Below are 143,182 nucleotides of genomic sequence, written 5' to 3'. Positions count from 1 at the left end.
GAAACTAAACTAACAATTCAAAAGATCAACAAAAGTAGGAGCTGGTTCTTTGAAAAGATAAACAAAATTGACAAGCCTTTAACCAGGCTCATCAAGAAAAAAAGGGAGAGGACCCAAATAAATAAAATCAGAAACGAAAGAGGAGAAATCACAACCGATACCACAGAAATACAAAAGGATTGTAAGAAATTATTATGAACAACTGTATGGCAAGAAATTTGACAACCTAGAGGAAATGGACAAATTCCTAGAAACATATAATCTTCCAAAACCAAATCAAGAAGAATCATAAAGCCTGAACAGACCAATAACAACTAGTGAAATTGAAGCAGTAATCAAAAAACTCCCGGCCCTGGACCGGATGGCTTCACAGGTGAATTCTACAAAACATTTAGGAAAGAACTAATTTCTATCCTCCTCAGACTATTTCAGAAAATCCAAGAAGTGGAAAGACTCCCAAACTCATTCTATGAAACCAGTATTACCCTAATTCCAAAACCCCGTCAAGACACAACAAAGAAAGAAAACTACAGCCAATGTCGGTGATGAACATAGATGCTAAAATCCTCAACAAAATATTGACAAACCGGATCCAGCAATACATTAGAAAGATCATACATCACGATCAAGTGAGATTCATCCCAGGGATGCAAGGATGGTTTAATATTCGCAAATCAATAAGCGTAATACACCACATAAACAAAATGAAAGACAAAAACCACATGATCATATCGATAAATGCAGAAAAAGCATTTGATAAAGCACAACACCCATTTATGGTGAAAACTCTCAGCAAAATGGGAATAGAGGGAGCATATCTCAACATAATGAAGGCCATATACGAGATACCTGAAGCCAACATCATACTCAATGGGCAAAAAGTGAGAGCATTCCTCCTGAGGTCAGAAACAAGACAAGGATGTCCACTCTCTCCACTCCTATTCAACATAGTCTTGGAAGTTCTAGCCACAGCAATCAGACAAGAAAGAGAAATAAAAGGCATCCAAATTAGAAAAGAGGAAATAAAACTATCATTGTATGCAGATGGCATGATAGTGTACATAGAAAAGTCTATAGACTCCAAGAAAAGCTACTCGACCTAATAAGTGAATTCGGCAAAATAGCACGTTACAAAGTCAATATTCAGAAATTGAAGGAATTTCTGTACGCCATCAATAAAATATCAGATAGAAACTTTAAAAAAATCCCATTTATCATAGCAACAAGAAAAATAAAGTACCTAGGAATAAACTTAACCAAGGAGGTAAAAAACCTGTACTCAGAAAACTACATAACACTGAAGAATGAAATTAAGAAAGATACAAATAAATAGAAACATATACCATGTTCATGGATGGGAAGAATCAACATCATTAAAATGTCCATACTACCCAAAGCAATTTATAGATTCAATGCAATCCCTATTAAAATACCAATGACATTTTTCACAGACCTAGAAAAACTACTTCAAAAATTTATATGGAACCGAAAAAGAGCCCGAATAGCCACAGCAATTTTGAGGAAGAAGAACACAGTAGTAGGAATTACAACACCTGATATCAAACTATACCACAGGGCCACGGTAATCAAAACAAGCTGGTACTTGCATAGGAACAGACATATAGATCAATGGAACAGAATAGAGAGCCCAGAAATAAACCCGGGTCTATGCGGTCAACTAATATTTGACAAAAGGGGAAGGAACATCAAATGGAGTGAAAAGAGCCTCTTCAACAAATGGTGTTGGGAGAACTGGACAGGGACATGCAAAAAAATGAAACTAGACCACCAACTTACACCATACCCCAGAATAAACTCAAGATGGATCAAAGACATAACTGTAAGCCGTGGCACCATTAAAGTCCTAGAGAAAAAAATAGGCAGGAAAATTTCAGATATCCCACGTAGCAACATTTTCACTGATATATCTCCTAAGGCAAGGGAAATAAAGGAAAGAATAAACAATGGGACTACATCAAATGAGAGAGATTCTGCTCAGCAAAAGAAAACGTCAGCAAGATGAAAAGGGAACCAACCATATGGGAAAATATATTTGCCAGTGATAACTCAGACAAGGGATTGATCTCCAAAATATATAAAGAACTTATATGACTCAACACCAAGAAGACAGACAACCCAATTAAAAAATGGGCAAAAGACCTGAACAAACACTTCTCCAAAGAGGACATACAGAGGGCCCATAGACATATGAAAAGATCTTCAACATCATTAGCTCTCAGAGAGATGCAAATAAAAACCACAATGAGATACCACCTCACACCAGTCAGAATGGCCATCATCAACAAATCAATAAACAACTTGTGCTGGCGAAGATGCGGAGAAATGGGAACCCTGGTGCATTGCTAGTGGGAATGCAGACTGCTACAGCCACTATGGAAAACAGTTTGGAATTTCCCCAAAAAACTAAAAATATAACTGCCTTTTGAACCAACAATTCCATTGCTAGGATTATATCTGAAAAATCCTGAAACACAAATTCAAAAGAACCTATGCATCCCTATGTTCATAACAGCACTATTTACAATAGCCAAGTGCTGGAAACAACATAAGTGCCCATCTGTAGATGAGTGGATCAAAAAACTGTGGTACATTTACACAATGGAGTACTATGTAGCAGAAAGAAAGAAAAAACTTCTACCACTTTCAACAACATGGATGGAACTAGAGAGTATTATGCTTAGTGAAATAAGCCAGGCAACGAAAGAAAAATACCTTATGCTATCACCTATTACAGGAAACTAATGAACAACACGGACAAATGAGCAAAATTGAACCAGATGTATGTAAACAAAGAATAAACTAACAGTAACAAGGAGAGAGGCAAGGCAGAGAGAAGGGGCTAAGAAGGGGAAGGGTCTAGTCAAAAAACATGTATAAATGACCCACGAACATGAACAACTGGGTGGGGACTGAATGTGGGAGAAGGGTCGGCAGGGTGCGGGGAAGCAAGAGGGGGAAGAAAGCAGTACAACTGTAATGGAAAAACAAACAGAAAAATTTTTGTGGGGGAAAAAATGAAAATACAAAGAATGCAAATGCAAGTTCAGTGAATATTCGAAGGACAAGGATTTTCCTTCACACTGTATATTTTTCTCCCTATCTGATCCCTCCAGAGTTTGACATTCTAAAGAAGTAAGTAATGACATAAATTTCTTTGCATAAAACTAATAAGACCAGTTGTTAATAGAGGTTTTTTTTTGAACAAGACTTTGACTGGAATGTCATGCCTAAAGGAGACATGCTTGTGCTCTGGTTGTTACCAAAAAGCCCTGAGGAACTGGGATTGACTTTCAAAGGTAATAAAAGCCCATGAGATAAAAGGCCTGGTATCTTGGTTGGTTGTGCGGTTCACAGTAATCTTTCCAGGGAAGAAATGAAGGTTGTTTTCCTGAAAGATGGCTAGAAGGGACCTTAAGGCACAATGGAAAACCAGAAGGATTTGGAAAGGACAGGTGTTTATAGGAAAGGCTGAATGTCAGGTATGTGGCTCAGCTTCTGTGCCCTGAAGGGCAGACTGAAGGTCACTCTAAATGTTCCTTGCATAAGTTCCAGCAAAGCAGAACTAAAGATCATAAGTGATCATTTGCTGCTCTTGTTGTGTTTATGCAAATGAACAGGATAAATTAAAAATGAACTTAATGCAGTCCCTTTAATGACAAGGAGGGTAATCTTAGGGAGAAAAGTTGTGATTCAAGGAAAATCACAATGCTCAGTGGTAACTATAAAGTAGTGCAGCTAACTGTCTTTAAAGTTTCTTTTCATTTAAAATTTGTTTTCATCTGAAGGTTAAACTATGTGGTATCATCCAAGATGTTTAATTTACAGGCAAGAAGAATGTCAAATGCCTTGCAACTGGATGTCTTTCCAATAAGACAGTCTTACAGATTTAGAGATTTTTTTTTGAGTTATGTTACATAAATTAACATGTGTTTTCTGTTTTCAAAGGGCATAAGCCTATGATCTCATTACCTGAGTGATTGTTTGTACGTATAGGCCTCACTTAATCCTGTCTGCATCGCTGCCTCCTGAGACTCAATGGTTTGGCTGAACTAAGTGGCTGGGTTGGTGAAGAGTGGGGTGGTCTGTGGGCTTCACTTTAAAACTGGTTTCTCTTTTCTATCCTAGTGGGTTGGACAGAAAGGGCCCAGAGGTCTGAGAGAGGGGAAAGCTAAAATATTTCCCTCAGCCCAAACTAAGTATATTGGACAAAAGGGTTTGGACAGGTGAGATGTGCCTGGTACACCTTCCTACAAAGAAGCCCTTCTTTTCCCTAATGTGGGACATTGAAAAATTAATCCCTGCCTTCTGTTATCTAGTGGTTATGGATTGAATGATGTCCTTTAAACCTGTTGCCCCCAGAATACAACAAGGATGCCAGCCTGTTAAACCAAGCACGTCGTTGTCCGGAGACAGCCAACTGACCTGGAGTCTGCATGATCCTTCCCCATGTGGGAAGACCACCCTCCCCTCCACACCCCAACTCTTATTAGGGATTTCTGGACCCAGGAATAGGTAGGATGACAACCATGTCCAGCTTGAAGCAGCTAGAGGAGCTCGAGACCTTCACCCATTGTCCTTCATAAGATTATAAGTCTGAGAGGGAGGGGATTGTTATTTTTTATTGATAAAGTAATTAATTAATTAGTTTTTTTATAAAAAGAAGAAGACTATATAAAAGAGTGAACGGGAGAGCTTGTATGTACGACCCATGGGCATGGACTTCGGGGCGGGTATTGCTGGGTGGAGGGGAGCAAAGGGGAAAAAGTTGGAACTATCGTAACAATATAATCAATAAAATATACTTTAAAAATAAAAAAAATAAAACCTTTTAAACAAACAAAAAAAACCCCGCAGGACAACATGAAACATAATAATATTCTTATCATAGAAATACCAGAAGGAAAAGAAGAGGAGCAAGAGATAGAAAACCTGTTTGCAAAAGTAATGACAGAAAACTTCCCTAACTTGATGAGAGAAAAAGTCACACAAGTCCAGGAAGCTCAGAGGGTAACAATGAACATGAGCCCCAAAAGGCCCACTTCAAGACACATCATAATTAAAATGGCAACATTGAAAGACAAAAGGAGAATCTTAAAAGCAGCAAGAGAGAAACACCTCATAATATACAAGGGAGCTCTGATAAGGCTAACATCAGATTTCTCAACAGAAACACTATAGGCCAGAAGGGAATGGCAAAAAATATTCCAAGCAATGAAAAACAAAGGCCTACAAACAAGAATACTCTACCCAGCAAGGCTCTCTTTCAAAATGAAGGTGAAATAAGGAGTTTCCCAGAAAAAAAGAAGGCTAAAAGAATACATCTCCACCAAACCAGCATTGCAAGAGATGCTAAAGGGTCTGCTTTGAGAAGATGAAGAGACAGAGAGAGACAGAGAGGAACACAAGTACAAAGGGGGAAAATGACAATGAATAAGTATCTATCAATAAAAACCTGAAATATAAATGAATTAAATGCACCAATCAAAAGACATAGGGTAGCTGAATGGATTAGGAAGGATGACCCAAATATGTGCTGTCTACAAGAGACCCACCTCAGAACAAAAGATCTACACAGACTGAAAGTGCAGAAATGAAAAACAAAATATTTTAAGCAAATGGACATGAAAAAATGCTGGGGTAGCAATATTTATATCAGACAAAACATATTCCAGTACAAAGGCCATTAAAAGACACAAAGTAGGACATTTCATAACACTTAAGGGAAAAATTCATCAAGATGATATAAACCTTGTAAACACATATGCACCCTACATAGGAGCACCCAAATATGTAAGGAAAACCTTGAAAGACTTCAGGAAAAATATACACAGCAACACAGTCATAGTAGGGAAATTTAACACCCCATTGTCAACAATGGACAGATTTTCGAAACAAAGAAACACCAAAGATAATGAGCCATTGAACAGCACTGTAGATCAAATGGACTTAGGTGATATATATAGAACTTTTCACCCCCAAAAAGCAAAAATATACATTCTTTTCAAGTGCACATGGAACATTTTCGAAGACAGACAAAATGGTAGGACACAAAACAAGCCTCCACAAATTCAAGAAAATTGAAATTATATCAAGCATCTTCTTAGGTCACAATGGCTTGAAACTGGAAATCAACCTCAAGGAAAAAACTCAAAAATATTTAAACTCATGGAGAATGAATAACATGCATGATATTCCAACATAGTCAAGTAAACCAGAGGCCCTAATGTATATTTCATAAATCCTTTGAAGGGGAGATCTAGAATTGCCCTTGAAAATCATTTCACAAAAAAGTCCTCTCTCTTCCTCCAATATTATTGATAGAGCTAGAGTAACTCAAGAGTTATAGATTTTCGCTTCAGTCATAGTTAATAGGCTTAAGTGATTTTTTTTTTAAAACAGATTTTCTAGGGCAGAGGAGTAGGTATCATCCTGGGCCTGCCAAATCTGTGCCTCAGAGGGTAGAACCCAAGAATCTGTTTTTTTATTTTTAAGATTTTATTTATTTATTTTCAGAGAGAGGAGAAGGAAGGGAGAAAGAGAGGGAGAGAAACATCAATGTGTGGTTGCCTCTTGCGTGCCCCCAACTGGGGACCTGGCCTGCAACCCAGGCATGTGCCCTGACTGGGAATCAAACCAGTGACCCTTTGGTTCACAGGCCAGTGCTCAATCTACTGAGTCACACCAGCCAGGGCAGGCTTAAGTGATTAATGCATTTGGAAAGCTGTTATTCCAGGAACTGGAACGCATGATCTAATGTGACTCCAGGTGGACAAACAGTTCAATCTTTGTGCCCCAGGAGAACTGAAAGACATGATTGAGTATGGCAAACGCATAAGGGAAGAAGAGAAGGCTATGCTAAGTGAAACGAAGAAAAATCCACACAAAACCAGTGGTGAAGGGAGCGAAACCAGGGTTCAACTCAATGATTTGGAACATAAGGAAGAAATAGTCAACCAGTACAGGAGGAAGAAGCAAGAATTGAAAAAAGTGAGAGGCTTAGGAACCTCAGGGACAACTTTAAATGTGTCAACATGGGAATCATAGGGGTGCCATAAGGAGAAGAGGAAGAGCAATAAATTGAAAACTTACTTGAAATAATAATGAAAGAAAACTTCCCTAATTTGGTGAAGGAAATAGACATACAAATTAAGACGTTCAGAGTGTCCCAAACAAGCTAGACCCAAAGAGGACCAGACCAAGACACATCATAATTAAAATGCCAAAGGTGAAAGATAAAGAGAGAATCTTAAAAGCAGCAAGAGAAAAGCAGAGTTACCTACAAATGGGTGCTTATAAGACTATCAGCTGCTTTCTCAAAAGAAATTTTGCAGGCAAGAAGGGACTGGCAAGAAGTATTCAATGTGATTAAAAGCAAGGACCTACAACCAAAATTACTCTATTCAGCAAAGCTATCATTTGGAATGGAAGGGCAGATGAAGGGCTTCCCAAACAAGGTAAAGCTAAAGGAGTTCATCATCACCAAGCCATTATCATATGAAATGTTAAAGGGGCTAATTTAAGAAAGAGAAGATCAAAACTATGAACATTAAAATGACAACAGATTCACAACTATCAACAACTGAATCTAAAAAATAAAATAAAATAAGCAAACAACCAGAATAGGAACAGAATCATAAATATGGAGATCATTTGGAGGGTTATCAACTGGGAGGAGGAAGGGAGAGAAAGGGGGAAGTAGTGCAGGGATAAAGAAGCATAATTGGTAGGTACAAAATAGACAGGGGGAAGTTAAGAACAGCACAGGAAAGGGTGAAACCAAAGAACTTACATGCAAAACCCATGGACATGAACTAAATGGAGTGGGACTGCCAGAGGGAAGGGGAGTACAAGGTGGAGAGGGACAGTGGGGGAAACATTGGGACAACTGTAATCGCAGAATTAATAAATATACTTTAAAAAAAAGAATAAGAGTGTATCTGTATGTTTGTGTTAACGCAAGTGTGTGCACACATGTGGGGAGGGGGCCCCGACTGCATGACCACCTGACTGCTCTCCCTCCTGCCCAGAAGTTGGCAGTTCCTTTTCCCCTCAGAGCAGCCCAAGTGGAGCAGAACTGTTTCCTAGATCCTTCTGGGGTACTGAGTGGAGAGAAGCCCAAAGGGATGGAACAGAAACCATCGCTGAGCCCCTGCTTCTGACCCCCACCACCATGACTGCTCAGCTGCTGTAAGAGATTGAGGTGCATGAAGCGGTCATCCCAAGCCTGCTTCAACTTATCTCTGCTCTGGGCTGGGTGGAAGTGTGTCGCCTTGCAGCTGCCCCATCCCTCTCCCAGTACTGTCACCCCTCTCTTGGGGAACAAGTCTGCAGAGAAGTAGGCCAAGTAGCCATGCCTGAGGCCTGGTTGAGACCACCTCTTTACAGTTCACTCTCTGCAGCTATCTTGGCTGCTTCCACCCCTCTGAACAGTGTAGTGCTCTCCCTGAAATGCAAAACTCTAATTCTGCCCTTCAATCCATCACTTTACCTGCAGGAACCCCTAACTCTGGTAGCCCCAAGTCCCCCAATGGCCACCCACAAGTTCAAGTTTTAGGGTCAGGTTCACCAAAGTCCCTCTGTTCACTTGCAGAACCTGAAGCAGAACAACATGCCCACAGACTACCAAGGGAGCTCCCCTAGTCATCTCAGAAACTCCCACAGGGAAAGCTTCCACCATCCATCCATTTAGCAAACATATATTACCTGAGAGGGACCCATCATGGTTCTATTCCCCTTCTGAGGGTGAGGAAGAGTCTGAGGAGAAGGGTGGTTTCCAAAGACTGTTCTAAGACAGCACTGACCAACAGTAGTTTCTGTCATGATGCTAATATTCTATATCTTCACTGCCCAGTATGGTCGATAGCGACTAGCCACATGAGGACACTGAGCATTTTGAAATATGGCAAATGTGACTAGGGAACTGAACTTTTAACTTTACTTAGTTTAAATGTAAATAGTCACATGTGACTAATGGCTTTTATATTGGACAGCATAGTCCTAAAAGCTATGAGCAGAGAGGAAGGGGAAGTTTTGGGGAGGAGGCAACATTTGATGGGACCAGATGGGATTCCAGAATGTTCTTTCTACAAGTATTTACTGAAACCAGAAATGGCCAGACACCGATAATACAGCAATAGACACACAAGTGGGGGAGGCAAAACCACAACCAAGTAATGTTAACAAAGCAGAAGTTGCTGCCCTGGCATGGAAAAGTGAGGGCCCACCTCAAACACAATAAATCAGGGGGCACTTCCTAGAGAAAGTGGTTTCTAAGGTGAGATCTGAGGGGGAGACTATTCCAAAGAGAAACAATTTGTACATAGGCTCTGAGGCAACAGAAGGCATGGTAGGAACTGAGGAGAGTGGGAAGACCCTGCACACAGGCCACAGCTTGGATGCCCTACAGCACAGCCACACGCAGGTGGCCAGTGGGCCCACTCAGCCTCCTTCCTAGACATCCACTGGAATGGGCTCAGCCTCAGCCAGCCCGATGAGCATATTTTGGAAAAAAATTCCCAGCCCTTCCAAGGCTGCTCTGCATCCTCTAAAATCACTGCTAGGTAGAACCTGAGCCCTCATCTCCCCAGGAGCTCTTGACTCATCAGGGAAAAAGCTGAAAAGCCCAGTCTTTCCTAAGAATCAGTCCACTGTGGTGGGGGATGGGCAGGGAACAAGTCAGAGAACTGAGAAGATGTAGAAACAAAGACCTAGGCACAAAGTGAGATTTAGACTGATGAAAAAAGTGAAGGAGGTGCTGATCATAAAAACAGTCAGTCCAAGCTAGCAAGATAGACAGATATGCCAGTCCACAACAGCTAACATAAGCCAGAAACAAAAGGGTACTCTTAACATACAACTGGAAACAGACAGCCAGGCCACCAAAGACAAACAAGGACTAGAAAGTTGGCTGATCAAGAGACAGCCTGTAGGATCTCAACCAGTGGTGGGGTTTAGAAACACAGGTCTAAAATCTGGGGAACATCCACTGACTGCATTTGCAAAGCAGGCTGAGAGAGGATGGTGATGCTCAGCCATGGCCCACCATCTAGGAGAAGCCCAGCTCCCCCCAAATGGTAAAAGTCAGACTCCCTCAATCAGAGCAGGAGACATGACCCCAGCCTCACTGAAAGGTGTAAGAGACTTGGGAGCACCCACACCCTAATTGGGAGACTTTTCACCCTTCCTTCATCATCCCAACAGTAACTAAAACCTGTCCTTCCTTCACATTCCCACTCTCCAGCTTCTTCTCCCTCTCCCAACCCCTGCCTGGGAAGCCCAGAGCACTGAACAGCAATATCTGGGGATGCCCACCATTTTCCCTGACTTTGTCATAAAAGGCACTAGCAGATGCTTGGTCTGAGGGCTGCTCTTGGCTTCTGGGATGAGGGCTTGGTCACCTCCTTTACATCTTACCTTGTAGGTTCTTAAGTTCAAAGCCTGCCTCACATAAACACAGAGGTCTTGGATGAGTCTGTGCTTAGCAACAGCCTGCAGAGCTAAAAACACAGGTACAATCTTGGGCTGCATTCACAGAACTTAATGTCTGGTGTAGGACTACAGCCAGCAGTGATGAAGTCCAAGCCTCGTACATCTTTTGAAGGGCTACTAACAGGCCAACATTACCCAAGAGAAAGACCACTGTGAAAATATGTCATACATACAAGATCCATCTATGAGCTCCAATGCTGTGTCAAACACTTTATATACTTCATCTTACCTAATCCTTATAGCAACTCTCATCATTATACCTATTCTACAGATGAGACACTTCTCCTGTAATGACATCCTGTAATTGTGGGTATTTCTCAGAGCCCCATTTCAGGCCTCTTCTCTCCTTTTGTACACCTTTCCTGAGTGGCTACATCCACTATCAGGACCTAGCCTTTATTCTATTTAAATTAAGTGTTTCTCCTGGGTTCTAGACAGGTTTATCCACTCACCTTCTCCTGATCTTCCCTCAGATGCCTTCAGACACCTAAGGTTCTACATGTCCAATGCTAATTCCTGATCTCCGTGTGATGAATGACCAAGGACACACCCTGCACCCCTCAACCACTCCCAACCCAGTCAACCTCCAGTCAACTCTGCCCCACTCTTAAGTCTGAGCACCATTCTCCAGCATATCCCCCATCCTTGGGTCATGCCCCCAGAATGTCCTACCTCCCTGAACCATGCTGCTGTCATCCTTTGCCTTCACCCCATCACAAACTGCAAGCTGTGCCTCTCACATCCTCTGTCTGCCCAGTGTGCCCTGCTCAATGAATGACTCTTCACCATGGTGGTAGACAGCAGGCAGGGCAGTGAAGTGTTCTAGGTTGATGGATGAGATCAGAAGGGCTGGGTGCAAAGCAACCCAGGAAGGGAGGGCCCTGGAGGTCATATAGGGGTTTGTGTTTTTTCCTAACAGCAAAGGGAAGTCATAGGTGGGTTTTCAGCAGGGAGAGGTATGATCAAAGAAGTAGATTGGGGGAAGTCATGGTGTGGCAGGAGCTCCAGGGAAGGGTGTCCAGGAGAGAAGTGAGGGGATATGGATAAGGCAGGGACAGCAAGGAGAAGAGGAGTGGCTGGATCTGTGAGACCCTGAGGAGGAAGAAAGTATAGGCCTTGGTGATGGATGGAATGTGGGGAGAGAGAAAGGGGAGGTAATAGGGGTGACTCCTGGGCACGTGGTTGCTGAGATGAGGAAAGGGAGGCAGATGAACAGGTTGGGGAAGAAAACCAGGAATTGGGATTTGGACACACTGAGTATGATACCCCTGTGAGATATCTGAAGGAAAATGTCACACAGACAGGTGGCTTCATGGACTATGTGGAATGCTCAGGTCTTGACTGGGTTCATGCTTGACAGAGAACTGTAGTCCTGGGAAGACACTACTGGATGGTGTGTGGGCAAGACCAAGGGGTGGGGCCAAGTCTGGGGAAACCACAGGATTCACAGCTCAGCACACAAGACCAGACTGACAAAGGAGCCTAAGAAGGATCTCAGAGAGGTCTGTGTCCTGGACCCTGAGGAAAGAGGATATTTCAAGAGAAAGGGAGTGGTCAGTCATCACAAAACTCTAAGTGTTATAGGAAGAACTATTTGATTTGGTGACATGGAGGCCATTGTTCATCTTGGCAAGGGTGGTGTTGTGGAGCAATGGAGGGAGAATTAGCACAAGGTCAGAGTCGATCTCAAAGTGTACAGGGATAAAGAAATAGAATCAGTCAATGAAGATCATTTTTTCAAGAAGCTTGTCTGTGAAGTGAAAGTTGGGGAGAGAAAGATTTAGAGAATCTTTTTAAGATAGTGGGTGTTTACATGCTGTTGAGAAGAAGCCAAGAGAAGGGGACAACCTGAAGATACAGTTAACCTGAAGAAAAGTGGCCATCGGTAATTCAAGTTCCTGATGGCACAGGTGGAGCGGATGTGGGCAAAGAACAAAGGGACTCCACACGGAAACTTCCAGTAGGTTGTGACCCCACTGCACTGCACTCAGGGAGGAGGAAGAGTTGGAGATTTGAAACAGTCACCACAGTGACACACAGCAGGCCTTCTCAGTGGAGTTGCACACCCAGGTGATAGCCATAATGTGAAGGCGAATAAGAATGACGTCGGGTAGCCTTGCTCTGAGAAATTTCCCGGAGACCACTCTAGGTTTAAACACCAGGCTTACTGAGGGAAAAAAAAGGGGGTGGGGGGTGGAGGAAAGAGGAAACTCTCAGACCGACTTGAGGGCCCAGGAACCATTGGAGCAAGGGAAGCAGGGGAAAGGTAACTCCCAGTCCACCTCGAGGGGCCCATCGGAGCAAGGGGGAAGGAGAAGCAAAGACTCCTGGTCACTTACGTGGGCCAGTAGGAAACGCCCACTTGTGCATATGCAGGCACCGTCTCCACACTTTTCCAAACATTCATTTTGGTCAGGGTGAGTTTACCCATCAACACTTTTGGCAGGTTAATTTGCATATGGTTCATTTGCATACATCAAAAGTCTGGGCAGGCAGTCCAGCCGCCGCCATGTTCCGACATTTCCAGTCTTTAGTTTGTAATAAAAAGAATGATGCTGAGGTCCAGTGCCACGGATGAAGGGCTTAAGGCAAAAGGACATCGCAGTCTTTCTGGCTACTTCCTGCTGACATAGGAGCGTAGTTAGTGTGTACATTTCTTTCCATGTCTATATCTCTGACATTTCTTGTGCTGGCAGGGGTTGGTACCGAGGAGTAGACAGGAACATGAGGGTGTGAGCTGTCTGTACTGTAGCCAAATTGACGGTTCTTTTGATGAAGTTGACAAGAAGTTGCAGGAGGTAAGGTCCTAGAATGAGAGCTAAAAGTATGTTAGCAAAGGTGCAAGGAGGGGTAGAAGGATGGACTTCAGAGGGACAGTTAAGTCAAACCATGAATCTGATAAGCTTCTTATCTTACACCTTAATCAGGCAGCTCAAACCGTTAGCCTCTTAACTATGTCTTGTACTGTTCCCGATTTGGTTAATATAAAAACAGATAAAAACAGCAATCTTCCCTCAAAAAAGCACAGGTCCCCCTCTATGGGCAGTAAGGAGGTCTAAAGCCCTTCTATTCTGAAGGACAACTCCAGCTAGGGAATATACCTGATATTCAAGTTTGGAAATAGCCTGTGCTGTATCCTCTAGGCTTTGTTCCCAGCCCTGCCGCTCCTGTGGCAACTCCAGTAGTAATGACAAGGGCTGCCAGGATGGGGATTAATATTGGAGCTTGCTTTACTCTTACTGACATAGAAAGGGGAATAAGAATCTTCAAGTCAGGTGGCACCACCTAAAGGGAAGGGGCTATAAAGTTGATTGTGCATATCCCTGTCCAATTGGTAGGTAGACAGAGTTAGGCTTGTGATCCACACAGAAAGAAAATGCCAGAATGTCAAAGGCATACCTAAAGATGAAGGTGGTAGGCAAGTCTGAGAGTTGTCAGAGATGAGCCTGTATTGTGTGCCTCATAGATATTCCAGGTATCTCCTAAAGGTATTGTCTGGGTTTCTTTTTCCCAGACTGAGATAGTCTCTGCCCAGGTCATTCCCTGGATGGGGTCAGGTACTGAGGAATTTGCTATAAAAGGACCTTGTAGGTTAAGAGTAAGATTAGACCACTGGTGACAGTTGGCACTCATGGGGGAGCCAGGATTGGAGGTACCAAAGGAGAATAGCAGGGGAGAGGGGTTTCCAGAACAAGAGGTATGGTTGGAACTCCTAGTGAGTTTTAGTAGGGAAGGAGTTGTGAACCGGAGAAGGTATGTAAATTTTAATGCCAGGTACAGACAAGAGGCCAGGTGATTCTTGTGTTATATTGATCATGAGGTTGCAGAGGAAAGCTAGCAGGTGACCTACTGGGCTAGAAGATCCTGAATGTTGAATATGAGAAACACAAATGGGTACTTGCTGGCATTGGGAAATGGAGAACCCAGTGAAGACTGGTCCTACAATAGGTAGGGGCTTAGAAGCATATGTCAAGAGGTTTTTCAGATATGGGTTGGCTAAGTAAGTGGGGCACACGGGGGGCAGCGTGAATGCAGAAAAGACCCACAGGCAGCAGGTGGGGCCAGGGTTTCCAGACCTGTAAAGCAAGCCAAGTTAAGTGGCTTTTAAGAAGCCCATTCATGTGTTCTACCTTTCCAAAGGATTGAGGCTGGTAGAGAACATGCAGTTTCCAGGTAATGCCCAAAGTTGTGCTGGCCTATGAAGTAATATTAGAAATAAAATTCGGGCCATTATCAGATTGTAGGGATTGAGGCAGTCCAAACCTAAGAATAATTTCTGTTAGTAAAACATGAACAACCTCATTTGCTCCTTCCAATGTAGTGGGAAAAGCTTCCTCCCAACCAGAAAAGGTATCCACTAGTACTAGTAGATACTTGACCTTAATTGGTGGCATGTGAGTGAAGTCAATGTGCCAGTCTTGTCCTGGAATTTGTCCCCTGGCCTAGTGAGTAGGGAACAATGGAGGTCCAACTTGTCTTGAGCTGTCTCCTTTTGGCACACTGAGCATTGAAGAGTGATCTTGGTGAGGGCTCTAAGAAGTCAGGTGTTATGTAGAGTGGATGCCAACAGATTAGTGAGCTTTAGGTCCCAGGAGTTTTATTAGTTTCATGCAAGAAAAATCAGAAAGGAAAATTCTTGTCCTAATACTCACTAAAATTGCATCTCTGTGTCCTATATTTTCCGTTGCTAAAACTATCTAACAAAACTTCTATCACAAACCTTCATTTCCAGGCCTTACATTTTCCCTTGTTCATTTTCCTACGTAGTGTGAAGCTTTCAAAATTTCACACCTTTTTCCATTTATCTTTACAACTTTCCACAGACCTTCAACATTCACAAACTTTCTATATACCTTTTACTTTTTCAGGTTTAACCATATGCTTATTTTTTCTTCTTACTTCTTTTCCACTTCCCATGTCCTTCTTTCATCTGGGAACAATGGGAGTCATTGGGATAGTAACTTTATTGGCTGCCTGAAGATCCTGAACTAGGTGAAAGGACCCACTGGGTTTCTTAACAGCTAGGATGGGAGTGTTGGCAAGAGAGTCTGCTGGTCATAGGATTCTGGCTTTGAGCAGGTGGTGAATGACTGGATGAAAACCCTGCATAGCTTGTGCACTGAGAGGATACTGCGACCAACTGGGGAATGAAGCTCCAGACTTGAGGGTGACCCATACCAGCTGGTGGCATCCAGCTACTGCTGGGTTCTCAGTATCCCAAACAAGGAGGTTTACATTCATACTACAATGGCACAGCTGATGAGGGGTATCCCGCCGAGAAGCTTCTTGCATTAAAGCCGAAAGAAAATGGAGTTGGCCTTAGCCCTTTCATCTAGATTGAGGACAGTGATGCCTTTAGTTTGGCCAGGATGTCTCTTCCCAAGAGGGAAGCTGGGCATTCAGGCATAACCAGGAAAGAATATGTGAAGGTTAAGGACCTTAATGTACATATGAGAGGTTTGGTAGCCAGGGTTTTAGTATGGACCTTGTTAAATCTAATAACAGAGATGAGAGATGGGTATAAAACACCCACATATTCAATAAGGATGGAATAAATCACCCCGTGTCTACAAGAAAGGAGACCAACATACCTGCCACCACCATGATTACCCTGGGTTCAGCCATTGAGATGGTCAAAGATGAGGGCTCTGAGCCTGGGCACCATCAGTCGTCTGTGGCAAACCCCAACAGATTAGGGATGCTGACGTCTTCTTCCTTCTAAGATTGAGCCAAACTGGACTGGAGCAGTCTACTGGGCCCCCAGTTAGAGGCTAGAGGAAAATCGACCCTCCAATGTCCCTTCTGTCTGCAGAATGGACAGGGACCTGACAGGGGTCACAATTGGGGACATTGTCATGCCCAATGACCTATTTACTTACACTTAAAGCACAGTCCTGGTGAAGGCTTAGGTAAGCCTTGGTTCCTTTGACCTTTCATTGGCTGACCCTTAATGGTGGTAGCTAACATAAGGTATTTCTATTGGTCCCTTTTTAATTTTTGTTCTTTTTCCTCCTCTTGTTATTAAAAACTCAGAAGGCAACCTGAATTAGGCCCCTTTGGGGAGCCTTGTGTCCATCCTCCAGCTTCCATAACTTTCTTCTAATATCGGGGGCAGAATGTGTAATTAAATGGATATTAAGATAGACCTTGCCCTCTTCCGAGTTGGGATCCAAGATGATGTACTGATGCTGGAAATCAAGACTTCTGATTTGAGGTATGTTCCCATGCCTCTCGGTCCAAGTGTTTAATGATCCAGCAGTGAGCTGGACTCACTGATGCCAACAGTCTCTGACTGCTCAGGCCTCAGGGTCTTAAGACATCCTGTGACTTAAAAAGAATTTTGCTGAGTACTCCATCTTCCCTGATATTGATAAGGAAATCAAACAAAACTAAGCACAAATGGTGTTTAACCTTGGTTGCTTTCCATTAGTGTTTAAGGAACAGTGCATCCGTTCCATAGCCTTGAAATAATAGATGATTGACTTTATAGATGCTATATGGACTTGTTTATCAGGAAGTGTTCTCTTTAGTTAATCCTTTAAGCTTCCTCTGCTGTAAGTTTCAAGTACATTGTAATCATTCTTGGAATGGGCCTGTGAGCTCATTATTGACCCTCCCTGTTGATTAGCATATCTGTAAAATCCAATAAAAGGAAGGTGCTTGCCCTGCTCAGTGCTGACTTGCCTGAGCATGCAGCAGCCCTCCCTCCATCCCATTCTGTCTGCTGGAATTACTTCCGCGCCCTCGACCACAAAGTACTACAACAGTGTACTTGAGAACAACCTCTGTAAGGAGGTTCATGAATGAGGCTGGGTTCTCAGAGGCCTCCTGTGTAATTTCTAGGATTTTGTCATAAATGATGGCCTTATGGTCAGCTCTACGCATGTGTTCAACTAGGCATGTGAGAAAATAGACATCTTAAGCAAATCAGGGGACCCTGACTAATAGTTCCAGTGAGGATCTGCAGCTGGGACTGCAGTGGGTCTGGCTGGATTTCTATTAGGATCCTGGACATGTAGGGTGTCTGTGAATATGGAGGCAGCAGACAGAATATGATCTTTTTCCTCTGGGATGTTGAAGGAGGTTAGAATGACATAGATATCTTGATATGTTAATTAATAGGTCTCAGTTATATATTGAAACTCCTTATAAAAGTGGGTAGGATCTGCAGTATAAGATCCTAGACAATATGGGTTAAATCTGTAAAGGAAAAGGGGACATGCACCCGGACAATGCCCTCAGCTCCTGCTACCTCGTAAAGAGGGTACAGGCTCAAGGATGGCAGCGAGAATGATGACATGAGGAAGCCCGAAAACAGGTGCTGGGAGGTGAAATGAGAGGGGTGGAGCTGGGGTTGCAATGACTTGTCTTTGACCAGCAAATCAGGAGGGGAGGTGGGTAAGGGAGAAGGATTTACCACAAGGGGACCTGTTGACCGGGAGAGGGCATATGGGGAGGATAAGGGTGTCCAAGGTGTGAGGGGTCTGTTTCTGTAAAAGACAGGGATGGGGGGAGTTGAAGAATTCAGTGATGCAGAGGAAGTGTGGGTAAAGGTCAATTGAAGGAGAATAAGTTGGAGGGAGAAGCAAGAGGAGCAAAGGGATAGTCTGCTGCAAAGAGTCAAAAAGTCTTCTGCATATGGAACTTAGGACCATTTGCCATTACACCTGAGGTAGTTGCTGAGATCAGTAAGAATTTGAAGGTCAAATATTCCATGTTCTGGTCAACAGTATTTTCTATCAAGAGGACATTGAGGCCAGATAACAGGGGAGAAAGAAATTAGCTTTTTTAGCTTTACCTGGGACCCTATTTGAAGGATACAGAGGTTCCAGCAGAGACAACCCTTTGGAGGTAGGGATTGATGTGCTCCCATGGAACTGAGAGTAATGACCCAGATGGTGAGCCTGAGAAGAAATGAATCAGGAGGGTTAAGGGGTGTCCCCACTTAAGCCGCTGATTCCATGAGGTGCAAAGGCCCCGAGTGAACTGTCCAGGGGGAGGACATCTCCTGCCACCTCTGGAAGTTCAACCGAGCATGAAGGCTCTGAGGCACAAAGGTCTGAAACAAACTGTCCATGGGGTGGACATCCCCAACAGCCAGTGAAAGTCCAGCGAGGCACAAGGCCCCAGGGAAGACCGACCTAGGCCTAGGATTTTTGAGCAGAGCCACAGTAGGCTCAAAAACAAGACGGTAAACCTGACGAGAGACTCAACCAATGAGATAAAACTCGATTAGTTGGTGTCTGGTGTGGATGGAGGGCAGGCCATGGCAAAGAGGGTCTGGAGGTGGAGGTTGTAAGATGCACAGATCTCTTGAGCAGGGTGCGAGAGAAGGGGGCAAGAGGGTTCTGACAGACAGGATCAGGGGGTAAGTCTCAGACATGCTGCCGCAGCCCACTGCTCCTTTGCCTGCAAGCTGCTGTTGACCACTCTCAGAGCCTCTCTTGGGTTTCAGTACTGAATTGTCAGATAGCCTTGCTCTGAGAAATTTCCCAGAGACCACTCTAGCTTTAAACACCAGGCTTATTGAGGGGAAAAAAAGGGGGAAGGGGGTGGAGGAAAGAAGAAGCTCTCAGATTGACTCGAGGATCCAAGAACCCATAGGAGCAAAGGAAGCAGGTGAAAGGTAACTCCCGGTCCACCTCGCAGAGCTCACTGGAAGAAGAGGAAAGCAAAGACTCTGAATCATCCACGAGGGCCCATAGGAATCGCCTGCTTGCATGTATGCAGGCACCATCTCCATGCCTTTCCAAACATTCATATCGGTCAGGGTGAGTTTACCCATCAACACTTTCGGTAGGTTAATTTGCACATGATTCATTTGCGTATGTCAAAAGTCAGGACAGGCAGTTCAGCAGCCACCATATTCTGACAAATGGGTCAGCTTCTCAAAGGCACAACTTCCTCCCTCAGCTCACAGGACAGAAGGCAGCTAAGTCTCCAGGGCCATCCACCCCTGCCCTTTGTGCAGAGAGTTCTCCCACCAGTTCTGTTTAGTCCATCTGCCTTACAGGTTGGGGATCAAGGGTGACCAGCACCTCAGGGGCAGCTAAGCCCCTGGTCTCAGTGAGCCAGTACAGGCTGCTACCAGGGATTGTCAAGACGCCAGAGGGATGGACTCCATGCTGGAGTACTGCTGAGTACTGCTCCCTTCAGGGTACCATCCTGCTCTTGCTCCCCCTCCTGCCTATATTCCTATTCAGAATTCATTATCTCTCACTTTCCTTGGTCTCTGGGAAGTAGAAATCAGCCCTGCCAATGAGGAAGGGGAGGGATTTGGCAGCACACGTTGGAGAGAGGAGGCAGAAAATGCACACAGAGAATGCGTGTACAGGGGACAACCAGACTGTAGGAACAAATTCCCACCCCAAGAACTCCAAGGGTTGGTGGGGTTTGGCTCAACAGGAGCAGGAAAGGGCAAAGTGATCAGGGAGTTTAGAATGATAGAAATAATATAATCTAAGCAGACTAGAAAGGAGAATGAACATAGGAGAGGAATGAAAACAGAAGTCCCAATGACATTTTTTTTAGAGAGAGAAGGGAGAGAGAGAGAGAGAGAAACATAGAAGAAATAAATATCAGAAATATCAATCAGTTGCCTTCCGTATGCATTCCAACCAAGAATCAAACCTTCAACCCAGGTATGTGCCCTGAGCGGCAATCAAACCCGCAACCTTTTGGTGTATGGGATGATGCTCCAACAAACTGAGCCACCCAGCCAGGGCCCAAAGACATTTTTTTTTTTTTTTACTTTTGTCATGGAAGTTGTTGAGCAAGCTGGATGGAGTGACTGGACAATCACATATATCCTAGCACAAAAAGGGAGGGGAACGGAAGGAGCTGGGGTGAGTTGAGCAGGAATGGGATCCAGTCCCTCTACAGATTCTGGCTGCTCTGGATTTCCCCAAGCAGCTCAGACATAGAAGAGAAAGGGAAGGGCAGGAGCAGAGCAAAGGTGAACAGGAGGGGCCCAGGGAACAGTGACCACAGCTCCTCAGGTTCAGGGTTAGGAAGTGGGGCAGGCTGGACTGCATTCTGGGAGCAGGATTTTCTGAATCCAGATATGGTCCCAGGAGAGAAGCAGAGCCTAGCCCAGAGTTTTCCCAGGTGGAGCTGTTCACCTGACCCAGCAGATATCAGAGTCAGGAGGGAAAGGAACCAGAGGGGATCCTGGGCTCCACATAAGGCAACCTCTCAGGTGGGCCTTGTGGGTAAGGGCCTCTAGGACACTCAATGTAGAATCCTATGGGTGTGGCATGTGAATTTTCTGCAGGAAATGCTTTCCCAAGCAATTCAAGGCACTTGTGACCTCAGAAAGACTAGGAGCCACTGGCTGAATATTTAGACACCATGTCCAAACACAAGCAAGGTCAGCATCCTAGGGCCTGTGGGAAGGGTATGGGCCCATTTTCCCAGAACATCTGCCAAGACACAAGACACAAGGGAAGGTGCAGTCAAGAAAAGATTCAGCAAAGTTTCCCAGCTCAGTCCCTCTTTTGCGTCACTGTAAGAAACAAGGACATAGTGACTCCCAAACCAGTAGAAAGTCATTAGTAACAAAGGGCAAATGTAATTAAAGGGTCTTAAGGGCAAATGTAATTAGAGGATCTCTGAGAAGGGAGTTGACAGCACTGGCATATCTACAAATCACAATAGGGGCATTCAGATAACCATGTTAGATTGTAACTCCGGAGTAACCAGTAATGGAGAAACGGGGAAGAAGGAGAGGGGAGGGGGAGCTAATTGCGTTAGGGCAGGGGAGCTGATCCTCTCACTTTAGGGTGGGGAAGCTAATCACTTTATGGTGGCAATTTCAGGTTGGGGAAGATAATCACTTTCAGAGCAATTTCAGGGTGGGGAAGCTAAGATTATAAAACCAGCCATCTTTGTCTACTTGGCGTGCACATTCTCCTGACTGTGAGGGTGCTCCCGGCTCTGCAGACTCATGAATAAAGGCCTCGCTTTACTGCTCAAGTCCTGTGTCCCAGCTTTTTTTTATTGTGAGTGTTTCTCACATCACTGAACACCTCCCCTTAAAGTTCCCCAGCCCAGAAGTATTTGTGAGTCTTCCTATGTGCCTGATATCATGCTGAGTGCTGAGAATGCACAAATGAGTCAAAATAGCCCTTGTGCTTGATATGTTCATGATCCTAAAGGGTAAGAGTTTCCATCGTCTCAATTGATACCAAACAGGTGGGGCACAGAGTAGGTGCTCTGGCCTTTGCACATGCTGTTCCCTCTTGCCTAGAACACTCTTCTCCCCACACCCTGTCCTCCTACAATCTCTTCCACAAAACACCCGTTTAACTCTCCTCCTCCAGGAGTAACAGCAGCTTAAATGTCACTTCCTTGAATCCTCAAGGTTATGAGCAGTGTTGTACCCCTCTCCCCACCCCAGCTCAAGTTCTGAAGGTTTTCCATGGTTGAAGGTATGGCCTCCAGAGTCAGAGTCCAGAAATGGCCTTCAAATCCTGGGCCCTTTACTGACTAGCTAAGGGACCCTGAATAACTTTCTTGACTTCTCTGAGTCTCATTCTTCCCATCTATAAAATGAAAACTTTTTTATTGTTTTCATTTCTTTCCAGCTTTATTGAGATGTGGTTGGCACAGAACCTTGTTAACTTTAAGGTGTTGATTTGAAACATCTACATATTACAAAATGATTACTACCATAAAATTAGTTAACACACCTCTTTCCTGTTACATAATTACCATTTCTTTTTTGCTGTAAGAACATTTAAAATGGACTTTTTAAACAACATTCAAGTATATAACACAGTATTATTAACTATAATCACCATGTTGTACATTAGGTCCCAAAACTTAATTTTTTACATTATTGAGATATATAAGGGTGGACCCCCAAAAAAGGAATTTCTTTATAAAAATTGTATATTTATTCTTACATATTTAAACTTCAGTCACCTTCAAACTACTCTCCATTTGATGCAATACATCTATCAAGATGTTTTTTCCACTGCTTAAAACAGTGCTTCTGCCACTTTTGTTTCACCCCTTCCACATTTGCAAAATATTTTCCTTTGAGGGCTTTTTTCATCCAGGAAAGAAAGAAACAAACAAAAATGTTGCTCAGGGCAAGGTCTAGTGAATAAGAATGGTGGGGCATGGAGCCATGCTGTTTTGGGTGAAAAACTGCTGAACACTCAGCTCAGTGTGGGCAGGTGTGCTCGTAAATCACACATCATGAAAGGGCAAATGCATTGAAAGAGTCTTCAAAAAAATTTTGCTGAAGATGAACCTAGCAGGAGAAGCCTGTACCCTCCAGATGATAGTTCCAGTTTTGTTTTTAGTCCCCTCTTGTAATTGATATAGAACATTAAATTAGTTTTAGGTATACAACATAATTGTTCATTATTTGTATTTATTATGAAATGATCACCACAATAACTCTAGTTAACATGCACCATCATGTATTGTTCAAAAACATTTTTTCTTGTGATAAGAACTTTTTAGATCTACGCTCTTTCAAACAGACTATACAGTATTGTTACCTATAGTCACCATGCTGTACATTACATCCCTAGGAAAATGAAAGTTTTAATAGTATCTACTTTGTAAGATTATTTTGAAAATCAAATAAGAAATTCCACAAACAGTAACTTAGCACAGTGCCTGGAAAATTGTTCAATTTCTTATAAGTACTTAGCAGCTATTATGATATTTTTCTACTGTAGAAGCTGATTACATTAAGCAGCAACCCTTGAAGGATGGCCCTGTCTGTCTAGTTACATATCTTAGCAGAGACCCTGCCACATAGTAGGTGCTCAATAAAAGGCTGTTGAATGAAGGATTACATTAACACCTTAACTTATACCACTTAAAGCCCTTTACTTCTTCACCATTTCTGGCCCAGACTCCTAGTGCTGTGATTTGAGGGTCTGCCTGGTAGGAGAAGGTTGTGATGGGAACAGTGGGAGGGAAACCTGGCTGGAAGTTGGGGATAACCACTCAAAGTACCAGGAATAGCCTGTCAAAGGCCAGCACTGTCCTGTTAGAAACCCAGGACCTGAGAGAGGGACGTTGACCACCCAGAAGAAAGTGACTTCAAGGAAGCACATTCTCCCTTCTGGTATCACACCTCCCCCCATTTCTGGGTATACCTGGGTGCGTCCTGTGACTGACAGAGGGTTCTGGGTCTTCCTCCGCTGCCCAGCTGATTGTAAGACAGGGTGTTGAGGAGTTGCCCTTCCAGGAACAAGAGAAGGAACAGGACGTGGAGAGGCTTGAGGAACAGAACATAGTGCTGGAGGAAATGAGAGCCGGTATCCTAAGTAAGAATTTAGGCCCTGGGGACTTCAACATCCAGTGGAAGAAGCTGTGGAGTGCAGTGGTTCTGAGTTATATTGCAGCTCTGTCCCCAAATTGCTATGTGACCTTAGGCAAGTTACTTACCTTCTCAATCCTAGCTTCCACTTCTGTAAAATGGAAATAGTGATATTATACTAGTGATGGCTATCATTGCTTGCCCTGCTCACCACCCCCGCCTCCAAGTTAAAGGGCATTCCCATGTTCACTCCAAGTGGCTACATGTCCTGGGTGGGCTCTCCCTCTTCCCCAGAACCTAGCACTAACAGGTACAACATAAAGAGTTAAAGAGTCCAATATAGCAATATTTTTTCCTAGGGCAAGGGAAATAAAGGAAAGAATAAACAAATGGGACTACATCAAACTAAAGAGTTTCTGTTCAGCAAAAGAAAACATCAGCAAGATGAAAAGGCAACCAACTGTATAGGAGAACATATTTGCCAATGATACCTCAGATAAGAGTTTGATCTCCAAAATATGTAAAGAACTTATAAGACTCAACACCAAGAATACAGAAAATCCAATTAAAAATGGGCAAAGGACCTGAAAAAACATTTCTCCAAGGAGGACATACAGATGGCCCATAGGCATGTGGAAGAATGTTCAACATCACTAGCCATCAGAGAGATGCAAATTAAAACCACAATGAGATACCACCTCAAGTCAGTCAGAATGGCTGTCATTAACAAATCAACAAACAGCAAGTGCTGGTGAGGATGTGGAGAAAAGGGAACGCTAGTGCACTGTTAATGGGAATGCAGACTGGTGCAGCCACTATGGAAAACAGTATTAGAATTTCCCAAAAAACTAAAAATGGAACTGCCATTTGATCCAGCATTTCCATTGCTAGTATATACCCAAAGAATCCTGAAACACCAATTCAAAAGAACCTATGTGTCAGGGTTGCCCTGCTCTGAGACATCACCCAGAGACTGCTGTGGAAACAGATAACTGGTTTATTGAGGGAACAAAGAAAGGGGGAAGTGGGAAGAGGAAAGGCAATTCCCCGAACTGACTCAACAGCCCGTAGGAGCAAGGGAAACGGCGGTGGAGGGCGTGGGCGTAGCTCCTGGCCTTCCTCCTGGCCTCGTATGAGCAAGGGAATAAGGAAACGGTGGCTCCCAGTCCTCCTCGTGGGCCCATAGGAGCAAGGGAATAGGGGAGGGTGATTCCTGGTCCTCCTCTTGGGCCCGTAGGAATCACCACTGACACTTCGGAAGGCACCTTTTTTACACATCTTTCGGTAAGGGGGAGTTTGCTTATTGACATATTCAGTAGGTCATTTACATCTCATTGCTTTCCCCCTCCCACACCAGCTTAGTTAATATATTGGGCTAAGTCCATTAGCATTTCCTCTGGGAAAGTTTCAGTCCATCAACATATCTTTTGGGAATGGCTAAGTCCATTAGCATTTCCTCTGGGAAAGTTTCAGTCCATCAACATATCTTTTGGGAAATGCTAAGTCCAGAGCCAGGTTGATCACCAAAGTCCAAAGTCCAGGTGTCCATGACCTGACACTATGCACCCCTATGTTCATAGCAGCACTATTTACAATAGCCAAGTGTTGGAAACAGCCTAAGTGCCCATCAGTGAATGAGTGGATCAAAAAACTGGTACATTTACACAGTGGAATACTATGCAGCAGAAAGAAAGAAGGAGCTCCTATCTTTTGCAATAACACAGATGGAACTGAAGAGTATTATGCTTAGTGAAATAAGCCAGGTGGTAAAAGACAAATGATCTCACCTAATATAGGAAGCTAATGAACAAAACAAATAAGCAAAATAGAACCAGAGGCATGGAACCAAAGAACAGATGACAGCGACCAGAGGGGAGCGGGGAAGGGGATAATGGGGGAAAGAAGGGAAAAGGTCTAATCAAGTAACAATTATAAAGGATCCATGGACATGAACAACAGTGTGGGGATTGACTGTGGGAGTTGGGATGGTGGGTTCAGGGGAGAGCAATGGGGGGGAAATTGGGACAACTGCAACTGAACAATAAAATTTTTTTAATGAAAAAAATAATAAAATAAAATGTCTAGTATCCAGAATATATATTCTTACAATTCAAAAATAAAGACAACAACCCAATTTTAAAATAAACAAAAGACGTGAATAGGCAATTCTCCAAAGAAGATTTGCAAATGGCAAATAAGCACATAAAAAGATGCTTAACATCATTAGTCTTTAGTGAAATTCAAATTAAAATCACAATAATATACCACTCACACCCACTAGGATTGTGAGAAATGCTCACAATAAAAACTGGGACACAGGACTTGAGAAGTAAAGCGAGGCCTTTATTCACGAGTCTGCAGAGCCGGGTGCACCCTCACAGCCAGGAGAATGTGCGCACCAAGTAGACAAAGGAAACTGGTTTTATAGTCTCAGCTTCCCCACCCTGAAATTGTCACCCTAAAGTGATTATCTTCCTTGCCCTAAAGTGAGAGCGATTAGCTCCCCCTCCCCTTTTCTTCTTCCCCGTTTCTCCATTACTGGTTACTCTGGAGTTACAATCTAACACGGTTATCTAAATGCCCCTTCAGTGGTTTGTAGATATGCCAGTGCTGTCAGCTCCCTTCTCAGAGATCCTCTAATTACATTTGCCCTTAAGACCCTTTAGAGATCATTCTAAGAAGCACCAACAAACAATAGGAGTCACAAAAATGGGAAGACAGAGAAACAACCCCCCATCGAAAGGAAAGGTGGAGTCCCCAGAAAGAGTGCTAAATGAAGTAGAGGGGAGCCAACTATCAGATATGGAATTGAAAGCATGGATTATGGAGAAGCTCAATGAGCTCAGCGGAAACTACAAAGAACTCCAGAAAAACTATAGTGAATTCCAGAAGAACTATAAGGAACTTACTGAGAATTATACCAGCATCAAAAAGGACATGGAAGCTATCAATAAGAGCCAGGAGGAAATGAAGAATACGATCTCTGAATTGAAGAACACAGTAGAAGGAATTAAAAACAGGCTAGAGGAAGCAGAAAATCGGATCAGCGAGCTGGAGGACAATGTAGACAAAAACTCACAGACAGTGCAACAAAATGAAAAAAGGCTGAACAAGACTGAAGAGGCTCTAAGACAGCTGCGGGACAACATGAAACGTAATAATATCCGTATCATAGAAATTCCAGAAGGAGAAGAAGAAGAGCAAGGGATAGAAAACCTCTTTGAAAAACTAATGACAGAAAACTTCCCTAACATGAAGAGAGAAAGAATCATGCAAGTCCAGGAAGCACAGAGGGTCCCAATGAAGATGAAGCCCAACAGGCCCACTTCAAGACACATCATAATTAAAATGGCAACATTCAAAGACAAAGAGAGAATCCTTAAAGCAGCAAGAGAGAAACAACTAATAACATACAAGGGAGCTCCAATAAGGCTATCATCAGATTTCTCAGCAGAAACACTACAAGCCAGAAGGGAATGGCAAAATATATTCCAAGTAATGAAAAACAAAGGCCTACAACCAAGAATACTCTACCCAGCAAGGCTCTCATTCAAAATGGAAGGTGAAATAAGGAGTTTCCAAGACAAAAGAAGGTTAAAAGAATACATCACCAAACCAGTATTGCAAGAGAAGCTAAAGGGTCTGCTTTAAGAAGATGAAGAAACAGAGAGAGACAGAGAGGAACACGAGTACAAAGGGGGAAAATGACAATGAATAAGTACTGAAAGAAAGAAGGAACTTCTACCATTTGCAACAACATGATTGGAACTAGAGAGAATTATGCTTAGCAAAATAAGCCAGGCAACAAAAGAAAATTACCTTATGCTATCACCTGTTAAAGGAAACTAATGAACAACACAAACAAATGAGCAAAATTGAACCAGAGGTATGTAAACGAGGAATAAACTAACAGTAACAAAGGGGGAGATGGGAGGGAGAGAAGTGGTAAGAAGGGGAAGGGTCTAGTCAAAGAACATGTATAAATGATCCATGGACATGGACAGCTGGGTGGGGACTGAATGTGGGAGAAGGGAGGGACAGGGTGCAGAGAAGCAAGAGGGGGAAAAAAGTGAGACAACTGTAATGGAAAAACATACAGAAAATTTTTAGTGGGGGGGAAAAATAAAAATATAAAGAATAGAAATGCAAGTTCAGTGAATATTAGAAGGACAAGGATTTTCCTTCACACTGTATATATTTTCTCCCTATCTGATACCTCCAGAATTTGGCATTCTAAAGAAGTAAGTAATGACATAAGTTTTTTTGCATAAAACTAATAAGACCAGTTGTTAATAACGATTTTTTGACTAACACTTTGACTGGAATGTCATGCCTAAAGGAGACATGCTTGGGCTTTGGTTGTTACCAAAAAGCCCTGAGCAACTGGGACTGACTTTCAAAGGTAATAAAAGTCCACGAGATAAAAGGCCTGGTACCTTGGATGGATGAGCGGTCCATAGCAATCTTTCCAGGGAAGGAACGAAGGTTGTTTTCCTGAAAGATGGCTAGAAGGGACCTTAAGGCACAATGGAAAACCAGGAGGACCTGGAAAAGACAGGTGTTTACAGGCAAGGCTGAATGCCAGGTATGTGGCTCAGCTTCTGTGCCCTGAAGGGCAGACTGAAGGTCACCCTAAATGTTCCTTCCGTAAGTTCCAGCAAAGCAGAACTAAAGATCATAAGTGATCATTTGCTGCTCTTGTTCTGTTTATGCAAATGAACAGGATAAATTAAAAATGAACTTAATGCAGTCCCTTTAATGACAAGGAGGGTAATCTTAGGGAGAAAAATCAAGATTCAAGGAAGATCACAATGCCCAGTGGTAGACTATAAAGTAGTGCAGCTAACCGTCTTTAAAGTTTCTTTTCATTTAAAATTTGTTTTCATTTGAAAGTTAAACTATGTCTGTGGCATTATCAAAGATGTTTAATTTACAGGTAAGAAGAATGTCAAATGCCTTTCAACTGGATGTCTTTCCGATAAGACAGTCCTACAGATCTATAAACTTGTGTGTGGGTTATGTTACATAAATTAACATATGTTTTCTGTTTTCAAAGGGCATAAGCCTACGATCTCATTACCTGAGTGATTGTCTGTATGTATAGGCCTCACTTAATCCTGTCTGCATTGCTGCCTCCTGAGACTCAATGGTTTGGCTGAACTAAGTGGCTGGGTTGGTGAAGAACGGGATGGTCTGTGGGCTTCACTTTAAAACTGGTTTCTCTTTTCTATCCTAATGGCTTGGACAGAAAGAGCCCAGAGGCCTGAGAGGGGGGGAAACCTAAAATATTTCCCTCAGTCCAAACTAAGTATAATGGGCAAAAGGGTTTTGGACAGGTGAGATGTACCTGGCATACCTTCCTCTAAAGAAGCCCTTCTTTTCCTTAATGTGGGACATTGAAAAATTAATACCTGTCTTTTGTCATCTAGTGGTTACGGATTGAATGATGTCCTTTAACCCTGTTGCCCCCAGAATACAACAAGGATGCCAGCCTGTTAAACCAAGCATGCCGTTGTCCAGAGACAGCCAACCAACCTGGAGTCTGCACGATCCTTCCCCTTGTGGGAAGGCCACCCTCCCCTCCACACCCCCACTCTTACTAGGGATTTCTTGACCCAAGGGTAGGTAGGACGACGACCATGTCCAGCTTGAAGCAACTAGAGGAGCTCGAGACCTTCGTCCGTTGTCCTTTATAAGATTGTAAAGGGTCTTAAGTCTGAGAGGGAGGGATTGTTATTTTTTATTGTTAGAATATTTAACTAATTAATTAATTTTTTTTTTTTAAAAAGAAGAATATATGAAAGGGTGAGCCATGGGCATGGACTTGGGGAGGGGATTGTTGGGGAAGGGGGGTGCTGGGCGGAGGGGAGCAAAGGGGACAAAATTAGAACTACTGTAACAATATAATCAATAAAATATACTAAAAAAAAAAAAAGACCCTTTAATTACATTTGCCCTTTGTTACTAATGACTTTTTACTGGTTTGGGAGTCACTATGTCCTTATTTCTAACAATTCCCTCCTGTCCTTTTTTGGAAAATTGACTACTCAAACCATTCTACTTATCCCTTCAAATCTAAGGAGGATTTCTCGACTTTCTTCCTCATAGTTAGGATTCCCTTTGGTCTCTCGGAGGAGATTATGAAAAGTTGCTGGCATCTGTTTAGTTAGTGCAGTCTTAATTAGCCTTTGAACCAAACCTCTGACACATGGAATAATACAGCAGCCTAAAGCTGTTAGGACACCTGCTACCACTACGAGGGATACCAGAGCTGATGAGATCATTCCTTTCCAGTTGCCAAACCAGTTTTCTAACCATCCTGTTATGGGATTGTCAATACCCGAGTTTTCCACCAGCTCATTTGCTAAGGTAGTTAGTCCCTGCAGGGCCTTAGTGATAGATCCATCAGGGGCTGTATTATTACGGGTAAAGGTGCAACACTGCCCCCGAGCATTACACATACACCTCCCTTTTCTGCCAACATCATATCCAGTGTTCTCCCAAGCCACTCAACTGGTGGCATCTAATTGTTGAGCGATTCCTTCTATAGTATTCCTAGTATAATTGATAAACCTCTGTTGGTTATAATAAATATAGTTCATCTAATCAACAGAAGAGCACTGACTCAAACCCTGCTGCTATCTGATTTTTAGCTTTAAATTCATCTGGAACTCCTTTGGGACTCCAATGGCGTCACTATAGATATGAGGATTATAGGATTCACCAGGCGCCACAGACCTTTTTTTTTTTCCTAACAGGGGCAGTCTGGATCGGTTTTGGAAATGCTAGGGTAAATGGGATAGCCAATTGAACAGGGTACAGGTTCCACTCCACCTGTCAGGTAGGATTTCCCAGAGGCTCCTCTGCCCACAATACCACCGGACATCTGCTCTGGGGATTCGGAGGGGAATATAGTTGCCGGCCCCACTGTGAAGGTGGCTCGCATTTCTGGTATGAGTGCATGTTAGGAGTTCTTCCGCAGTGGTATCTGAATTCGCTTCCCACCTAGAGAGGCAAGAAGAGTAATTCATGGGCCCCACTGAGTATGAAGGGAGGGATTGAGTCCCATTACTCCTTATAGAGGGAAAGAGGAGAGACAAGCTTCTGCAAGTCTCGTTTCCCCATGCATTCTCATCCTGGTAGAGAGCAAGCATACAGGCCATTCCCGAGGGGTCAGAGTCCCAGCCTAGTGGAAATGGTACGACCTGTGCCTGGGGTCTCCCTGTGGTACAAGCATAAACAGTTGCTTTTATTCAGGGATTTAACGGTAAATTTGATCCATTCTACCCAAGCATTTGCGTCTCCGTACCCAGTCTCTATCTTTAAGGTTTGTCTGAGATCTGATACCTCAAAAACTTTTCCCTTGGCTGGATTATTCTGGGGTCTTTTCTGAGGAGTTTCTGAGGTCTAGCTGGGAGAAGTTAGATTTTCTAGGGAAGGAGGATTTGTCACTAAGTGAAGACCTAGCCACCCTACTGGATCTATGCCAGATACATCAGCTCCTAAGCCATAAACTCTGGTAGCCACATGGGGTTCCTGACTTAAGGCCTGTGGCTGGTTAAGTGTTAGAAGAGGGTTGCACTGGAGAGGCTGGCAGTTTGGGGGAGGAGCTTCTTTGCTTAAAGTTATTTTAGGCAAAAGAGACCAGTTTTAAAATGAAGGCCATTGACCAACCCATACTTCGCCAACCCAACCACTTAGTTCAGCCAAACTGTTGAGTCTCAGGAGGCAGCAATGCAGATGGGCTTCTTAAGTGAGGCTTGTATGTACAGACAACCACTCAGGAAATGAGATCATAGGCTTATGCCCTATGAAAACAGAAAGACACACACATGTTAATTCACACAACACAATTCACAAACCAGTCTTTAAATTTGCAAGACTGTCTTATTGGGAAGACATCCAGTTGCAAGGCATTTGATATTCTTCTTGCCTGTAAATTAAGCATTATTGATAATGTCACAGACGTGGTTTAACTTTCAAATGAAAACAAACTTTTAATTAAAATAAACTTTATAGACACAGTTAGCTGCACTAGTTTATAGTCTACCACTGAGCATTGTGATTTTCCTCAAATCATGATTTTTCTCCTTAAGATTACCCTCCTTGTTATTAAAGGGACTGCATTAAGTCCAGTTTTAATTTGGCCTGTTCATTTGCATAAATACAACAAGAGCAGCCATTGATAGCATAAATCTTTTAAGTCTGCTTTGCTGGAACTCACACAAGGAACCTTCAGGATTACCTTTAGTCTGCCCTCTGGGCACAGAAGCTGAGTCACACATCTGCCATCTGGCCTTGCCTGTAAAACCCATGCTTTTTACAAGTTCTTCAAGCTTTCCATTGTGCCTTAAGTTTCCTCCTAGCCATTTATCAGGGAAGCAACCTTTGTTTCTTCCCTAGAAAGATTGCCATGGACCGCACAACCAACCAAGATGCTAGGCCTTTCCCTTATGGGCTTTCATTAGCCTAGGCATGCCTCCTTCAGGCATGACATTCCAGTCAAAGCCTCGGCTGACATAACTACCATTAGCAACTGGTCTTATTAGTTTTATCCAAAGGAACCTTATGTCACTTCTTACTTCTTTAGGATGCCAAATACTGGAGGGTTCTGGTAGGGAGAAAAATATAAAGGCATGAAGGAAAATTCTTGTCCTTCAAAACTGCATTTCCATGCATTATACCTTCTATTACTAAAACCATACAATTTCTTCTCAAACCTTTATAAATTTCTAACCAACCTTTTTATTTGCATGCCTTACACCTTTCCTGGTTCCCTTTCTTTTATGTGAAGTTTTAAAATTTCCCTGGCAAACCTCAATTTTTCCTTTCAGAGCATAAACAGAACACAAGCAGCTGAGGTTTCCTTTTCCCAAGTTTAAAGCTTCCATAACTTTCCCTTTTATTATTACAACTTTTCTTAGACCTTCTGCAGCATTCACAAACTTTCTAAATACCTTTTACTGCTTTAGATTTAACCATAACATGCTTCCAATCCTTGTTCTTTTCCACACGGTGAAGGACTGTACTCAAACTCAGTATCTGGCAGCTAAAAGTTTCTAGATATGTTACAGAAACAAGGAAGTCCAAAAATCCCCAGAGCTTGCAGCTGGGGGATGGGGAGAAGGAAGCAGCTTTTGGAATGCCTCCACATGCCTGAGGCTGGTGGCTACTCTCTTTCTTATGCAAAATGGCTTTAATGCATCCAAAGCCTCAGGCAGATCGGAGGAGTCTTGAACCAGGGGACGATATGGAAAGCACACAGAGCCTACGTAAGGTTCTGTGAATGGTCAGAACTGTTTGCAACGCCCACTGCATCAGATGACGCAGTCAGGGGTATATAAGCAGCTGCAGACATTTTAGCTCAGACTCTCTCTCAAGCTCTGGTTCAGGCTCTGGCTCTCACTGGCACTCTGAGACTCTCTCTCAGACTCTCTCAAGCACTCACTCGCGCTCTGGCTCTGGCGCTCGGGCTCTCAGACGCTCGCTCTCAGACTCTCTCTGGCTCTCTCTCGTGCTCTCACTCTGGGACTCTCGCTCTCTGGCTTGCGCTCTCGCTCTGGCGCTCTGACTCGGGCTCTCACTCTAGCTCTCGGGCTCTCGCTCTCTCGCTCTCTCGTGTGCTCCCTCCACATGGCTTGGTGAAGGGGCCTCCCTCCATGTGGCTTGGAGAAGGGGTCTCCAGGCTGCGTTAAGAGGCTCTCGCCATGCGGTTTTGAGAAGGAAAGGAGATCTGCGCAGTTTGCAGGAAGAAGACAGTTTGCAAGGAGGCTGAGAATCCAGGCGGTCCTGCATTGAGAGCTGGAGGGCACCACAGCACAGAAAGGACCTCCCCAATCAGATTGAATGATTGGCAGCTGCCGGTAAAGCTGAACTGTGTTTGGAAAGTAGGGAAACAGTTTCTCTGACTTTCCTAAAACTAGCCTGGTTTGGAAGTCGGGGAGGCAAGGATATGTGTTTGTGGGTATTTTAAAGAGCATAAGACTTAGCAACAGAAATCCGCAAATAACTAAATCTATATAACTGTTAAATAAACAATTCTTTTTCTTTTCACCAAACTCTGGTATTGAGAGTTATAATTTTGGCGGCGGGCAATCGGGCCCCTAACTAAAGAGCCCGTGGGTTTGTTTTCAATTGGAGCAGCCCAGGGGTTCTGTAACAGATATGCAGAGATATTCTGCAGCTTTTTGAAGTTCCTGCTTCTCCTCCTCTCTTGTAACATACACTTTCTGAGCTTTCCTGAGGAGTTTTTCAGTTGCTTTAATTGGCCCATTTACTTTTTGCAATTTCTTACAAATATTTGGCCAGTTTCTGTTACAATGGTGACTTTTAAGAGTCCCTGTCCTACAGCATTCTCTGGATTTAGACCAGAATACTTCCTCATTTTGTCTCTGAGCTTCTGCAGGGATCTGATGGAGCTGTATTTCAAATGCCTTGGAGACATTCTGTGCATGGGGAACGGACTCCTTGAGTCCCCTGATGATGAGGCTCCTAAGGTCTCTCATCTGAGCCCTGTCCTGCGGCCTGTTTTTCCATTCAGAGTCTATACTGGGAAACTTTTGTTAGGCCGGGACAATTTCCTGATTGGGGGGCGGGGGTGTTCCCTTTCCCATATCCTCATAGCAGCTCGTCTGATCACTCCCTTCTCTTCCCCATCTATACTAGATGTCTAGTATAGACATTAATTCTGTCCACATGTATATGCTGGGTCCAGGGAACTGATCTAATTATTCTGCCAATTTAAAGGGGTACTCTACCAAGAGCTTCATATTGCGCTTGAAGTTTCTAACTTCAGTGCTTGTTGAAGGAGCATTTCACACATCCAATATGTCCTGGGCCCATGGAGACCTCCCTAAGGGGAAACCGGCTGCTCTGAGGGAATGGGGAAGTTCTTCAGCTCTTGCTTACATTGTTTCAATTCCTTTCTTAATTTAGATAAGTTGCCACCAGTGCCTTAGGTGTCATGGGGGCGGATACTGGTGGGGTATCTGCTAGGTGTTCCTGGCCTCTTCCGTCTGTACTGTCCATCCATGGTGCCTCTGCCCAGCTGGCCGCTGGCTGGCCAGGGCTATAAGGCAATGGGAGACAGGATAGAGGGTCCCAGGCCTTATATTTTTCTTTTTTACAGGGAAGAGACCTGCAGATCTGCTGGTAGCTGGTGATCAGCAGAGAGCATATTCCCTCTCTTCCTTAAAGGCTGATGCCTGGCCCTGGCTGTTGTGACCCAGAGGGACAAGCACCAGCCTGCAAACCAAGTGTCACTGGTTCAACTCCCAGTCAGGGCACACGACCAGGTCACATGCCAGGTCCCCAACTGGGGGCACAAGCAAGAGGCAACCACACAGCGATGCCCCTCTCTTCTCTCTCCAAAAACAAACAAACAATCCAAAAAAGCCAAACACACGTATAAGACCAGGACTTGACAAACGCAACATTCATCAGACCCAAATCGGGGCTAGAAGACAGATTTCCCCTAAATGGTTTCCTTTGGCCAAAGGAAACAACAGTATTTTACCATTGTCTGTTTTTCCTTACTTTTGGTCCGGGGATCCTCTCCCCAATGCTCTAACATTCTCCCTAATGGACTGTTTGGTGGAATGCTTGTGGGGCCTTCCTTGGCCCCACCCCTAGGCCTAGAATTTCTATTTCCCATCCTCAGCTGATTCCCGTGGCTGAATCCGGCTGTGTTCTCAATCTCCTTCACCAGAGATCCATTGAGAATGGAAACAGCGGAGGGGCACTCCACACTCGCTTACTTGCATGCAGACCGAGATGCTTCGTTCGTCTCCGGCCGCTTCCCTCACAGGACAACGGACCCAGCAGAGGGGGTACTCCGGGCATTTCCTCACAGGACAATGGACCCAGCGGAGGGGCACTCCGGCCGCTTCCTTCACAGGACAGCGGACCCAGCGGACGTGCACTCCGGCCGTTTCCCTCACGGTACAGCGGACCCAACGGAGAGGCACTCCACACTCATACCAGCCACACACACAACTCGTACCAGCCACACGCACAATCAGCTTCCCGAGGATGCCCAACCACCAAGGCAGTACTTAAGTCTAATTTTCCTACCTTGGCCCGTGCACGAGGTTGCCTGGTTGCCGCGGTGTTTGCTTTTGTTTCCCCCTGCGTCGATCCACTGCTGGCCCAACAAAAAGTCTCGGGTCATTTCCGGACACTGAGGCGGGTGGGCCCTGGGTCAAGCGGGCCATCCAAAGGCGGGTGGGACGCGTCTCCCCGCCTTGGCTCAGAGCCCTTCCCGCACACAGGCGGAGGATCCCGGAGGAGCCCCCAAATTGTGAGAAATGCTCACAATAAAAACTGGGACACAGGACTTGAGCAGTAAAGCGAGGCCTTTATTCATGAGTCTGCAGAGCCGGGCGCACCCTCACAGCCAGGAGAATGTGTGCGCCAAGTAGACAAAGGAAACTGGTTTTATAGTCTTAGCTTCCCCACCCTGAAATTGCCACCCTAAAGTGATTATCTTCCTTGCCCTAAAGTGAGAGCAATTAGCTTCCCTGCCCCTCTCCTTCTTCCCCGTTTCTCCATTACTGGTTACTCTGGAGTTACAATCTAACACAGTTATCTAAATGCCCCTTCTGTGGTTTGTAGATATGCCAGTGCTGTCAGCTCCCTTCTCAGAGATCCTCTAATTACATTTGCCCTTAAGACTCTTTAATTACATTTGCCCTTTGTTACTAATGACTTTTTACTGGTTTGGGAGTCACTATGTCCTTATTTCTAACAGGATGAATACAATTCTTTTTAATAGGGCAGAAGTGTTACCAAGGACATGGGGAAATTGAAACCCATGTACATTGTAAATAGGGATTTAAAAAGGCGCAGCCTCTGTGGAAAACAGGAAGTTTCTCAAAAAGTTTAACATAAAAACAATATAAACCAGGAATTCTACTTGTAGATATATACCTAAAATACCCAAAAGAACGGAAAATAAGCATTCAAACAGATACTTACACATGAATGTTTATAGCAGCACAATTTACAACAGTCAAAAAGTAGAGACAACTCAAATATCTATAAATAGATTAATAGATAAATAAAACATGGTATATGCACACAATGGAGTGTTATTCGCCCACAAAAAGAAATAAAGTGCTAATACTTGCTACAACATGGGTAAATCTTGAAAACATTATGCCAAGTGAAAAAAACCAGAAACAACAAGTCACATGCTATATTATTCCATTTATATGAAATATTCAGACGAGGTGAATCCCTAGAGATAGGAAGTGAATTGGTGGTTGTCAGGGGCTGGAGGAGGGGGAACAGAAATCAACTGTTTTGTGGAAAAAAATTTCCCTTTGGGGAGATGAAAATGTTTTGAAACTAGATAGAGGTGGGGGTTGCACAGCATTGTAAGTGTGCAAACACCACTGAAGTGTACACTTTAAAATGGTTAATGTTATGGTGTATAAATTTTTTTAAAAGAAAGGACTGCAAGAAAAAATAGGTCAGGCTAAGAATTAACTTCACCTTGATGTAAGTGTAGTGCCTGGAAGGGGCAAAAAGGTAGCTTCTGAAGGAGCTAGTCAATTTGGTTCCTTAGGCTGGGTTCTGAATGTACTTTTCATGTGAATTTGTGAAAATTCAACAAGCTATTGTCAACCAATCAGGTCCATTGGCATCAATTCAATGCCAACAGCAATCCCAATTTAAGGTGATGTGTAGAAGGAATTTTTATTCAGTGCAAAACAGCTCAGTTGTGATAAAGTACACCTGTGAAAACAGTACTGGCTATGAGGCAGCACTGGGGCCAGGCTCCTCTCTAGCTACACTGCTCTACTTCTCAGTGGTCTGCTCTGCTCTCTTCTGCTCCATGCTGGCCAGCTCTGCACTGCGCTGGTCTGCTCCACTGTGCTCTAGTCTGCTCCCCTCTGTGCCAGTGTGCTCTGGCCTGCATTGGTCTGCTTCTCTGCTCTGGCCTGACATCTTTAGTGTTTCAGCTCAAACAGGGAGGTGTAGTCTTTAGTCTTCAGTGAAAAGGGAAAGTTCACTCTCAGAGTCAGAGGGGAACTAGCTTATATGGACAGAAGTTTCCAACCCTGGTCTCTGATTGGTCTGCCCCCATGCAAATAAGGATTCCAAATTCTCAGTCTGATTGGTCCAAAAGGCACTGTCCTGGTTTATCAGAATAGAGCTACTCTGGTTGGTTAGAACTGCAATTCCAATCAGACAAGGAAGACCCTGTGTAGAAATAGCTGCTGGCCTCTTTTTTTTTTTTTTTTTTTTAATTTGAGCCCGGTTAGCCACCAGGAGCCCTTTTTACTAGGCAACTTCTTTCTTAAGGTTCACACTATATGCAGTAAGTATTCACTTAATGTCTTTGATAGTTCTCAGAAACTGTGACTTTAAGTGAAATGACATAAACCAATTTGACTATACACCAATTGATATGAACAAGAGCAAGTTCCAATGGCATATTTGTGGTCACAAAAACACTACCAAACTTCTAAATAAAGACCCAAAACACTTCTAATATTAAACATTGAAATCTGAGCTAAACATACATTTAAGAGAGATTAATAAAAACAAGTAAGATAATGATTTTTCCAACCTGCTATTCCAGTTTAGGTTCACGAGAGACCAGAGCGTATTTCAGCAGCTCAGGGCAGCTCAGGGGGCAAGGCGGGAACTCACCTTGGACAGGACACCCTTCCATCACAGGGCCACTCACACCCACACACCCACACTTACTCAGCGTGAGACAATATAGTCACACCAATTCACCTAATGTGCATGTCTTTGGGATGTGGGAGGAAAACAGAGACCCTGGAGAAAACCTATAGACATAGGGAGAACAGGCAAACTCCACATAGACAATGGCCCAAGTCATAAATCTGTTTTTTCCTCATCAACATTATAATAAAATGATGCCAATCAAAACGACTATGTATTGTGTCTGATATGTATTTTATTCTCCAATAAAAGGAAGTTTTGTTTTGTACTGTTTTTAAAAAGATGGTAACTTTTATCTGGTGATAGGACCAGGATGAGGGTGATGCAAGTGAGATGAATCATGCAAGTGCAGAGACTGACTCTGTCTTTGTTTCAAAGATTTATATTTTGTTCATCATGGATTTTTTGCATTCTTTTTTTTAATATTGCCATTAAAATGTGATTTATCTTGGTTACTGAGTTTTTCGGCATCTTCTTAAATGCACCTCTGATAAGTGCCTCACCTCGCCCTCATATGGGCCCCAAATTGCAACACAGCACCAGTGAGAAACCCAAGGAAATGCAGTCTAAATAGCAAGGGAGAGTCTGCCCTCAGCCTCCTCTCACTGGCTCCAACCTCAGAGCTCTCAGAAACACAATTACATGGGCACTTTATATGAGAGTAAGGACCTTCCTGAAGTGCCTTCCTCAGTCTCACTAAGGAGCTTTCTAAAATGCCTACCTCCAGCTCAGTTGGTACAAATAAGACCTCTGCTCCTCTCCCTAATACTCCACCAAGTCTCCTGACCCCTGTAGCATCCTGGCCCCTGAGTTAGGCTTCGTTGCTCAGTAGATGAGGGCCAGTGGCCCCACGCCACCTGATAAGGAGCTGGATAAAAAGTGGTAACCAGAGTTTGTAGTGGGGAAATCTTGGGAGGACCCTAATAAATAGGTAATCCTTAGTAATATTTATTATTTATTTCTGCAAGCATTGTTCTCCCTTTTGCTTTTTGAGTGGGCAAAGGTAAGTACAGGTGTCTTGAATGTGAATTTAAGAAACTAAGATGGAAGAGGTAGCATTACTCCTTTGGTCCTTTTTTGTACTTCCGGGAGGTTAGCTTATAAGATCAAATCATGCCATCATGAAGAAAAATTTTAAGACTGTGTCACTTTCCCTTGGATGAAATAAAAACTTTTTAAATAATAGATTTTTATAAAACAGTATTTTTCCAATGTTTTATTTATTTATTTGTGTATATTTTACTGATTATGCTGTTACAGTCATCCCAGTTTCTTTTTCTTTTGCTACCCTCTGCCCAGCACCCCCTCCCTCAAGCAATCCCACCCCGACTTAGTTCATGTCCACGAGTTGTGCATATAAGTTCTTAGACTTTATCCTTTCCTGTACTATTCTTGACATCCTCCTGTCTATTCTGTACCCTCCTACTATGCTTCTTAATCCTTGCACCATTTACCCTTTCTCCCCCTTCCCCCTCCCAGCTGAAACTCCTCAACATGCTTCCCATACCTAAGATTCTGTTCCTATTCTGGTTGTCTCCTTAGTTCGTTTTTATTTTTATTTTTTAGATTCTATTGTTCATAGTTGAGATTTTGTTGTCATTTTAATGTTCATAGTTTTGATCTTCTTTTTCTTAAATAAGTCATTTTAACATTTCATATAATAATAGCTTGGTAGTAATGAACTCCTTTAGCTTTACCTTGTCTGGGAAGCACTTTATCTGCCCTTCCATTCTAAAAGATAACTTTGCTGGATAGATAGTCTTGGTTGTAGGTCCTGCTTTTCATCATTTTGAATACTTCTTGCAAGTCCCTTCTTGCCTGCAAAGTTTCTTCTGAGAAATCAGCTGGTAGTCTTATAGGTACCCCTTTGTAGGTAACTCTTTGCTTTTCTCTTGCTGCTTTTAAGATTCTCTCTTTACCTTTCATCTTTGGCATTTTAATTATGATGTGTCTTGGTGTGGTCCCCTTTGGGTCTAGTTTGTTTGGGACTCTCTGTACTTCCTGGAATTGTCTATCTATTTCCTTCCCAAAATTAGAGAATTTTTCCTTCATTATTTTTTCACATTATTTTTCAGTTTCCTGCTCTTTCCTCTTCTCCTTCTGGCAGCCCTATGATTCAGATATTGGCATGTTTAAAGTTGTCCCAGAAATTCCTAAGCCTTTCCTCATTTTTTTCAATTCTTATTTCTTCTTTCTGTACTAGTTGACTGTTTATTTCTTTCTTATGTCCCAAAGAGTTTATTTGTACCCTGGTTTCCTTCCCTTCACCACTAGCTTCATGTGGGATTTTCCTTCATTTCATTTCTTCCCTGTCAAGTCTGTGAGCATGATTATCACCAGTGTTTTCAACTGTGCATCTGTTAGGTTGGCTAGCATCTTGTTGCTCAGTTCTCCCATTGGAACCATGATCTGGTCCCCTTTTTGGGATACTTCTCTGTCTCCTCATCTTGGCAGCTTTCTGTGTTTGCCTCTGTGTCTTAGGTAGTGCTGTCTCACTTGTTACATTGTAAGGGGTAGAGTCTTAGGTATTTGTCAGTGCTGGTGATCCATTTTACCACATTGTGGCACTGTATGTGGGGGAGGGCTCTGAGAGGGAAAAATGCTAGCTTGCCCTGCACTCGCCCCTTTTCCAGGCACTTCTCCCATTTTCCATACTAAGCTAGTTGACTCTGTTGAGAGACATTACTTCATGGTCAGAAGTAATGTGGCTCTATTTTCCTCAGTGCTGGAACAATGAACTCTGTGGTCTGGTCTGGGGCTGGGATCACTTCCCACATTTAAAATGTATGACTGCACTCTTTGCTGTGGCTACAGCCCCTGTGCCACTGCCACGACCGCAAGCCACATCACCAGCTGCCTGCCACCACCAAATGCCTCACCACTGTTCTCTCCATCCCAGCTCCACCCCTCCTTCCTGTCTGGCTAAGTATTTCTTCTTTATTTCTTTGTTGAACTTCCATGTAGTTCAATTTTCTGGATCTTCTTGAGTTTTTTTAGTTTTGAAGTGGTTGTAAATTCCTTTTTAGTTGTGAGAAAGATGCAGCGTGTCTACCTACACCTTCATGTTGGCCAGAAGTAGCAGCATATATTTCTTAAAGGAAGCAAAGTACAAATTTCTCCAAAGAATTTGTTAATTTTAATACATAATGTACATTCTACAAAGAAAAAATAAGTATTTTAAGTCTACAATATTATAATGGATAGAAAACCTAAAAAATATATATACCTACATCTATATAAGCATGTACATAATATACATAATTATTTTTAAAGATTTTATTTATTTATTTATTTTTAGGGAGAGGAGAAGGGAGGGAGGAAGAGGGAGAGAAACAGCAGTGTGAGAAAGAAACTTCAATCACTGTCCCAACTGGGGACCAAACCCACAACCCAGGCATGTGCCCTGACCAGGAATTGAACCACTGGCCTTTTGCTTTGTAGGAAAATGCTCAACCAACTGAGCCACACTAGTCATGGTTACATACATTGTTTTAATGTTGGAAGATTTCTAATCAAGGTAACAGAGTAGGTAGATGCTATGCTTGCTTCCTCCCATGATCACATCAAAATTACAACTAAAATATAGAACAATTATCATTGAGAACCACCTGAAGACTAGATGAACAGAACCCATATAAATAAGGACAGAAAGAAGAAGCCACATAGAGGCTAGTAGGAGATGCAAATAAAAGAATGAGAAAAAATTCCATAAAAAGAACTAAACAAGAGGAAGGCAAGAAATCTACCAGATTCAGGGTCCAAAACACTGGTTATAAAGATATTCAATAAACATAGGGGAAGAATAAACTCAATGAGAATTTAGAACCATAAATTAAAACCAGTGAGAAATTTAAAATAACAAAACTAAAACTACATGCAAAAAATGAAACTAGATCACCTTCTTACACCATACACAAGAATAAACTCAAAACAGATTAAAACTTAAATGTCAGATTCGAACATAAAAATCCTAGAAGAAAAATAGACAGTAAAACTCAGACATTTCTTGTAGCAATCTTTTTTCTGATATATTGCCATGGGCGAGGGAAACAAAAGGAAAAATAAACAAATGGGTCTGAAAAGATTTTGCACAGCAAAAGCAAATAAATAAAATAAAACTCACTGAATTGAAGAATATATTCACCAAAGATATATGTCATAAAGAGTTAATATCCAGATGGAAGTAAACAAACACAGGAGACTTCCAGCCAAGATGGAGGCCTAGACTGACACACTCCATCTCCCTCCACAACTAAGAAGGAATGCAACTACTGCAAAACCAGAAATAACCAGAAGTTCCAGAAAATAAATAGAAGTCCAACCTCTGAAGTTATAAAGAAGTGGTGCTCATCTGGACAGGTAGGAGGGCCGAAGCCAGGGAGGAGAGTTCAAGCTGTGCTGTCCACTGCAGCAGCAGCGATGGAGGCAGAGCAGCAGTAAGCACAGACACCTGTATTTAGGGGCAGGTGAAAAGTGCCTGGGTAGCACCCCCAGCTGCAGACCAGAGCCATCAGCTCGCGATTTCAATGCTGAGGAAGACAGACCTCCATTGCATTGGACTGTGAGGTCCGGAGGGGGTGGGGACAGAGGAGGAGGCTCCCGGTCTCTCAGCAGAGAATGAATGGCAGGAATCTATCTTGGACCCCCACCCCCGCAGAAAATGCCACAGCATGGTGAGACAGGTCGCCCAGTTGTGATGAGTGCATGGGGCTACGTCCCCTATAGCATAGAAGGTGTGACAGCCCTACCCAGGAAGCAAAGGTAAACACAAAACTGTCAGGATGACACAGATCATGATAAAGATCCCAGTGACAAAGCTGACCAGACAGCAAATATCTAATCTAACAAAGCAGCAGATAGGAAATCTTTCTGAGGCTCAGTTCAGAGCTTTGGTTATAAAAATACTTACAGACCTAACAGCAGATCTTAAACAAGGTGGGGAAGTAATAAAGGCTAGTCCTGCTGAAATGAACAAAAACACATACGAAACTACTGGTGAGGGAAAGAAAAACAAGGATCAAATCAACAAATAGGAGATAGGTAAGGAACAAACAGTCAACCAGTGCAGAAAGGGGAAATGAGAAGTGAGAAAAATGAAGAGAGGCTCAGAAACTTATCGGACAGCTATAAGCAGGCCAACATCCGAATCATAGGAATGCCAAAAGATGAAGAAGAAGAACTAGAAGTTGAAAAATTATGTGAAAAAATAATGAAGCAGAACTTCCATAATTTGGGGAAGGAAATAGACTTACAGGTCCAGGAAGCACAGAGAGTTCCAAAAAAACTGGATCCAGGCAGAACCACACCAAGACACATTAATCAAAATGTCAAAAATTAAGGATAAAGAGAGAATCTTAAAAGCAGCAAGAGAGAAGAAGAGAATTATGTACAAAGGGGTTCCAATGAGACTATCAACTGATTTTTCAAAAGAAACTCTGCAGGCAAGAAGGGACTGGCAAGAAATATTCAAAGTAAGAAAAAGCAAAAACCTATAACCACGATTACTCTATCCAGCGAAGCTGTCATTCAGAATGGAAGGGGAGAGGAAGTGCTTCCAGGACAAAGTAAAACTGAAGGACTTCATCAGATCCAAACCACTGTTATATGAGATGTTAAAGGGACTTGTTTAGGAGGAGGAGGATCAAGACTATGAACATTAAAATGAAAACTATCACAACAACTAACAACAGAAGCTAGGGAATTGAAACAAAAGCAGACTAAGTAGGCAACGAGAGTGGGAAAAGAATTGTAGGTGTGGGGACCATTTTGGGGGGAGGTCAGTGGGGAGGGGGAAGGGAGGAAATGGAGGGAGATGGTGCAGAAATTAAGAAGCATAGGAGGGAGTGGAGTAGATAGGAAGATGTTGTGAAGAACTATATGCACAACCAATGGGCATGGACTAAAAGGCGGGGGACAACTGGAGGAATGGGTGTCACTGGGTGGAGGGGAACAAAGGGAAAAGAAGTTGGGACAACTGTAATAGCATAAACAATAAATCATATTTTAAAATAAAAATAAAAAATATAAAAAATAAGACTACCATATGACCCCAAATTCTCATTTCTGGGTATTTACCCAAAGAAATCCAAATGTGTATCCCTGTGTTCATTATTTAAAATAGCTAAATACATACAACCAACTGAGGTGTCCACCAATAAACAACTCTATAAAGATCTGGTACACATATGACTGGTTTAGCTCAGTGAACTGAGCTCTAGCCTGCAAACCAAAAGGTCACCAGTTCTATTCCAGTCAGGGCACATACCTGGGTTCTGTGCCAGATCCCCCATTCGGGGTATGCAAGAGGCAACTGATTGATGTTTCTCTCACACATCAATGTCTCTCTCCTTCTCTCCCTCCCTCCCTCTCTCTGAAAACTAATAAATAAAACATTTTTTTTTTAAGATCTGGTACACATTTACAATGGGATACTACTCTACCATTTAAAAAATTATGAAATCTTGCTATTTGAGACAACATGGATGTTCCTATAGGATATTATAATTTTTTGAGGTAACTCCCTATTGCTTGCCACAGTGGCTGCACCAGTCTGCATACCCACAGACAGTGCACTAGTTTCCTTTTCTCCACATCCTTGTCAGCACTAGTTGTTCGTTGATTTATTGATGACAGCCATTGTGACAGGTGTGAGGTGATATCTCATTGTAGTTTTAATTTGTATACCTCTGATTTTTTAATGAGATTGAGCATTTTTTTCATATGTCTGTATTTGCTCTTTAGCAAAGTGCCTATTCAGGTCCTTTGCCCATTTTTTTATTGGATTTTTTGGAGATTTTTTGGTGTTGAGCTTTATGTGTTCTTCGTAAATTTTGGATCTTTTTAAAAGGTTTTATTTATTTTTTTAGAGAGAGGGGAAGGGAGAAAAAGGAGAGAAACATCAATGTGTGGTTGCCTCTCATGGGCCCCCAACTGGTGGGGACCTGGCCCACAACTGAGACATGACCCTTGAATGGGAATCAAGCTAGTGACCCTTTGGTTCACAGGCCAGCACTCAATTCACTGAGCCACACCAGCCAGGGCTAAATTTTGGATATTAATACATCACCAGATGTATCAGCAAATATATTCTCCCATCCAGTGGGTTGTCCTTTTTATTTTCTTGATGGTTTCCTTTGCTGTGCAAAAACTTTTTACTTTGATATAGTCCCACTTGTCTACTTTTTCTTTTGTTGCCCTTGCCTGAGGAGATATATCAGAAATATATACTGCTACAAGCAATGTCCAAAATTTTACTGTTTATATTTTCTTCCAGGATTTTCATGGTTTCAAGTCTAACATTTAGGTCTTTAACTCATTTTGAATTTATTCTGTGTGAGGCATAAGAAGGTGGTCTAGTTTCATTTTTCTGCATGTATCTGTTTGATTTTCCCAACACCATATATAGTATAAACTTTATGTGCTTGCTTCCTCTGTCACATATTAATTTACTTTAAAAGTATGTATTTAGTTCTAGGCTCTCTGTTCTGTTCCATTGATCTATGTATCTGTTTTATGCCAGTACCAGGTTGTTTTGATTACTATGGCCTTATAGTACAGTTTGATATTAGGTAGCATGATTCATCCAACTTTGTTCTTTCTCAAGATCACTGTTAATATTCAGGGTCTTTTGTAGTTCCATATATATTTTTGAAATATTTGTTCTAGTTCTGTGAAATACATTATTGGTATCTTGATAGGAATTGCATCAAATCTATATACTGCTTTGGGTAGTATGGACATTTTAATGATGTTAATTCTTTCTATCCATGAACACAGTATGTGCTTCCATTTATTTGTAACTTTTTCAATTTATTTGTTTAGTATCTTAAAAATTTCCTAGTACAGGTCTTTTATATCCTTGGTTAAGTTTATTTCTAGGTAGTCTGTAATTTTTGAAGCAATTGTGAATGGGATCATTTTCTTTATTTCCCTTTCTGATCATTCCTTTTTGGTATATAAAAGTGCAACTGATTTTTTGGATATTAATTTTGTATCCTGCTACTTTACTGAATTTATTTATCAATTCTAGTAGTTTCTTGGTGGAATCTTTAGGGTTCTCTATGTACAGTATCATGTCATCTGCAAATAATGACTGTTTTACTTCTTCCTTCCCAATCTGGATGCCTTTTATTTCTTCTTTTCTGATTGCTGTGGCTAGGACTTCCAGTGCTATGTTGAATAAGAGAGGTGAAAGAAGACATCTCTGTTTTGTTCACATCTTAAGAGGAATACTTATAGTTTTTGCCTGTTGAGTGTGAGGTTAACAGTGGGTGTGTCATATATTGCCTTTACTATGTTGAGGTTTGTTCCCTGTATTCCAGCTTTGCTGACATTTTTTATCATAAATGGTTGCTGAATTTTATCAGGTGCTTTTTCTGCATCTATTGATATGATAATGTAGTTTTTATACTTCATTTTGTTTATGTGGTGTATCACGTTTATTGATTTGCAAATGTACTAACCTTGCACCCCCAGAATAAATCCAACTTGATCATGCTATATGACCTTTTTGATGTGTTGCTGTATTCAGTTTGTTAATGTTTTGTTGAGGATTTTTGCATCTATGTTCATCAGGGATGTTGGCCTATAATTTTCTTTCTTTGTAGTGTCTTTATCTGGTGTTGGAATTAGGATAATGCTAGTTTCCTAAAATGAGTTTGGGAGTCTTCCCTCCTCTTGGATTTTTTGGAGTAGTTTGAGAAGTAGATTATTAGTTCTCAGAATGTTTGGTAAAATTCACCTGAGAAGCCATTTTGTCCAGAGCTTTTGTTTGCTGGGAGTTTTTTTGTGTGTGTGTGTGTTTTTTTACTGCTTCAACTTTACTAGGAGTAATCTGCCTATTCAGATTCTCTGATTCTTCCTGGTTTAGTTTTGGAAGATTGTATGTTTCTAGGGATTTATCCATTTCATTCAGGTTGTCCATTTTGTTGGCATATAGTTGTTCAGAATACTTTCTTACAATCCTTTGTATGTGTTTGGTATCAGAAGTTTTTTTCTCCTCTTTCATTTCTGATTTTATTTGGGTCCTCTCTCTTTTTTCCTTGATGAGGCTGGTTAAAGATTTGTTGATTTTGTCTATCTTTTCAAAGAAGAAGCTCTTTGATTCACTGATCGGTTTTTAGACTCTATTTCATTTATTTCTGCTCTGATCTTTATTATTTCCTTCTTTCCACTCACTTCAGGCTTTATTTGTTGTTCTTGTTCACGTTCCTTTAAGTGTAAAGTTAGGCTGTTTATTTGAGCTTTTTCTTGCTTATTTTTTTAAATTTATTTTTTATTGTTTTTCTGTCACAGTTGTTCCATTTTCCTCCTTTGCTCTTCACTGCTCCACCCACCTCCCCCCTCTCCCACAGTCCACCCAAATTTAGTTGTCCATCCATAGTCATTCATACTAGTTCCTTGATTTAACCCTTCCCCTTCTTTCCTCCTTGTTTCCCCTCCCTCCTCCCCTCTGGTCACTGTCAGTCTGTTTTCTGTTTACTTGTCTCTGATTCTATTTTGCTCATCTGTTTTGTTCATTAGTTTCCTGTATTAGGTGAGATCATATGATATTAATCTGTCACTGCCTGGCTTATTTCACTTAGTATAATACCATCAAGTTCCATCCATGCTGTAGCAAAAGGTAGGAGTTCTTTCATTCTTTCTTTCTGCTGTGCAATATTCCATTGTGTAAATGTACCAAAGTTTCTGATCTACTCATCCACTGATGGGCACTAAGACTGTTTCCAGAACTTGGCTATTGTAAATAGCGCTGCTATGAACATATGGGTGCATAGGTTCTTTTGAACTGGTGTTTCAGGATTCTTTAGGTATAACCCTAGCAATGGAATTACTAGATCAAAAGGCAGTTCCATTTTTAGTTTTTTGAGGAAATTCCATACTGTTTTCCATAGTGGCTGCATCAGTCTGCATTCCCACCAACAGTGCACTAGGGTTCCTGTTCTCCACATCCTTGCCAGCACTTGCCATTTGTTGATTTGTTGCTGATGGCCATTCTGACTGGTGTGAGGTGGTATCTCATTGTGGTTTGTATTTGCATCTCTCTGATGGCTAGTGATGTTGAGGATTCTTTCATATGCCTATGGACACTCTGTATATCGTCCTTGGAGAAGTGTTTGTTCAGGTCCTTTGCCCATTTTTAATTGGGCTGTCTGTCTTCTTAGTGTTGAGCTGTATAAGTTCTTTATATATTTTAGAGATCAATCATTTGTCTGAGGTATCATTGGCAAATATGTTTTCCCATATGGTTGGTTCCCTTTTCATCTTGCTGATGTTTTCTTTTGCTGAGCAGAAACTCTTTAGTTTGATGTAGTCCCATTTGTTTATTCTTTCCTTTATTTCCTTTGCCTAAGGAGATGTATCAGTGAAAATATTGCTACGTGGGATATCTGAAATTTTCCTGCCTATGTTTTCCTCTAGAACTTTTATGGTGTCATGGCTTTTATTTAAGTCTTTGATCCATCTTGAATTTATTCTGGTGTGTGGTGTTGGTGGTCTAGTTTCTTTTTCTTTTTTTTTTTTTTTTTTGCACATCCTTGTCCAGGTCTCCCAGCACCATTTGTTGAATATGCTTTTGTCACTCCACTTTATGTTCCTTCCCCTTTTGTCAAATACTAGTTGACCATATAGATTGGGGTTTATTTCTGGGCTCTCTATTCTATTCCATTGATCTATATGTCTGTTCATATGCCAGTACCAGGCTGTTTTGACTACAGTGGCTTTGTAATATAGTTAGATGCCAGGTATTGTGATTCCTCTTACTGCATTCTACTGTCTCAAGATTGCTGTGGCTATTCAGGGTCTTTCTTGGTTCCATATAAATTTCTCAAGTATTTGTTCTAGGCCTGTGAAATATGTCACTGGTATTTTAATAGAAATTGTGTTGAATCTATAAATTGCTTTGGGTGGTATGGACATTTTAATGATGTAGATTCTTCCCATTCATGAACATGGTATATGCTTTCATTTATTTGTATCTTCCTTAATTTCTTCTTCGGTGTTACGTAATTTTTTGAGTACAGGTCTTTTATCTCTTGGGTTGTTTATTTTTCTTGATGCTACAGTAAATGGGAATTTTTTTCTAGTTTCTATATCCAATATTTTATTGTTGGTGTACAGAAATGCCTTTGATTTCTGAATATTGACTTTGTACCCTGCTATTTTGCCAAATTTATTTATGATGTAAAGGTTTTTAGTGGAGTTTATAGGGTTTTCTATGTACACTATCATGTCTTCTGCAAATAATGGCCATTTTACTTCCTCTTTTCCAATTTGGATGCCTTTTATTTCTTTTTCTTATCTGATTGCTGTGGCTTGAACTTCCAACACTATGTTGAATAGGAGAGTGGACATCCTTGTCTTGTTCCTGATCTCAGGAGGAATGCTTTCAGTTTTTGCCTATTGAGTATGATGCCGGCTTCAGGTTTCTTGTATATGGTCTTTATTATGTTGAGGTATTCTTCCTCTATTCTCCTTTTGCTGAGTGCCTTCATCATAAATGCGTGTTGTACTTTATCAAATGCTTTTTCACCATCGATATGATCATGTGATTTTTGTCTTTCATCTTGTTTATGTGGTGTATTATGTTTATTGATTTGCAAATATTAAGCCATTCTTGCATCCCTGGGATGAATCCCACTTGATCATGGTGTATGATCTTTCTAATGTGTTGCTGGATCCGGTTTGCCAACATTTTGTTGAAGATTTTAGCATCTATGTTCATCAGTGATATTGGCCTGTAGTTTTCTTTCTTTGTTGTGTCTTTAACTGCTTTTGGAATTAGGATAATACTGGCTTCATAGAAAGAGTCTGGGAGTCTGCCCTTTTCTTGGATTTTTTGGAATAGTTTGAGAAGGGTAGGCTTTAGTTCTTCCCTAAATGTTTTGTAAAATTTTCCTGTGAAGTCATCCTGCCCAGGGCTTTTGTGTGCTGAGAGCTTTTTGATTACTACTTCAATTTCACTCTTTGTTATCAGTCTGTTCAGGCTTTCTGCTTCTTCTTGATTTTGTTTTGGAAGATTATATGTTTCTAGGAATTTGTCCATTTCATCTAGGTTGTCAAGTTTCTTGTCAAAGTGTTCGTAGTAATTTCTTACAATCTTTTGTATTTTTGTGGTATCAGTTGTATTTCTCCTCTTTCATTTCTGATTTTGTTTATTTGGGTACTCTCTCTTTTTTTTTTTTGATGAGGCTGGCTAAAGGCTTGTCGATTTTGTTTATCTTTTCAGAGAACTGGCTCCTGGTTTTATTGATCTTTTGAATTGATTGTTCAGTCCCTATGTCATTTAATTCTGCTCTGATCTTGATGACTTCTTTCCTTGTAATCACTCTGAGCTTTGTTTGTTGTTGTTTTTCTAGTTCTTGTAGCTGTAAAGTTAGATTTTTTATTTGAGATTCTTCTATCCCTTTTAGGCAGGCCTGTATTGCTATGAACTTCCCTCTCAGGACTGTTTTTGCTGTGTCCCTTAGGGTTTTGGCTGTTGTGCATTCATTTTCATTTTTTTCCAGGAATTTTTTGATTTCTTCCTTGATGTCATTGTTAACCCATTCATTATTTAATAGTATATTATTTATTCTCCTTGAATTTGAATGTCTTTGAGTTTTTTCCTTGAGATTGATTTCCAGTTTCAAGCCATTGTGATCTGAGAAGATGCTTGATAAAATTTCAATTTTCTTGAATTTATTGAGGCTTGTTTTGTGTCCTATCATGTGGTCTATCTTTGAAAATGTTCTATGTGCACTTGAGAAGAATGTATATTTGGCTTCTTTGCGGTGAAAAGTTATATATCTATATCACCTAAGTCCATTTGAACTAGATTGTTGTTTAATATCTCAATATTCTTGGTGTTTCTTTGCTTCGAAGATCTGTCCATTGTTGAAAATTGGGTGTTAAAGTCCCCTGTTATGAGTGTGTTGCTGTTGATATCATTCTTGTAGTCTTTCAAATATTTCCTTATATATTTGGGTGCTCCTATGTTGGGTGCATATATGTTTGCCATGGTTATATCTTCTTCATGGATTGTTCCCTTAGGTATTTTGAAATATCCTTCTTTTTCTCTTTTTATGGCATTTGCTCTGAAATCTGTTTTGTCTGGTATAAGTATTGCAACACCAGATTTTTTTTCATGCCCATTTGCTTGAAATATTTTTTCCATCCCTTCACTTTCAGTTTGTGTAAATCTTTTGTTTTGAGCTGTGTCTCTTGTAGACAGCATATATGTGGGTCATGCTTTCTAATCCATTCAGCTACCCTATGTCTTTTGATTGGAATATTTAATCCATTTACATTTAAGGTTATTATTGATGAATACTTATTCATTGTCATTTTCCCCCTTCATACTTGTGTTCCTCCATCTCTCTCTGTTTCTTCATCTTCTTAAAGCAGATCCTGTAGCATCTCTTGCAATGCAAGTTTGTTGGGGATGTATTCTTTTAGCCTTCTTTTCTCTGGAAAACTCCTTATTTCACCTTCCATTTTGAATGAGAGTCTTGCTGTGTAGAGTAGTCTTGGCTGTAGGCCTTTGTTTTTCATTGTTTGAAGTATTATTGCCATTCCCTTCTGGCTTGTAGTGTTTCTGTTGAGAAATCAGTTGATAGCCTTATCGAAGCTCCCTTGTATGTTATTTGCTGTTTTTTTCTTGCTGCCTTTAGGATTCTCTTTGTCTTTGAATGTTGGCATTTTAATTTTGATGTGCCTTGGAGTGGGCCTGTTTGGGTTCATCTTCATTGGGACCATCTATGCTTCCTGGACTGGCATGACTTTTTCTCTCATCAAGTTAGGAAATTTTTCTGTCATTACTTTTTCAACCAGGTTTTCTATCCCATGCTCCTGTTCTTCTTCTTGTATTGCTTTGATATGGATATTATTTCATTTCATGTTGTCTTGCAGTTCTCTTAAAGTCTCTTACTTCGTTTTCAGTCATTTTTCATTTTGTTGCATTGTCTGGAAATTTTTTTCTACATTGTCCTCTAACTCACTGATCCAATCCTCTGCTTTGTTTACCTGCTTTTCGTTGATTCTACTGTGTTCTTCAGTTAAGAAATTGTATTTTTCATTTCTTCCTGGTTCTTATTGATAGCTTCTATGTCCTTTTTTATGCTGGTGTAGTTCTCAGTAAGTTCCTTGTATCTTACCTGGAGTTCTTTGTTGTTCCCTGGAGACCATTGTAGTTTTCTTTGAGTTTGTTGAGTTCATTGAGCTTCCTCATTACTATTGTTTTGAATTCCATGTCTGATCATTTGCTTGCCTGTATTTCATCTATCCCTCCTTCTGGGAATTCCTCTTTTCCTTTTGGTGGGGTGTTGTTTCTGTGTGGTGGGGTGTTATTCCACCTCCCCATTTTGGGTGCTGGTCTTGTTTGTTTCTGCTTCTTAGACTGATCTGCTTTTATTTTCTACCTTTGTGGTGTGACCTTCTGTGGTCAGAATCTGTGTTATTCAGTGGTGCAGGCTCCTTGAGCTCCTTAACTTGATGCTCTTGGAATGCCTTTTATGCCTTTTATTTGGACTCTAGTGGTATATTGGGTTTTATGTTGTTTTGCTCTTTAGTGGGTCCTTCCTTTAAATTAGCTGACTGAGAGTCACTGTGCCCACTTCTGACAGTTGTTGAGCTGCCTCTGGCTGATGCCTCTTGGAGGGGAGTAGTCTGCTTATGAGATTTCTGCCAAAACACTGAGGTTGAGTCTACCCTGGGATCTGGTCTGCTGCTCCTCCAGTTTTTTCTCCAGAACCAGCATTCAAAGTTTTCCAAAGCTCCTCTAGTTAATTTCACCTTCTTTCAGCTGCTGCCCAGGTTGAGCGTGGGAAGTGCGTTTTTTTTCCTACCAGCTGGCAGGTGGGCCAGGGCAGCAGGCAGTACCCCATTTTTAGTTTTTTGAGGGAATTCCATACTGTTTTCCATAGTGGTGACACCAGTCTGCATTCCCACCAACAGTGCACTAGGGTTCCCTTTTTCCACATTTTCAACAACACTTGTTGTTGGTTGATTTGTTAATGATGGCCATTCTGACTGGTATGAGGTGGTATTGGCCTGTAATGCTATGAATTTCCCTGTTAGGACTGCTTTCCCTGTGTCCTACAGATTTAGGTTTGGTGTGTTCTCATTTTCATTTGTTTCAAGGTATCTTTCAATTTCTTCCTTGATGTCATTGATGACTAATTCATTGTTTAATAACATGTTATTTAGCTTCCATTTTTTGTGTATTTTTCATTGTTCTTCTTGTGATTAATTTCTAGTTTCATAGCATCATGGTATAGAAGATGCTTGATATGATTTCAATCTTCTTAAATTTATTGACAATTGTTTTGTGCCTTAACATAAAGTCTATCCTAGAAAACGTTTTATGTGCACTTGAAAAGAATGTATATTCTACTGCTTTGGGATGAAAGTTCTGAGGATAGCAGTTAAATCCATTTGATCTAGTGTGTCATTTAAGGCCACTGTGTTCTTGTTGGTTTTCTATTGGAAGACCTATCTATTGAAGTCAATGGGACAGTAAAATAATATATTATGACAGTATTTCTGTCAATCCCTCCCTTTATGTCCATCAAGATTTGCTTTACAAATTTAGATGCTCCTATGTTGGGTGCATAAATGTTATTAGGGTTATATCATTGTGTTGGATTGCTCCCTTTATCATTATGCAGTGTCTTTCATTGTCTCATACTATAGCTTTTGTTTTAAAATCTATATTGTTTGATATAACTATTGCTACCCCAGCTTTTTTTCCCTTCCATTTGCATGAAATATCTTTTTCCATCCCTTTACTTTTAGTCTCTGTATATCTTTTGTTCTGAGAGGGTCTCTCAGAGACAGTTTATATATGCATATTGTTTTCTTACCCATTCAGTTACCCTATGTCTTTTGATAGATATGTACTTATTGCCATTTTATTTTTTAACTATTTTGCTGTGGCTTTTATTTTTTCTCCTTCTTCTTCTTCTTAAAGCAAGGTCTTTAACATTTGTTGCAATGCTGGCTTGGTGATAACAAACTCCGTTAGCTTTTTCTTCTCTGGAGAACTCTTTATTTCTCCTTCAATTTTAAATTATACCCTTGCTGAGTAAAGTAGCCTTGGTTGTAGGTCCTTGCTTTTCATCATTTTGAATATTTCCTGCCAATCTCTTCTGACCCAAAATGTTTCTGTTGAGAAATCAGATGACAGTCTAATGAGATATTCCATCATATGTAACTAACTGCTATTCTCTTGCTGCTTTTAAGATTATCTCCTTGGTCCTGTCCAGCATGGTTCAGTTGGTTGAGCACTGTCCCACAATGCAAAGGGTCATTTGTTTGAATCCAGGTCAGGGCTCATGCCTGGGTTGTGAGCCCAGTACTCAGTTCAGGAACATTTGAGAAGCAACCGATCAATGTTTCTCTCAAACACTGTTTCTTTCTCTTTCTCCCTGCCTTCCCTTTTCTCTAAAATAAATAAACAAAATCTTTAAATAAAATCAAGATCTCTTATTAAAAAGATCCTCTCCTTGTCTATCACTATTCCATTTTAATTATTATATATCTTGGTGTGGACTCTTTGGGGTCCATTCTTGTTTGGGACCACCTGCACTTCCTGGACTAGTTAGTCTTTTTTCCTTCATCAGTTAGGGAAGTTTTCAGCCATTATTTCTTTAAATGGATTCTTGATCCCTTGCTCTCTCTCTCTCTCATCTTCTTCTGTTTCCCATGATGCCGATGTTGTTATGCTTCATGTTGTCCCAAATGTCCCTAAAACTCTCCTTATCTTTTTAATTCTTTCTTTTTGATGCTCTGCTTGGGTATTTTTTTCTACCTTGTCTTCCAAATCACTGATTCAATCCTTTGTTTCATTTAACTTATTGTTTATTCCTTCCAGTGTGTTGTTTATTTCAGATATTGCCTTCTTTATTTCTGACTGGTCCTTTTTAATGGTTTCTATATCTTTTTTTCATGCTTTTGAGCATGCTTATAATCATTACTTTAAACTCTGTATCTGATAAATTGATTCTCTCCATTTCACTCAGCTCTTCCTCTGAATAATTCTCTTGTTCTTTTCATTTTGGGGCCTGTTTCTTTGTCTTCATTCTTTGGCTGCCTCTTTGTATTTGTTTCTATGTATTAGGTAGATCTGCAAAGACCCTGGTTCAGACCTATGTCAGACACTGGGCAACCTGTTTGGAGCTATCAGTAATCCACAGCTTGTGGTTTTCTCTACTCAGCCAGTGTGTGCACAGAAATAACAAAGCTTCACACCAAGGCCATTGTTCATCAGCACCAGGCCTGGGGAAGGATCAGCTAACATCTCAAAGGTCTCAGAGATTTGCCTCTGCCTGCAGGCTTTCTGTTAGATTTAATCATTAGAAGTCAGCTATATTCCCCAATTGCCAGGTTTAAGAACCACAGGATAGGGCAAAAGGATTCCTGCAGGTGGGGCTATTGCTTCCCCCCAGGATGATGCCACCTGGAGGGCAATGCTCTGCCTGAGAAAGATGACTTCTGCAGTGCAGAGAATGACTCAGCACAAGGATCCTGATGGCTGTCCCTTCAGCTCTGTCCCCAGAACCATCAACCCTAGACTATCCTCACATGGCTCTAGCCTGCTCTGCCCTCTTTCTGCATGAGCCCTGGGTAAGTGGCTGCAAATGAAATTCTGTCCATTGGCCATTTAAGAGGCACTCTGCCTCTCTAATCATCTCTCCCTGTTGGACAGAAACCCCACTGCTTTTCACAGCCAGCTGTTATTTGAGTTTCTTTCCCAGTCCTGGTACTCTAGCCTGGGGATCCCAGGTTGGGGTTTAGACCTCACACTTCTCAGAGGAGACCCCTCCTGGCCACTGAAATATTCTTCCAGGAACTTCAGCTGCCACTCTTGGGAGCCCAGCCAGCCCTTTCATGCCTCTGTACTTTCTACCAGCTTTGTGGGGTGATGGGGTTTCTTCTGTAAGTCTTTGGTTATAGGCTTCTCTCCAGCTAATGTTCAGTTGGTTATTCAGGATATTTTTTTATAATTTAGTTGTAACTCCAGTTGGGTCCTGGGAGGAGGTTAGTGTAGATTCCACTTACTCTGCCACCATCTTGGATTGCCAGTTTAATTTTAACTTTATTTAAATTGCCACATGTGTTACTTTACTGTGCTGTGTTAAACAGCACAGTTCAATATAGCATTTTGCGAACATTCAATTCACTCAACATTGATTGGCAAGATTTTTCCAATTCAATAAATGTGCTTCTCCAACACCAGTACCTATGTATATGATAACACTGATAGGTTAATAAAATATAATATAAAACTAGATCCCATTTACAATAGTACCAATATATATAATATAATATATATTATTATATTATATACAATATATAGTAGTATATATATATATATATATATATATATATATATCAGGATAAATTTTTAAAGGCTGTAAAAGACCCAGATAAAGAAACCTAGAGTATTTCATTAGGTATTTTTTTAAAAGAAGAAATTTAGAAACAATAGCCTAAAGCATTAAATCCAGAAAGCTAGGAAAAGAAAGAAAGAAAGAAAGAAAGAAAGAAAGAAAGAAAGAAAGAAGCAAAAATACCAATTTTTAAAAATTGTGTAAATAACTCAGAGGGGGTTGGGACTAGCTCTCCTTTAAATAAGAGAGACATTTCTGGGGCCGCAATATTTTCAGCTAACATCTGCAGTATAAAAAAGAAAGAATCATGTGAAGATATAGAGCAGTAATTTTTAGACCAGTGTTTATCAATGATTTATATTTTGGGCTGTAGGGATTATCTTGTGCATTGTAGAATATTTAGCAGCATCCCTGGCCTGTACCCACTAGATGACAATAGCCCTTCTACCTGCACCTGTTGTGACAACCAAAAATGTTTCTAGACATGGACAAATGTCCCTAAGGAAAGAAAAAGGGAGAGGGAGGAAGAAGAATAGTCTCAGTAGAGAACCATTTGTCTAGACAAGCAAAGAATAAGTTCAAGGACCCTGAGGTGAGACAGGGATGAAATACCATTCGTCCAGAGGAAAGACCATGTAAACTTTGAGTGGCAGCAGTGAAATTATTTCTGTGGAAGGCTGCAGCTAGAGAGAGCTATGGAGTTAAAAGGTTTACTGAAAATACAAAAGGTTGGAGAGAGTGGGCAAAAAAAGGAGCTATATTGGGGGCATGGATGGGTGACATGAGTGGGCAGTGAGGGAGATGAAGCAATCATAGACAACTTCAGGGTTTTTTCTTAAGCAATTGTGTGAATAGGAGTCCCACTTATGTGATGGAGAAGAATGAAAGTTAATTAAGGACATATTAGATTTGAGATATCCATTTAGACATATTAAGTAATAGTTGATCAATGGACCAGAACTCATGGAAGAGTCTAGATGGAAAATATAAACCTGTTTTTCATCTTTTGTAAAAAGATAGGACTTCTGGCCAAGATGGAGGCTTAGACTGACACGCTCGGTCTCCCTCTACAACTAGAAAGGAATACAACTACAAAGGAATACAACTACCTCAAAACAAAAGATAACTAGAAATTCCAGAAAATATAACTACATGGAAGCCCAACATACAAAGTTATAAACCAGCGGTGCTTGTCGGACAGGTATTAAGAGCGAAATCGGTTGGTGCTGTTTGCGGTAGAACCAGAGACAGCGGCAGGGAGAGCAATCCCGGCTGCAGTCGAGTCCCGGCAGCTCTTGAACCCAATGCTGGGAAAGGCAGCCCCTGCATTGCCTCGGACGGTGAGGCCCAGAGGGCAGGAGAATGGATCCTGGTCTCCCAGCAGAGAATAATGGCAGGAATCCATCTTGGACCCCTTCCCCCACACAAAGCGCCACAGCGCCACGAAAAAGGTTGCAGATTGCCACAGGTCACAGGGTAGTGACGACAAAGCACCACAGCACGGCAAAAAAGATAGCGGATCGCCGCCAGTCGCTGGGTTGTGACGAGTACACAGGATCTGCCTCCTACAGCCTGCCCAAGAAGCAAAGCAAAACACAAATCTGTCAAAATTAGGCAGATAACTATAGAAATCCCGGTGACACAGCTCACCAGGCAGCAGATGAAGAATCTGACAGACGAACAAATAAGAAAGCTTTCAGAGGCTCAATTCAGAGATATAGTCATTAGGTGGCTTTCAGAAACAACAAAAGATTCGAAACAAGATGAGAAAAGATTGAAAGCCACTCATACTGAAAAGAACGAAAACACATATGAGACAAGTGGTGAGGAAATAAAATCCAGAGATCAAGTCAAGAAACTGGAAAATAGGGAAGGAACAAACAGTCAACCAGTGCAGAAAGAGGAAACAAAGCAAGGAAAGTTAGGAGGGGATCCGAAACCTCTGGGACAGCTATAAGCGATCGAACATATGGATAATAGGATTGCCAGAGGGTGAAGAAGAAGAAGAACTAGAAATTGAAAAATTATGTGAAAAAGTAATGAAGCAGAACTTCCAGAACTTGGGGAAGGAAATAGACTTATAGGTCCAAGAAACACAAAGAGTTTCAGAAAAACCGGACGCAGGGAGAAACACTCCAAGACACATTATAATCAAATTGTCAAAAATTAAAGACAAAGAGAGAATCTTAAAAGCAGCAAGAGAGAAGAAAAGAATCATGTACAAAAGGGCCCCAATTAGACTATCAGCTGACTTCTCAAGGGAGACCCTGCAGGCAAGAAGAGACTGGCAAGAAATATTCAAAGTAATGAAAATCAAAAAACTACAGCCACAAATACTCTAGCTAGAGCGAGTTGACGAAAGGAAACCCTCAAGATCAGAGCAGAATTAAATGACATAGAGACTAAACAAACAATTCAAAAGATCCCCAAAAGTAGGAGGTTGTTGTCTGAAAACACAAACAAAATCGACAAGCCTTTAACCAGGCTCATCAAGAAAAAAAGAGAGAGGACCCAAATAAACAAAATCAGAAACAAAAGAGGAGAAATCACAACCAATACCACAGAAATACAAAGGATTGTAAGAAATTACTACAATGATATGACAAGATATATGACAACCAAGATGAAATGGACAAATTTCTGAAAACATGTAATTTTCCAAAACTGAATCAAGAAGAAGCAGAAAGCCTGAATAGACTGATAAGAACTAGTCAAATTGAAGCAGTAATCAAAATATTCCTGGCACACAAAAGTCCTGAACCAGATGGCTTCCCTGGGAAATTTTACAAAACATTTAGAGAAGAACTCCCATTCTTCTCAAACGATGCCCAAAAAATCAAAGACAGAAGACTCCCAAACTCTCTCCATGAGGCCAATATTACCCTAATTCCAAAACTAGATCAATACACAACAAAGAAAGAAAACTACAGGCCAATATTGCTGACAAACATTGATGCTAAACTCCTCAAAAAAAATATTGAAAAACTGTTCCAGCAACACATTAAAAATATCATACACCACAATGAAGAGGAATTCACCCCAGGGATGCAAGGATGGATTAATATTCACAAATCAATAAACATAATATACTACATAAACAAATGAAAGACAAAAATCACAATAGATCCTGAAAAAGCATTTGATAGAGTACAACACCCATTTATAATGAAAAACACTCAACAAAATGGGCAAAAACCGAAAGCTTTCTCCCTAAGATCAGGAACAAGACAAGGATGTCCACTATCTCCACTCCTATTCAACATAGTCTTGGAAGTTCTAGCCATAGCAATCAGACAAGAAAGAGAAATGAAAGGCATCCAAATTGGAAAAGAGGAGGTAAAGCCGTCATTATTTGCAGATGACATGATAGTGTACATAAAAACCCGGACTTCCGGCCAAGATGGAGGCTTAGACGGACACGCTAGGTCTCCCTCTACAACTATACAGGAATACAACTACTTCAAAACAAAGGATAACTAGAAATTCCAGAAAATAAAACTACACGGAAGTCCAACATATGAAGTTATAAACCAACGGTGCCATTTGGGCAGGTAAGAGTTAAAGTGGGCAGTGCTGTTTGCGGTCGCACCCGGAGCGGTGGGCGGCGAGGAGTCCCGGTGGCCAAGCCCCTGGCGGTGCGCGACCCCAGCGAGGAGTCCCGGTGGCCAAGTCCCTGGCGGTGCGCGACTCCGGAGCTGGGGAGAGCGGCTACGCAAGCCCCTGGCGGTGCGCGACCCCGGCGAGGAGTCCCGGTGGCCAAGTCCCTGGCGGTGCGCGACCCCGGCGAGGAGTCCCGGAGGCCAAGTCCCTGGCGGTGTGCGACCCCGGCGAGGAGTCCCGGTGGCCAAGTCCCTGGCGGTGCGCGACTCCGGAGCTGGGGAGAGCGGCCGCCACATCGCCTTGAACAGTGAGGCCCAGGGGGGCGGGAGGACGGATCCCGGTCTCCTAGCTGAATAACTGTGTGAATCCATCTTGGACCCCCGCCCCCACAGAAAGCACCACAGGGCTGCGAAATAGGTCGCGGACAAGCAGGCGCCGGTCGCTAATTTGTGACGCGTACGCAGGCACTGCCCCCACAGCCAGCCCAAGAAAACAAAAAGCATCTGTCAAAATGAGGCAGGCAACTTTAGAAATACCGGTAACACAACTCACCAGGCAGCAGATAGAGAACCTGACAGATGAACAGATAAGAAACCTGTCAGAGGCTCAGTTCTGGGCCATTGTTATCAGGTGGCTTACAGAATTCACAAAAGAGCAGGAAAAAGATATGAAAGAAGCGAAAAACTTTCATAACGAAAGGAACAAAACCGCATACGAGATAGAAGGAAAGGAAATAAAATCCAGAGTTCATTTCAACAAACTGGAATTTGGAGAAGGAACAAGCAGTCAACCAATGCAGAGAGAGGAAATGGGAAGCAACAACGAAAGGATCAGAAACCTCTGGGACAGCTATAAAAGGCCCAACATAAGAATCATTGGTTTGCCAGAGAATGAGGAAGATGAACTAGAACTTGAAAAATTGAGTGAAAATATAATAAAGGAGAACTTCCCAGACTTGGGAAAGGGAATAGACCTGCAGGTCCAGGAAGCAAGGAGAGTTCCCAAGAGACTGGACCCAGGGAGAACCACTCCAAGACACATTATAATCAAAATGTCAAAAATTAAAGATAAAGAGAGAATCTTAAAAGCAGCAAGAGAGAAGAAAAGAATTATGTACAAAGGGGTCCCAATTAGACTATCAGCTGACTTCTCAAGGGAAACCCTACAGGCAAGAAGAAACTGGCAAGAAATATTCAAAGTAATGAAAATCCAAAACCTACAACCACGAATACTCTATCCAGCGAAATTGTCATTCAGAATAGAAGGACAGAGAAAGTGTTTCCAGGACAAAATAAAACTGAAAGAGTTCATTAGATCCAAACCACTGTTATATGAGATGTTAAAGGGACTGGTTTAAAAAAAAAAAACAGAAGCTAGGGAGATGAAACAAAGGCAAACTAAATAGGCAACGAGAGGGAAAGAGGAACTGTGGGTACGGGAAGCATATTGGGGGGAGGTCAACAGGGAGGGGGAATGGGGAAAGGGAGGGAGATGATATAGGAATTGGGGATCAAGGTAGGAGGGAATGGAATAGACGGAGAGAGGTTGGGAGGAACTGTATGCACAACTAATGGACATAATCTAAAAGGGGGGGACAACTGGAGGGAGGGGGGCCACCGGGTGGAGGGGAGCAGAGGGAAGGGAAATTGGCACAAATGTAATAATTTAATCAATAAAACACATTAAATCATTAAAAAAAAAAAAAAAAAAACCCTATAGACTCCACTAAAAAACTACTCGACCTAATGAGTGACTTTGGCAAAATAGCAGGGTACAAAGTCAATATTCAGAAATTGAAGGCATTTCTGTACACCAACAATAATATATCACACATATAAGCTGGAAAAAATCCCATTTACTATAGTAACAAGAAAAATAAAGTACTTAGGAGTAAATTTAACCAAGGAGACAAAAGACCTATACTCAGAAATCTACAGAACACTGAAGAAAGAAATTAAGAAACATACAAATAAATGCTAGCATACACCATGTTCATAGATGGGAAAAATCAACATCATTAAAATGTTCATACTACCCAAAACAATTTATAGATTCAACACAATCCCTATTAAAATACCAATGACATATTTCACAGACCTAGAACAAATACTTCAAAAATTTATATGGAACCAAAAAAGACCCCAAATAGTCACAGCAATCTTGAGGAAGAAGAACACAGTAGGAGGAATCACAATACCTGCTATCAAACTATACTACAAGGCCATGGTAAACAAAACAGTCTGGTACTGGCACAAGAACAGACATATAGATCAATGGAATAGAATAGACAGCCCAGAAATAAACCCAGGTCTATATGGTCAACTAATATTTGACTAAGGGGAAAAAAACATAAAATGGGGTGAAAAGAGCCTCTTCAACAAATGGTGCTGGGAGAACTGAACAGGGACATGCAAAAAAATGAAACTAGACCACCAATTTGCAGCATACACCAGAATGAACTCAAGATGGATCAAAGACTTAAATGTAAGCCATGACACCATAAAAATCCTAGAGGAAAGCATAGCAGATATCCCATGTAGCAGTATTTTTTTTTTTTTTTGATACTCTGCCTAAGGCAAGGGAAATAAATAAAAGAATAAACAAATGGTACTACATCAAACTAAAGAGTTTCTGCTCAGCAAAAGAAAACATCAGCAAGATGAAAAGGGAACCAACCATATAGCAAAACATACCTCAGACAAGGGATTAATCTCCAAAATATATAAAGAATTTACACATCTCAACACCAAGAAGACAGACAGCCCAATTAAAAAATGGGCAAAGGACCTGAACAAACACTTCTCCAAGGAAGATACACAGAGGGTACATCGACACATGAAAGAATGCTCAACATCACTAGCCATCAGAGAGACGCAAATTAAAACCACAATGAGATACCACTTTATACCAGTCAGAATGGCCATCATCAACAAATCAACAAACAACAAGTGCTGGCAAAGATGTGGAGAAATGAGAACCCTAGTGCACTGTTGGTGAGAATGCAGACTGATGCAGCCACTATGGAAAACAGTATGGAATTTCCTCAAAAAACTAAAAACGGCACTGCTTTTTGAACCAGCGATTCCACTGCTAGAATTATGCCCAAAGAATCCTGAAACCCCAATGTAGAAGAATTTATGCACCCCTATGTTCATAACAGCGTTCTTTACAATAGTCAAGTGCTGGAAACAGCCTAAGTGCGCATCTGTAGATGAGTGGATTAAAAAATGGTGATCGGACTTCCGGCCAAGATGGAGGCGTAGACAGATATGCTGTGTCTCCCTCCACAACTAAGAAGGAATACAACTACCACAAAACTAGAAACAACCAGAAGTCCCAGAAAATCAAACTGCATGGAAGTCCAGCAAACAAAGATATAAAGAAGAAATACTCATCCAAAGAGGTAGGAGGGGCAGACCCAGGGCGGGGAGGACACTGTGTGGTAGTGGCGGCGGCAGCGGTGGCAGTGGCGGCAGTGGCAGCAGCAGAGGCGGGCGGGCAGAAAGCACAGTCACACATTTTAAAAAGTCAGGAGGGACACCTGGGGAGCATTCCCAGCTCCTCATCGGACCTCAAAGCTCACTGTCCCAGCACCGGGGAAAATCAAGCCTCATTGTTTCTGACTGTGCAGATTAGTGTGGGTTGAGGTGGAGGCAGAAACTTCCAATCTCTCAGCAGAGTCCACTTCTTTAAAGGGCTCCTATGGTCCCAGAACATCCACAGGCTCACCCACTCTGGGAACAACGGCCAGGGCAGCAGCTAGAAGGGCACCAGTCCAGTGCAGAAGTGGGAGAGGTGTTGGAAAAGGGACGAGTGCTGGGCTGGCAGCATTGTTCCCTCTTGGTCCCCTCCCCCACATACGGCGTCACAATGTGCTGAAACAGGTTGCCCTGTACTGGTGAATCCCTAAGGCTCTGCTCCTTACAACATAACAGGATCGACAGCTCTACCTGGGACGTGGAGGCAAACACAGGAGCCTGTCAGAATGAGGACACAGAGAAGTATGGCCCAAAAGGGGAAATGGATCAAGGTTCAAGTGGGAGAACTAAGCGACGACGAAATAGACAACCTAACAGATGAGGAAATAGACAACCTAACAGATGCAGAATTCAAAACACTGGTGATAAAGATGCTCACAGGCTTGACAGATATGCTTGAGTATGGCAAACGCATAAGAGAAGTGAAGGCTATGCTAAGTGAAATGAAGGAAAATCCACACAAAACCAATGGTAAAGGGAAGGAAACCAGGGTTCAAATCAATGATTTGGAACATAAGGAAGAAAAAAACAGTCAACCAGTGCAGAATGAGGAAGCAGGAATTGAAAAAAATGAGGAAAACTTTGCAAATTTCGCAAAGGAGATGGACAAACAGGTCCAGGAAGCATGGAGGGTGCCGGGTCAGCTGGACCCAGAGGGGACCACACCAGGATGCATCATGACTGAGATGCCAAAGGTGAAAGATAGAGAGTCCTGGGGACAGCAAGAGAGAGGCAGAGAGTTGCCTACATGGGGGTGCCTACAGGACTATCAGCTGATTTCTCAGAGGACACTTTGCAGGCAGGAAGGGACTGGCAAGCAGTATTCAATGTGATGAAAGGCAACCTGCAACCGGGATTACTCTATCCAGCAAAGCTATCATTTGGAATGGAAGGGCAGATGAAGTGCTTCCCAGACAAGGTGAAGCTAAAGGAGCTCAACATCACCAAGCCATTATTATGTGAAATGTCAAAGGGACTTACTTAAGAAAAAGATAAAAACTATGAACACTAAAATGACAACAAACTCATAACTATCAACAACTGAACTTAAAAAATAAAAACAAAATCCAACTAAGCAAACAAGAATAGGAACAGAATCATAGGTATGGGGATCGTTTGGAAGGTTATCAGCTGGGAGAAGGGAGGGGGAGAAATGGGGAAATGGTGCAGGGACTAAGAAGCATATTTAGTTGGTACATAATAGACAGGGGGATGTTAAAAATAATATAGGAAAGGGTGAAGTCAAAGAACTTATATGCACGACCCATGAACATGAACTATGGGGCGTGGGATTGCTGGAGGGAAGGGGGATACTGGCCAGAAGGAAGCAAAGGGGGAAAAGGTGGGTCTACTGTAACAACATAATCAATAAAATATATTTAAAAAAGTAAAATTTTTAAAAATTGTGGTAAATTTACACCATGGAATACTATGCAGCAGAAAGAAAGAAGGAACTCCTGCCATTTGTGACAACATGGTTGGAACTAGAGAGAATTATGCTTCGAGAAATAAGCCAGGCAATGAAAGAAAAATACCATATGGTATCACCTGATACAGGAGACTAATGAACAACACAAACAAATGAACAAAATTGAACAAGGAACAGAATAACAGTTATCAGTGCAGAGGGGGGAGGGTGAGAAGGGGGGTAAGTAGGGAAAGGGTCTAGTCAAAGAACAGGTATAAATGACCCATGGACATGGACAACAGGGTGGGGAATGACTGTGGGAGAAGGGGTGGGCTGGGTGGAGGGGAGCAATAGGGGAAAAAATGGGACAACTATAATAGAAAAACAATAAAATAAATAAATATAGACATATAAAATGATACTCAACATCACTAATCATCAGTAAATGCAAATTAAAACCATAATGAAGTATCACTTCATACTTGTCAGAATGTGTATCATCAATAAATCACAACAAGTGGTGAGGATGTGGAGAAAAAGGAAAACTTGGGCACTGTAGGTGGGAATGCAGATTGGTCCAGCCACAATGGAAACAGTATAGAGGTTCCTAAAATAAATTAAAATGGAATTCTGCTTCTGGGTATATATCTGAAGAAACCCAAAACATTAATTCAAAAGAATATATGCAACTCCTATGTTCATTGAAGCTTTATTTACAATAGTCAAGATATAGAAGCGACCCAAATGTCCACCAAAAAACAAGTGGATAAAAATGTCTTTTATATATAACAATACATACTGCATATATGTGTGTTATTTTATATAATATTTATAAAATTTTTATATAATATTTCATTGTATGTATGTAGAATATTATATAAGACAACTTGTAAGTACTTGACCATAAAAAAGAATAAAATCTTACCATTTGTGACAGCATGGATTGACCTAGAGGGTATTATGCTAATTGAAATAAGCCAGACAGGGAAAGACAAATACCATATGATTAACTTGAATGTGAAACCTGTAGAACAAAACAAATGATCAAACAAAATAGAAACAGACAATAGATACAGAGAACAGACTGATGTTTGCTAGAGGAGAGTAATATTGACGGGCTGGGTAATAAAGGTGAGGGGTTTAAGAAGTACAAACTCGTGGTCACAAAAAAGTCACAGAAATGTAAAGTACAATAGGGAATATAGTCAATAATTATAACTATGTATGGTGCTAGATGATAGTTGAAATGCCATGGGGTCACTTTGTAAAGGATATGATTGTCTAACCACTATGCTGTACAACTGGAACTAATGCAAACTAATATTGAATATAAATTGTAATTGAAAAATACAATTTTTATTTTTTTAAAAAGATGCTAGTTCAGCTATGAGACATCCTTAATATAACTGGAAACCCTTTTATTTAACTGAGAAGGTTTACTAGGCACCCTCTTTAATTTCCCTGGGGTGTTAACAAAGATTCTACAATCATACCCTTGATTTAATCCTTCCTCTTAGACTGGTTCTTACCTTGAGAATTTGTTGCCTGCTGGAGAGACTGGAAATGAGAACTAGATTTCTTTTCCAACCCAGTAAATTGGACAGATCATTATTGAGCTCATCTCTCTCTCTTTGACAATTCCTTGTGCCAGCTAGAAGCAACCAGCTGGAACTTTCAATATTCCAGCTTTGTATCTCTTTAGCCAAATCTACAAATTCATTAGGCACAATTTCTTTCTCCAACGTTATCACAAGCAACATTTCACCAATTGTTCCACCACTGTGTAACAGAATCATTCATGACCCAACTTCCAAGTAGTTTCCTTACTACTTTTCCAGACTCTTCTAAAAGTTTGCTTACTGTTCCTCCAGCCTGCACAACAGTCTCCCCCTCACTGCTTTACATTATTCAAGCCTTCACCCACCACCCAATTCCAAAGCCAATGCTACATGTTTAGGTTTTTAAGACAGCACCATACTCCTAAGTACCAATTTATGGATCAGGTATCCACTGTTACATAACAAATTACCTAAAACAACAGTTTAAAACAACCACCACTTTATTAAGCTCAGGGATTCTATGGATTGCGAATTCAGACCTGTCTCTGTCCCACAATATCTGGGGCCAGCTTGAAAACTCAAGGAGCTAGAGGGGATAATTTAAAAAGCTTGAGACTAGGATTATCTGGAAGCTTCTTTATCTTCATGTCTGAAGCCTGGGCTGAAATGATTCTGAGGCTAGATTCACCTGAGACTGTCCACGAAAATGCCTACACAATGCCAAGCCATATACATATGACTGCCACATCATCCTTGTTTTTCTTATTTCACCATGAACCAGTGAAAAATCAGTCTAGCAAAAGTCTGAAGATCCACCCTGGGAGCAATGGAAAGCCCTGAGATCTAAAATCTAGCTATTCTTGGCTGTGCTCCAAATTATTTGTCTGGCCTCTGACAAATCATTAGCTTTCTTGGGCTAGTCCTGCTGAAATGAACAAAAACACATACAAAACTAGTGGTGAGGGGAAAAAAAAAACAGATCAAATCAACAAATTGGAACATAGGGAAGGAATAAACAGTCAACCAGTGCAGAAAGAGAAAACGAAAAGTGAGGAAAATGAGGACAGGCTCAGAAACCTATGGAACAGCTATAAGCAGGCCAACATCCAAATCATAGGGATGCCAGAAGGTGAAGAAGAACTAGAAGTTGAAAAATTATGTGAAAAAATAATGAAGCAGAACTTCCCTAACTTGGGGAAGGAAATAGACTTACAGGTCCAAGAAGCACAGAGAGTTAAAAAAAAACTGGACCCAGGCAGAATCACACCAAGACACATTAATCAAAATGTCAAAAATTAAGGATAAAGAGAGAATCTTAAAAGCAGCAAGAGAGAAGAAGAGAATTATGTAGGAAGGGGTTCCAATAAGACTATCAACTGATTTTTCAAAAGAAACTCTGCAGGCAAGAAGGGACTGGCAAGAAATATTCAAAGTAATGAAAAGCAAAAACCTACAACCACGATTACTCTATCCAGCGAAGCTGTCATTCAGAATGGAAGGGCAGAGGAAGTTCTTCCAGGACAAAGTAAAACTGAAGGACTTCATCAGATCCAAACCACTGTTATATGAGATGTTAAAGGGACTTGTTTAGGAGAAAGAGGATCAAAACTGTTAACATTAAAATGAAAGCTGTATCACAACAACCAACAACAGAAGCTAGGGAATTGAAACAAAGGCAGACTAAGTAGGCAACAAGAGTGTGAAAAGAATTATAGGTATGGGGAACATTATGGGGGGAGGTCAGCAGGGAGGGGGTAGGGGGGGAAGGGAAGGAGATGGTGCAGGAATTAGGAAGCATAGTAGGAGGGAGTGGAGTAGATAGGAAGATGTTGAGAGGAACTATATGCACAACCAATGGGCATGCACTAAGAGGGGAGCGGACAACTGGAGGGAGGGATGTCACTGGGTGGAGGGGAACAAAGGGAAAAGAAATTGGGACAACTGTAACAGCATAATCAATAAAGCATATCAAAAAAAAAATTAAAAAAAAAGTTCCCATCACCTGTGGGTGAGAGGGACAAGTCATCAGCACTGTCTGTACTCTGTAAAAAGGAAAAGGTCCAAGCGCTTCTAATGACCAATCACGCATAGTACCCAGAAACTTGGGGGGAGGGGGAAGTATACCAAACCAGCCCAGGATCTGAAATAGACTGAGTGCCCCAGGGCAGAGAGCTCCTGAGGGGCTGGGTGTTCTAGAATGAAGGTGGGGGTGGGGACGGGCTGGGGACCTGCAAAAACTGAGTGCAGTGTCGCCTTGCTTCCTAAGGCCTGCTCCAATGTGGGAAAACACCCCACCATCTTTCTTTGGAAAAAGCCTGGAAAATCCAAGCCCAAAACCTCTCCCCAGAGCCTCCCTAGGAGGGGAGCTGCAACCGAAAAGGAAACCAGATGAGTGCACTGCCCAAGGGGACAGGCTGCTGACGACTATCCTCCACTCTTCGTGCCTTGGTTTTCCCACAAGTTTCGGAAGCCTAGGCTAGAAGAAAAAAAGGTTAACGCCTTGAACGGGGAGCAGTACTTGCAGATCTCTGGGAGGCGGCGCCTACGCTGTCCCACCTCGATCCCCGGGGTCACTGGTCAAGCCTGTGAGCCGCAGGGCGAGGACTCCCTTCTGCGGCAAACGGCCGTTTCCCACGCCAACATTGGGCCGCCACTGCCTCCTGCCGCCCTTTCTCGCTCCCCCTGAGTCTCTGATTGGCCCAGCCCCGGGCCCCCCGGGCTCCTCCTCTCCCGCCCTCGGTGAAAACTGCGGGCGCCGGGCAGGATGCGGCATCCGGAGGCTGCGTTTTGAAGAGGCTGCAGCAGCGCAGGACCGGAGGCCGGGTGGGAGCCTGAGTCAGTGAGCGCGGGACCCTCACCCCAGCGGCGCTGTTACAGGCCCCAAGTGCCCACGCAAGCCTTCCCAACCCGAGGCTTCAGGGGACGATTCAGCGGTACCCTGGGAAGGGGCCGCACAGTGCTTGGGGAGGGGTCGGCTTCCCGGGGAGGGGCGGGAGCCGGCCGCACCTCGCCTTTTGAAGACGGCGTGCCGGGCTTTCGCCCGCTTGGCGGGGTGGTTCCTGGAGCGGGGGCGCTAGAGGAGAACCGGGAGGAAGAGCGCCGAGGACAGCCTGGGGTTCTGTTCTCCGCCCAGATGACCCCAAATCCGGCTTGCAAAAGCGGTGGGGTGGGTGACGGCGTTGCAGTTCGGGGAAGAGAACAGAGGACGGCAAGCTGGAAGAAATCTCTGCCCCGAGACGTCGGGGTGGGCTGGGTGCGGGGCATCCAAGAAATGGGAAACCGAGTAACGGGAAACCGCAGTGGCGCGGGCGGGGACTGGGAGGCAGGCTGGCAGACGCGGGAGGGGAGAACTCGAAAAAGATGAGCGGGGGAAGGGAGACCTCAATTGGGAAAGGAGGGGATTGAAACACCGAAAAGGAATAAGGGGTGGGGCTAGTCGAACGCGGGCGGGAGAGGGCAGTTAGTTCAGAGCTTCTCTGGGTTCTCGTCTGCGAAGACACTAGGCAGAGGAAATGAAAACGGGTGGTGCCTCCCCTGCCTCTCTGTAACCCTCCCTTTGGCTGTACCACCCCCTCCATTTCCAGCCCCACTTCGCGTTTTTGTTCTAACCTCTGCTTCCACTCCTAAACCCCAAACTCGCACTTCTCCATAACTGTGTCCGCGAATCAAAAGAAAATGCTAATTCCCTTTCTTTTCCAACAGCACCTCCAGGTCCCTCTCGACTTGGATCCCAGAGGGTATGAACCTAACCTTAGCCACCCCAGGACTCGCAGAGCACATCCCAGCGCACGCACCAGGGCTTGGCCTGGCACACGCTCTCAGGCGCCGCTCCTGTGGCAGCTCCTGTGGCCTCTCCCTAGCGGAGCACCGCTACAGCCAGGCTAGGATACCTGCTCCAAGTAGCCTTGCCAGCCTAAACTGCAAAAGGCAGGGTAGAGAGCCTAGGCAGGGAGGATACTGAAGCCAATTCTGAAAAGAGAACTGGACATTTGGAAACATCTTGGTTTCTATGCAGTCCAGCAACATATGCAATAGGAGAGCACTGTCACTCCCTTATACACATCTGGGAACATCCTTAGCCGTGTGCCAAGTACAGTGCTATCTGGGAGCACCTTAGCCACACACACCAGACATCATCCCTAACCACACAGTCACTAAGATGAGCGAAATTAGTGTGTAGATCACTTACAATGGAGCAAAGTGCCAGGTGTTTGTCATTTTTCTTAATGACATCACAACCATGTGGTTATCTAAAGCTCAGATTCATTCACTCATTCAATATCTTTTGAGCATCTGTTATGTGCCAGTAACTGTTTGGACACGGATTTTCTTCTGAATAAGAACTAGGAAGTCCCTGAATGGGCAGTTTTTGTTTAAGAGAGTTTTAGTTTTGCAAGATAAAGAGTTCTGGATATTGGTTGCCGAACAATATATTACATAAGTGAACTTACCACTATTTGTGTTATGTGTATTTTACCACAATTATGAAACAGGAAGACCCTGCCTTCCAGAAGGGAAAATGAAATGGTAAAGTTAAAGTCACTTCCTAAGAGTCACCCAGCTAGTAAGTGTTCAGCACAGACACATGCCTCTTGCTTTCCCTGAGGGGAAAGAATGAGTGGCAGTGTCACCTTCACTGAGAAGCAGGGATAAGGAAGGCTGTAGGGAAGGGTTTGGATGCCTGCCATGGACATTATAGCCTGTATTCCATGGACCCCCAGCCCTAGCAGTGCGTGCAGGAATATCCGCCTCATCTCTTGGCTGACTCCAATCCTGTTCCCACCCCTAGGTCCAGAACTGAGCTCTTGGCACCATGAACCCCACCATCAGCCTCACTCTCCTGCTGACAGGTACTGGGCAAGCGGCAAGGCTGGGGTTCCAAGTACCTTGGCTTCCTTCCTTTCAGAGAAGCTAGCTTCTTCCTCACAACCTCAGAAGGTGGAGATGACTAAGGGAGAAGGGGCTCTTTTTCATTCCTAAGTCAATTGAGCAACCTAGTTCATCTTCTGACTGCCTGAGGTGGTTTTTGGAAACATATTTCACAGAGCCTACCCCATATTAAGTTGGAATCTCCATCTCCATGTGGGAACCAGGAACCTACACACCAACTGCCCAAGGTCTCCTTCCCCCAGGATACTCTGGTGGGACCCAGGACTAGAGTACATGAGAGAGGAAGGCTGGTGTCTGCAGCATGCTGTGATGGGAAAGGTGCTCAGAGCGCAGATCCTTGTGCCCTCCCTGGCCAGGCCCTTCTCTCCTGTTAATGTGGGTTGGAGGTCCCCTGCTATGCAGGTCCCCCAACTCAGAGGTGGGCACTGCTGGTACCAGTCTTGCAGGTGGCCAGTGGACAGAAGGTGACCAGCCTGACAGCCTGCCTGGAGGACCAGAGCCTTCGTCTGGACTGCCACCATGAGAACACCACCTCCTTGCCCATTCAGTACGAGTTCAGCCTGACCCGTGATTCAAAGAAGCACGTGCTCTTTGGCACTGTGGGAGTGCCTGAGCACACGTACCGCGCCCGAACCAACTTCACCAGCAAGTACAACACCAAGACCCTCTACTTATCTGGCTTCACCTCCAAGGATGAGGGAATGTACATATGTGAACTCCGCCTCTCTAGCCAGTCCTCCACCTCCTACAAGAATGTTGCTGTGATCAGAGGTGAGGCAACCCCCCAACAAGGCTTAGTGAGCTTGAAGAGGTAGACTGGGGAAAAACTGGCTGCCTAGGACAGCAGACAGTCCCCTTGGTTGGTCCAGAGAAGAGACTCCCTGTGCCCTGGGGAATCACTGCCTTCAATGTGAATGGAGAGAAGGCTTAAGGGTATAGTCAGACAGGCAGAGTGGCATAATAGAGGCTTCCACCATGGCTGAAGGCAAATCACTTGGCCTCCACAATCCTTCTCCCAACCTGGAAGACAGGGTTGAGAGCAAACCCCTCACCCACAGTTTTCTTGTGAGGATGCTTAGTAAAGATGTGTTAAGATGTTTGTTCAAGTGTTCAGGAACCTGCAATGGGAGAGAAGGTTGGTTTCGTTAGACCAGACTGGCCTTGGCTCCAGCCCCCACCCCCATCCCTAGGGAAATGTATCCTTGCTCTGGGCCTCTGGTTGCCTGAGTCCTGCTCTTCATTTCTGCTTTGTCCCTCTACCCCCTTCTCTTTCCACAGACAAACTGGTCAAGTGTGGGGGCATAAGCCTGCTGGCCCAGGGCGCATCATGGCTGCTGCTGCCCCTGCTCTCCCTGCCCTTCCTGCTGGCCATGGATTTCATCTCCCTTTGACTGGCTGGGCCCACGGAGGATACAGGAAGCCACAAGACCCTGTCCAGAGATCCTACTTCTCTGAGTAGGCTGACCCCTTTCCCCCAATCCCTTACACACCTTGGGGAAAAAATGGGGACCCCATCCCTCATAAGGAATCTCAGTGCCGCATGCCATTATTTACCCACTCCTCCACTGCTACCCTCACCCCACTGCCACCTCACACTCTCTCCACCCACCACTAGCTTTTTGTCCTCTTTGTTCCAGAGTTGCTTCTGTCTGGCTTATTTAAGGTTTTTCCTTCCTTTTCTTTGGCAGTTTGTGAAAAGGGAAGCCAGTGTTGGGGACCCAATGGAGAGTAAGGGCATGGGAGGGGCTGTAGGACAGAGGGGTGCCAGTCCCTAGGGAGTCATCCTTGCCCACAGGAACCAGAAGCCTGAAAGAGACTTTGATGAGGAGGGGGATGGGCTGTCTTTGGGCCTAGAGCATCTCTCAGCAGCCCTTCACCCCCAAATGTGGAGGTACCACCAAGCATTTGTGGTCTATCACATGAGAAGAGAACTGAGCATCATCTGTGGCATTCTCTGTCCCAGCACAAAAGTTGTCTTCTTCACTTCAGAAGTCCCCTAGGGGCCTTGGTCCTAGGGCATGGTCCAGTGGAAATGCAGGTTCTGCCCAGCGAGCATTGCTAATGGAGGATTAGAAAGAGTGACCCTCTCATTCCTCACTACCTAAGGAAGGTAAAAATGGGAGCCTACTGTTCCTCACTGCCTCAACCGGTAGTTGAGAGGGCAGCAAAGGAGGATATGCCCCTTCCTAGGCTGTCCCAAGCTCCTGAGAACTTCTGGAATGCTGACTTGGAGGCAGTAAGCAGGCTATGGGGAGCCACAGAACCATGCAATCTGGCCCAAGTATTTCTCCAGGAGGCTCTTCCTTCCCTCCACAGCTGGTGCCAACCCCAGCTAGCTGAGCCTCAGACATCCTGCTGCCCCACAGCCTGCCTTCTCAGGGATCTCGGGGGGGGAGGGGGGAGCCTGTGAGACCTGTGAGTGGATCATGCCTTGAGAAATGGGTTTTCCCAACACCCAGCTCCCCATCTGGCAGCTCTGCCCATCCTGGGACCATGTATAGTGCCACCACAGCTTATGACATCCCACTGAGGAAAAAGAAAACTGCACAATAAAACAAAGCCTCTGAAATCTGTCCTCCTGGCTCTGCTTTGCTTCTGTCCCCAAGTCTGCCACCCTCCTTTAGCCATACGTCCAGGAGGTCCAACCTGCCACCTCTTCCTCTCCCTCTTCCCACCAACGCATGCTGGACTTCTCAGAATGACTCTAACATGACACATTTGCCCAAATAAATGAATGTTCCATCTCTGCTCACTTACCTGGTGGGAATGACAGACTCACCTACCAATGTGTGGACCAAGTCACATGGCCCTGGCTCTGGAATATGCTAACAAGCACTAAGATGTGGAGTCTACTTTTTCCCCTCAGATCTGGTTCTTCTCAAATGCCCCCTCAAAAGTTACATCTGCTATGGAGAGGGCAAGTCCTGGGGCAAGTAGAGGAACAGCAGTGGGCATGGCAGGAGGGGCCCACATCATGAAGGTGTAAGGACAGCATCTCTTAAATCCAACAAGGCCATGTAAAGGACTGGGGGTGGGGAGAGAGCGCTGAAGCCCACCCATGGCTCCCTCCCCTAACAGGCAATGTGCAGACAGTAAGCAGCATCAGGGCTCATGCTGGCTTTGGGTGCTAGAACAGAATCACACAGTGGTTCCGAGTTCCAGTTGCTGGCAGAGTGAGGCAGTCCCCAGGCAGCCTTTCCTGTTTTGCCAGGGAATTCGGGGAGGAGGGTGGCAACTACCCAGAGGCTGACTCATTTGTTATTTAGCTCTGGGTAAAATGATTTTTTCTGAGCATTTGCTTAAAAGCCCAGTATCTAAATTCATGCCACCAGCTTCTACTCCTGACACCTCTCAGCAATGCCTTGCCAGCAGCCCCTGTAATGACCATGCCCCAAAGGAGGCAAGAGCGGCCTGCAGAAAGAGAAGGAGCTGCCTGTGTCACCAACCATTACACCCACCCAACCCTGTATGGACTGATGGTCATTGAGCATGGTGCAGCCATTCTAGGGTCTCCAGAGGTAGAGACACTCATCGACACAAGCCCCTCTATACTGCCCTTCTTTGAACCACAAACATTGTGCCAAGAAAATTTAAAAAGCCTTAGAGGGAGCAAGGAGTTCAAATGCCACACAAGGGGTAATAAGAGATAAGGCTGGAAGGTCTTTCTGGAAGGGATTGGGAAACCAGGTGTGAAGCCTCAACTGTGAAAATATGGTGAGATCCTGGCACCTGTGTGATGCCTCACATGTAGTCCTTGTCACACCCTGGCACTGTTTCCCTGAAGAACTGAGTGACCACACCCTACAAGGGTTCTGGGGAGACAGTGTTGCCTTCTGGAGCCATGCTTAGGCAAGGAAAACCTGAGGCTCACGATGGGCAAGTTTAGCTTAAGAAACTAGAGGCCATCAGAGGACCAGGGACTATAGGAAGGCATGAAAGGTGAAGACGGGAACGAACAGGCCTGGGCCCAAGAAGGAGCCCTACGACTTACATTCAGAACCATGAGGCCTCACAACATCAGCCAACCCAGAAAGACTGAGTTGTGGGCTTGGGCTGCTAAGGGCTTTCAGAGGAAGGCACAAGAGCCACCAGTTCCTCTCTGGTCAAATTGGGAGGTCTTGTGACAGCTAGGGGACATCTGCAGTGACTTAGCTAATGATAAAGAGGGCTGGGGCCAACCCTGGTTCTTGCGCACATGCCCCAGACCTCAACTCATCAATCTGCTCCCCACTCTTCACCTCCTCAGCCATCTCAGTCCCCACCTAGAAATCCTGCTCAGTGGCAACAGAAATCCCTCCCCACACCACCATTTCTGATTGGATCACCCACCAAGATAGGAATACCTGGAGGGGCACAGTGTGAGGGTCTCTCCAACACCAAAAAAATCCCTTGAGAAGGGCAAGAGGATCACCATGAGGAAACGCTGGGACTTTCACTGGCCAACTAATAAAATCTACTAGGCATCCAGGGGACCTGTGACATGCATCCTCCAAACTCCTCAACATGACATTAACCTCTCTGCAGCTTTCATGTTGTTAAGGGCATGTATGTCTTTACAGGTGAAAGAAGCAAATCCCCAGATAAAGATTAAATCACTTCCTCATCTACCATTGAGGAAATGTTGGGGCTACAGTCCTTCAGAGTCCTGGCAATGTGTGAGGGTCATCAGCTCTCTTCTGATCAACTCATGGCGGCTTCAGGACAAAGGTGTGATTGCCTTTCTGCCTGAGGCTCTCAGCCTCAAATGTCTAGCCACCCCTGAAGAAAGATCATGTCCTATGAAGACTGCTTGACAGGGAAAACCCCAGGAGCAGGTGACAGGATGGAAATGGACACAGGGAGAGCAGCATATCACCAAGGGAAGAGTTCCACCCTGGAAAGGGGCCTTTGACAGCTGGAGCTGCCCAGCAGCAGAGGCAGAGAGTGTCTGCAAGTAGGCATGGTCAGTGGAGTCCACATGCCCAGTATGCAGGAAGGCAGTTTCCTGAATTTGAGGGGAATCAGGACTAAATGACCCTAATCACTTCACCCTTCAGTGACTCCCTTCTCTAATTTTTAAAATAAGATGGTTGTGTGCCCTAGCCAGGTGGCTCAGTTGGTTGGACCATCATTACATACACAAAAGGTCGCAGGTCCAGAAGGTTAAGGGTTCGATACCCAGTCAGGGTGTATATCTGGGTTGCAGTTCAATTCCCAGAAGAAGTACATACAGGAGGCAACCACTCGATGTTTCTCTCTCATATCCATGTTTCTCACCCCCCCTTCTCTCCTCCCTTTCCTTTCTCTCTAAAATAAATAAATATATCCTCAGGTGAGGATATTTTTAATCTTTTTTAAAAATAAAATAAAATGGTTGCACTAGAACCATTTATTTGTACAACAGATATTAAGCACTTGGCTATGCTAAGAGGTAAAAGACACAGCCCCTGGCTGACGGAATCTACAGTTCAGCAAGAAGTGAGGCATTGATTTCAGTGTAGTGATCACTGCTATGAAGCAGGGAAACTGTGACAGACACTGCTGGAGTTTCCCCAACGTGAATTCTCTCTTTCTCAGAAACAGAACCCATAAATCAGAATTGGAATATGTGGTCCAGGACAAAGACAACTCTTTCCAACTCCCTTGCAGCAAGATGAGCATATGTGGCAAAGTTCTGTCCAGTGAGACACAAGCACAGAATAATGTGTGTAATTTCTACAAAGTGCTCTAAAAGGGAGAATGTGTGCTTTTTCCTGATAGGTAACAGAATTAACAATCCAAAACAGAAAAATAGGAAGGGACAGAAGAGAACAGAATAACCCCAAAACAAAGGCAGGACCCTCACCATTGAAGCAAAGGAGGATGTGTCTCACCCACTGACCCAGTAATCCTGAGCCTGGTCTGATAAGGCTACCAGGCATTCTGAACAACACAAGTAAACTATGATAGTGCAGGAATGGGGTAGCCCTTGAAAGTCTGTGTGTATCATCTCCGCTAGCTGAGAAAAGGAAAACCTTGAGACTGTGTATTCATCCCAAGGCCTGGAAGGGGAGTGGATTACAGTGCCCAAAGAGAAACCCCCTACCCAATAAGGGAACAACAACTCACTAAAATATAGAAAGTAACCAATAGAAACTTATACAACATACACTTCTCCCTAGTGAAGTTTGTTGCTTTAAAAACCAGTATCTGAACCCTTTTCAGGTGGGAATTGGTTCTGATCTGACTAATTCCCCCTCTCACTGGAGAATGTCCCCAATAAATCAAATGTTTTGCTATAAGCTCACGGCCCTCTCCTGATTTCCTGGTGACTCTGGACTCACATTTCCCCCTTCACCTTAATGCTGGCTGAAATGTGAGTATAATGGCTGGAACTAGAAAAACCACCTTGGACTATGAGATAGAAGCTCTGTTACAAGTGACAAAGCACAAGGTAGCAGCCTCCATTTGTAGTGATGTCAGGTAGAACTGTCAGAGCAGCCATGGAACACTTTGTTTGAACTACTGTTATTTTGAGTTTTCTTCAATGACAACTAAACCTAAACATACCTTTAAAATAACCTAGTATTTCATACTACTGAACTTAAAAATAGTTAAGACTTCCAGCCAAGATGGAGGCGTAGATAGACATGCTTCACTTTCTCTCACAACCATAAGAAGGATTACAACTAATCTCAAAACAAAGAACAATCAGAACTGCCAGAAACTCGAACTGTATGGAAGTGCAACAACCAAGAATTTAAAGAAGAAATATTCATCCAGATGGGTAGGAGGGATGGAGATGGGGAGCCAGGGCAGAGGTGATGTGGTGGAAGCAAGGTGGCAGCAGCAAGGCAGCAGCACTGGCCAGCAGAACGAGCTGTCCCACATTCCCGTGTGGTGGGTAAAAGCTGGGAGGGACACCTGGGAAGTGATCCCAGCTCCAGGCCAGACTTTGCTGCCCAGGGTTCTAGCACTGGGAAAATAAAGCCTCATAGCTTCTAGCTGTGAAAACAAGTGGGGGGTTGGGATGGTGGTAGAAATTGCCCATCTCTCAGCAGAGTCCATTTGTTTAGAGAGCACCCATCATCCTAGAACGTCCACAAATCCACCCACTCTGGGAACCACAGCCAGGGCAACAGCTAGAGAGGTGCCACTCCCATACAGGAAGTGGGAGAAGTACCTGGAAAAGGGGTGAGTGCTGAGCAAGCAGAATTGTTCCCTCTTAGACCCCTCCCCCACATACAGCGTCACAATTTGGTGAAACAGGTCACCCCACATTGATGAATACTTAAGGCTCTGCCCCTTACAACATAATCGTTGCAACAGCTCTACCTAAGACACAGAAACAGACACAGGAGCTTGTCAAGTTGAGGAGACAGAGAAGTATGGCCCAAAAGAGGGAAAACTCTCCAGTGGGAGAACTGAAAATGAGGAGATAGCCAACCTAACAAATGCAGAGTTCAAAAAACACTGGTGAGAAAGATGCTCATAGACTTTACAGATATGCTTGAGTACAGTAAAGGCAGAAGGGAAGAAGTGAAGGCTAGGCTAAGTAAAACTAAGGAAAATCCACATGAAACCAATGGTGAAGGGAAAGAAACCAGGGTTCAAATCAATGATTTCTAACATAAGGAAGAAATAAAACAGGCAACCAGTACAGAATGAGGAAACAAGAATTGAAAAAAACAAGAAGAGGCTTAGGAACCTCTGAGACAGCTTCTTTTTTTTTTTTTTTTTTTTTTACTTTTTATTTATTTTTAGAGCAAGGAGAAGGGAGGGGGGAAGAGAGGGAGAGAAACCCAATGTGTGGTTGCTTCTTGCACACCTCCAATGGGGGACCTGGCTCACAACCCAGGCATGTGCCCTGACTGGGAATGGAACCAGTGACTCTTTGGTTCACAAACTGGTGCTCAATCCACTGATCCACACCAGCTAGGGCTGGGACAGCTTTAAACACACCAACATCCGAATCATAGGGGTACCAGAAGGAGAAGAGGAAGAACAAGAAATTGAAAAATTATGTGAAAAAATAATGAAAGAAAACTTCCCAAATTTGGCAAAGGAAATAGATACAAGTCCAGGAAGCACAGAGAGTCCCAAACAAGCTAGACCCAAAGAGAACCACACCAAGACACATCATAATTAAAATGCCAAGGTTAAAGATAAAGAGAGAATATTAAAAGCAGTAAGAGAAAAGAAGAGTTACCTACAAAGAGTTCCCATAGACTATCAGCTAATTTCTGAAAAGAAACTTTACAAGAAGTACTTAAAATGATAAAAAGCAAGGACCTACAACCAAGATTACTCTATCCAGCAAAGTTATCACTTAGGATGGAAGGGCAGATAAAGTGCTGCCCAGACAAGATAAAGCTAAAGGAGCTCATAATCACCAAGCCACTATTATATGAAATGTTAAAGGGACTTATTAAAGAAAAAGAGGATCAAAACTATGAACATTAAAATGACCACAAACTCAAAACTATCAACAACAGAATCTAAAAAAATGAAAAGAAAAACAAACTAAGCAAACAACCAGAAAAGGAACAGAATCATAGATATGGGGATACAGTATTCCCTCACTTATCGTGGGTATTACGTTCTAGACACACACACCCCCGCAATAGGTGAAAATCCGCAAAGTAGGAACCTTACATTTATTTTAGTATTTATATATTTTTAAGGCTTTATAAACCCTTCCCATACACTTATAAATCGTTCCTAGTCCCTTATTAACCTTTCCCACTCCCTCATTAACCTCTTCCACACTTTTATAAACACTACTTATGTTCTTAAACATATTCTACACTCTTAAACCTATGTAACTTTAATAACATACATATACAATACCGCAAAATCCCACGATATGGCAAAAAATCCGCGATAAATAATTAAATATAATATATTTTTAAAAATCTCACGATAAAGTGAGGCTGTGATAAGTGAACCGCGATATAGAGAGGGACTACTGTAATTTGGAGGGTTATCAGCTAGGAGGGGAAAAGGGGAGAAGTGGGGAAATGGTGCAGAGATTAAGAAGCATAATTGGTAGGTACAAAATAGGGGGAAGTTAAGAATGATATAGGAAAGGGTAAAGCCAAAGAACTTATATGCATGACCCATGGACATGAACTAAGGGAAGTGGGATTGCTGGAGGGAAGGGGAGTACTGGGCAGAGGGGAACAAAGGGAAAAGAAATTGAGACAACTGTAACAGCATAATCAATAAAATGTACTTTTTAAAAAAATAAAAAATAAATAATCTTTATTTAAAAAAGAAGATATCTCAGGAACTCTGCAATCTACACATACAGCAGTCCTCCCTTATTTCCCAGGGATATGTTCCAAGACCCCTAGTGAATTTTGAAACCTGGGATAGTACCAAACTCTATATATACTATGTTTTTCCTATACATACGTAACGATGATGTTTAATTTATAAATTAGGTACAGTAAGTGATCAACAACTAATAATAAAATAGAACAATTATAACAATATATTGTAATAAACATTATGTGAATGACTATGGGGCCATTATTAAGTAAAATAAGGGTTACTTGAATACAAGCACTGCCATATTGCAATACTGTGACCAATCTGATAACTGAGACATCTACTAAGTGACTAATGGGCAGGTAGCATATACAACGCAGATACTTTAAACAAAGGGGTGATTCACATTCTGATCCTGTAGTAGTGGGATGGTGTGAGAGGTCATCAAGCTATCAGAACAGTGGGCATTTTAAAACTTATGAATTGTTTATTTTTGGAATTTTCCATTTAATATTTTTGGACCATGGTTGACTGTGGGTAACTGAAACCATAGAAAGCAAAATTGTGGATAAAGGGTACTACTCTATAACAACCAGTATGCTATAAGCTACACTAAAAGAGGATAAAGGAACATTAGAGAAAAAAAGAGGATGAGAAGGGAATTATCAAGAGGAAAACCAGAAAAGCACTGTGTCCCAAAACCTAAAGGAGAAGAGAACTTTAAGGAGGGAGTAGTTGGAGGTACTGAGTTTACAGAAAGTCAAGATCATGACGACTAGGTAAAAGAGGTTTCCTGATGTCTGAGAGGCAAAAGACATGAGGATGCTGCATATGCAGGGTAGTGGGGAAATATAGCATACACAACTCCTCCAAGAGAACTGTGAAAAGGAGAGAGCTAGAGCCTAAGCTAAAGACTATCATTTTTTAAAGGGGAAACTTTTGGAGACTTTCATAAGTCAGTAGAAAATGAAAGTTAAAAAGATACAGGACTCTGAACTTGTGACAGTAACTGTGAATGTGATAAGAATGCTGAATGGAGATGCTTTCAATCCATGATTTCTAACTTTAAATGAGGCCTTGATGCTGCCTGACAACCTAACTATATTTCCATAATTCATTCACTCTCCCATTTGCTGCCACAGTGGTTCTCAAAAGGTCATCCCCAGACCAACAGCTGCAGGGTCACCTGGAAACTCATTATAAATGCAAGTTCTCAGGCCCACCCCAAACCTCCAGAATCAGAAACTCTGGGTGGAGCCTTAACAGATTCCAGGTAATTCTAATACACAATCAAGTTTGAGAACCAGTTTCCTAAATGGCTAGTTTATAATTCCTCCTCTTTTTCTAAATCCTCAACTCTTCCTCCTTCATCCTTGATTCACTCTCAGCTGACCTTGCTTCCTAATTCACTGAGAGGTAAAAGGCCACCAGGAGAGAATTTCCACTTCTACTGCATCATCCATTCACCTCCCTGCATCCATGCCCAGATATTGTGACTTCTCTCTTCTTCCTTTGGATGAACTCTTTGTGTCCCTAACCAACCCAGGCCTTCTGTATTCAATTCCATCCCCTTTCACCTCATCCATGATATTGCTCCAGCTACTCCCCTCTCTCTCTAGCATCATCAGTTCCCTCTCTCTACTGGCTCTTTCTTATCAGTATATAAACATATAAAAAATATCCTTGACTTTACTTCTTTTTTTAGCTACCATCCAGTATCTTTCCTTCCTTCACCACAAAACTCTTCCAAAGAGTTCTCTATACTGTATCCATCCCTCTCCCATTCTTTCCTGAACCTACCCACAACCAAACTTTTACCCCACCACTCTACCAAAACCATTTTTGTCAGGTTATATCACCAACAATCAATTCTCAGACTCTTCTTACTTAACCTGTGTGCAGCACTTGACACAACTAATCTTTCCTCCTTAGTGAGTCTCCTCCTGTTGGCTTCCAGCATACCACTATCTCCTGGATTTGTTTTCTCTCTGCTTCACTGACCATTCCTCAGTCCCTTTGATGGTTCCTACTTACTTCTAAAATCATTAATGTTAGAGAGCTCCAGGATTCAGTCCTTGCACATTTTTTTCTATTTATACTTGCTCTACTGTGATGTCTTCCAATTTCATGGCTTTAAATAATAACCATATACTGATGACTCTCAATTGTATATCTCTAACCCATATTTTGCCAAAATTGTACATCCAGCTGCTTTCTTGACAGCCTGATATACCTGAAAGACATTTCAAACTTAATGTATTAAACCAAGCTCCTGACTACCCACACTCCAAAACCTGCTCCTCCCACAGCCCACATCCTCTCAGTGTTCAGGCCAAAAATTCCTCCATTTCTCATAATGCCTAACCCATAGGAAGAATCTGTTAGCTCTACATTCAAAAGACATCCAGAATCCAACCATTTTTCACCACCTCTCACCACACTAACCCAAGCCACCACCATCTCTCACTAAATTATTGCAACAGCCTCCTAAATAGACTCCTGCTTCTACTCTGGCTCTCTTCATATCTGCTCTCCCTACAGTAGCTCAAAGGATTTTGTTTATTAAAAAAAAAAAATGTCAGGTTCATGTCCCTCAAAATCTTCCAATGGCTCACTTCACAGAGTAAAGACCCAAGTCATCACACTGGCCTTAGAGCCCTCCAAGATGAAGTCCTTGCCTTATCTCTTTCACCTCATTTCCCACTCTCTCTTCACTCCAGCCATAATGACCTCCTGTTTGTTCCTCAAAAGTGGCAAGTATGCTGCCACCTCAGGACCTTTGCATTTACTGTTCTCTCAGCCTCCAACATTCTTCCCCAAGATATCCAGATGGCTCACTCCCTCATCTCCTTCAGATCATTTAAATATCACCTTTCATTGAGGCCATCTCTGACTACAACTCACACACTTCATATCCCTCTCCCTGCTTTATTTACTTCCCTAGCTATTACTTCCATCTAACATATTATATAGTTACTTATTTGATCATTATCCTTCTGCTTCTACTAGAATGTAAGCTCCTTGATGGCAAGGATTTTGCCAGTTTTGTTCACTGCTGTATCACCAATGTCTAGAAGAGTGTCTGGTACATTCAATAGCCATATGTAAAATATGATCTAATGAGGGCACTAAAGAAACAAAGGGTTGAGATGCAGAAGGGACTGGTTTGGAACAAGAAGAGCACACCTCTTCTTACTTTGAGCAGAGTTAAGAATGTATTCAGATATGTTTGCAGGCAAAAAAGTATTTTTCTCCTGATTGCCTCTAGTTTCTCTGGAAAATAAAAGACACTGACGGACTTCAGGACAGTAGTAATGAACAAAAATACCAGCTGTGGAGAATGGGAGAGGGAACTGAAAAATCCTGAGCACTCCTCCGAGTAGGGTGGACCGGCCCGGAATGGCTGGGCTTGCTCCTGGGAGCGGAGGGGAAGCCCTACCGGCTTTACTTTCCTTTGTTTGATGGTCCAGATGAAATTGAAAACCTGGATTTGCCTCGACACCAACCTACCTGGCTGTGTGTGGCTCTAATGACGCCACAATGCGAACAAGCCAATAGCAGTGAGGCCTCTCACTTACGCAAGACAGGGGGTGTGGCTTTGCATGCCCGGGCACAAGGAGGCGGCTGCCCGCTGGGTGGCGCCGATTTCCCGGGGAGGTCTTTCCCGGGCCCAGGGTGGAGACTGGCGAGAGACAGGCTGGAGCTGAGGCCAGGAAGCTCACTGCGCCGCGCTGATACCAGCCGGGACTCGCCCGCAGCTCGATGCTTGTGCCTGGCTCAACTCGTCCAACCTCGGAGAAAAAGCAGGTATGTGGTGGGGAGGAGGGGTGCGGAGGCCAGTGTCTTTTCGACTCAGAAAGTGAGGTGTCAGCGATTGCCTGAGCAGAATGGGCACGAGAAATGTAGGGCGAGTGCCAGCGATGCGAAAGAACTTCAGCTGCGGATGCCAGTTACGTGGGGGCGCCTGCCAGCTGACAGCCCAGAGTGCCGGGAAGAGCTGTGTGTTGATCAATGTGTTCCAAGGAAATGCTACTTGACAGGTCCAGGTCTCTGTGCCCTGTGTGGTATGTGGCCCGGGAGTGCCGCCTAGACACTGTCAATCCTCTCCTCACGTGTGCATGCAGCTCACGTCCTCCCTCCTTTTAAAGGGGCTTGCAGTGAGGGTAAGGGGGCTATCTCTTGTCAGTTTGCCCGAGGGCAGTGGGGATGGCGGGAGGGCAGCAGCTAAGTGGAAGCGGGGGTGTTCCACCAATCCCAACCAGAAAGAGGCATTTTTGAAATTCTCACTAATCCCAAACCAAAAGCAGGTGGGTGTGCGCCAAGGCAAGAAATTTAGTCAAGGGACAGGAACCCTGGCCAACCCAATCTAGCTGTTCTGAACATTTAATTCCCAACCTGGGTGCTTCTAGAATGGGGTTGAATTGAAGATTGTGGTGATACTTACTTCCCCAGGCATGAACATGAGAAGGTCCCCCAAGTTGGACCCTGTAAGTAAGTTGGATGAAAGGAGAGCTGGTTGAGCTGGGGTTGGGCACTCCAGTTTTCTGATGCTGTAGATTCATGCCGAACTTGGGTATTCACAGGGGCTGGAATGAGGACCCAGACAAGGGCGTCCTCTGAAGTGCATCATCAGGACCCAAGCTGAGTCAGTAGCCTCTGCTGAGACAGGGTGGAGGCACAGTTTCAGGGACTCCCAGTCTACAGGAAGAGCCATCGAGAAACAGACTGACAGCCAACAAGAGTACCAAGGCCTGAGAGGTTAAGAATCCTGCTCCTTCCTGTGACTGTGCTCATCCCAGTTCTGTGGAATACTCAGCACTCCTACAGGTAGAATGGAGCCACCCCAGAGCAGCTGGGCTTTTTCCTACTAGCTTGGGGAAAACTGTACTTGCTATATTTTTCTAGCAAAGGAGGAAGGAGCCCAAATAGACCTGTCTCTTCTCAGTTGGGTGGGCTGGACAGCTGGGACTATGGCAAGCCTCGTTTGCTCTTGCCAGTTATGGAACATACACCAGCTTAGTAAAGCATGGAGCTGTTCTCTGGCATTAGAACAGGGCACTCCAAGGGGTAGCACAGAGGCATTTTTTCCCCCTAGGAAGTTTCACCTGGGAAGTGCTACTAAAATACTACCATTAATTATAAGTGGAAGTATTGAATATAATAGTAATTATCACTTGTTGAACTCTTACTATGTGCCAGGAAATTGACATTTTATTAATCTTCACAACGGTGAGGTATAGTGTTATTATTATGACTATTACTCCTGGTTTACAGATAAAATAACTAAGATCCAGACAGCTTAAGTGACTTGCCCAGTGTTTCAGAGCCTAGAAGTCCATTTTGAAAGAATTTGGACTAAAAATCTGAGAGCTAGTCTCTTCTGCCTCTCACTATCTGTGTGCCCTTGAGCAAGCTGCTGTCCATCTTGAGGTCTTCTCTATCTCACAAGTAAAGGACTTAGACTAGCCCTACGGCTTTTTCCTCTTCTCTAATTCTGTAACTGACACCTGCTTCTCCCTATTTTTGCCTCAATTCCATCCCCCATCTCACTACCTTCTTTCCAGTTGTGTCAACTTGAATCCCCCTTCTGTTCCACTTCAAAATGTCTCCCGTTCAAAGAGACCTCTTGGATCCACTTACCTGGCACACATCCATCAGGACAACCCCTTGAGAAAGGGCCTGTCACTGCCCCTTTAATTTTCCCTGGGCTTGTAATGCATGTGAGTTGAGCTAGCTAGCCATCTCTGTGAGGTCAGATAAGATACTATATATACCAGAGTCAGTAACCTGAGCACTGGATTACCCAGCCTAGAGTCGTACTCCAGCCTCCGGGCTCTCCACTGTGTTCCTGGCCCAGCTGGGGAAGGAGAAGCCCCCAGATCCTGTCCTTTGCCCCCGCAACACAGGTTAGTAGCTGCCCCTTTAAATACCTGAGCTTCACAGGGACGCTGAACAGAGGGCCCTGGACTGTCTGTTTGGGGGAACATTTGAGAGATCGCCCCACCAGTCCTGGTGGGTGCTGTGGGCAAGACCAAAGGCTGGAGGTCAAGGACAGAGGAAGGATGAAGCCCTGGAGGACAGAGAGAAAGCTGTTCTCCCCTGGGGAGAAGACAACAAAAGAATGCCTGAACCTAGGAGGCTGGAAAGGGAATTTAAGGATTTCAGTACTGCCTGAGGGCCCATTTTCATTGCCTTTTCTTGGAAGTGTAGAGATGCCTACCCCTCCGGACCCCAAATCAAAGAATCACCCAATAGAGATACCACCCTGGGCCCACCCACTTCTTTTCAACAGACAGGAGTCTTGATCTAATCTCCAGTCTCTTTATTTTACCTCTTCTCCCTCCCCTCTCCTACCCCTTGGGCAGCTACTGAGAGCAAAAGACAGAAATGGACCCAAATTCTCTTAGATGACCTCCTGTCAAGGCATGTAAGACTACTAGGCACTAAACTGGTGGGTCACTGGCTCCTAGCCCCTCAGAGACAGAGCTGTTAGTGACAAGGCGGGGTGGGGGTGGGGGCTGGCAGTTAAGCCTCCTGAGGGCCTGAGATGAGTAGACAGATCTAGATCTCCTGGATGATGTGAGCACAAACATCCCCACCCCAATCCGTCACTCTACCTGCATTCTCCACACCTGCCAGGACATCCCTGGACTCTCAAGTTGACACTTTTGCCCAGACAGTGCCTGATGGGCTAAGAGTGAGGGTCAGAGAGTATAGATGGAGACAGGGCCCCTCTCTCATCCCACTTTGCCCTTCGGGTCAGCACATCATCAGTGAACCTTATTCCTTCACAAGTGACTATGGAAACCTCTGACATCACCACCGTGAAGGTTCTCAAGCAGCTGGCAGAACTAGCTGGTTCTCTTCACTCACCTGTCTTGGACACATGGGCAGGAGGGACAAAACTGGACCCTGTTGAGGCAGGCCTCTGAAACCCACTTATGGGCTTTCTATCCAGACAATGACAGGTCATGCCTTCAGCCCAGAAAGCAGGGCAAATCTGGGCAGAGAGGCACCAGGCAGACTACTGGGATGTGGGGCATTACTCATCCTTTACCATGAATGCCAGGAGTGCCTGGGATTCCTTGGGAGCAGGTCCTCCCCTGGCTGGGCGGGTTAGGGAGCCTTTCACATAAGCAACAGGAAATGACAGTGGCAGATTGCAAGGGGATTGGTTGCCCCTGGGGCATAGGTTTCATTTTAATCCGTGACTCACCTAGCCTGGGTACCTTGGGAAGTGAGCTGAGCTGCAGCAAGGGTAGGATAGGAGGCTGAGGCACATGTCCATAGAGCCTAGTGTCAGGGGACATGCAGGAGTTTGACAATGCAGGCGAAATAGAGGCCTCCTGGACCATCTTAATGCCGATCAATACTGTACTGGGGCTCAGGTTGCACCCGACTTTGCTTCATCCCCCTGCAGTGGAAACTCTGCAGGCTGCTCCTGCAGGAGTCTGTACCGACCATGTTGTTACCTAGACAGTGATGCCCCCACCCTCTGCCACAGGTCCTCCACCCTCAGCCAGCTCAGGGAGAGCTTGGGATGGTGTCAAGTGGGGAGCCAACTTCGGGGTGGCTATTAGGAGGACTGAACACAGGTCCCAGTCCAGCTCTGCCATTCTTCCCAGTGTGACCTTGGGAAATCCATATCACTTCAACAAACCCTGGTTTCCACATCTGCAAATGGGCATATTATTAATAGCACCTACAGCAATTTTGAGGATTAAATGAGTTATGATTTCCGAGAAGTCTTAGTGATATTAACTTCAGAAATATGAATGCTAAATGCTCCCTTTGAATGCTTCATTATTTAAATTTGTATTTTTTTAAATTTTGAATTAAAATATTTTTATTTCAATCTAATGTAAAAAATTAAAACTTCAAATGATGTTTATAAGTTTAAGGCCATTTTTCTTCCAAAAGAAGTAAAGCTTAAAACTGCACTAAGATTTTGGGGACACTGTATGAAGTGTACTTACAAGAGCACCAGGCATGTGTACTCAGCATGGTACCTGGTTCAGAGGTGTTCAATACCTGTTGGCCAGAGTGATGGTGCTTGGCTCACATATCCCATCAGGAAGCTAAATGCTCTGTGCAGAGGAATACTCTGCCCCTCCCAAGAGGGAGAAACTGAACAAAGTGAAGGGGAACTCTAGCAGAGCTGGGAAGAGTGGGGGCACCTCTGTGAAGATGGCATGGAGAAGGGGCTGGGCAGGTGGACCGCCCCTGTTGTTTGAGGTGGCAGGAACCTGGGGAGGCACCTCGTGGAGCCACAGGCCTGTACTTGCCAGCTCTGAGTAAACACTGAAAGGTCCTAGGCAGCAGAGGCCCCACACTGGATGGGGAGGGGGAGGGCAGTGTCCCAGCCAATCAGTTTGCCTCTCACTGCCCCATGAAAAGGCCATTCAGTTCAGGCTGTTGCTATGGCAATGAGGAGACTCACAGCCATGTGAGTGCCAGTCCTGTCCCCTTCTTGTGCAGCAAGGATATTGGCAGGGCCTTGGCCTGTTTTCCCACCCATGGTGTATTCTGCAGCCTCTAGAGTCAGCCCTGCCAGGTAATGCCAAGGGATGCCAACCCAAGCTGTCAGCTCACCTGGAAGGTACTGGCACTTTTCACAAGAGTGAAACAGGGCAGGGGTGGGAGGAATAAGCATGCTCAGGGCCTCAGCCCCAATAGGGACCCTCTCTCCAAACATGGGAACTGTAAGCCAGCTGTCAGTGTTTGAGAGGCAGCTTTCAGGGGGCTGTTGTGATAGCATGACCCCTCTCCCCCTGGGCTGCTGTAGGGAGCAAGGAGGTCTGTCAGAAGCAGGGATTTAGGGATTCTATGGCTCCACCTCCAGTCCCCAACCCTTCCCAGGGCTACTTATTAGCTGTCCCAGAGTTGTCTGTCCCTGTCCAGGCTCTACCTTGTATGGCCCCAGCACTTCTGCATCATCAGCAGTGCCAGGAGAGGTCATGAGCTCCAGGCATTGCCTGCAGAATGCCAGTTCCCTGGGACCTTAGTGTGGGGGTGGGGAGAGACAGCCTGGGGAAGAGGCATGAACTCATGCCCTGGGAGGGTAGTATCTGATTGGCTGCTAGATGTCCCAGAGCCCAGCTCCTGAGACCTGGAGTTTCTATGACTTTGAATTATTGATGGAGGTCTCATCAATAGTGAAACAGAGCAGAACTGAACCCAGCCTCAGCTCCAGCCCCAGCTGCCTGTGCCTCTGTCTTCCCCACGGCCTCCCTCAGTCTTCACTGTCTTCCTTCTCTGCACTCAAGAAAGTTAAGCACATGGGAGGAAAGCTGAATAAGGTTTCCCTACAGTGACCTTCCCTAAAAAGGGGTGAACGTTGTGCTGCAAGTAGGAGCACAATAGGCAAGGGAAGTGTACATGAAGGTTGGGAAAAAGACAGACAATAAATGTGGACCAGCCTGGACTGAAAATTGCTGGCACAGTCTTAGTTTTGTTCTAAGGCCTATATGGAAGTTGCCACCTGTTGATCTACCCCTGTACCTATCCCAAGCCTTGCATGGACTGAGTTTCTAGTGCTGTCTGCCAAGCCCTCAGCATGTGGGGCTTGGCACCAGCTCCTCTCTGCCCCAATGTGCTGAGCTGCCAGCCTGGAGCAGGCTGTGGGCTACCCAAGCCACTGACTGCTACTCAGCTAGACTGTTGTCACAGTCCACTCATCAGTTCATTTCACTGGGGGGTACAGGGAGAAACCTTGATGCTCAGGGCTGAGGTCAGAAGCCACCAAGACCAGGAGATAGCCAGCCCTGACATTATTTATTATAGGCCTACAAATGGAGGGGCCAGAGGGCTACCTGGCAGGGCTCGGAGAGGAGATAATAATCACTTTCACTATCCAGTGCTTTCACATGTTATCTCATTTAATCCTCACAACAACCCTGTGAGGTAGGAATCATGATGATGATGTTATACTCACTTTACAGGTGAGAAAATGGAGGCTTGGAAAGGTTAAATGACTAGGTCTCTGCCCTCCCAAGCCCCCCAAAGACCCCTCATGGCCCTCAGGAAAGGGGCCTGATCCTCCTTGCTATTCTCTCCAAAGTATCTTTGCCCTCCAGTTCCATTGAGATAAACCCTGTGTTTTTAGGGTGATGAAGGTACTCTGGGGTTCCCAAATGAGCCTTAATTTGATGGGGAGGCGTGAATCAAGGTAAAGTGTAAAGAGCATTATACTGGAAATCCAAAAGACCTGGATTCCAATCCCGGCTCTGCTAGTGTGTGACCTTGGGCAAATCAGTGTCACTTTTCCCATCTGTACACCAGGGAGGTTAAAATTGATGACCCTTTAGGGGCCTCAAAACTCCTTAATTCAGAGATTCTGTGTTCTTTCCCCAAATCTACCCCAGCTGTAAGGACTTGGGGTGGATACAGTGAGTTCTGCCTACAGTGCAGGATTTTAGCCTCTAGGGGGTCCCCATTGCATGTTATTGTCACCATAAGCAGTTGTGGATGGATGTTGGTTGGTTGGGGAACTTCTGGAAGGCCACAGTGCCCTAACTCCACTTAGAAGACTTATCTCAGTGAAGAGGGTGGGTTCTACCACAAAAGGATTCTCCCACCACAGCAGGAGACCATGTCCAGGGAAGAACTCGGACGGAATCTAGAGACCAAGTCAAGACCCCTCTCTGCCACATGCTTACTAACCTCCACCTCCTCCCAGCCCCCATTACTTCCTCTCATGAACCTCCTTTTCCTCACCAGGAATCTGACCAAATTATCCTCAGGTCATTCCAGCTCAGACTGTCTGTGGTTTCAAAAAGGCTTCTCCTTGTCCTGTAAGTCAGAAGACAGGGAAATGGTCTTAACTCTTGAACTGTCCAGTGTTCTAAGTCCACAGGATGTGGCAGTGATATCCCTCCCACTGGGGAGTTTCTATAGAAACTGAGAAGAAAGAGCTGATTGGATCTGGGCTGGAATACCATGTGTGGCTTGGAGGGCTACAGGAGAGGACAGTCCCTGCTCCCATGTTTGGGTTTTGGATGGGATCCCTCAGAGAGGCCAGGATGTGCTGAGACTGATTACCCTGTGTGGTTTATAAAAGCCAGTCACCTCTGTGCTCTCACTGAGGTGTGAATGCATGGATCATGCAGACCTGCATACATGCATGTGACACACATGCATAGGCATGTTTTTCAGTGGCAGGCCAGAATGTTGTGGAAATGGACTGTGTGGTCTCTGGTTGAGATCTAAGGTTCTGGCCAGCTGGGGATGGAGAGTAGGTACAGTGGGAGCCTGACTCCTGGCAGGGCCCTCTGACAACTGCTTTCCTTGTCTTTCAGCCCATGAGGCTCCCAGTCCCCACTGAGTGCAGTCCTGAAGGATGTCCCAGCTCTCCTCCACCCTGAAGCGCTACACAGAATCGGCCCGCTACACAGATGCCCCTTACGCCAAATCAGGCTATGGTGCCTACACTCCCTCTTCCTACGGGGCCAATCTGTCTGCCTCCTTCCTGGAGAAGGAGAAGCTTGGTTTGAAACAGGGCCCACCAACCAGCTTCCTCACTCGTCCCCATACATACAGCCCCTCCTCCATCCTGGACTATGAAAGGGGCCGCCCCCTGCTGAGACCAGACATCATCGGGGGTGGTAAGAAGGCTGAGAGCCAGACTCGGAGCACTGAGCGGCCTTCAGGGAGTGGACTCAGCGGGGGTAGTGGATTCCCTTATGGAGTAACCAACAGCTCCCTCAGCTACCTGCCCATGAATGCCCGCAACCAGGGGGTAACCCTGACCCAGAAGAAGTCGAACAGTCAGTTAGACCTAGTCAGGGATTTCTCCAGCCTGCGGACCTCAGATAGCTACCGGATAGACCCCAGGAACCTGGGCCGCAGCCCCATGCTGGCCCGCACACGCAAGGAGCTGTGTGCCCTGCAGGGGCTCTACCAAGCAGCCAGCCGCTCTGAGTACCTGTCTGACTACCTGGAGAACTATGGTCGAAAGGGCAGCACACCTCAGGTGCCCACCCAGGCCCCTCCCTCACGAGTCCCTGAAGTCCTCAGCCCCATCTACCGACCCAGTGGCCGTTCTACTCTGTGGGAGAAGGATAAGGGCCAGGCCTCTGGGCCCAGCCACCCCAGCTCCCCAGGGCGAGACACCATGGTGAGTTTGCCCTTTGGGGACCCAGTGATGGGCTGGGGAGGCAGCCACTGGTATAGAAGAACCAACTCTACCAATGATCGAAGCAGAGGTTTTCTTCCCAAACCTCATGGCGACTACAGGAAGTCATCTAGGCATGTCTGATTCCCTGATGGCTCACTGCCCTGAGATTCTTACCCTCTACTTTCCCACCCAACATGCCAGGGTCCCATGTAGGCTCTGCCCCATCCTGGACTGGATGATGAGGCCCCAAGACCACCAGTGCTCCCTGTGGTAAGAGAGGCCTCCATGCTCTGCTCGCATCTCTTCTGCTGCTCAGGCTTTCATTTCCCAGCCTGGAGGCCAGGCTTAGCATTTCAGCCTTGTCATTGGAGAAGAGGCACTCTCCTCTGATGGACACTGGCTGGATCAGGACCAGGGTGCCTGGATAGCAGTCCTTATCATGTGTCTTTGGAGAAATTTTTGTCTCAGGCTTTAGACAACCTAATACTTCTATATTCCAGTCCTATCTGGACTGGAATAAGGGAAGAGGCTCTGTTGGAGACTGAGCAAGGGCTGGCATGGTCTCACTCACATCTAATCCCTGAACACACACCCCTTGGGACACAGACTACATTCTATCTTTTCTATAGTTTTTTGTAACCCATTTGCTGGCAAGTGCTCCAAGGATAAGAAAGAAATGTTTATCTCTAGATCTCTCACCATGTACCTAGAGTAGCACAGAACTCAGCTGGCCTACTGATTGCATGTATGGATGGTGAGTGGGTAGATCAGTGGATGGATGGACAGATGGATGGATGATAGGTGGGTGGGTGAATAGATGGACAGGCTAGCACATGGGCAGGAGAGTTAGATGTTGTTTCTCCTTTACTTTATGTACCCTTCCCCTACTCCTATGACATGTTCCTTTTTAAACAATAGCTGCCTCACAAGAAATGTTGCTTAGTGGATTTATCCAAATAAATGGAGCAGTGGTGCATGATAGGGGTGGGGCTTTGGGTCAAAAACCCTGAAGTCTAGAATAACTAAAGATCTTGAGAGGACAACTTTGATAACATTACCTAGAGAGTTTTGGCCTTGGTGGGCTGTCTGTGAAGTGCTATGGGAGATACAAAAGCTTGTGCCTGCCAGAACATTTAGACCTTGACAGGGCAGGGTTGGCTACATTGGAGAGCTAGTGTAGAAGAGGAATGGGAAACCACAGAGCTAGCCTGGGAGACATATGTGTTCTCAGAGGAATGTGTGCTTGGGTTGGAGCATGATTCACTTGGACATGTCTGGTGTTGCTCATCTCTGGGGCAATTAGAAAGTGGATCTCAGTGGAGGGACTTAGGTCCTAGAGGTGTCTGAGGGGCAACCCCCTACTCTGCTCAAAAGAGAAGTGTTCTTCATGGTATGCAGTGCCTCAAAGTGGGGTCTGCAGGCTTCCTATATCAGAATCTCCTAAAGACTTAGCAATTCAGGGGCTTAAGCCCCACTTAGACCCCTGAATCAAACTCTCTAGGGATAGTACCTGGGAATCTATCTTTTCCACAGGCTCTTCAGGTCATCTTTAAGTACCCTGAGGCTTGTGCTGGCTGGGTAGCTCAGTTGGTTGGAGCATCGTCCTGATACGCCAAGGTTGCAGGTTTGATCCCTGGTCAGGGCACACGTAGGAAACAATCAGTGAATGAATGGATGGGTGGAACAACAAATAGATGTTTCCTTCCCTCTCTTTCCCCTTTCCTCTCTCTAAAATCAATTTTAAAAAATTATATACCCTGAGACTTGAAAACATCCTCTTCACAGAAAAGTACAGACCCCCCAGCTTTCCTTGGGGGGGCAGGGCGGGGTGGGGGGGGCATCAAGATTCTACTGGGACTCTGCCTCCTTCCCATACAGACATATTCCAAACCTCCCTGGAATCTGCTGCCCTCCTCACCATCCAAAGTGGACACCCAGGCCCCACCTTTCACCCCAGACCCAGGGTGAAGGGAGTTTTGAGAGAGGATCTCAGGGGAGTGGCAGATAGCCATGGGCACTTAGCCACCCTAACATCTCTCCTTCTCTTCCAGAAACAACTCACAACACACTTAAGTAATGTCAATAATGCCCTATCACTGAGTCAGTGTTCTACTCTGAGCTTACACTCAAAAAGATATTGCCAACCAGGAAAGTCCCCAGTGGATCAGTGGTGTAAGGCCCTGATTTAACTGCATCCCCTCTCCTCACCACTCTCATCCTTACTTCCTGGAGCTGAATGCATTTAGCTGAGATGAGAACCCCGCTCACGGGGCCTGGACCACTTCTTTCTAAAACTGGCTCCAGTTTTTCACACCTGCGTTTAAGGATCTTATATTCTCATTCATTCTCTTATGGGTGCTCAGCTTACTAGCACTGTAACCTCAGAGAAGTTCCTTAACTTCTGAACCTATTTCCTCTGTGAAACAAGTGATCAGTCCCCACTTTATAGTTTATCATGAGGAATTGAAGATTGTTTGTGAAAGGGTGTGGCATGTAGTAGGTGCTCAGTGAATGTTCATCCTCCTTATACCCTTCCAGGAGGCAAGAGATGTGTGAGCCTGGTCCCTGTCCTCAATGCACTCACATTTAACTTGGGGAAATAAGTTCTTAAAATAATTGCAATATGAGGCAGTCCTCATTGTTTTCAAGTGTCATAGGTCTTTTGTGGCTGGGATGGGCTGTGACTGCTGGAAGGAACAGTTTGCCTCTTTACCTTGAACACTTCTCATCTAAGCTCTGTTTCCTCATCCATAAAAGGGAACAGGCATACCTGCCCTGCCTACTACATAGGGATGTCATGAGGCTAAAAGTAAGAATGGATGTGGAAGACCAAAAGTCAGGGCAGTGTTGTGCAAGAGTTCCTGTAGACTTCGGGGGAAAGGTGACAAGAAAGGGGTAGTTGGCAGAGTAGGGAGGGGAGCAGTCCTGGGAGGATCAAATATGAGAAAGTGCATCCTGTGGAAGAATCCAGCCTGACCTGATTACTCTGGGGGCCCGGGGCAGCTCACTTGAACTACAACTGGCATTCATGTAGGAAGGTCAAAAGCAGGCCCCACCCAGGGTGGACAATTCTAACCAGACTCATTCTCCTCACTCAAATAACAGCCAACATGAACTTGTAATATCATAGACTCAACTGAGCACAGTAAGGAATTAGTGGAAGGAATTCTGAATAACCCTCCATGCTTGCAAAAGCACCAACAAAATGCCAATCTACAGGAGTGCAGCTCAGCCTGGGATGAGGGCTGACCCAGGCTCTACCTTCTGTTTAAATGCAGACACATTGGAGAGGAAGGATGTGATGGTTCAAAACCGGTAGTAAAAAAGAAAAAGAAAACTTTCACTACCCCCAGTGGGAACTCCAAGCCAGGTGGGTTGGCCCTGCAGAGAACCAGGAGCCCAAGCACCCAGTCTGATTATGTCCCCCTCTGTCCCACCTCTCCTGTTCCCTGGGCTTATGGACAAGCTGTTCCCACGGAGCCCTGCCAGGATTGTACTTTAAGCCCTACAATCCATCCTAATCCTCCTCCACTCCACTCCCTCCATCTGCTCCCTCCCCAGCCTTGGCATTCTGCCTGCCAGCCTCAGCCCTGCCTTCAGTCTGCCCTGCCCAGGACACCTCCTATCCCCAAGAAGAACTGGGGGTTGGCCCAGGCCATCCAGAGCAGTCACCAGGCCAGGCACCTGTTGCTCAGATGCAGAGCCAGGGACTGAGAGGCTCAGAGGCTGGCCCAGCCTATTGTTCCCATGCAGGCTCTTCCACACCCTTTCCCTCTGCTCTGGGACCTGTTACTAGGAGCAAAAGATCTCGGAACCTAAAGTACCTGGGTCCTATTTGCCCGTGGAGCTGCTGACTCATCTACTGAAGCTCTGAGTTCCAGCTGTTTAGTGACAGGGAGATTATATTGTATAAACTGAAGTCATGTGATTTTTCTCTTGAGTGGGACTTTACACTTGACTGCTGCCATGCAGTGAGGGGGGAGTACTCCACAAAGATAAGGATGACAGGGGCTGCCCTAGAGCTCCTGAGAAGTGTGACTTTCCTCTCTCATCTCTTGCTTTCTCACTGTTTATTCAGACATGCTGAACTGCATCCCTATTGTCTTTTTGTTGTTGTTGTAAAATTGTTAGTTTTATTTATTTATTTATTTATTTATTTATTTATTTTTAGAGAGGGGAAAGGAGAAAGAGAGGGAGAGAAACATCACTGTGTGGTTGCCTCTCACTAGCACCCCCAACTGGGGACCTGACGTGCAACCTAGTCATGTGCCCTGACTGGGAATCGAACCAGCGACACTTGGTTCGCAGGCTGCCTACTGTCTTTTTTATCCAGCTTGGCTGCCTGAGACCTTGGGACCTGTCCTCACCTAGTCAGCCACATTGAGGAGACTGAACTTCCTGAGGGTTTGAATCTGTGTTGACAGCAGGGAAAGGTCACTCAGAGGAGACCTTAAGCCAGAGGGGGACCCATGGCCAAGACCAGTACCAGCTGCTGAGAAAGAAAGGTCAGTCAGTTTGTGGTTTGTAGTTAAGAGTCAGCAAGACACTGATGTCTCCATTCCCTGAAGACTGTGTGGGCTGTGACATGGACAGTAGCCTTGGCACTGCCTTACCCAGACTCAGTTTCTCAATCAGTACCTGCACCATCCTCCACCCCCACCTCAGGATGTATTCATGAATTATGCGGTGCCAGGCTAGGGCTCAGCAATGCAGAAGTTATCCAAACCTGGCAAAATGTTCCCTGCCCCTGGAGTAGCCGCTCTACTGACCACTGGCTGTAAAAACGAACATCATGTTCAGGGCCCAGAGCTGTACACAGGCCCCCTGCACCCTCTTACCTCAATGGATACATAAAATGGCACCCTGAACAGACGTATAAGCAAGAGAGGGAAGCGTGTGGGCCTCTAGAATCTAGCTAGTTGAGGCCAGACTGCCCTGAGGCTCAAAGCAGTAGAGCTTTTGGCCTCCTGGGGTATGAGCGATGTAGGGAAGCAGGGCTTCCTAGTGGCCTTTGCCCAGCCCTCAACAAGGACTCTGAATTCCTACCAGTACAGCCAGTCACAGGCCACCAGTCTGTCCATTTGCAGTGATAATAGCAGCTGCGTGCAGGAGCAGAGCCACTAAGATCTAAGGAAGCAGGACACTCTCAGTCTTGCCCTCACAGAGCTAACTCTGACTTTATTTATACTCCATTCATGCCACGAAGGGTCTGAGGTGAAGAAAATTACTTATCCTACAGGGGAGGCAGACCAAGCACAGGCTCTGAGAAATGGCAGCCTCGGGTTACAAGAATGAACCCTGCTCAGATCAGGTCAGTGTATTTGAGTCAGAGAGGCAGGAAGCCAGAGTCAAATTCAGATCCCAGGAGACTAAAGTCATCCCCCAGTATCCGCTGGGGATTGGTTCCAGGACCACCCCCCTCCCATGGATACAAAAATCCACTGATGCTCAATTCCTTAAATAAAATGGTATTGTATTTGCATATAACCTATATTTGCAAATAGGCTATAGCAAGGTATGCCTACACATTACTTCATTCATGTAGATTCAGCGTAGTGCTCTGCATGTGGCAAATTCAAGTTTTGCTTTTTGAAACTTTCAGCATTTAAAAAAATATTTTTAATTTGAGGTTAGTTGAATCTGTGGATGTGAAACCCATGGATACAGGAGGCAACTATATATACTTTACCCATTCCACTTCAAGAAATGGCATTCAAGAGAAAGGGTCTCAAGGAGGCTTGGCTTGTTGAGAAACAAGCCACAATTCTTTGCTGGTTGTGCAGACCTGCTTGACAAGATGACTCTATGTGAATTATTTCCCCTCCTTCTAGGCTTCTCAAAGAGCTCCCATGTAAGAGCTTTCCTTGTTTGGGCCCCCTAGCTCCCACCAATGCCCATAACCTTCTGCATCCCAGAAAAAAGGAAGAGAGCATGCTAGCAGAATGATAGGACATCCTGAGATGGGAATAGTCACATCATTGGCTTAAGTCATAGGGAGACAGGCCAAATGCTCCAGTGGGGTGAGCACCTGTTGGATAGTGCATCCTACAGCACCCTAATTTAACATGCAAACTCAGACTCACCCCATCCTTTGAGGCTCAGTAAGACTTTCCATTATGCCCTGCAGAGCCTGGCCTGGCCCCTGTCAGAGATGAGATCAACACTATTTATTAATAACCAACAACTCTGTCCTTGGGGAGGTTTCAGTGTGATGGCACAATCAGCACGCAATCTAAGACCATTTACAGAAGAAAGATAAATATATTAAGATAAATTAATACAGTGTAAACAATGCCAGCATACTAAGGGTATGCTGTAATGGGGTATTTAAAGCTAGATGGAGTTCATTAAAGAAGGCTTTGTTTATAAGGAGGTACTTAACAGACACCAGGAAGGGGATGCCAAAATTTCTTCGTAGTTCTTAAAAGCATGAGTTTTGCAGTAGGACAGGTCTGGGTTCAAAGCCCCACAGTGTCCTTTATTAGCTTTGCAGCCCTGGCAAGTCATTTGAACTCTCAGGGTTTAAGGTTCTTCATCTGTAAAATAGAGGTAATAGTTACTACACCATCGTTATTATGTAAGTTAACTGGAATAATTTACCTACAGCACTTAGCCAGTGCCTGGCATTAAGTACTTAATCAGTGGCAGTTTTGTTTTTTTAAGTGAGAGAAACCAAATGCTGAAGCAGAGAAATAGGAGCAGGTTGGTTGGCAGCAGGGATCAGAAAAGAGAGGGTGGTGACAGTGGAAGGAGCCTATGGACAGACAGCCTCACAGACAGGGCTACCTGGGGTTTCTGGACTGGATGCAAAAGTCAGGTGCTCTGTAGGTTTCAGTGCATAAAAGTGATGTCATCAAATGCAAGCATTGCTATAGATGGTGTAGGACTGTGGTTAGAAAGAAGGGTACATGCAGAAAAAGGCTGTTGTGTTTTGTCCAGGGTCCAGGTTTGGTCACTGGGCGAGGGCAGTGACTGTGGAAATCACCCCTCCTAACAATAGCACCCTCTTTCACCACTGAGTAGAAGGCCCTGAAGATCTTGCCTCCTCCCACCACCACTGCTGGAACACATGCAGGCAACCATCTGTGCTCCCTTCTCCTTAGCATGAAATTGCTGTTTTGTGGGTGGTCTAGGGTACAGCTATACATGTGTCCTGAACACATCCCCATGTGGCTGTAATCATATGTGCAGAGTGCATGTACATGTGGGGATGAGCATGTGGAGAAGAGCAGAAGGAGGCCACAGATGAGTAACAGCACACTGCTGCCTCAGAGTATATTTTAAATGCTAAAAATACTGGCTAAAAATTGCAGGCTCCCAGGCAAGATAGTTTCTCCAGGCACATTCTGTATGCATCCCTGATAGGTGACAGGGGTGGAGCACCGTACAAAACACAAAGACCTATGATCTTCAGTCACTACTGCCCTTAGGGTCAGAGTTGTACCCTCACCCTCACGCCATTGTGTTACTTTATCCCCACCTCCAAAAAACAAATCAAGAGTAGAGATTCTGTGAGATGGAGTTGAATAATTGGATAGAAGAGGCAAGAAAAGGTTCTTACCTAGGGCCAAAAGGGACAGTGACCTATTGGATCTTATAACATGTGAGCACTGCCTCTCATTAATGGGCCAAACTAGGACTGAAGGGAGGAGGGGCGCTCAGTCTGGAAACCTTGAAAATCTACCTCATGGGCTCATAGGCCCCCACAAACTGTGTGTATGCTGAGTGCAAGAGAGCCTGAGCGTCCCGCCCAACCAAAATGCCGTACAAAACTTTGTATGTAAGTTCATTTTTCCCCTAAGAGACTACAGAACTTTCATCGGGTTCTCAAAATGATCTGCAGCGCCTCCCTCCCCCAAAATTTAGGAGTTGTGTGCTGCCTGAGTGGGGAAGCTCACGCGGCTGACACGCTCTTGGGGACGTGTCCTCTTGGGCCTCAAAGACAATTTTCCTGAGTCCCAACCCCGAGGCCGGTCCAGAGCTCCGTGTGCCAGTCCTGCCCTCCCCCCACGGTTCCAAGTCTCTGCGGATCGGCTGGGGGCAGCCGAGGTCCGAGGCAGACTCGCGGGAGGGGCAAGACTGGCTGCGAGGTGACTTCACTGCGGCTGCGCAGAGGTCGGCGTGCGGAGAAGGGGGCGGGGCTGGCCCCGCCCGCACGCTGACGTCGCCGGGCCCGAGGCGCCTACGGAGACCCCAGCTGGCTGAGGGAGGGGAGCTGGGTCCTGGGGCGTTTGGCGGCGCGTGCGCAGGAGGTTGAGGCGGGGGAGCGTACGGTTGGCTCGCTGGAGCGGTTAGCGACGGCAGCGGTGAGCCGTGTCCTGTGGCGGCCGCACCGGCCCTCGCGTCGGGGCTGTCGGACTGCGTCGTACAGCCCTGCGTACCTTTTGCCTACGTTAAACGTGTGGCGTAGCCCGCCGCTCTCCTCCAGCATGCGCACTTCGTACACGGTGACCCTGCCTGAGGATCCCCCCGCCGCCCCCTTTCCCACTCTCGCCAAGGAGCTGCGGCCACGCTCCCCTCTCTCCCCTTACCTGCTGCTCTCCACCTTCGTGGGGCTCCTGCTCAACAAAGTCAAGGTACGCGGGGCTCCTTTTCGGGGCCCCCACGAAGAGGGCCTGGGGTTTCTCCCTGTTCCCCGGGACGCTCCCGTCTCCCCTTGCCCTGAGTCTGCCGCGCGCCCATTGCCGGGGCACGAATTCTTCCCAGCCCCCGTCCCTCCTTTCCCAGGGTCTCCTGGCAAGGAACGCCCCCACCCCAGGTGATTTCGCGCTTCGTCACAACTCTCCTCGCTTCTTCAGGTCACGGCCCCTGAATCCCCCAAGTCTTCCTCCTCCGCCCCCCACCGCCATTACCCCTAGCACCACCAGGTCGTTCTTGGACTCTATTCCCGGTGCCCGTCGGGACAGGTGCAAGAAAGCGGAATCTTGACTAGTTCTCGAAGGGAGAGAGCACAGGCAGCACGCTGCACTCACTCTGCAGGTGTGGCTGCTCCAAGGCCAAAACCCTGCAAGAAAGGTGGTCAGAGAGGGGCTGCCTCCCGCACCCCCACCAATCCCACAGGGCGCCCTCCCAAGGTTGGTAACAGGAATCTTTGACCCTATGAAGGGCAGAGGAGTTTCAGACCGGTAAAAAAGGGGCAACTTCCTTTTTCTTTCCAGATCTCCCCAGTTCTGCTAAGTGGGCACCTCAAACGAAGTAGCCAATCTAGAGTAATGCTGGAGCTAAGGGGTGGACACTGACCACTTAGGGAAGGAAGAGCGTCCAGATCTTATGTAACAGGCACCAGCTCCTGTGTTGGTAGTGCATGCACTGCCCCTGCCAAGGCCACACCGGGTTCCACGGCTGTGGCCAGGACTCCTGGCTGACCCTCGTGGCACAGGTGAAATAAGCAGGAAAGCCCTTTATTGGGGTATTGAGTTTGAAGACACAAACCTCAAGCAGCCTTTCTTATAGGGACCATATACCCAGGTGTTTCCTCTGCATTAACTCCCTGCTCCTTCACTCAAAGGTGAATCAGATCTGTTTGCTGACTGTGAAGGTGGTATCCAGTTTCTGAAACAGTGGCTGCTACCAAGTCAAAATTCAGTTTGCTGTTGGCTAATATTAAGAAAATTCCTGATCCCAACTTTGTCAACTCTGCACATGAGTTCCAGCATACCAGTTAGAGTCATTTCCTTCTCTCCTGGTGAGAGGCTGGTGGTGCAGGGTCTCTCCCAACTCCTGTCTAGCTTCTGTGTCAGCCCTGAGGCAGGATTGTTTTCTCAGTAAGAAAGGTCACTCCCGAGACATTCTGTTCTTCACTGGAATGGAAAGTGCTGACTTTCCCTGGAGCTCCTGATTGCCTATTCATGGCAGAAAAATATCTGGCTGGGCATGCAGCAGCCCTGCTCTCCCCTCCATTCCCACCCCTTGACTCCTGTTATCCAGCCACCTTCTACATAGAGTACTTAAAAATTGCCATGTGGTTTTGAGCTCAGGAAATTTTAGACAAAGGCATGACCCTCCCCGCCACACACACACCACTCCCCCCAAAAACTAAGGGTCCTAGCAATGCCTTATAGGAATGTCTCCCCACCCATCAGGCCATTAGTAGGGTTAGATCCTCAAGAATAGTAACTATGGGTGATGACAGGTTCTTCTTGACCCTCTCTTGGCTGTGTCAGAGTGTCAACACCATGGATTGCCCCATCCTCTACTTTCTCAGCTGAGAGCCCACATTGGTGGATGTTGACATGGTCACCAGTGGTAGAATGCTTTGCTTCTACAGCCTATATAGACAGATGCTGTCTGAAGCGCATGGGGTAAGAACTAATTAATAAAGCACTGCCAAAAATGTATAGAGTGGGGATTCTGTCATGGGCCGCCTTTAACATTTAGTTCTGAATGTGCATTATAGAGACTTCTGCAATATATTTATTGGGCCCAGGGGAGTCCTTCTCTAGGTCTTCCTGAAAATGCTGATAAGGGCTTTGGCCAGGGAATTCTTTCCATTGTGACACATCAGAGTTTAGACTGTCAGACATGTCAAATTCAAATTTTGTGTTTGGGGCCATATACTGCTAGTCTTTGCAGAGTTCTTCAAAGATGCTTATACCCCACCTGCTGCCAACAGGCATTTCTTTCTAGCTACCGGTGGCAACCAGATCTCTCTTCTGGATATAGTTCCTTCCCTAACTGTTAGAGTTAGACCTGATAGCTGGCGAGAAGGGTTCCTTTTACTTGTGGGATCAGCATGTCAATTCCTGAGAAAAACCCTCCTTTGGCCTATCTTTCCTCCCCACCTACTGGCACTGACAACCACCTGAGCATTGAGCTGTCAGCACAAGGCATGACTAATTGTAGCTGAGTTATTTCAGGCTCCTGTTTTGATCAGGGTTGAGCTAGTTGAGCATGCCCCAGCCAGTGTTGCTCCAGAGTTGCTTGTTCCCAGGCCCCTTCCCTAAGAGGGAGTGGCAGGTTCATCTGTAGACTGCTTCTTAAACCCTTTGAGCCTGAGGTTTTCTGATTCCTTGTAGGTAGGGCCAGAATTAGCCATTGATCTGGACAAACCATGCTCAGAGTCCTCCACTAGCACCTCTTCTCTCTCCAACCCCCTCACCAGGCCTCCACAGTAGGGACAAGAGCAAGAGTGGCACCTTTAGCCAGCTACTTCTGCTGGTCATAATCTGGATTCCCAGCCAGTGGCCAGTCAGAATGTTGAAACTTGGGCTAGGCAGGGAGGATTCTCCCAGACTTTAATCAGCCCTCAGGAGCTGAGCTTACCTAGAAAGAATTCCACCTGTCTGACCATTCATAATAACAGGCTAACTTGAGGTTGCCACTCCTGCTAAAGATCTAAACTCAGTTAAAATATTTTGTCATTGAACTTTTCAAGACTTCTTGAAGTGCCTATTATGACAGCTGCTTTAACATATTGAACATCTAGGGATACAGATATTTGAGATAGTGTCTGAATTTGGGACCTGAAATTTCTTGTAGTCAGAAATCAAATATATTCCCAAATATATGAATTCCTAGTCTCTAGTTCTAATCTCCAGTCTCCAGTATGGCAGAGAAAGAAGAGTAACAAGAAGATGGGGGAAAATACATAGTCAATATTAGAAAGCAAAGCCGTGAATAATATTTTTTGTTGTGTATTGAAAATGACAGGCATTTCTCAGTCCTCTTTCCTATAAAGTATGTAGACTAAAGTTGAAGAGAGCATAATATGTGTGACCTGTTGTTCAATGGCTCCAAGTGGCAGAGAGTTGTATGAGAGAGCCTAGCACAGGCCTAAACTCTTTGCCTTCAGTCTCATATGCCCTGTGTTCTCTGCTTACAGAATTCTAAGAGTGCCCAGGGTCTGGCTGGTCTTCGAAACCTTGGGAACACGGTGAGTTCTTCCCAGCCTCCTTGTTTCCTGGGGCTACCCACTACTCTCCCAACTGCAACAGTCTAACCAGAGTCCTCTCCAGGCTCTAGAAGACTCCCTGCCCCCAGCAGGAAACACTGCTAAAAGGAGATTTCCTTTACTCTCAGTCTAACCACTTTCCAGGATCTTTCTCCTTAAGAACATCTGTTACTTCCCACCCACTTCTGTCCAGCTCACCCATACCCTTTTATACACTTCTATAGTCAAAACCAATTATGTCACCTGTATCAACAGTAGGAATTTGCCTCACTTCTGCCCCTTTCACTTACAAGGAAAGGAACTTGAGGATGAGGGAGGATTCATTTCTGGGGTAGATGAATCTGAGGGCCTTTGGTACTAAGTAAGTAGAGATGCCAGACAGGGTCTCTCTTCCCTTCCTGATCATCTGGATCATGCCTTGCAGTGCTTCATGAACTCCATTCTTCAGTGCTTGAGCAACACCCGGGAGCTGAGAGATTATTGCCTCCAGAGGCTCTATATGCGGGATCTCAGCCACAGTAGCAATGCACACACAGCCCTCATGGAAGGTAAGAAACCCATCCATGGACACTGTCCTGCTTCCCCTCTAGACACTTTTTCCACTCTACTATTACTGTACTACTAATTGTGTTTTATATGTACCTCTCCTGTTCTGTCTTTGGCTACTCTTTGTTGGGATTCTAGTTACAGAGTTGCTTATAGAAAATATTTCACCTGTCTTCCACCCTCTACCCTCTCCTTTTAATAGAGTTTGCAAAACTAATCCAGACCATATGGACTTCATCTCTTAATGATGTGGTGAGCCCATCAGAGTTCAAGACCCAGATCCAGAGATACGCACCACGCTTTGTTGGCTATAAGTAAGGGCCTTGCAGATGTGCTCTCCAGGTGGGTGGCAGCAACAGTAGCCTCTTGGGACAAGAAGGATGGCTCACTTTCTTTTCTTTGGGTTTAGTCAGCAGGATGCTCAAGAGTTTCTTCGCTTTCTTCTGGATGGGCTCCACAATGCTGTAAACCGAGTAACAGTGAGGCCTGAGTCCAACCCTGAGAACCTCGATCATCTTCCGTAAGTAAGAGGAGAAACCTGTGAGAAGCAAAACTATGAACTTGAGGTGTTTTGGTTTTTTTTTAACTTCTTCATGAGTAATTATTTGAGGGGAATTTTGAATATTAAGGATTTAGATTGATAGACCCTTAAACTTATGGTTTCCACTGTGACACAGTTGTCTTTCTCTCTGGTTCCTAGTGATGATGAGAAAGGGCGACAGATGTGGAGGAAATATGTAGAACGGGAAGACAGCTGGATTGGGGGTAAGTGCATGAAAGAGGGGAATGCCTGCTTTTGCCTAAACAAAGCATGAAAAGGCCCAAGAACTGTTCTCCCAGACAACCCTATTTCTGCCCAGTGTCCAACAAACTGAGGCAGGAGCAGTGAGAAAGGAGCCATGTGCAGAAGACCATGTTCTCACTTCCTCATGTGTAAGCATCATGTGTCCTCTTCTTCCCAGATCTCTTTGTTGGGCAGCTAAAGAGCTCCCTGACGTGTACTGATTGTGGTTACTGTTCTACAGTCTTTGATCCCTTCTGGGACCTCTCACTGCCCATTGCTAAGGTATGCACCACTATTGTCCCACTTTTGAAACTCCCACTTTTATCCTTTGGTGTTGTTGACCTCTGACCTTTACTGTTTTCTCTTCTAGCGAGGTTATCCTGAGGTGACTTTAATGGACTGCATGAGGCTCTTCACCAAAGAGGATGTGCTTGATGGTGATGAAAAGCCTGTACGTCACCCTTTTGTAATAGCAGTTTCCAAGATTGCTCTCTGGGAAGACACTGCCACCACAAATCCAGCCCACGAGTTCCTGGATTCACACAGCCCTCTCCAGTTCTGTTTGTCATGTCTTTCAGACGTGCTGTCGCTGCCGAACCAGAAAACGGTGTATAAAGAAGTTCTCCATCCAGAGGTTCCCAAAGATCTTGGTGCTACGTATCCTTAAGATTCATCAAGGCAGACATTGACTTTCTAGAGGGAGACTGATGACAAGGGGCCAAGGTGAAGGCCAACAGAGTAAGAAAAAGGGGGACTTGATATCTTTTCTTGTTTGTTCTCCTGTTACCTGAGGGGTACCTGCCCTCTTAGTACCCACTTTCCTTTACTTTGATACTGTTCTTGCTATCCTCCCCGTCTGTCCTTGACACACATCAATACCAGATCTGAAGCGGTTCTCAGAATCCAGGATACGAACCAGCAAGCTTACAACATTTGTGAATTTCCCACTAAGAGACCTGGACTTGAGAGAATTTGCTTCAGAAAACAGCAGTGAGTATTTTTCAGCAGGAAGGGAAAAAACAAGGCACCAGTATCTAAAACACAGATGGGGGGGCCAAGAGGTGGAGGGAAGCTGCTTAAGAGTGAGTTTTAAAAACTGGGAACAGAGGCAGGAGAAGGAGGAAGTGCTTCCAGGCTTTGAAACCTTGTTTCCTCCTCAGACCACGCTGTTTACACCCTGTATGCCGTGTCCAATCACTCCGGAACCACCATGGGCGGCCACTATACAGCATACTGCCGGAGCCCAGTGACAGGCGAATGGCACACTTTCAATGACTCCAGGTAAGACAGATAGATATCTCAGACAGGCTTCCTGGCTGTCAGACACCTGTACCTCACCAATCTGTAGGGCTTCCACCTTGTAACACTGAGTCTGCTGCCCATTAGAAGGATCTTTAGAAGATAACAAAAAAGGTTGGCCCTGGGTATATACTAGAGAGATTAGAGATGGACCCTCACAGTCTCTCAGTCCATCAGCTCTGTCCTGATAGCCAGTGCTCTGACTTTTCCCTGCTCTTTCCACAGTGTCACACCCATGTTCTCCAGCCAAGTGCGCACCAGCGATGCCTATTTACTCTTCTACGAATTGGCCAGTCCTCCCTGCCGTATGTAGCAGTGAGGAGCTACATCCCTTTCTCCCTTCCTCATGGTGGTGGCCCCACACCCTATGTTTTTTTTAAAAAAAAACAACAACAAAAAAACCCTGACAAATAAGAGAAAAATGAAGTGAACTAAAGCTGCCGAGCAGGAGTTGCTATGGCCTGGTCAGGATCTGGAGCTGAGAGCCAGGTGCTCCTGAGCCACGCCTAGCAGGGAAGATCCACGGGACATGGAGAGCAGATCCAGCGCAGTACCCCCTGGCTTCTCTTGTTTGCAATTTTACACTTTTGGGTTTTTTCCTGAGTGTAATAAACAACAGATCCTCCTGAGAAGATAGCGCCTTGTGGAACCTGCTAGGAGAATCACTGCCTGGAGGAACCACACTTGAGCCTGGTACCGGTCTTCACCTGGACCCTGCTCCCTGGTCCAGAAGCAAGAAAAACATCCATGGGCCAAGGGCCCTCTGTAATGCTGCTAATTCTACGGGGGCAGACCAGGGAACATCTTTGAAAGAAGCTGTCCTTGGTTTTCAAAAGCCCCGTTTTTAAAAATTACCCTAACGTTTTCAGACTAGAAATGTTTTTTCCTTCACACCTCTTCACAGCTGGGATGTTGTGCAAGTCAGTTTTTTTTTTAATTCTTCAAATACAACTTTTCTAATGCTAGGTAGGTGTTGTCCAGGCCCCAGGCACAGCCACAGTAGACCTGGGATCTAACAAGTTTGGGGGTTTTTTTGTTATTAGAGATTTTTAAAAATGTTTTGAATGATATCTAGTTGCCTCTAAAAATTGTGCCTTATAGCATTTGGGGACCAGGGGGCAATTGTCCCTCCCTGAAATATCCCTTAGCCACTTCCCTTTTCCTCATGCCATGTTCAAGATAGCTGAGAGAGGTAGGGGTTATGCCCTTAGCCCCTGGCTTGTTTGCATGGCAGTGAGATGGAAAAGAGTAGGTAAAATAATATTTCTTATGAGAATAGTGTATCAAGTTCTTCCTGTCCACTTCCTCTAATCCACCCCTGGTCTACTTCCCAGCTGTTTGAAGGATAGCATAAGTTCCTTATCCATAGAGCTTCTGTCACTTTTAATTTGTTCCCTCTTAACGTGGTTTTTCTCCCTGACCTGCCTTCCTCACCCCTACCTTCTCAGAGCCTCCTGGACCAAGTTTCTCAGGGATCTCCATGCCACTCCTCAGCTCCCCTTGGCATCAGTTTTCAGTCCTACCCTGGGGGCTAGAGCTTGAGTGTTTTGAAACATCTTGCCTCAGCCCTATGATTTTTCCCCATGGGCATGATTTTGCCCTAAGCAGTTGGGTAAACTTCTTTGCTATCCCAGGAAGTAAAGCTGTTCAGCGCCAAGGCAAGGAGCTCTGGGCATGGGGTTGGCCTGGCTTGTGCCCCTCGGAGTCTGGAGCTTTCCAGTGCTTCCAGGAGGAGGCATCAGAGAAAGACACCCTGAATTTAACTGGCCTGACACCTTTCTCCGGGGAAGATCTATGAACCTGAGCCAGAGGGCTGGTGTACACTTGTTTACTGTGTAAGCAAGAGTAGAATAATATCTAATGTACAGTGGAAACTTGTACAGAATAAATAATAACTTTGAGACATATGTGATGGGATCTTGATTGGTGGGGGCGGTGAACCCAGAAAAAGCTCTTAGCATATTAGTGGCCAAATATTTCACTGCTTCAGCCAGATTATATAATAAATTTTGAGTTCTGGGGAAAAAATTACCTACTTCTTAGTCTGAACTTTTCTGTTAAAAAGCTGAAATAGTACATATTTTGAGTACATCTGGATTCACTGATAAACATTTATTGATATTTTAAATGCCACATTTGTTTATATACTCTGAATTCTTTTGAGGATAACATTTAGGGGTGAGGTGTCATACCACTATTTGTAACTATTTCAGCATGCCTCTCCAGAGCACAAGGACATTCCCACATAACCTCAACACGTCACACCTAAGAAAATTAGTATATCTAATAGACATTTCTTTAAATGGACTGCTTTTCTTTTAAAAGACTTATTTTTAGAGAGATGGGAAGGGAAGGAGAAAGGGGGAGAAACATCAATGTGTGGGTGCCTCTCACGTGCCCCAAACTGAAGACCTGGCCTGCAACCCAGGCATGTTTCCTGGCTGGGAATCAAACTGGTGACCCTTTGGTTTGTAGGCTGGCGCTCAATCCACTGAACCACACCAGTCAGGGCTGGACTGCTTTTTTATTGCTGGGATGGGCACTCTGGTGCTTCTCTGTTGACATACTTGGGTGCCTGTACCTCTGACCTGTTAGGAGCTAAAATGCCTCCAGCAGAGGCAGAATACAGCAAAGTTTCCTCTTAGAGCAGAATGGGGCTCTATCTGGATGTGTAGTGATCAAAGCTTGCTCCTTGATCAAAGATTGCAACTTGCACCACTGACACCTAGAACAACTGTGTTTACATTAAAGGTTTTGTTCTCTAAAGTGCCTTTTTCAATACATCATCAGGTTGAACCACTTAAAGAGATTGCCTCTGGTGCAGTCAATGACTTGTCTCCTTTGGTTTTATCTTTTTTAAGTCTTAATACTGTTTAGTTTTTCCATTTCTGCCACAGATCTTAGAACTTGAGAAGCTGGAGTCTCCACAGGTGGTTAAGTCTACAGTATTTCATTAGGATTTTTCCTAATCGCTTTTACTTCTTGACACTGAAAAACCAAGGCCTGTTTATTCCAACCTTGCTGGGACAGCAGCACCTGCTGTCAGATTCACCTAATAGGGGGAGACTGAGTTGGGGACATGTTTTTTGTACATTTTCCAAGAGTAGAAAAGAGGGACTGCAAACAACAATGACTCAATCACCAGCATTTCTCCCTGACCTACCTGACCTACGCTGGGAGTCACCTGGACCAGAATAAGGTTTTAAATGTCATTGATTTTCCCCAAACCATGGGTGAAAAGGATTGCCTACAAAAATGGAAGCATTAGACTTATAGCAAAGTGGATAGGTGAACCTCCAATCAATGTAAGTTGCTATACCTCTCCTTTGAATAGTTTTTTCTAGAGGTTGAGGCCCCCTACAAATTTTTGCTCTTTCACTGGAGAACAGACAGGAGGTAATATCAAGGACAAGACTCAGCCCACTACTCTACCCTTGTTCCCAGCTCTCCCTTCTGTACTTAACCTGTGGCGCTTGCTCATCCCTGTGGCAACAGGTTTGAATGCTACATAGATCCCAAACAAAATCTGTCCCATGTTTCTTTATCCATCAGCTTTGCCTCCTAGCAACTGGGATTTCTTCCCCCATTCTCTGCTTGCATTCCAGGAGGCCTCTCCCTGGGGGAGGTGCTCCCTTGCAACTGCCCTTGTGTGACCTTAAACAAGAACCTCCCTCTTTCTGAGCCTTAGTGCCTCATCTGAATGAAGGAAATTGGACTAGTGGACCTTGAAGGTCTCAGCTCAAGTCTTCTCATTCTAAGTCACTTTTTCTCTAATTACATGCCTCAAGTTCTCTGGTTCCAATTTATAAAGTTAGTATATGTATAAAAATATATATAAGCATATATATACTTTGTAACAAGTGCTCAGAAATACATATTACTTTTTTCCCATAAAACTTTAGAGTTAGGATCACAGAAGTCACCTTGTCTATGTTCTTATTTTGCCAATAAGGACACAAGCACTAGAGAAGTCTTGCTCAAGTCCTCCAGCTTATGGGTGGCAAAAGCATGAAAGAAACCAGGTATTTTGACTACCCTCCCAATTCTCTTCATCTGAATACTCTGCCTTTTGCGCAAATAATTTACGGGATTTTTTAGGACTTCCTGCAGCAAATTTCCAACCCTGTGTCTTAGAAACTGAACTGAACAGCAATGTAACAAGGGAAATCCTCTGACCCTATACATCCACACCTACCCAATAGCAAAACCAGCATGATCTATTGCATACCTGGCCCTAACAAGTCTGGGCTGGGCCTCTCTGAGGGTCCCCATTGCTCTGGACAGAAACAAGCACCTGTAAAAGGAGGCAGGAAGCAGGAGAAAGCAGCTGCATTTTACAGTCCAGGCAAATTATTTAATCTCTCTGAGCCTCAGTTTCCTCCTCTGTGATCTGAGCATAACAACACATACTCAAGAGTTGTGAGTGTCTACACATAGTAGGTACTCAACAAATGTCATCCCCCCCACTTCACCCCCATTTCCAGGGCTGCACCATCAATACTCCATTAAGATTCTCTTCACAGGAAAATGATGATGATTACCAGAGGGAAAGGGGGCTAGGGGGAGGTAGATGAGGGTAAAAGGGGATAAATGGTGATGGAAACTGACTTGACTTGGGGTGGTGAACACACAATACAATAAACATGATGCATTATAGAGATGTACACTTGAAAACTATATAATTTTATTACCCACTGTCACCCCCAAAAATTCAATTAGAAATTTTTTTTTTTTAAGATTCCCTTGGCCCTGCCTGGTGTAGCTCAGTGGACTGTGCGCCGGCCTGCAAAGCAAGGGGTCACCAGTTCGATTCCCAGTCAGGGCACATGCCTGTGTTGCAGGCCAGGTCCCAGATGGGGGTGCATGACAGCCAACCACACATTGATGTTTCTCTCCCTCTCTCTCTTCCCCTCTCTCTAAAAATAAATAAAATCTTTAAAAAAATGATTCTCTTGGTGAATGATCCTCAGCAAATGTTTAGTTCCCCAAGCCTCTCACAATGCTTCTGCCTTCCTTTCCTCTGCCCCCAACAATGTACTTGACAAAGGCTTAGGAATGCAAAGTCAGCATAGCATTGCCCAAACCTAGCAGAATTAGTGAGGCAGAGTCCTTGAATGGGCTTTCCAAATGCAAGGGGTGAGCTTTGTCAGTTTCTTGATATTTGGCATGACCTGCCTCTTGCAGATAGTGGTGCACTGGCTGGGATTGAGCTGCAGTCCTCCAGGGTCCTAGAGACTAGGAAAGACCCAGGAACAAGCCCTGACTGGTCTGGCTCAGTTGATTGGGCATCACCCCACAAAACGAAAGGTCACCAGTTCAATTCCAAGTCAGGGCACATGCCTGGGCTATGTGTGTGAGAGGCAACTAAGTGTTTCTCTCACACATTGATGTTTCTCTCCTCTGTTTCTCCCTCCTTTCCCCTCTCTCTAAAAATAAATAAAATCTAAACAAACAAAAGACCCAGGAACAAGGGGGTAAAGGGCAAAGCTGGAGAAGGGTCCTGTTCGCTCAGCCTCCCCCTTACCTCCTTTCCACTGTCGTCCCACAAACGGACTGTTTTAAGAACCAGTTCTGACGAAGCCAGTCCTTGCTTAAAACAGCTTACAACGCAGGCTTCTTAGCTAAGCCACAGTGTTAAGCCTCCCCTCCTTTCTGAAATTTCCTACCAACCCCTATGTTTTGCCTATTAAATTATTTCAACCCTCAAACTTTAGACTAAATGCCCACCTTTTCCAGGAAATCCCCCTGTCTGCCCCCATTAGAGGGAGGCATTGCTGCTTCAGTTTACCCAGTATTTGATTTCTGACCTTCTGATTCAGTAAACTGTCTTCATGTCTGTCCCCTAAACTAGCAGTTCTCAGGGAACTCCTTTACACTCTGAAGATGATAGAGAACCCCAAAGGACTTTTGTTTACATGGGTTACATCTACCAATATTTACCATATTAAAATTAGAACTCTTTACATGCTAAGGTAAATAAAATTTTTATTTTTAAAAAAGACTTACAGACACACAGGAGACTTCCGGTCAAGATGGAGGCCTAGACTGACACGCTCCATCTCCCTCCACAACTAAGAATGACTACAACTACCGCAAAACCAGAAATAACCAGAAGTTCCAGAAAATAAGTGGAACTCCAATGTATGAAATTATAAAGAAGTGGTGCTTGTCTGGATGGGTAGGAGGGGCAAAGCCAGGGTGGAGAGGTCAAGCTGTGCTGGCGGCGGGAGCAGCAGCGGCAATGGCAGTGGGACAGCAGTAAGCACAAACACCCATATTTAAGGGGAGGTGAGAAGCACCTGGGGAGCACCACTGACTGCAGACCAGAGCCGTCAGCTTGTGATTCCAACATGGTGAAAGGCAGACCCCCATTGTCTTGGACTGTGAGGCCCGGAGGAGGTGGGGACGGAGGAGGAGGCTCTCGGTCTCTGAGCAGAGAGTGAATGGCAGGAATCCATCTTGGACCCCCACCCCCACAGAAAACACCACAGCATGGTGAGAAAGGTCGCCCGGTTGTGACAAGTGCATGGGGCTCCACCCCCTATAGCGTAGGAGGTGTCACAGCCCCACCCAGGAAGCAAAGGTAAACACAAACCTGTCAGGATGGCATAGATCATGATAGAGATCCCAGTGACACAGCTGACCAGACAGCAAATACCTAATCTAACGAAGCAGCAGATAGGAAATCTTTCTGAGGCACATTTCAGAGCTTTGGTTATACAAAAGCTTACAGACCTAACAGCAGATCTTAAACAAGACAGGGAAGAAATGAAGGCTAGTCCTGCTGAAATGAACAAAAACACATACAAAACTAGTGGTGAGGGCAAGAAAACCAGGGATCAAATCAACAAATCGGAACATTCGAAAGGAACAAACAGTCGACCAGTGCAGAAAGAGGAAATGAAAAGTGAGGAAAATGAGGAGAGGCTCCGAAACCTATGGGACAGCTATAAGCAGGCCAACATCTGAATCATAGGGTTGCCATAAGGTGAAGAAGAAGAACTAGAAATTGAAAAATTATGTGAAAAATAATAAAGCAGAACTTCCCTAACTTGGAGAAGGAAATGGACTTACAGGTCCAGGAAGCACAGAGGGTTCCAAAAAAACTGGATCCAGGGAGAACCACACCAAGACACATTATAATCAAAATGTCAAAAATTAAGGATAAAGAGAGAATCTTAAAAGCAGCAAGAGAGAAGAAGAGAATTATGTACAAAGGGGTCCCAATAAGACTATCAGCTGATTTCTCAGAAGAAATTCTGCAGGCAAGAAGGGACTGGCAAGAAATATTCAAAGTAATGAAAAGCAAAAACCTACAACAATGTTTACTCTATCCAGCAAAGCTGTCATTCAGAATAGAAGGGCAGAGAAAGTGCTTCCAGGACAAAGTAAAATTGAAGGAGTTCATCAGATCCAAACTACTGTTACAGTATATGAAATGTTCAAGGGATTTGCTTAGGAGAAAGAGGATAAAAACTATGAACATTAAAATGAAAACTGGGGCCCTGGCTGCTGTGGCTCAGTGGATTGAGTGTCGGCCTGCGAGCCAAGTGTCATTGGTTCGATTCCCAGTCAGGGCACATGACTACGTTGCATGTCAGGTCCCCAGTTGGGGGCACGAGTGAAAGGCAACCACACAATGATGTTTTGCTCCCTCTCTTTCTCCTTTCCCCTCTCTCTAAAAATAAATAAACAAATAAACAAACAAATAAATTTTTTTAAAAATGAAAACTGTATCACAACAACCAACGACAGAAGCTAGGAAATCGAAACAAAGGTGAACTAAGTGGGCAACAAGAGTGGGAAAAGAATTATAGTTATGGGAACATTTTGGGGGGAGGTCAGCAGGGAGGGGAATGGGGGGAAAGGGAGGGAGATGGTACCAGAATTAAGAAGCATAGTAGGAAGGAGTGGAGTAGACAGGAAGATGTTAAGAAGAATTATATGCACAAGAAATGGGCATGGACTAAGGCGGGGGGGCAACTGGCAGGAGGGGGGTCACTAGGTGGAGGGGAACAAAGGGAAAAGAAATTAGGACAACTGTAACAGCATAATCAATAAAGCATATTTTTAAAAAAACTACGATTTCCAAATCAAAAAGAAATTAGTAAGTAGGGTAGCATTGTTTTACATCTTTTCAAATCTCATTAATGCCTGGCTTAATAGAAGACAGCTATATTCTCATCTCCTTGCAATAACACACATCATGCAGCCTCTGGCAAATTACACTTTATACTACAACTGAGAGTGAAAATAATGTTAGTGTTATTATAGAAATACTTTTCACCTCTCAAATCCTCAGTGCAGTCCACATATGAGGGTCCAAGAAAAGGCTTACCCCTTAGACAAAAGCAACCCAAGGCCTTATAGGGGACGAATGGAGTAGAACTTGGGGGTTGGGGGAAATCTCCTGAGTAGGAGGACTGCCTTAGGTTCATAGCATCTGGCTCCTCTGTTTTTTCTCTCCCCACTGAGTTCCCCCACTTTGTTCCTCCTTTGTACCTTGGCTCCTGTGTAGGGTGAGAGAGGGGTATCAGAAAAAGTGCACTATGGATTTAGCTAATCCTACATTCAACTCTTGTCTCTGTATCATACCAGCTATGTGAACTTGGGGAAGTTACTTAACCTCTTGGAATCTTAGTGCTGTCATTTGAAAAAAAATTGTGCTACCTCATTGAGTAACTAAAAGAGAGAAACTGCATGTAAGACCTCTTGCCTAGGGCCTAACACATAAGAGACATTCAACAGACGGGAGCCAGAAATTATGCTGCCTCCCCACTTCCTGCCCTACCTGACTCGGCCTGAGCATGACTGACCCAAATCAGATTAACCATCCCTTGCCCTTCTCCCTGAGGACAGCTGGGCCAGGCTGAGAATTTCCAAGAGAACTTCACTGATAGAGAAAGAGTCATGACATGATCTTGTTTGCAGAGAGAGCATAGGTACCCTATCCTGCAACAACAGACTCCACAGCACATCTGAGGGGCCCACCCTGACCAACACTGTCCTAGGCCTCAGGCACCTTCTCCTTCTTCTCTGTCCTTTCTCTTGCAGGCTGAAGGAGCCAACCTGTCAAGTTCCCCGACTCACAGTAGCACACATAAGCAGCCTGTACATACCATGTTCTTCCTATGATGGCTTATCTCCTTGTCTGGTCACATAGGTGCTTTCACAGGGGCCTTCCACAGACCTAGGCTTGATTAATGCTCCAGTCACCCTAATGGGGAAGAGCAGTGGACAGATGGTTTTGTCCAGGGCTCTTAGGACTCATAGGCCTTAAAGCTGCCAAATTCTTGCTCCTAGCTTCTATGACTCCCTCATGCTTGCAAAACAGCCCCCATTGTCTTTCTTCCCTCTTAGCACCCCTTAAGTGCTGACTCAGTACATGCTTGGTCATACCCCACACACAGAGTACCTAGTGTCTTCCATGGGATATTCTCAGCCACTGCCTGTGCTTTTATGGACTGCTGCCCTGTGCCAGGGTAGTGACCTCAGCATCCTCAGCTCAGCTGGATTAAGGGACCACTTCATGCCCTTGCAAATTCCTTCTGGCTGCAAATTCCTTCTTCTCTCACACAGAGCCAAAGTAGCCAGGAGCCCAAGCCAGTCTGCCTATTATGACCTGAAAGCTGGCCTAGTTTGGTAGCCCATACCCCCAGGAAGCACAGGCTATTCCTTTGACAGAGGCTTTGGGTTCAGGAAGTGAGCCCTTGGGGGCCTTGGGCTTTTGTAAAGACTCCAGAAAGCCATGCAGAGCTTTGAGCCATGAAAGACTGGTCAGACATCATCCTATGTGTGGAGTCAGCAGAATTGAGTAAGGTAAGGATCACAAAGAACAACTCTTCCAAAACCCAACTGCCTGCCTAGGGCTGGCAGTGCCCAGTGTACATACCTACCAGGCAGTGCAGCCACCTTGCCCTCAGTCTTAATGTCTCTTCCTTTCAGACTGAATTCTGCAATCCTACTTTTGAGCCTGAATCAGGGCCATCTTGCCCTCCACTGGCCTTTCAGGAGGATGCCTGCTGTAGCATTCGAGCTCCCTGGCATGGTAACCACCTCAGGGGGATGATCTGGTGGTAGGACTGAGAGGCCCAGGAGCTGGGGGCACTGTGAGGAATGCTGGAGGGAAGGGGCTCTCAAAATCCTACCCCGCCTGCCTCAGGTTGGCATCCCCGAGGTCTACAACCAGACTGCCATTTCTCCTGGCTGTGTGTCCTGCTGTTGGCCAGCTTGCTGCTCCTGCTGCTGGGGCTGCTGGTTGCCATCATCCTGGCCCATAAGTACCTGTGACCTGCGTGGGAGAAGGGCTTTCAAATGAGACTCCATGAACTATGCTACCCATCTCCCAGAGATCCAGCTGCTCTGAACCCCACTTCCCCATCTTCCTGCCTCCAGAGTTGCAGGCTGAACCCCCATTTGGGGCCCCTTATCATCTACTGCCTGCCAGAGGTCTCACCATCACTGCCCCCCCACCCCCTGTACCATGACCACTACCACCTCTCAGGCAACTGGGATCCCTAAAGGGCAGCAGGAGGCAGGCATGAGCCCTACACCACAGTCTGGTGAGTACTAAGGGCAGATCTCCCTGAAGGGCCCAAGATGGCAAGAGGGAGGGGGGCCAGGAAGAGGCACCTTGGAAAAAAAGGGTCTTTCTCCTTTTGAGCTCTAAACTCTAACATCTCTCTCTGCAACCTGTTGTGTGGGGGCCTCCTTCTTGGACCAAGGGGCTTTTTCCGCAGCCCTAACTACCCAGTCCCTTACCCACCCAATGCCCACTGCGTGTGGTACATCCAGGTGTCCACAAACCATGTAATACAGCTCAATATTGAAGCTCTCAGCATAGAGAGTGTGGCCTGCTGTCTTTCTGGTCATTTGGAAATCTTCCCCGAGCCTGAAGGCCCCCTCCTCAGGTGGGTCCCTCTGCCCCCAGGAGATCCCAATCCTGTCCTGTCCTGAATCACTATCCTGTCACTATCTGGAGGGCAGAGCCAGGGAGCTACAAGGGGAAAGGCTTGACTGGGAGGAAATTGAGAGTCTTGACCTCTGGGTCCAGCTCTGCTATATAACCTGCCCAAGCTCTGCTATATAACCTTGGGAAGGTCACTTCCCTTTTCTTTTCTTTAAGATTTTATTTGTTTATTTTTAGAGATATGGGATGGGAAGAGAGGGAGAGAAACATTGATGGGTAAGAGACGATGTGTGAGAGATACATTGACTGGTTGCCTCTCCCATGCCCCCAACTAGACACCTGGCCTGCAACCCAGGCATGTGCCCTGACTGGGAATCGAACTGGCGACCCTTTGGTTCACAGGCCAGCACTCAATCCACTGAGCCATACCAGCCAGGGCTCACTTCCCCTTTCTAACCACGGTTTCCAAATCTGTAAAACAAAGCCCCTACCTCCTTTCCCATGAACAAAGGCTGCAAGGATGGATATACAGGTGCTAGGAAGATCAGAGCTCCCTGGGAAATGAAAGGAGACTTCTGACCACATTATCACAAGTTTGGGGCTTGAGGAAAGAGGACTGCAGGGCTCAGGCAGGTTCCATTCTGGTTAGCCCTGGGCTCTGAGCCTCTATCATCCCTGACTTGGCTTCTTGCAGAGTGTGTGGGAGGGTGCCTCCCCCTACACTCAACACCAATGCCAGCTACCTCTGGGTAGCCTTCATCTCTGACATCAGTGTGGAAGGATTTGGTTTCTATGCCTGGTACCAGGCTGTGGCTCCTGGGCATGGTGAGTGTTTTCCCACCATGTCCCCAGCTACCTGTCAATGATCCACTTCCCTCACCTCCAGTCACTCTCAGCACTGGCAAAATAAGTGGAGACTCTGGTGTTTCTGAACCCAGATGCTCCACTCACCCACCCAGGGAGCTGTGCCCATGATGAATTCCCCTGTGACCAGCTCATCTGACTGATACCTGACTCAGTGTGTGGTGGTCTTGCCAACTGCGTTGATGGCAGTGACAAGAACAACTGCAGTGCCCAGTTCTTGGGTATGGGCCTCACCAGCCTCAGGGTGGGTGTTGTCTTCAGGCATCTGATCCAGATTCAGGCTGAGCTCCCCAGCTCTGGCCCAGCCCCAAGTCTGCCTGGTAATTCTTCTAGCCTCGAAATTGTTTCCCACAGGCATGACCAAAACTCTCCTCTGCAGTTACTGTTGGCCCTGTTGGGGAAAGGCAGAGATGTTGGCCAACTTATGAACCCCTCATCCTCTCTACAGGATGTGGGGGGAAACTGACTGGGCTCCAAGGCAAATTCTCTGCTACCAGCTACCTGCAGGAGTACCTCCACCAAAAGGTAAACCTGCATGGGGAGACCAGTGTGGCACCTGAGGGCACACCTGAGCACCCAGTTAGTGTGGCTAGGAACAGCATGATAGACACTGCCTCGTACTTGGGAAGGTCAGAGATCAAGCAGGCAGGGAGAGAGCATTATTAAGCACCACCTATCACATACCCAGATGTTCCCATGCTCAATAAACCTATCTCTGAAAGCAGTCATGTGAAAAGGCCCTTCCTATCTGAAGAAGCACCAATGATGAGAGCTGGATGGGCGTGCCCTGCGTAGCCTGCAGGTGTGAGGAAGGCCTTCTGGCACTCAGCCTGGATGCCTAGATTGGGACAGAAAGAACCTGTGAAATATGCCATCTGTACCCTCCCCTACCTTTGCACCTGGCATATCTCAATTCCTGCTGGACATGGCATAGAACTACAGATCCAGAAATTCAGCCCGCAAATTTAGGAACAGTGCAAGTTTGACTACGTGGAGGTGTATGAGACCAGCAACTCAGGGGCTCTCAGCCTCCTGAGCAGGTATCAGCAGTGCTGGGGGCGGAGCCCAGGATCAAGCCCAGCCTCCATAGTCTGACAGTCACGGCTTCCTACAAAATAGCCCAACTTATTCCCTAGCCTCGTTTTCTTTGGCAACTCCAAACCAGAAGTCTCGTCACTGTCACCCTAAAAAAGGTTTGTCCTTTCTCACCTTAAAGCCTTTGTTCCTTACATCACCCTTATCCAGGAGGTCCTTTCCCAGTTCTCCCATCTGTGGGTCCAATTCCACTTACCTCAGGAACACTCACTGATTTTTCCCATCTTGAAGGGGAAAAGCAGTTTGTTTAATGTTGTACTTTGTCTACTGAATACATGTGTCTTCCTCACCAGATGCTAAGCTCCATGACTTGGATATGCCCCCCACCTCTGGCATCAGCCCAAAGCACCCAGCTCCGGGTGAGGTCTATGTGCAGCCTCAGTGCACCCCAGTCAGCCGGGAACGCCATGCCAGGACTGCTCTCTGCTTTGTGCAGGTTCTGTGGAGCAGAGCTGCCCCCTCGCTTCGTCTCCTCACATCACCAACTGGTTGTACTCCTTAGGACAGATCATGGAATCAGCAGCATGGGTTCCCAGCCATCTACCAGGCTCTTAATGCCACAGAGAGTAGGTGCCCTTGGACAAGCAGGTGTGCACAGTAGAGGTGCCTCCAGGAGAATAGGGAAGGGCTCTGGATCCTGGTCAGGACACTGTGAAAGCAGTGGAGGACAGACATATCCAAGGACACTGCAATTCCTCCTGTGCCTTACAGACCCCTGTGGACCCAGAGGATCCTTCTGCCAGGACGGAGGGTGTAAGAGTTTACAGTGGATGTGTGACACATGGAGAGACTGTACAGACAGCAGCAATGACAAGTGCAGCAGCCCCTTGTTCCCACCCCCAGGTGAGAAGCCTGCATCAGGGACCCATGGACAAGGACTAGCAGGCCTGAGCAGGCTGAGTACTCATTCATAAGGGCTATCCCTATCCTCCCTAATTGGGGGGCAGGGGTTCACTATCCTGACTCTCCACAAAGTTCTGTGTCACCCCCAAGTTAAATAGGAATCAATGGTTGAGCCTTCAAGAACCAGTCCAGTCTTGTCACAGAAAGAGAGAGAAAGCCCCACTCCACAGCCTACCTCAAAGATGAAGGTGGGCCCTGACTGCCATGCATGGATCAGCGGATTTAGTGCCAGACTGCGAACCAAGTGTCACTGGTTCAATTCCCGGTCAGGGCACATGCCTGGGTTGCACGTCAGGTCCCCAGTTGGGGGCGTGTGAGAGGCAACCACACATTAATGTTTCTCTCCCTCCCTTTCTCCTTTCCCTCTCTCTAAAAACAAATAAATAAAATCTTTTTTTTTTTTTTTAAGATGAAGGTGAAATCAGGGAAGTTCCTTCTTGATGCTAAATGGTCTCTGCTAATGCGGGTGCCCCGTGCTCCTTGAGATCAAAGAGGTGACTGCATGATGCCCAGGGCTGGACAATTATGCTTAGAGCAGGCTCTGGAAGATAACAGAATCCTCAATATGTGTAAAACATCTCTCCAGACTTCCGGCCAAGATGGAGGTGTAGACAGACACACTGCATCTCCCTCCACAACTAAGAAGGAATACAACTACCTCAAAACTAGAAATAACCAGAAGTTCCAGAAAATCAAACTGCATGGAAGTCCAGCAAACAAAGATATAAAGAAGAAATACTCATCCAAACAGGTAGGAGGGGCAGAGCCAGGGCAGAGAGGATGTGGTGTGGTGGCGGCAGCAGCAGTGGCAGTGGGCAGGCCAGTGGAAAGCGCAGTCACACGTTTTAAAAAGTCAGGAGGGACAGCCTGGCTGCTATGGCTCAGTGGATTGAGTGTCAGCCTGCAAGCCAAGTGCTCACTGGTTCAATTCCCAGTCAGGGCACATGACTATGGTGCACGTCAGGTCCCCAGTTGGGGGCGCGAGTGAGAGGCAACCACACATTAATGTTTCTCTCCCTCTCTTTCTCCTTTCCCCTCTCTCTAAAAAAATTAATAAATAAACAAAACAAATAAATAATTTTATTTAAAAAAAAAAAGTCAGGAGGGACACCTAGGGAGCGTTCCCAGCTCCTCACCAGACCTTGCAGCTCAAGGTCCCAGCACCGGGGAAAATCAAGCCTCATTGCTTCTGACTGTGCAAACCAGTGGGTGTTGGGGCGGAGGCCGAAACTGCCAGTCTCAACAGAGTCCACTTGTTTAAAGGGCCCCCACAGTCCTAGAACATCCACAGACCCACCCACTCTGGGAACAATAGCCAGGGCAGCAGCTAGAGGGGTGCCAATCTGGTGTGGAAGTGGTAGAGGTGTCTGGAAAAGGGGCGAGTGCTGGGAAGGCGGCATTGTTCCCTCTCAGACCCCTCCCCCACACACAGCGCCACAACAGGTGAAACAGGTTGTCCTGTACTGAGGAATCCCTAAGGCTCTGCCCCTCACAACGTAACAGGAGCGACAGCTCTACCTGGGATGCAGAGGCAAACAAAAACAGGAGCCTGTCAGGATGAGGAGACAGAGAAGTATGACTCAAAAGAGGGAACAGATCAAGATTCCAGTGAGAGAACTAAGTGACGAGGAGATAGGCAACCTAACAGATACAGAATTCAAAACACTGGTGACAAAGATGCTCACAGGCTTGACAGATATGCTTGAGTATGGCAGATGCATAAGGGAAGAAGTGAAGGCTATGCTAAGTGAAATGAAGAAAAATCCACCCAAAACCAATGGTGAAGGGAAGGAAACCAGGGTTCAAATCAATGATTTGGAACATAAGGAAGAAAAACAGTCAACGAGTGCAGAATGAGGAAGCAAGAATTGAAAAAAATGAGGGAAACTTCCCAAATTTTGCTAAGGAGATGGTCATACAGGCCCGGGAAGCTCGGAGGGTCCCGGGCGAACTGGACCCAGAGGGGACCACACCAGGACGCATCATGATTGAGATGCCAAAGGTGAAAGAGAGAGTCCTGGGGGCAACAGGAGAGAGGCGGAGAGTTGCCTACGGAGGGGAGGGGGGTACCTATAGGATTACCAGCTGATTTCTCAGAGGACACTTTGCAGGCAGGAAGGGACTGGCAAGCAGTATTCAATGTAATGAAAGGCTACCTGCAACCGGGATTACTCTATCCAGCAAAGCTATCATTTGGAATGGAAGGGCAGATGAAGTGCTTCCCAGACAAGGTAAAGCTAAAGGAGTTCATCATCACCAAGCTATTATTATATAGAATGTCAAAGGGACTTACTTAAGAAAAAGAAGATCAAAACTATGAACACTAAAATGACAACAAACTCACAACTATCAACGACTAAATCTAAAAAATAAAAACAAAATCCAACTAAGCAAAGCAGAATAGGAACAGAATCATAGGTATGGGAATCATTTGGAGGGTTATCAGCTGGGAGGGGGGAGGGGGAGAAATGGGGATATGGTGCAGGGATTAAGAAGCATAATCGGTTAGTACAAAATAGATAGGGGGAAGTTAAGAATAATATAGGAAAGGGTGAAGCCAAAGAACTTATATGCACGACAAGAACTAAGGGGGGTGAGTCTGCTGGAGGGAAGGGGGGGTACTGGGCAGAGGGGAGCAAAGGGGAAAAAGTTGGAATTACTGTAACAACATAATAAAATATATTTAAATATATTTAAAAATTAAAAAAGAAAAACACCAAAGAATGAAAAAAGCCAGGTTAAAAAAAAATCTCTCCGTTTTATCTCCTTTGATTCTCACACAACCCCCGTCTGACCCAATAGAGTGATTAGGTGACTTGCCCCCAGTTACATAGCCAAGTGGTCCCAGCAGTGAAGCCCCCTTCCTACTCTTGCAGAGATAGTCTGTGAGCCCATCTAAGTGGAGATGTGCATCGGGCTAAGCTATAACACCATGGCCTTCCCCTAACATCTGGGTTGGCATACCCACCCAGGAGAAAGTGATGGAAGTCCTCAGAGGTTATAAGGTGCTCTGTGAAGAGATAAAAAGGGAACCCCCAGGAAGGGGAGGGAGACTGGGTGCAGGTTGCCTGAGGGATGATCTCCTTCCACAGAGCCTGATAAGTCTACCTTGCTACCAGAATTTCCAGAGACTCCTCTGCTGGTTACTGGTGCCCTACTGCACCTCACTAGGCAGTGTTCTTCCTCCCTGCCGTTCTGTCTGCCAGGAGGCAGAGCACCAGTGCCAGTCTGGCCTGGCACTGCTGCGCACCCCCTGGCCCTTCAACTGCAACAGGTTGCCTGAGGCAGCTGGCCTGGAAGCTTGTGCCCAGCCCTAATGCTGAAGTAGATCCCTCTACTCTGCCTGCCCATCCGCCTTTGCCTATCAGTGTGGGCAGGCAGGGGAATAAAGGAAAGGGGACCAGCACGGAACTTGGCTCATCATCTCTGGGGCTTACAAGGAAGGGGAGAAGTCCTCAGTCAGGCTAATGAGACCCTTGCACTCTCCCAACTCCTTGCTTGTCCCTTTACTAGCACCAGCTGCCACAGGCAGCAGGCCTACCTCCAGGCTGTGCCATTGACAATCTAGACTGCTTCTCACCCAAGCCCGTATTTCCCGTCTTCTGCCTTCTCCCTCTCCATCTGCTTTTCCAGGTTTCTTTTTCATTTATTCAATGAGTACCTAGTAACTGTGACAGGCCCTGTTCTAAATTCTGGGTATCCAGTTGTTTCTCTGCCTCTAGAACTCGCCACGTTCAGTTCTCAGCTTATATTTCTCCTGGACTGGAGACTTGTCTTAGTCTCTGTCACTGCACTCCCTCTCCTTCCAGCTCCTTGGAGCAGTAGGTGCCCTCAGTGTCTGTCTCACAGTTCTGCCTGTGTTCGATTCAAGTCTCTCTCCCCCTTCTTCCTCCCCCAAAGTTTGGCTGGACGCCTGGCACACCACGAGTTATTTCCCTGCTATTTCCCGGAGGGAGCTCTTGGATTCCTCTTGGAGTCTGGCAAGAGTAGAGCAGAGAAGAACAGGCAGAGAGCGAACCAGGCAGAACCGGGGGGACGAAGCGGGCTCGGGGCGCCTGGCTGGAGAGAAGCGCAGAGGCGGGAGCAGAGGTCGGCTGGAGGGTCCGAAGTAGCAAGCACAGGGAAGGAGGCCATAGAGAGAGGGAGCCGCCCCGGGAGCAGGGAAGGGGGTGAGCCTAGTGAAAGGGAATGAGGATGGGGGAGGGGACTGTGGGAACGACTAGGCGCAGACCGGGGTGGGGGTTAAGGGAGGGGCCTGGCCTCTCCCTTCTCAGCTGTACTATCAGGGTTCTCGGGTCTAGGGACACCCCGTTTCTTTGTGTCCCCACGGCTGTTCAGCTCCAGGGATATGGCAGTGGTGTGGGGATCGACTCGGCTGCCCTGGGGTAGAGGGCAAGGCCGGTCCCAGAATTGTGGACCCGACTCCTGTCCTGCCCGGCCCACAGACTGCGAGAGGACCCCGGCGTTCGGGTTCCCCGTGCCGGCGCCATGAGACCGCTCCTCGCCCTGCTGCTCCTGGACCTAGTAGCCGGCTCGCCCCCGCTGGACGACAACAAGATTCCCAGCCTGTGCCCCGGGCACCCTGGCCTTCCAGGCACGCCGGGCCAGCACGGCAGTCAGGGCCTGCCTGGCCGTGATGGCCGAGACGGCCGTGACGGCGCGCCCGGGGCCCCGGGAGAGAAAGGCGAGAGCGGGAGGCCGGGTAAGAGGGCCAAAGGGACGTCGGAGCTGGCAAGGCCCCTGCTCCCGCTCTGCAGGGCTCGGAATCCCCGCCAGGGGGCGCCGCTCCGCCCTGAGAGGGAACAGGAGTGATTCAGCCTGCGGGGTCAGAACGCATGAAACCCTCTGACCCGCCGGCCAGGTCGGCCTCAGCGCTACAGGGCACGGGATGACGGAGAGGCGGGGACAGGGAGGCTGCTGAGCCGGGCGGGACTGGGGGGCAGGTGGCGGGCTGGGGGTCTTAGAGGGGCTGGGAGGCTCCTCAGAGTCGCCCTTCGCGCACCCCGCTGCGGGAGGACCGGCTTCTACACTCACCCGAACTTCTCCCCTTACCCCCGCAGGGACACCAGGGCCCCGTGGGGAGCTTGGGCCGCGAGGAGAAGCGGGCCCCATGGGGGCTACCGGGCCTGCGGGTGAGTGCTCGGTGCCGCCGCGCTCCGCCTTCAGTGCCAAGCGCTCCGAGAGCCGGGTGCCTCCACCGTTAGACGCGCCCCTACCCTTTGACCGGGTGCTGATGAATGAGCAGGGTCATTACGACGCCGCCACCGGCAAGTTCACCTGCCAGGTACCCGGGGTCTACTACTTCGCGGTCCATGCCACCGTCTACCGGACTAGCCTGCAGTTCGATCTGGTCAAGAATGGCGAGTCCATCGCCTCTTTCTTCCAGTTTTTTGGGGGATGGCCCAAGCCAGCCTCGCTCTCCGGGGGCGCCATGGTGAGGCTGGAGCCCGAGGACCAGGTGTGGGTGCAGGTGGGTGTGGGTGATTATATTGGCATCTATGCCAGCATCAAGACGGACAGCACCTTTTCTGGATTTCTGGTATATTCTGACTGGCACAACTCCCCTGTCTTTGCTTGATGCCCACTGGAAAGTGAGCCTACGCTTCCTCACTCATGGGGGCGCTTCCTCACTCATGGGGGCGGGGAGGTACTGTTAGCCACCTCGCCTGGGAAGGCTGGCCCGCTGGAATGTTGTGAATGACTAAGAGGCAAAATGGGGCCTGTCCTGTCCTGCTACTGGCAGGGAATGGGGACAGAGGTTGTCTGAGATCAGGGCCTACAGCATAGGACACTGGCTGGGTTTCTGCCCAAGACCAAAGGAGAGCGATGTGATGGCAGGTGCTCTCTTCCTGGTCCTTTGCTTCGCTCCCTGCTCCTGGGCCGTTTTCATAGAAATCATTCAATAAATCTTTTTAAAAAAAACCCTCCGATTGGCTCAGCCATTCTTCTTTAGTAGGGGGTTGCCCTCATTTCTGAGGAGGGAGGAGGGGGAAATAGAAGGAGAAGGGAGGGCTCTTAAGCTGGATGAGCTAAGGAGCAGGAAACACAGGAGGCAGACCCAAGTGAATGAGAGGCAGCTAAATAGAGTTGCCCCTGTGTAGGTTGTGAACAGGAGTACCTAGCTGAGGAGAGTACCCTCCTGCTGTGGGGCTCTGGACATCTTTTTCTAACTTAGAGATGTCATATGAACTGGGTAAGGGCTACTTTCACCACACACACCCATGCTCTGATCAACAAAAAAGGAGCCAGGGATTTTCATTCATGACTTCTCTGCTGCTTGCTTGGTCCCTAGACGACTGATTGGAAGACTGTTCTATCCCCCGTTGCCAGGGTAGTGGAATATCCCCAGGTGTCTAGAGATAAGTAGTTTCTAAAATGACCACAAGAGGGCGCCCCAACTCTAGAATGCAGCAATGACCCTGGGTAGCTAAAGCTCTTGACTACTAGGTTGGTTAGGGTGAGAAACGGTGTGGAGGCAGACCAATGGAATTGCAGATGGGGGTGGAGGGAAAAGGATACTCTGCTCCCAGCTCAGGAAGTTTATCTTCTCTCATAAAATATTTATCCTCACATTAAACACTGTTAGGAGCCAAGGCTCTCCTTGCTCAGCTCCCTCTCCGGTGTTGGAGGAAGGCAAGAAAAACCCCTCCAATAGGCCCAACTTCAAAGTGGAGTTCTGGATGAACTCTACCCCTGCTGTGCTGGCCATAGCCCTGTTGGGCTGAGTCACCAAGTCTGAGGCCTTCGAGGCTCCCCTCCTCTGACCTTCAGAAGCCAGCCCTGGCCCAAAACTTCAACCCAATAACTAACCAGGACTTGCCAGGTCTGCCTCAGCTCAGCCTCTCAATGCAAGAGGAAGTTGAGGGGCCTCTCAGTTTCTTTCTGGCTTACCCCTTTTCCCACTTCCTCCACTTCCAGAAGGCTATTCCTGGCAGCATACTCCTAGATTTAACAGTTATGGGAAACGTTCCCCTCTCTTGCTGGTCATGTGAGGAGATATGACCAACGGGGGCTGGGCTAAGTGACCTGGAAATAAGCATTGGGAGTACTGAGCTTCAACTCCCTGCTCTCCACCAGGAGAGCCATGCTAGAGCCCATCACAGCACTGTTCTATCCCAAGAGACACAAAGATAAGCACTAGCTCCTCCAGGAATCAGAACAGACTGGACACCAGGTGACAGGAACCCCAACCCAAGTTCCTTCCTGGGAAGAGTGGCACCAGAGGAAAACCTAGGATGAAAAAGTTCACATTTTTCTCTAATAGGGCTTACTTCTGGGGAAAAACAAAACAAAACATGTGTACGAGGGCACAAATTGGAGGTAATGAAAGCTAATCCATCCACACCTGGCATGGGCTCTCCCCAAGGCACAGTGCTCCCATCCTATCTTTTCTCTTCCCCTACCAAGTTCACAGACCACACTTGTGACTGCAGCAGGATTGAAGGACCCTGCTTTAGTGTCAGTTACCCTGACCAACTGTTCACCCTTGCAAAGATGCACACACAGGCTGTCAGTTATCAACAAAACTTTATTCACTGGAAACTGGGCCAGAAGACCGCTCAGGGGACTGCATGCCCCTACTGTTTGGACCCTAGTGAAATGTGCATAGTCTACCCTCCCCAATGACAGGGAGGGTCAAACAGAAAGGGAATGCCTTTTTGTGTTGTGTGGTGAGTGAAAGAGATATGAATAGAAAAAGAAATCTGGTTCTCTCTCCTGGGGCTCCCAGTGGAGATGGGTTGTGAGGGTTCATGGTCCCAAAGCCAGATGCAGATACACCCCTCCCCCCAGGGATAAACTCCTGACCCCAACTGCTGGATCAGGTTGGGAGAGTACCTCATAAGATCATGACAGGCAAAAGTGGTAGCTCTATAGGGCACCTGAGAGATACTACCCCCAAAACCTACCAGGCACAAGAACTCTGGCTGAAAGCAAAGGTTCAAGATCATTCCAAGGCCCTTGAGTTACCAAAACACCCAGATGACACTGATGTGTTGTGACTGCAAAAGCTGAGGAGTCAGTGGGAAAGGGACAGGGAGATGACCTGCAAAACGCCAGCAGAAAAACCAGAAGCAGAGAGGAGCCCCAGAGACTGGCATTTGGGAGAGTCCTGGCAAGCTGGAGAGGTGTCCACAGCAGAGTCCTGGGGTCTGGCATAGTGACACACCATGCTCAGCATCACAGGGACCCACCCACAGAGTCAAGAGAAGCCGTTATCCTGCCCCTTCCCAGGTCACGGTCTTCCAGGGTATCCCATCTCAATGTCCTGGATGTATGGCTTAGAGGCTTGGGGCAGAAGCGGCTTCAATCCAAGATCCAGGACTCAGGTGTTAACACTGTCCTAGCACATCGGTCTGTGTGAAGTGTGGAGCTGGAGGAGTGGGCATGGAGGGAGGAAGTTTTCAGAGGTAGACATTGAGTGTCTGCAGAATGCCCTGGCGGCAGAGTGGACAGTTGCGGTGGTAGACTGGGTGGCGCATCAGAATTTCAGTGCAAGCCTGGCAGAGGCACAGGTGCCGACAGGGCAGAAGGAGCACTGTCTTGCTCTGGTCCTGGCAAATGACACACTTCTTCCGCTCCTCTTGCTCCTTCAACAACTTCCATGGGTCCTCCTCATTGAGCCTCTCCCTGCCCCAGGCAGCTGTCACTCTGGCCATTCTGACTTCCTCTTCTGTGTCTGATCTGGTCGCTGCTTCAGAAAGAGTGTCCTGTTGCCAGGTCAAGGCTGAGGGCACCCTCCTAGGGCCACCCTGGGGAGCCCCAGGTGCCCCTCCCCAGTTTGGCCAGCTTGCCAGCTGCAGGCTGCGGCTCCCGACTCGGCGCCAAGCCTCCAAGCCCAGTGCTAGGTTAGACAGCCGTACAACATCCTCTCGAAGCCGGTGGTAAGATGGCCAGGCATGGAGCTGACTGAGTGCCCAGGTGGCCAGCCTCATGGTAAGGTCCGGGTGCAACACAGTCACTGTTACTGCCAGCACAGAAGCCAGCAGCACCAGACCAGTGAGATTGACAAGCACAAAGCTGGCTAACAGGTGGGAAACTGAGGTCAAAAGCTCCAGTACTAGTTGGCAAGGGGTCCAGAGGAGGATGGCCATGGCCACAGCACTGCTGGAAATGTGAGCTACAAAGGTAGCCATAATGTCCGTCATTCTCCACAGTGGCCCCATCACTGCATCCCACAGGGCCAGCAATAAAGAGAAGAGGTTCTGAGTGCCAATGAGGCAGATGTTGACTAGGCTGTTTATCACGTAGGCCACCAGGCTCATGGCAATGGCACAGATGTCACAGGCCTGGCGCAGCAAAGCATGGCCACTGGAGACCAAATTGAGGACACCTCGGTGCAGTATATCCCGGCTCCTCAATGCCCCATGAGAGGCTAGGTGTCCCAGGAGCTTTAGGCTCTCCAGGCCAGAGCAGCAACTGTACAAGAGGGTACACAAGGCCTGAAAGCCCCCAAAAGTGAACCGGACCAAGGCTTCAATGAAGGCCAGCAGTGAAATCAGTACTCCGCGGCCCAAGTGCAGCAGACTAGTCAGTACAGTGTGTGGCAGGTTGTAGATGAAGGCTAGGAGCCAGGCTAGGGAAGCTAGGAGGGAGGACACCAGCAGGAAATTGAGGTCCAATACAAAGGTCAGCACGTCCAGCACCAGGCCCATACCATTCACCACCAGGTACACAGCCTCCATGATAGGGATACGGAGGTCAGTCAAAAGGAAGTCTGGCTCCCGGTTGAGGGGGGCTGGCAAGGTTGCCAAAAATTGGGGGATGGGGGTGGCCAGGGATTAATCTGAAAGGGAAGTTATAAGTCCAACTAAGGGAGACAATCAAGAATCTGAGAAAAGAGTGGGTTAAAAGTGAGTGGGTCTCAGTGGAGAGAACGGGGGCCAGGTGCTGGTCCGGGAGACTCGGTTATGAAAGCTGGTTGTTTGGGAGGGAAGAGGCCAAACATCTCTAAAGTGGAGGGCAGGCCTCAGCTTTGGAGACCTGGTGGTGGCGAACCACTGCCAGGAAACGAGTCAAAAGGAGAGGAGATCCGGGAACGGTTGGGATAGGGCCGGGGCCGGGTGGGGCGGCGCAGGCTGGGCACAGGCTCGCGGTCCAGCTACACAGGTGCCCCAGTCCCCTCCCGGCCCCTGTCCTCTGGGTTCGCGGCACTTTGCGCCCAAAGAGGGAGTGGGAAAGGGAATCAACCTCAGCAAACCCCAGGTGCGACCTCCACTCCGCTGCGCGCCGCCATCTTGTGTGTGAAGGGGTGGGGCCAGAGCCGTGACCAGAGGGAGGGACGACGAACTCCGGTCAATCAGCAGGGGCCAGCGGCAGGGAACGTCGAGCGGTTATTGGTCCGTTTGAAAGGCGCTCAACGAAGGGGCAGGGACAGATTGAAATCTCCGCCCCCCCTGAGGCGGTGATTGGTCAATTAAGACCCCATCCCAAATCTGTTATGAAACCTGGCGCTCTCTGCTAACACCAAAGAGCCTTGGCTGCTGTTGCTTCAATTTCCTGCGTGTAGAGAACCCTTCATCTCCACTCTGGCGTGGATTCCAGAAAGTGTCTGTCCCCCTTCACCCCTCCCTGAATCCTTCATTCCCTAAAGCGCCACTGATAAAAAGCTGAGGTATTGACAGGAGAAAAATTATGAGATGTTCTAAATTAAGAAGCTTTGAATCAGCCGTCTCCTAGTGACCACTAAATGTTGCCTGTAACCAATCAAAAGTAGTGAACGTTTGTGTTGTTTAGAGGGGAGAGAGGTTATGTTTGCTTTTTAATTTAGTTGTTTGTTTTTAGGGGGTATTGAGTTGTCTGAGTTCTTTATAAATTTTGCGTATTAACTCCTTATCAGATGTATCATTAGCAAATAGCTTCTCCGATTCAATAGTGTCTTTCCGTTTTGTAGATGGTTTATTTTGCTGTACAAAACCTTTTTAGTTTGATGTAGTCTTCATTTGTTTAGTTTTTCTTTTGTTTCCCTTGCCTGAGGTGATATGTCAGAAAAAAAAATTGCTAAGATAAATGTAAGTCTTTACTGCCTGTGTTTTCTTCTAGTTCTTTGGTTTCAAGTCATATATTTAAGTCTTCCATCTATTTTGAGTTTATTCTAGTCTGCAGTGTAAGAAGGTGGTCCAGTCTCATTTTTTGCATATATCTGTCCAATTTTTCCAACACCATTTATTGAAGAGACTGTCTTAACCCCATTGTATGTTCTTGCCTCCTTTGTGATGAATTAACCATATAGGCGAGGGTTTATTTCTGGGCTCTTTATTGTGTTCCATTGATCTACGTGTCTGTTTTTATGCCAGTACCATGATGTTTTGATTTAATTGATTATGATGTCAGATAGTGTGCTACCTAAAACTTGTTCTTCTTTGCTCAAGATTGTTCTTGCTAATCAGGATCTTTTGTGTTTCCATAAAATTTTTAACTATTTGTCTAGTTTTCTGAGAAATACTATTGGTATTTGATAGGAATTGCGTTGTCTATAGGTTGTTTTGGTTAGTATGGATATTTTAACAATGTTATTTCTTCCTATCCATAGGCATGGATTTGTTTGTATCTTTTATTTCCTTCTTTAATGTCTTATAATTTTGAGTACAGGCCTTTTACCTCCTTTGTTAAATTTATTTCTAGGTATTTTGTTTTATGCAATTGTAAATGGATTTAGTTTTTAGTTTCTCTCTCTAATAGAGATTATTGGTGTATAAAATACACATTATTGGTGTGTAAAATGCAACTGATTTATAAATATTTATTTTGTATCCTGCTACTTTACTGAATTCATCGATCACTTCTAGTAGGTTTTTGGTGGGATCTTTTGGGTACTTCTGAATAGACACTTCTCCAGAAAGAAGATACAGATGGCCTATAAACATATGAAAATATTCTCAACATCACTAATCATTAGAGAAATGAACATTAAAATCACAATAAAGTGTCACCTCACACCTGCTGAAAGGCTATCATCAATAAATCAACAAACAAGTATTGGTGAGGATGTGGAGAAATGTGAACCCTTGGGAATTCAGATTGGTGAAGCCTGTGGCAGTTCCTCAAAAAATTAAAAATGGAATTGCCTTATGACCCAGCAATTCCACTTCTGAGTATATATCTGAAGAAACCCAAAACACTATTAAAAAGAATATTGCAGCATTATTTACAATAGCCAAAACATGGAAGCAACCCAAATGCTCATCATCAGACTAGTGGGTTGCCCTGATTGGTGTGGCATCATCTTGCAAAGCAAAAGATCACTGGTTCAATTCTCGGTCAGGGCACATGCCTGGGTGGCAGATTTGGTCCCTGGTTGGGCACATATGAGAGGCAACAGCTGACCTCAGTGAGCTCTAGCCCTAGCACTACCAGAAGACAGCTTAGATTCATAGCTTGGCTTTGCTTGGGAATCTCCAAGCCCAGCACAAGTAGCAGCCATCTCAGATTGCTTTATAGCTCAGGTAGAGTGCCCTTGGAAAAACACAGTTGGAAGCTGACCTTGGCCTGTACCACCCAGGAAACCCCAGAGCCTGTGTACCCAATGAACAACTACAGACCATGCTGGAGCACTACCACCCTAACCCTGCACAGATGATCCTCCACAGATGGTGGAGGTTGGTCGTCAGTGCTCACTGTCAATACTTGAAGCTGACTGGCCTGGGTAAATCACTCCAGTTGACCTGCCAACAGTAATCAAGGCTCAACTATAAGAGAAGGGTGTACTCAGCCCAAACAAAGGGCACCCATCAAGGACCCAGCTTGGGTGATAGGGGAGGCTGTGCCACTGAACCCTACAAGACACATTAGGCCATGCTACCAAGACAGGGAGTCATAGCAGCTCTACCTAAGACATAGAAACAAACACAGGGAGGCTGCCAAAATGAGGACACAAAGAAACATGGTAGGAACAAAAAAGACATATCAGTCTTTTATGGTAATTGCTGCTGGTGTTGTTTTTATTGATCCGCTGTGCATTTTTCCCCAATTTTAAATCTTGGAGAATACACTCACCTGCCCTTCAAGATACTTGATCCCACCACTCTTAACATTTCCTCTTTAAAAATCTTACTAGCCCAGTGACAAGTTTTTAATCCATCTTTAGTTCTTAATCTGCCTTCCTGCAACACTTAACACCCTTGGTTCCTGGACATTACCCTCTCCTATAGTCTCTGTTTTAGTCATAACCCCTCTTCTCACTACATGATGATTTTTAAATGTGTCTTCAGTCTGAATCTCTCTTACAAAGTGCAGGTTTCAACTGCTTCCTGAACATGGACGGCTCTTAGATATCTCACTGGTGCTTCAAACTCAATGTGTCTAAAATAAAACTCAGCAAACTTGATGTGCCTGCACTGCGTGCAATTATCCAGCCAGTTTTGCATGCCAAGAAAGGCCTTCGTGGAGTTGGCAGGATCTTATAAGACAACATTTCCATTATTTTGGTACCAAGGCCTCCCCTTTGAATGATCTGAGGTGTTACTCAGCCAAAGCCACACTGTGAGCCACAACCTTTGATTCAACTGACAACCCAGATATGAGCAAGCAAGGTTTAAGTGTGGCCAAAATTCTTGTGTTAAATGAATTACTACATTAAGTTAGAAACATAATGGCTTAGAGTACCATCTGACCATGAGGCAAAGAAGTGCTGGGCTGGCACCCTTCAAGAAACCAAGGTGCTTCTGCTGAGAGGTTATAAACCACTACCCTTGAGGTGATCATGGAAACAGTGGTTCAGTTTTGATTCAAGCAGTACCTCTACAAACTAGATATATTCCTTTCTCTTCCACTGGTTTTCAGATAAAAGTTGCCAAAGTAGGGGTCATCATTTATTTGAAGGCCAGAGAAGGAAGACTAGAGAATGTTAATGGAAAGAACTGACACCAGCTGACTTTAGGGAGGAAGTTCAAGTTGTTTAGTAGTGTGAGTCCCAGTGATTGAGAAGAAAATAAACAAGATATTGAGAAAACTGAAAGCCTAGAGATGCAGAATTCTGTAATAGAAGATGTAATGGGCCCCAAGGGGCATGCTAGAGCAATAGTTGGTTTCTGCTGTTTCTGAAGGACCATGTTTTTCTGCTAGGTGAGAGATGCTAGCTGAAACTAGAAGGGTTTTTTTTTTTTTTTTTTAAGTACACTTTATTGATTATGCTATTACAGTTGTCCCAATATTTCCTCCTTAGCCCCCCTCTGCCTGGTACACCCTTCCCTCCAGCAACCTGTCCCCATTTAGTTCATGTCCACTGATTGTGCATATAAGTTCTTTAGCCTCTCCATTTCCTATATTATTCTCAACATCCCCCTGTCTATTTTGTTCCTACCAATTATGCTTCTTAATTCATGCACTGTTTTCCCATTTCTCCCCCTTCCCCCTCCCCACTGGTAACCCTCCAAAAGATCTCCATATCTATGATACTGTTCCTGTTCTGGTTGTTTACTTAGTTTTTTTTTTTGTTTGTTTGTTTTTTAAGATTCAGTTGTTGATATTTGTGAATTTGTTGCCTTTTTGATGCTCATGGTTTTGATTTTCTTCTTAAACAAGTCCCTTTAACATTTCCTGTAATAATGGCTTGGTGGTGATGAACTCCTTTAGCTTTACCTTGTTGGGGAAGCACTTTATCTGCCCTTCCATTCTAAATGATAGCTTTGCTGGATAGAGTAATCTTGGTTGTAGGTCCTTGATTTTCATCACTTTGAATACTTCTTGTCAGTCCCTTCTTGCCTACAAAGTTTCTTTTGAGAAATCAGCTGATAGTTTTATGGGAACTCCTTCATAGGTAAGTATCTGCTTTTCTCTTGTTGCTTTTAAGAATCTCTATCTTTAATCTTTGGCATTTTAATTATGATATGTCTTGTTGTGTTCCTTTTTGGCTCCAACTTGTTTGGAACTCTGTGCTTCCTGGACTTGTATGTCTATTTCCTTCACCAAATTAGGGAAGTTTTCTTTCGTTATTTTTTCAAGTAAGTTTTCAATTTCTTGTTCTTCCTCTTCTCCTTCTGGCATCCCTATGATTCAGATGTTGGCACGTTTGGAGATGTCCCAGAGGTTCCTAAGCCTATCCTCATTTTTTTTTGAATTATTGTTTCTTCTTTTTGTTCTGGTTGAGTGTTTATCTCTTCCTTATGTTCCAAATCATTGGTCTGAATCCCACTTCCTTCCCTTCTCTGTTGGTTTCCTGTGGATTATTTCTTATTTCACTTAGTGTAATTCATTTCTTTCTTTATATTTTGGCTGTACTCAAGGAGGTCTCTGAATATCCTGATAACCAGTGTTTAGAACTCTGCATCTAATAGGTTGGCTACCTCCATTTCACTTAGTTCTTTTTCTGGGTTTTTGTTCTGTTCTTTGATTTGGGCCATATTTCTTCATCTCCTCAATTTAGCAGCCTCCCTATGTTTGTTTATGTGTTATGTGGGGTGGAGTCTTAGGTAATTGCCCAGGTTAGGCATGCCGCTTCACCACTTTGTGGCTGTGTGATGAGAGCTCAAAGAGGAGATAATGCCATCACCTGGCTTTTGGTGGTTCACCCGGTGCTCGCCCCATTTCCAGTCACTTTGAAACTGGAAAAGCCAGAGTTTGTGTTGCCTGTCACCTACCAGACCTAATAAGCAGCAACAGAAATTGAATCTTTATGGGCGCTTTATTCAGATGGTCAACGATCTGAGAAGACAGTGGGTTTGTTCCCTAACAGACCATCTTAAATTCCATTATAAATGGGCCCTTTTTATAAGGAGAAAAAAAAGTGTAAGTAAGGGGTTTATAATTCAGAGAAAAAGTTAACTAGATAAAACCTGCCACATTCTTTCATCTGTGCCCTGGGGGCTAGTCTTTGTGTCCTGGGCAGTGGTCTCTCACCCTGGAGTACAATGGCTCAGATACCATCTTGATTGCTTGTAGTCCTCCTGGGGTACAAAGGTAGAACTGCTTATGGTCTCCTAGAGTAACAGTGAGTCATACCTTCAGTTCCTGAAACAATAGGTTTTTATATACGTTGATTACTAAGCTTATAAGCTGTTACCTGAAACTAAAATTTTCCAATATTTGAGTCCCCATCAACTTCACCCCCTTCCCATGTGCTACTGGCACCCTTCCACTGCTGTCCCAGCAGTGACTCCCAGAATGGGTGGGTTTGTGTACATTTTAAGACAGTGCTGGCCCTTTAAGTGGAAAAAAATCCAGCCCAACTTCCACTGGTTTTTACATCCAGAGGTAATGGGGATCTGTCTTCCAGTTGCTGAAACCCTGGGCTACGTGGTCTGGCCTGTAGCTGAGATTGCTTGCTCTTAAGGTATTGCTGGTATCTGATCTGCTGCCAGCTGCTGCCACCTCTCTACTTGTCTCCATGACTCCACCCCTCCTACTCATTTGGATGAATCCTTGGTCTTCTTTAAATCCTTGGTTGTCAGACTTCCATACAGCTTGATTTTCTTCTGGTTCTGGGTGTTATTAGTTTTGAGATCTGCTTGTAATATTTCTATGGTTACACAAGGAGGCCAAGAATGTCTACCTACACCTCCATCGTGACTGGAAGTCATCTAGAAGGGGTTTTTAGAGGTTGTGGTGGCTTGTGGATTAAGAGATTGAATAAAACCATGAAAGAATGTCTAATTTGGTAATATTGTTTGTAACATTGTGTGTACTATAATCCTCCCTCTCACTGCCCCATCAAGCATTTAGTAAAATCTGTATTACCTGCCATGGTTTTAGAGTTGGATTTTGTTTCCTTTTTCATTTAATTTTACTTTTCAGTTATGCAAATCATTTACAAGGTCCCAAAATCAAAACTATAAAACCTTTCATAGAAGGTTTCCTTTCATCCTGTCCCCTCCACTCTGTTTCCTCCCAGTACTACCCAACGGCCCAATAACATGTGGTTCCAGAAGTACTCAGAAATTGATTCAGTATTTTCAATATTGGCTGAAGGACAACAGCAATATTCATAGTTTTGAAATTTTGTATATATACACATGTAGGTCTATGAAACATATTGAATTGGTTTTAACCACTTTTGACTTAAGGAAAGGACTGAAAAAAGCAACTTACAATTTTATTCATTGATTTAAAAGATTGTTGAAGGCAAGTTCATGATAACAGGACTGAAATGGTTTGTAAAGATAAAGGTGAACAAGCCAGAAATTTGACCAAGAGTCCAGAAGCATTTTTTGTACCATGTACATATAATTGAGCTTGTTACTAGACCTGACCTCAATTGTGCTGATCATGATGGAATTCACTGAAACAATGAAAATATTTTATACAATATTTCTGGATCTGGCTCACGTTCCCTGTGACCCTTTTGCTCCAAGGCAGCCCTAGATGCTCAGTAGCAGCAGCTCAGGATCTTACAAAAGATGAAGAATTAGTGAAAGATTCAATAACTGAAGATGAAGATGATGAAGCAGGGGTGGGATAAGATGACCCACAAATTTGTCAGAAGACAAAGAGGAAGAAGATGTCTCTGGTGAACCTGAAACTTTACCAAGTGCAGATACAACTATCCTATTTGTGAAAGGAGAAGATTTTCCAGCAAATAACATTGTGAAATTCCTGGTAGGCTGTGGGGAACCACTCCTTGTGGTTTAGGGAATTATAGCCCCGGCCTGAGCATGACCTGCCACCAGCACTCCAGCTGTGCTTGTCTTTAAGTCTCAACAATGACTGCGTGGGAGACATACCCAAAAACCATTCAGAGGGTTTCCGTGGGGATTGAATTAAAAGGATATTATGCTTTAGAACTTGCTCTGCTTTCCTTTATCTTATAATTAAGTATAAACAATCTCTAGCAGGGAGTATTTGAAACCTTGTACCTAGTGCCAATGTGGGGTCAAAATGTTTAATAGACCCTGGCACAGACTATTTGTTGTACCTGCTGTACTGGAACTTGTAATCAGTTATTGTTAACTGTAACCTAGGTACCTGAAAGCTATTGATGATTTATGAATGTTGATCTTGTATCTCCCATGCGTATCCTTCTCAATAAAAAGCATGAGGGATGAAGGTCTAGCTGCTGTTCTCCATTAGAGAGGCAGTCACCTTCCTTCCCCCAGACATAAAGAATTGTCCTGGGTAATAATTTGCTCCACCATGATCACGAAGAATCTGCTGGACAGAGCAACTTCCAACCGAGCCTAGGGTGTGTGAGGCACCTCCGCCATAGTAGGCTTCACAAATAAGGGTACAGAAGATTTTGTTGTTGAATCCCTAGATGCCTCATTCTGTTATTCTGAGGACTACCAGCTTTATATCAAGAATTTCATAGCTCTTCCTCTGAACACTGTAGTGCTACCCCAGAGACCAGCAACTTTTGAGTACTCCTTCATTCCTGCAGAGCCCATGGGTAGACAATCCTTTGGCCCAGTCATCAATATGAACTACAAAGATTTGAACAGCAATGTATTTCAAGATACTGTCTTCAATCAAACAGTTACAATTACTGAAAGGGAGGATGGGTTAGATGGAGAAACTATCTTTATGTATATGTTCTTTGCTGGTCTTGGGTTCTTGGTTTTTGTTGGCCTTCATCAACTGCTGGAATCTAGAAAGTGCAAGAGACCCATACAGAAGGTGAGATGGGTGCATCAAGTCAGAATGATGTTGACATGAGTTGAAGTCCTCAGTAAACTTTGAATTAGATCAATAAGCTTCAACAAGAAGGTTGCTCAGGAAATGAACACAGAAGAGATCAATGGGATCTGATGAGTGAATGTCTTGACTTAACCTGCCCTAGTGTTTTTCACCCTGAAGAGAATTAGTGCAGAGAAACCATATCACTATAGAAGGCAACTACTATTAATACTTACATGTGGACTGAGCAATCAGTCTGTGGAAATAATATTGCTGAAAGTGCATTGCATTCATTTTTCTAAAGTAACGAATTTGTGTTTTTTAAGACATTAAAACCTATGTGTGTGCATGTGAGCAGCTGGTCTTACCAGAATCATTGTTAAACTACCTGAAGCATGCCTTTAGAATACTGAATATAAAGCTATTGTCTCTTTCTTGTTGACATTTTCTGGTAATTTCTCCCAAAAGTCAATACTTGCCCAAAATGATTATAAATGTCCTGCCTTGGACTATTCTAAAGAAAACAATTTGCTTCTTCCTTAGAATTCCAACTGATGACACAAATTAAGATTCGGTTCTTATTGTTGCTATTTTACAACTAGTATTCTAAAGACACAAGCAGGAGCAGCTGCTTTTTAGCAAGATAGTTGTTTTGATATTTTGCTGCTGTTTACTAAAATTTGCACCTTCAGAACACTTCCCAAATGAGTTCAAGGGATTTGGGGATCTCTAGTAACAAAATTGTGAAACATGAAAATTCTGCTGATTTTGATATATAAAATCAACCCCATCTCCTTTTTATCAAAAAGAAAGTGGTTTATTTGTGGAAACTGAGTTGTTCTGTTCGTTGTTGTTCTATTTCTTACCCAAGGAATAGCTTTGGAATGATTTTATACCTACTTAGGTTTTTTTTTTTTTTTAAGACATTTTGTCTTTCCTTAACAGAATAATTTTGCTTAAGAAAATTTGCCTTGGCTACAGGCTGAGCAAAAGGTCAATTTATAGGGACGGAAATGTATTCCAACTCATTCTGATCTGTAAAATAAAAATTAGTTAGGTAGTTTTTAAATAGTAACCAGTTGTTTTTTATCTAATCTTCTGGGGATTTTGGTTGTTGATAAAACCTTTTCTAAGTTAACCTGAAGAATTCCAAAATTTTAAACACTCAATATCTAAGAACAAAAATTAAATTGGAGTTCATAAAATCCTCTTAGAAAGTTAGTCTTGCCTTAGGTAGTAGATTAAGTATGGTATTATTGTCAAACTAGATAAAGGGTACAGAGAAGGAAAACTCTGATTCCAAAAAACCTCCGCTGCCTTGCGGCATACCTCTTCAGGGGAAAGGCTAAGGGAGTAAACCCCGACAGAAAATACGGAGCCGGAGTCCCTAAGGCGGTTTGACGTTGTAGTCAACACCGGCAACTCCTGCGGCGCACCTGAAGCCAAGCTGTATTGACTTCGTCTTTCCCTTGGACCCTTCAGCTGCGAAGAGAGGGGGGGTCTGCTGCATGGGCAACAGCAGACCCTCCATATCACCCTGCCCAGGCTCTGTAGCTTCAGCTTCACTGGAGAGGACACTCCAGCGTCATCGCAAGATGTCGATTCAACACGGGAGGAGACAGATACCGTGTCACTCCCGAGTCGGACTGCACAGCCATTCTCGGCGGTGCAGATAGACTCTTAAGAAGCTACACCATCGTCTCTCGAGACGGACGGCCGCCGCCGCCGCCGCCGCCGCCGACGAGATAAAGGGTAAAGTATAATGCTATGAACAAACAAGAGCATTTTTCCCTGTCTTTAAGCCATATTCTTCCACATATATTTCATAAAGAAATGATAGGTGAAATTTTAGTGGCTGTTTAATTCCTGATTGTCTTTATTATAATGAACAGACCACTCTTCATTATAATCCCACCTGCAACCATGCCCACACAAAAACAACAAAACAAAACACAGAAAATCTTTCCAAATTGTTTACGTATTTAAACATCTGAGCCAAAGTCAATGACAATAAAATAGAAGTCATTGTATAGTTATTAATCACATTGCAAGTTGGGGTAAAGGTGTCAAATTATGTATGTTGACATTGCTGAAGTAATACCTTTCTATACCTGTAATATAAAGTGTTTGAGTTTTAAATTGGGCTGTATGATCAGTAGGTTATTTTGAAAAAGCTCTATGAGCTCGAAGAAACTGCATGTTGTTTTGTTTGTTTGTTTGTTTAACATAATAAAGAAACCCCTCCTTCCCAAGGAATATATTCCTGGATATTTTTGTGAATGTCCAAATTTGTGAAACTATTACAACATAATGCAGTGAGGTGCAATTACAAAATTTAAATGACCTCTAGAGTTTTATTTAATACCTTATAGTACTGAGGCAATGGCAAAGCTGAGTTACAGGTGCCAGCCCTTCTGACTCCTAAGTAATTGGCCTTACATGCTAGCCCTTCCACTTCTGAGGTTCAAATTAGTGCCTCAGAAACTGTCATGTTTTATTTTTTTAGCATAGATTGAGAACACTTGAGAACTCAGATACCAGGGGTCTTCTCTATTATCAGTGTTTAGCCGAAACTAACTCTCTAATAAATGGATTCAATTCCACACATGGTTTGTTCAAGCACACTTAATAAGTAGCCTATTTTTTAAATGCAAATATTTGGATGAATGTTTTGCTTGTTTTGATATATTCATTTGCTACATCAACCATGGTTTCAGAATTTGCCTTTTGAACAACTTGGTTTCGGAATCGCTAAAATGAACTAAGAATCTTGTGTATTAATTCAGATGTATGAGAATATGTATTTATAGAGCATGGATCTTGCAAAAAATAATATTTCTGGATCTGCCCAAAGATGAAACATCTTTGAAAAACGCATTTGACCTCACAGCTGCTCTTGGCCACATGATGGAAATACTTGCTAATTGCT

General features: G+C 44.8%; 5 protein-coding genes and 1 pseudogene across 14 annotated transcripts; 5 read left to right on the top strand and 1 right to left on the bottom strand.

Moving 5' to 3' along the window:
- Positions 1-69,903: 69,903 nt before the first annotated feature.
- On the top strand, positions 69,904-73,747 carry THY1 (Thy-1 cell surface antigen). 5 transcript variants are annotated; one of them, XM_090266114.1, is made up of 5 exons: positions 69,904-70,007; positions 70,887-70,921; positions 71,974-72,034; positions 72,513-72,845; positions 73,353-73,747. In XM_090266114.1, exons 3-5 carry the CDS (start codon positions 71,998-72,000, stop codon positions 73,463-73,465), a joined length of 483 nt encoding a protein of 160 aa, XP_090122240.1. In that variant the 5' UTR covers positions 69,904-70,007; positions 70,887-70,921; positions 71,974-71,997; the 3' UTR covers positions 73,466-73,747. The 5 variants fall into 5 exon arrangements, with proteins under 5 accessions (XP_090122240.1, XP_090122238.1, XP_090122235.1 ...); XM_090266112.1 differs by lacking the exon at positions 70,887-70,921; XM_090266109.1 differs by lacking the exon at positions 70,887-70,921 and having other exon boundaries at positions 69,904-70,019.
- Positions 73,748-84,968: 11,221 nt separating this feature from the next.
- USP2 (ubiquitin specific peptidase 2) lies at positions 84,969-109,846 on the top strand. Of its 5 annotated transcripts, XM_090266106.1 has the most exons (14): positions 85,059-85,112; positions 85,889-86,132; positions 92,603-93,420; positions 105,242-105,292; positions 105,735-105,858; positions 106,059-106,170; positions 106,266-106,376; positions 106,557-106,621; positions 106,819-106,922; positions 107,011-107,091; positions 107,219-107,297; positions 107,523-107,630; positions 107,801-107,921; positions 108,165-109,846. In XM_090266106.1, exons 3-14 carry the CDS (start codon positions 92,644-92,646, stop codon positions 108,250-108,252), a joined length of 1,821 nt encoding a protein of 606 aa, XP_090122232.1. In that variant the 5' UTR covers positions 85,059-85,112; positions 85,889-86,132; positions 92,603-92,643; the 3' UTR covers positions 108,253-109,846. The 5 variants fall into 5 exon arrangements, with proteins under 5 accessions (XP_090122234.1, XP_090122231.1, XP_090122232.1 ...); XM_090266105.1 differs by lacking the exon at positions 85,889-86,132 and having other exon boundaries at positions 85,051-85,112; XM_090266104.1 differs by lacking the exons at positions 85,059-85,112; positions 85,889-86,132 and adding an exon at positions 87,099-87,211.
- A 7,858-nt stretch (positions 109,847-117,704) lies between these two features.
- On the top strand, positions 117,705-125,027 carry MFRP (membrane frizzled-related protein). The gene is given in 16 exon segments (XM_090267904.1): positions 117,705-117,758; positions 117,885-117,987; positions 118,102-118,215; positions 118,335-118,408; positions 118,411-118,501; positions 118,636-118,849; positions 119,543-119,673; positions 119,808-119,933; positions 120,161-120,237; positions 120,604-120,752; positions 121,244-121,329; positions 121,332-121,373; positions 121,519-121,650; positions 124,587-124,651; positions 124,653-124,715; positions 124,803-125,027. Coding segments are annotated over 16 exon segments (1,746 nt in total).
- A 613-nt stretch (positions 125,028-125,640) lies between these two features.
- C1QTNF5 (C1q and TNF related 5) lies at positions 125,641-127,327 on the top strand. Of its 2 annotated transcripts, none has more exons than XM_090267902.1 (3): positions 125,641-125,799; positions 126,156-126,412; positions 126,771-127,327. In XM_090267902.1, the coding sequence occupies exons 2-3, from the start codon at positions 126,199-126,201 to the stop codon at positions 127,286-127,288; spliced, it is 732 nt and encodes a 243-aa protein (XP_090124028.1). In that variant the 5' UTR covers positions 125,641-125,799; positions 126,156-126,198; the 3' UTR covers positions 127,289-127,327. The 2 variants fall into 2 exon arrangements, with proteins under 2 accessions (XP_090124028.1, XP_090124029.1); XM_090267903.1 differs by lacking the exon at positions 125,641-125,799 and adding an exon at positions 125,806-125,879.
- A 1,893-nt stretch (positions 127,328-129,220) lies between these two features.
- Positions 129,221-131,911, bottom strand: RNF26 (ring finger protein 26). The gene has a single exon (XM_090267901.1). It carries the CDS (start codon positions 131,391-131,393, stop codon positions 130,113-130,115), a length of 1,281 nt encoding a protein of 426 aa, XP_090124027.1. The 5' UTR covers positions 131,394-131,911; the 3' UTR covers positions 129,221-130,112.
- A 5,644-nt stretch (positions 131,912-137,555) lies between these two features.
- Positions 137,556-140,392, top strand: LOC150019068 (translocon-associated protein subunit alpha-like; annotated as a pseudogene).
- The last annotated feature ends 2,790 nt before the right edge of the window (positions 140,393-143,182 follow it).

This window comes from Furipterus horrens, unplaced genomic scaffold (genome assembly GCF_987537825.1).
Source record: "Furipterus horrens unplaced genomic scaffold, mFurHor1.1.pri manual_scaffold_2, whole genome shotgun sequence".
In the NCBI taxonomy this organism is placed as follows: domain Eukaryota; kingdom Metazoa; phylum Chordata; class Mammalia; order Chiroptera; family Furipteridae; genus Furipterus; species Furipterus horrens.
The sequence above is the reverse complement of the archived record's forward strand: the minus strand, read 5'-3'. Positions and strand labels throughout refer to the sequence as shown.

Coding starts and splice junctions, on each gene's coding strand:
- RNF26 (XM_090267901.1), bottom strand. CDS start 131,393: ATGGAGGCTGTGTACCTGGTGGTGAATGGTATGGGCCTGGTGCTGGAC.
- C1QTNF5 (XM_090267902.1), top strand. CDS start 126,199: ATGAGACCGCTCCTCGCCCTGCTGCTCCTGGACCTAGTAGCCGGCTCG. Junction 126,413..126,770: donor AGGCGAGAGCGGGAGGCCGG/GTAAGAGGGCCA, acceptor TTACCCCCGCAG/GGACACCAGGGCCCCGTGGG.
- THY1 (XM_090266112.1), top strand. CDS start 71,998: ATGAACCCCACCATCAGCCTCACTCTCCTGCTGACAG. Junction 72,035..72,512: donor CCTCACTCTCCTGCTGACAG/GTACTGGGCAAG, acceptor TGCTGGTACCAG/TCTTGCAGGTGGCCAGTGGA. Junction 72,846..73,352: donor GAATGTTGCTGTGATCAGAG/GTGAGGCAACCC, acceptor CTCTTTCCACAG/ACAAACTGGTCAAGTGTGGG.
- USP2 (XM_090266105.1), top strand. CDS start 92,644: ATGTCCCAGCTCTCCTCCACCCTGAAGCGCTACACAGAATCGGCCCGC. Junction 107,092..107,218: donor TTGATGGTGATGAAAAGCCT/GTACGTCACCCT, acceptor CATGTCTTTCAG/ACGTGCTGTCGCTGCCGAAC. Junction 107,298..107,522: donor CCCAAAGATCTTGGTGCTAC/GTATCCTTAAGA, acceptor CATCAATACCAG/ATCTGAAGCGGTTCTCAGAA.